Genomic DNA, 144,179 nt, shown 5'->3' with positions numbered 1-144,179 from the left:
TCTCAAATGCAATTACTGCAGTTCTTTCATTCAAGTTTTCCACCTTCAGCGTCTCCGCCTTGAATCTGCATAAGAATTCCCTTACTGACTCTGCGGTCCTCTGTCTTACATTGAACAGGGCCGCGATATCTACTACTTGCTTTTTCTGGTGTATGAAGTGGTCTACGAGCGCTTGATCCAACTCTTGAAAGTTGTTTATGCTCTTGGAGGGCAGTCTGTAATACCAATTCGAAGCTCCCCCCCATCAAACTCGCTGGAAACATCATGCATCGCAGTCCATCATACCTAGGCTCTTGCCATAACGACATATGTTGCCGGAAGTAGTGGATATGGTCCGCCGGATCTCCTGTACCATCATACCTCTCAAATCGGGGCTGGTTGAACCGTTTCAGCACCTCAGCCTTCTAGATCGCGTTAGCCAATGGGTTGCGGTTCAGCCCCGCCACCACCTGGTTTGCCGCCCCACCAATGCTCTTAGCTTGCTCTAGATTTGCTTTCAAGTCACTTGCTATCATTTCCCTCACCTGCTCTCTCGTGAGCCCAGGCACCACGCGTCCGCCAAGTTGGGCCTCCTCTCTTCCTCTCCCTCTGACTCAGGTGCCCCTCTCTCTGACTCTTATATGGTCTTTTTCTCCCTTCGCAGTCCATCATTCTCCTCCCTCAACCTTGCTATCTCCTCATGCAACAGTCTTGTTCCTTCTGACACCGACGCGGTGGTATCCTCTCCGCCTTGCTCTCCCTTATCGTTCCTCACCGATTCCCCATCCTCCTCTGCAACCGCCACCTTCCTCGGCCTCCCTACTCCTCTCTTTACTTTCGTGGCCATTTCTTCAGTAACCTAGCTCTCGTCCCCACAGACAGATGGCGCCAAATGTAGTGTGTCACTCTAACCCTCACTCTATCTCTTTTTCTCTAGCTCCTCACTCTCGCCTCCTTTTTTTGTGTTCCTCCTTCCTCTTTAACTGTTCCTTTTATATTCCACCTCCCCACATCTCATCCGTCCACCTGTTCCTTCATCTCTCGCTCTCCCTTCTTCCACGTGTAGGGTTTATTCCTTGCCCTACCCGACCGCGGTCTAATACTGTACACATGAGTTTTCTGCATATCTTGCCTCGGGCCCGAAGGGTAGTTATCCCCTACTCCGTGGTAGTCCCTTCATAGCGTGCATCGGGTCGCTCTACCCCTGGCCCCTTTCCTGCTAGTAACCACCGCTACATGATCATTGCTCTCTAGCACAGTGCCCTACTGCTTCAGGTGTGCATGTTGAAGGATGCCCCGTCTTCTAACCCTTGACTTTGACCATTATTAGTTGGAAACAAATTCCTAAGCTTATCTTGGTTCTCTCCTTCCCGTTGTAAAATACTCCCGACCCGCAATTATTGATCTCCCTTTTATCAAATTCTTAGTTTTAAATCACGTCCCTTAATCATTTTTTTTTTCTAATTGCGCTAATTATTTTTCAATTTAATTATAATATTTTCAATCACTCTTCAATGATTACATCACTCTTCAAATTGAATTTCAAAGTGAGAAAGAATTTCAGAGTTTCATAGAGTGGGAATTCACTCTTCAAATTATATCACGACCATCAAGCTTACAGACGCAAAATATTTGCACTTTTGTCATGACACAAATGTAGGCAGAACTGCAGAAACACAGTTGGAATTTTCTAAGGATGATCTCCAATTCTGCCTTAACCAACACTATAACCTGTATTAGAGTCTTAGAGTTGTACGTGTTCATGTTATTGTATGAGTGTCTGTAGTCTGTACGTTGGCTTTTTGACCTTTTCAAATTACAGGGTACTAAAAGGAAATTAATACAAAAGGGGGAATGGAAGAGCAGTCAATTAAGGATCTACAACCAAAACGAAATGAAAACATAAAAACAAAAATTGATTTTATATTTAGGCATGCATGAAAGCTGATTTGCATTTGAAGACCATTGTGAGTATCCAAGGAATATTTAGACACTTAAAGAATACATTGGAAGACCATTTGCAAATAATTGACAGCAAATTAAACACATTTATTTACTTCATAAGAAAACTTAAATACATAAGAGAATAGCACTACGCAGCGCAAACGCCACGTACTAATGCAAATACATGTCCTTACACAGACTGACAAACACACATTAGAAAACCAAGAAACAAACAATACACAAACTGACAAGCATACATTAGAAAACCAAGAAACAAACAGTCTAAATAACTAATTATTAGTATCACCAATGTCATACTAAAGCCCTGCTATGCATCTACCGCCACCAAACCGAAGTCATATCACGGGTGAGGTTGGCAACAGGTTGGGTCCTTCTTACAGTTGCAGTTTCTGCGAGCAGATTCTACTGGTGTGGTATTTCAAGCAATGGCAAAGCATGTGATTATCACCGCCTTTATACAAGTGTTAAAGCTCACCATGCCTTTGTCTTTGGGGGAGTGGTAGATTTTTGGTGGGCGAGTGAAATATTTTTGAAGTGGACTAGAAATAAGAGTCTGATTCCATAGTCCACCATTCTGTCGGATTAATAGGGTCTCTCTAAGACTTGATGAAAGGAGTTGGAGTCTGTTTAGAATTCAATTATATTGGATTCCAGGCCTCCCAAACAAGCCAAAAGTGGGTTGTCCACTAATGACTCTATTTAATTCCGCTTCTCAAGTCCGATTCCTGGCAAACAAATGCACTCTTATCTTCTTCATATTTTACCACCACCACCTTCTCCTCCACCACTCAATTATCACCTCATTCATCACCATTCCACAATCACTGTCATCTAGCTTTCTCAATTTTATACAAAAATCAAAATCATTTGTCATATTGAACTTAAAACACTATAGGACTACAAAAATTAATTTTGAATTTAAAAATAAAATAAGATTGGGTATTTGAAATTTCAACTTAAACTCTCTAATAAATGAGACAAAAATCTAAACAACCCTTATCTTAACCCGAAATCCAAAAAAAATTGAGTATCAAAGATCAGCAACAAACTTGAATGTTCAAAGATCGCCGACAAACTTGAAAATATGATTGTAAAGTGAAAATGTGAGAAATGAGTTTTTGATTGGTAGTTGATTGTGTTAATGGAGGCCATTTTTTTTAGATGGTGATGGTTGCGGCGATTCAGATTGTTATGGAGGGTGGAGCGATGTTCAAGAAAAAAAATGTTAATTGTCTAAAGTCGTTAGATTGAATGAATAAGATGATGTCTTGTGTAGTTTTTAGTAATTGGTCTCATTTTTAATAGCAATATTTGCACTTCGGTCCTCAAGTAAGTCACGTGTATGACATGTGCATGATATTATGAGCATTTTAGAAAATATATGGATGGAATAGACGTGGGCCGTTTGGTCAACTCACAGTCAACACATTTTAATGGCAATTTTAGACCAAAGTGCAAAAAACAATTAATTGTGGACCAAACTCTATTATCACAAGGACCAAAATGCAAAAACCCATAAAAATAAGAACAACAACGAAGAACGAACTTAAGGACTTAGTGTGAACTTGGTTCATCTCCCAAGTCCCAACCTTCACCTTAAGGAAAATATGTCCCAATAAATATGTTTAACTCCAAGTCTCCAACCCCATGCCCACATTAGGTTGTTTCTGTGGTACGTGGCAGTTTCCTTACTTGGATTAAAACATCCATCCTCTCTTTATTCGATCTATTCTGAATGTAGTCACATTTCAATCTTCTGTGTCTCTCCCATCGTTTCGCTATCTTTTGTCATGGATAAAGAACATAAACTAGGTAAGGGGTATGAATTACGTACATTTTATATTTGACAATAGGATTAATGTTGTCCATGATCCATTATAACAATGACTTTGATGAAGTTTTTCGCTTGATGCTCATTATATTCTTCGATTGAGTTTGTAATCTTCTATTTGTGTTTATTTAATCATTAGTAATAATTTTGGGACGAGGCTGTCCTGATTGCGCGCAAATAAAGTACATTGTTTTTGGCATTAAAGAGGGCTATTGATGAATTTTATGTTGTTACACATGCATTTGATTTATGCCCTGTCCCTCTTCTTTTAGATTTTTACTAGTTTTTGAGCCCTGTTCAACGAACGGGGATCATTTTCATGAATTATTTTGTACCAAAAAGTTTTGACTATAGAATATTGTAATGAGTTAAATATGGTGGCTAAGGCCAAAAAGTATGATCAATGATTTTTTACTAATGCTAGCGTCTTTTTCTTCTCTAATCTCATCCATACTTTAAGAAAAAGTTTCACCTATCCACTTATAATTAGTATAATTAGAAAGTGCTATCCACTTTTTGATAGATGTATTTATATCATATTTTTTCTAGTATGGTACTTGAATAGGGTTTAATGAAGGTGAGAGAAGTTGAAGAAGACACGCATACCTTCTCTTAGTCTATTTAAATCATTGATAATACTTGCAAGTTCTTTTGAGATTCTGATATGTTTTTAGTGGGGCTATTGTAAACTATTGCTTGGTAGGGAAGAAGATAAGAGACAATCGTAGTTTCAGGAGAAGAGAAAAGTTAGGTTTTCGATAGAATTTGTATAAAATTTATTTAATTTGTTATATATATATATATAATTTGAGGAGTCCATAGAAAATTAAGAATATATTAGGGAGATTTAAACAAATCTGGGGAAGTGTGACTAATTATTATTTCATCCGATTTTTTAGGAGCCAATCATATTGCTCGAGGTGCAAAATGGAGCGATATGGTGAGGAGAGAGAATGTGTATGAGCTTATATATATATATATATATATATATATATATATATATATATATATATATATATATATATCAACGTATGTGGAATTTATAGTTAAAATATTACAAACAGGTCTGCAACTTTGCCTAATGTTGTTTGAATATGGTTTAGCATTGTTTGAACAAAGTGTTATAGTGTATTTTGTATGTATGAATAGTGTATCCAGCCAATAAAATGTACGAACAACGTCAAAATCTCAAAGTCTTCTAAATATGTATGTATTTTACGAAAGCCCAAACTTTGCCCCATAATCCATTAATTCGTTGTATTTTTGTGATGGTGTAGTTGTCTAAACATCGAGTTGTCCATAAAATCGTTTTAGCCTCATTGTTTGTTTTTAAAAAAACCAAATGCATTTTCTTTGAAAGGAGTAGTGTTACATGGACTTACTTTTTAAACCGACATGTATCTCTATATAAATCAATGATTAAGACTTTTGACACATCAGTAGATTTAAATAACAGGTCAAAATGTTAAATAAGTTGGTCGGTGTAACATTACTGGTTTGAAAATAAGACACGTTGTAAACACTTGTCTATGAGCTAATGGCTATGTTATGAATAGTGTATCCAGCCAATAAAATCTACGAATAACATCAAAAGCCCAAAGTCTTATAAATATGTATGTATTTTACGAAAGCCCAAACTTTGGCCCATAGTCCATTAATTTGTTGTAGTTTTGCGATGGTGTATTCATCTAACCATCGAGTTGTCCATATTTTTTTTAAAAAAAAAACTTAATGCATTTATATAAAGTTTCCAAATTCTTTTAGTTAAGTTAAGTATGGTTGCATCCAGTTTAATTAACTTTTTAGGTTAGTTCAATGTATTTGATCTAGTTTCCAATTTTTTGTTACATGATATTTTTTTGAAAATTATTTTCAACAGTTCTTTGAAAGGGATAGTGTTACACGGACTTACTTTTTAGACATATTATTGCGACTGACTATTTGGATAATATTGGTTTGTATTGCACTACACACGTAAATCAATGATTAGCCATCAAGAGAGGGCATAGCTCAAGTAGAGGTAATAGTTACTGAATTGCTTAGAGAAAGTTCCATTTTAATAGAGAGAGTTACCTTCTCACTAAAACTATGAATCACATGAGGTCATTTCCGGGGTGAAAGACTTCTACCTGAGATTGACTTAAATACCAAGCTTGTGAACTATCCCTCGCCATATCAGAGGTTGAGTTGGAGATTGCATAATATATTCTAAAAATAAGGTTGGCAGCTAATTTATGAGCCCTTGTAGTTATCTCTAACGTATGTATGCCTAATAGTCTTCTAGCTAGTGTTGTTGCGTTCGAACGTATGCCTCATAGTCTTCTAGTTAGTGTTGTTGCGTGTCAAGCATTTTTCTGAGATACTCAATTAAACGGTAACAATCAGTCAAAAGGATATCATGTCAGAATTAAGTGCCTTCTACTGCTATGTCAAAGCCAATAATAATCACAAAACTTTTGGTAGTAAGAACGTAAGATAACCTTCGATGCCCATGAATAGTTTTAGCCAGTAACTCAATTTTGGTTAATAACATTCATTTTTCTTCAATTAATTATATAATTGACTGCCAATCAAGTAGACAAAGAGAAAGTTAAGAATCCGATCTGAAATTTAGTTTAGTATATATATATACTCTGCTTTAATATAGATTATATTTTAGATACCTATTTTGATTAACTTCTTGAAGAGAGTTAGAGTAGTTATTGGGTGGTGTTATGATATGTGTGCATGATCTTGATTGGCCGAAGGTTATTTATTTTTGTTTGTTGTTTAATTGAGTTGTCATGCCCTGGGGTAGGTGTGATAGTTGGATTTGGTTACAAATGTATTAGAGAAGGGAGTTGTATATCAATGACATGGCTTTAGGCAATTGGAAAGGATTATTGATCCATTCGTGCTTACAGCAGGGAAATTATTTAAGTATTTTGGCAATTGAACAAAAGTAGTTAACATGTTTTCTGTTTATTTATTCCTTGTGCCTTTCCTATTTATAGTGTGTGAGTATCTGTATGTAGTCTATTCACATTCTTAGTGATGCATACACATGTACCATACACACCCGCTGGTAGTCATATCTAGGTCCATACAGTCCTAAAATGTTTGTGTTATAGATTGGGTTGGTGATGGGCTTTCTTTCATGTTGCAATTTCTCTGTGCGTGTGCATTGTTGTATAAACCCTCCAAACAACATTTTTAGGTTATTCCCCTTATATCAGCTAATTGTCGTTCTTCCTCTTTCTCCAAATTTCTGTTTTGGCTGAATTGTATATTTTACGTTTGATTTAACAGATTTAGTGTGTGGCTGTTACAAACATAGAAATGGATAGCAATGTCTAAGGCTGAAGCACGTATGCTGGCTGCTGAGGTAGTTGTGGATATTGTTAAGAAATACCAACTGCTATTTTGTTAGTTTTAGAAAGTTGGTCTTAGTTTTTTTGTTTTTGGAGGGCATTTTTTTTTTTGAATTGTAATATGTCTTGATACTTTGCAAGTTTGTGTGTTTCAGTTAGTTGAATTATTTTCTAGCTTATGGTTATCGATCACAGTGTAATTTTTTTTGTCCTTATTCTCTCTTTGAATATTCATTTCCCTCTATTAGACCTGTCAGACTCAGTGAATAGTTATTTTGTTATGATATTGTCCTGTTGCTCTGTAGTAGAATTGCAAACTCTTGACTGAAACACAAAAACCTCTTCAACTTGCTTCATTGGTTCCAACAGTGGCAGCTGCGGAATCTGCTATTGGGTCAGCCATTTTCGTTATTACTTTCTGAGTCCGAGGGATTATTGCTGTAGAATTTATTAATAGCATTCAAGGTTAAACACGACTCCTAGAGAGTTACAAAATATGAAGTTCTGTTCTCATTTCATTCTCTTATTTCTTTTTTTACTTAGCAGGGGTAGGGCCTTTCTTGCTGCTATTCTATCTATTTGTGCATCAAGTTTGGAGAAAGTCTCAATCTATAATGAAGAAATGATAGTATCTCGTCGTTTTATAGGCTTTATCATATTAAGTCGGAAGAGTTTAGGTAATACTTTCAAAGTGACTCTCGATAGTAGAATCGAGGTTATTTAGGAAGAATCACAGCAATTCCCTAATCCTAATGAAGTCGTTCTTCCAGAATCCAATGAACAACAACGATTACTTAGGATTAGCTTGCAAATTTGTAGGCACCGTAGTAGAATCATTACCAATGGCATGATGTGCGCCTAAGTACATTTATGACGACCTTGAGGCTTCGAGCTGCCAGTCAAATTTGTGGACGTATAATGCTATGTTATCAATCTATGGGCATTGTGGAAAGGCAACTAAAGTAGAAAGGCTTTTTAAGGAATTAGGAACCAAAGGCTTTTTGTCGAATGCAATTACATATAATTCCTTGCTCTTTGCATTTGCAAGAGAAGGAAATGTTGGGAGGGTGAAAGAGATCGGTGAAGAGATGATTCAGGAAGGTTTTGGGAGGGATGAGATGACTTATAACTTTATGATCCATATGTATGGGAAGCAAGGGCAACATGATCTTGCCTTCCATCTCTACAAAGACATGAAGTTAGGAGGACGTAACCTCGACGCAATTACTTACACTGTATTGATTGATTCACTTTGAAAAGTTGGTAAGATTACTGAGGCCGCAGATATGATGTCTGGGATGCTGAATGCAGGAATTAAACCTACTTTGAGGACTTTAAGTGGTTTGATATATGGTATGCCAAGGCCAGGATGGGGATTGATGTCGAGGAGACATTCAATTGTATGGTGAGGTTTGGAATTAAACCCGATCATCTGGGATACTCAGTCATGTTGGATATCTTGTTGAGATCTAATGAGACAAAAAAGTCCATGACATTGTACCGAGAGATGCTAAGTTGGGGTTTCAAACCAGATCAAAGTCTCATAATTAGAGTGTTAAGAACAAAATTCAATGCATAAACTAAGAACATAAATATCTCTAGTAGCAAACAATATGATAGAAAGTTCCTCCTTCTAAACATCTTTGTGACTAACTTTCACATCATACGCAATTGAAAAAAAAAACACGAAACTAGGATCCGATCCTAACAAAACCAAACCAAATTATGTACTAATCCTCATGGTTTTCTTTTCTTTATTCTAAAACCGTTCTTGTTCTCTTTGTTGTTTTTGTCTATGTTTTGGTTTTTCTCCATGTCCTTCATTTCTTTAATTTTTTCTTCGAGACAATATATCTTTTCTTTGTTGTATTTATCATCAACCAAACAATCTAGCATAATATTTCTGAGGAGGTCGAGTTGATTTTGTTTCTCTTAAACCTCTTTTCTTTTCTTCATAAGTTCTTTGAAATTGAAGTCTTCAATTTTTATATCATGTTCATCCTTTATAAACTGTATTGCGTGAAAAGCTACTGAATCTTCTGCTTTTGCAACAGAATATGTAGTGCTTCCATCAATTTCTTTAACAACGACGTCTTCATTATTAAAGAATAAGTCTTTTGGTACCTTTAGTACGTTTCAGTGCTTTTGAATCATCCGTTCTCTAATTCTGTGTTGTAGACCGGATCTTGTTGAACGTTAAGTTCTGCTTCTAGAATTTCCTTTAGCAATTTTTTTTACATAATCTGTAATTTTCATATGCCATTATCTGCAATATACATGATGAAATTTATAAATTCTAGATCCAATACTCTTTAATATTAAAAAAAAAAAATTAATCAGTATGAAATGAAGTCAGAAAATAATTGAAAATAATGGAGAAGAGGAAGAAAGTAGGCTACCTGGTTTTTCGATATGGGTAGTTCAATTTTTTTTTTTACATATATAGGAGATAAGGCATGATTTCGTAGGGGGCTCAAGTACGTACTACGTGATTTGTATATATCTTAAATTAGATTTTTTTTTTTTTTTTTTTTCAATTTGTAGAAGTTATTGTTTTTGAAACGTCTACGTGTACTATTGGGCCTAGGGCCCAACAAATTTTATAATATGCCCAATAAATTTTATAATATATATTTTAAGCGGGTATTTGTATCACAACTTCTATTCAAATCAAGTTACAGACCACACCCCAAATCAAATGATCGGAGACTTTCACTTACCATCCATACCTTGCCTTAGATGAAAAACACAACTATATGGGACTGAAATGAAGAAACCGCGCCTTACACGAAAACAAAAACTAAGTTTCAGTGATCAGCTTCACCCCATCGAAAACCAACTCAGAGAACTACAGAGTAGGTATTTTCATACTGAATTCTCAATTTTATATTAAATTCATGTTAGGAGGGAGGAGTGTTGAGTTGATCACAATTTTTATAGCCAATTTGGTAGTAATATCAGATGGTTCCATTTTTTTTGGGATTTACTTAAGAATTGCTAATTCGAATTTGAATTTTAAATAGATAAAACGGGAAATTTCAACCATGAAATTGATCAGATACCCAAATGTTATACGAATGTATGAGGTAAGATGGCTATCACATTGTTTTCACAATAATATATCTTCACCATATATTGATCTCTTGTTTATGAGTTCATTGTTTCATTAGTGAACTGTGACCAATAGTTGTGCGTTCTCTAGTGTGTAGATTGGGAATTCACTGCATTGCCTGAGTCCACACTCTTTTGCTAATTTCAGTCATTTGTTTCTACATGTGGAAGATTTTGATTGTAGAATGTTTTACTCTACTTCTATTTCTAGCTACTGTAGTTGACTGCTGCTTGTGTAGGTTATGACTAGCAAGACAAAGATATACATTGTTCTGGAATTTGTGACTGGTGGTGAACTCTTGGACAAAATTGTAAGCTCTTGGTTCAATACATTTGGTCCCTTCAGCAGTTTGGTTTAATGCTCATCAATGCCGTGGATTACTGCCACAGCAGAGGTGTTTTTCATAGGGACCTCAAGGTGAAAAAAGTTTTGGATTCTAGGGTCCGCCATATTATCCCTTGTTTTGTTCTTGTGATCCTCCCTTTCACAAACTTGATTAGTTGGAACAAAGTTAGACATCTTTTCCATTATTTGGTTATTGCAGCCGGAGAATCTGCTACTCGATTCTAACGGAGCTCTTAAAGTCTCAGATTTTGGACTAAGTGCACTGCCTCAGCAAGTTCGAGTGAGTGTGGTGGCATCTATTTCATTTTTTTTTTGCTTGTTAGTAAATGTGAAAGTTATGCCTAATAGAAGTTTATGCCAAACAATTAATCATCTTTTGCTGCGAATACCCTATGACTATTAAATTTTGTTTTTGGGGAGCAATGACTAAGAAGTCATATTTTAGTGCTTGTAGAGATTTAACTGAACTTTCAGGAAGATGGACTGCTTCATACAACATGTGGAATACCTAACTATGTTGCTTCAGAGGTATGTAGGTTTGAATTTAGGATGATTTCCTGCTTCATAAAATAGCTTACAATACCTCTCTTCTCTTTCTGTCTCTCCTTTTGGATTCTACTTTATACAAACATTGTCTCTTTCAGGTGGTAAATAGTAAAGGATACGATGGAGCAAAGGCAGATCTGTGGTCATGTGGTGGAATCCTTTTTGTCCTTATGGCAGGTTATTTGCCTTTTGAGGATTCCAATTTGATGGCATTATACAAAAAGGTAATCATCAAATGTGTGTGTCTAGGGGGTAGGTTCGTTAGAATACCTTGCTCTGTTGTCTAGGGGGTAGGTAATCATCAAATGTAAGGATTTTATTTCTGAGCGTATCTGAGATTCATATTGACTCCATTTGATTGTAAATTCATATTTTTGTTTGTATAGCTATTGCATTATATTCAAGACTTTAATCTAATTCATATTCAAAGTAGTCTCAAGATAATAATAATATGTTAGAGAATAGATAAGATAATTCAAATCGAAAAAAACTAAAACATAAATTTAATGGATCTAACACTATGGTAATCCTCATCCAATAGAGAATTCATCTCGAAAACAACTAAAAAAATAAATTTGATGGATCTAACACTACGCTAATCCTCACCCAATTCTGATAAATTATTTGGGATGCTTAGGTAGTCAATTTTCCAATTTGGTCCTCCTATAAGCAATGCCTCATTTATTGACTTCAAATAGGCATTTTCGTTTCTCAAGTTTTCAATATATTGATGAAGTTGTTTTTCTATAGTCTTTGCTTCATGTAGCTCTTCACGTTTAGTAATGACTTCTTTGTGGTTGACGTCTAAAATCTCAAATTTGTATATCTGCTGTAGAAAGCGGATAGCATTTCCTACAGCCGCATTTTTTGAGTCCACTTTCTTAGCTTGATACGTCCCCGGAAATGATTGGCTTATAGGATAATTAGGATTTTTGAAGATTTCTCTCATTATCGGCAAATCTATTATGACATCTGGTTGTTTTCAATCTTTGATATGTAAACTGGTTCTCCCTCAATTTTTTCCTTGATGAGAATTTCCCTCAACGCTATCTTGAGTGAAATATTATGTTTGGTTTCATACTCCATGAGCTGCATTTTAAAATTTACATTAGTTAATTGTTTCGACCCCCACCTACGTGGCCAACGTCCATTGGTAAAGGTATCTACTTTATTCTTTTAATCAACAGGGCTAAAACCCAATTTGCAATACCATGGATCAATATACAGACCCATTAACTCATGTGTCTAAGGCTGAACCTTAGCCACATGGCTTGCCACTGATGTACGTTAATTTATGTCCAGATTCGTTTCTTATCAAAGAGATAATTATTAGTTGAGAATTATATTCAATCACAATTACTTAAGATACAAGAATACTTGAGTTACAAGGACACTCTACTCTACCTATATAAATACAAAACTATTTTTCATACAGAACTACGTTCTTGAGACTTGATCCCACCGATAATTTGGATACATAGGCAACCAAAAGGTATAGTTTCATCATTCTCCCGATCACCATCACTTTTCTAACTACTTTTCTACGTTCTTCGTCTCTTTCGTCACCACTTAGTGTTTTGATCATATTTAGTCGAAATCATAATTGGTGCCATCTGCGGTTCTTATACAACACCCTCGATCACGTTCTACAAAAGTTATGACGAATACTAGAAGAGCTCAAGGTCCCAATGCAATTGCTGACGATCATCGCGAACATGATGTTGTCGTCTTATATAATTTGTTAGTATGACTCTTGTTAGTATGACTCTTATATTAGCTGAATGGAGGCATTCTTGCATTGAAAAAACTGCATTCGCCTTGTTTTATGATGTTAGACGTCTTCAGCTTCTTTCAAGGAAGGAATAGTTGAAGTTTATACTGATCGAATATCCACTGCGCAAGTTTTTTCGCAATATCTACGGATCGAGTCGTAGAATGGAAAAGTTACCGTAGCACTTACAACATTATCTCTGACACTCATACAGTTAACAAGAGACAAACTTTGGTTTCGCTAATGGCTGATTTTCTTATCGATGATATTCTTATGTCGAACGCATTACTAGATGAGAAACATGTCGATCCCTAATTGTCATTACCTCCCGGGGGCGATGATTTGAAATACTTATTAGATATATCAATTGATTGTTAGATTTACACCGATAGTTTGCATAATAAGTCTGGCTATAGTCTTGGTTTTGTCATCTTGAAGCTGAATGAAGACATAATTGGGAGGTCTCTATGTTTGGGTTTTGACGCTTCATATAATATGACCAAGTACGAAATTGTCATTTGCGGTATACGCACAACTCTTCAGCTGGGGCCGACTAAGTTATGATTAATTATTCTAAGTTAGTTGCTAGCCACTTTGAATGATAATATGCGGCTCGCGATGATATAATGGATGTTTATTTGGACTTAGTTCAACGAATTGCATGAAATATTATATCTATCAGTATTGTACAATATCCACGTTATGATGTAAGGCATCCTGATTCTATCACATACTTATCTGTGGAAAATCAAGTCATCGCTGTCATGACAACACTATATTAACAACTTATGCTATTAAATAATTCCAATAAGCTTAATACTGATAATGTCTCGATATCTACCGACGACGATCATGCAGCTGACGATGCTCCGGAATTCCTGATGACCAAAAACTCTATCGCAGCAGCACAAGTCTCAATCCTATCCTTTGTTGTTTGGGAGAACAAACAATTTACTAGGTCTCAAAAAAATTCATTCAGGACTATGTGAACAACATTCCCAGGGGCGAAGTCTCACTCACATATCAATGACCCAATGGTATTGGTAGCCGTACATGCCAAATGATGTTAAGCGTTTGTCCGAGAAGTGTGTGTCTTATCAAAAACATGATATATGATATGGGTCAAATTTCCTGCAACAAAGCGTCATCTAATCCATAAACCTTAGTTATTTGCGTTTGTTTCAATGGAGAATTGACATTGTTGGTTTATTTATGACAACCCCTGACAATGTTCGTTTCTTGCTCGTCGCAACAAATTATTTTACTAAGAGAGCGGACAAAATAGACAAGTTGAACGAAAAACTGGACAAAAATTTGTTCGTCTGTTTCCAATTCAATAGTTTCTTTTTCGTTATTATCTTTGCAATTTTCAAGATTGGGTGCTCAATAAAGTCTTTTTTTCACTTCAGTTCTAATGGAATCATTTTGTTTCCATCGCAACATTATTATCGCTACGACAAAATCTGACAAAGTTATCGTGTTTAACTTTGTCAATCTAAGTTTGAACGCTTTTACGCTCGCTTAGTTCGTTGCTATCACTACGACAAAATCTGACGAAGTTACCGCGTTTAGCTTCGTCAGTATAAGTTTGAACGTTTTTACGCTCGCTTAGTTCGTTATTATCGCTACAAAAAAACTTGACGAAGTTACCACGTTTAGCTTCGTCAATCTAAGTTTGAATGCTTTTACGCTCACTTAGCTCGTTACTATCGCTACGAAAAAACCTGACGACGTTACCACGTTTTGCTTCGTCAGTCTATGTTTGAACACTTTTACGCTCGCTTAGTTCGTTATTATCGCTACGACATAATCTAACGAAGTTACCGCGTTTAGCTTCGTCAGTCTAAGTTTGAGCTTTTACGCTCGCTTAGTTCGTTATTATCGCTACGACAAAATCTGACGAAGTTACCGCGTTTAGCTTCGTCAGTCTAAGTTTGAACGCTTTTATGCTCGCTTAGTTCGTTACTATCACTACGACAAAATCTGAGGAAGTTACCACGTGTAGCTTCGTCAGTCTAAGTTTGAACGCTTTTTACGCTCACTTCGTCCGTTACTATCGCTACGACAAACTTTGACGAAGTTACCACGTTTAGCTTTGTCAGTCTAAGTTTGAACGTTTTTACGCTCGCTTAGTCCGTTACTATCACTACGATAATATCCGACTAAGTCATCGCGTTTCGTTTTGTCAATCGAAGTTTGAACATTTTTACACTCGCTTAGTCTAATTTTGCCGAGTTAAGTTAGCATTGGGGGCATTTTCTCTAAATGGGGGCATCTCGTTCTATTTTATTTCAACTACAAAAATCAACAACATTGTCAGTTTTCCACATGTATGTTATCTGTCACAACAACAATAACCCATACTTTATTTTTCATCAAAAGAAGTTCTAGCTCTATGGTATTACATTCACACAATTACCTAATCAATTGTCTTACGGTCGCTCGATTAAATCTTCGTTTTCTTCTTCGAAATCTGCATTCGCTTCGCTTAACACTTTCGGTTAACTATCTTCCGCATTCATTATTTTTTCTAAGGCATTGCGCCGCTCTTTCTCAACGAAACATTCCGTCATCTTTATTATTTTTTCAAAGGCATTAGGCCGATATTTCTGAGAGACACTTTTCGTCAATTTTTCTGAGCGAAAATTTTCTCTGACTTCTTTATTTCTTTTACGGCATTACGGCGCGATCACCCTGAGAAAAACCTTTCTTTAGCTTCTTTATTTTTTCTAAGGCATTGAGATCTTTCTACTCGAAATTTTTCGTCAATATCTTTTGCTCGTAATTCCTCCGTTTCAACCTGCGACAAAAATACAAATCTTTTCATCAGTCTTTCAGACTTAACCAAAGTTTTAAGATAACTGATAAAAAAATACTAACATACATGTTTAATGTTGTCGACAATCATTGACACCGCTTAAGGTATTTTTCGAGCTCATCCACGGTGAATGACACTTTTTCTTTAGCCATTACTTTTCGAATAGTCACCCCGACATTCTCTATCATTCTTTCCTTTATAATCCGGTTCTTTGATTTTTCTCGCTCGCGTGCAAACCCTTTTTTTCTAAGGCATTGTGTTCATCTTTCTACGAGAAATTTTCCGAGCGAAAAATTTCGTCAGCTTCATTATTTTTTCTAAGGCATTGTTTCGATCTTTCTACAAGAAATCTTCCGAGCGAAAATTTTCGTCAACTTCATTATTTTTTCTAAGGCATTGTGCCGAATCTTTCTAAGCGAAACTTTCCAAGCGACAATTTTCGACAGTTTCATTATATTTTCTAAGACATTGAGCTGATTTTTCTGAACGAATCTTTCCGAGCGAATTGAACCTTTCCAACAGTTTTATTATTTTTTCTAAGGCATTGAGCCGCTTTTTCTGAGCAAATCTTTCCGAGCGAATTGAAATTTTCTGACAGCTTCGTTATTTTTTCTAAAACATTGAGCCGATCTTTCTCAACGAAACTTCTGTCAGCTTCATTAATTCTTCTTTGGCATTAATTGGCACTTTTTTGCGCGAAATTCTTATTCATCGACTCTTTGTGAATATATTTTTCTTGTAATACCACCGTTTCTCTAAGCGGTGAAAATTTGCATTACGTCAAATTTATGAGCGAAAATTTTCTCCACTCACACTTTTCTTGGTAGACTTTTTGTCGAAATCTTTCGCCCGTATAATAGAGTCGTTTCTACTTGCGGCACAAAGCACAAATAAAAAATAAATAAAAAATAAATAAATAAAAAAAAAAAAAAATCGTGAGCTCGGTTCTTCCAACCCAAGTCAACAATTATATTTACTAAAAGCAAACAAACCCAAACAATTCCTCGCCACAGGTTCAGTATACTCCAGCATCCATTTTCTCAACATCTCGATTTCTTCTTCGTTCCAAGGTTCATATTTCTTCTCATAACTGGAAAATGGATTTTTTGGCTTGGTCTGCAAACTAGGGCCACTTCCATTAGCATCACCGAGTCGGTCGACTCGTGTGGTTATTTTCTTCTGTCTTCTTCCCATTGGAGTCAATGTTGCCTCCCAAAGCATGCTTGAGAAGTTCGGCCCTTCCTGCCCCTTCTTTGCGCTCAACCTCATCACACACACGACTCTTCAAACCGATCCATGTCAAGAGACATACCCCTAACTCTCGACATCATCTTACGTTAGATTAAGTAGGTGTTTGGCTACAAGAGGCGCCAGAGTGTTCGCGAACGGCTTCGCTTCGTAAGAGCTTCTTCTCTTTCTCCTTTACCTTCTTCATCTTCTCGTGTAGCTTCAACCATCCCCGCTTCCTCTTTTTTCCGGCTTCTCCTCTTCAAAGCCTAAGCGGCCTCTTCTCAACAACACCACGACTCGGAAAGACAAGACAACTAAGACGAAATTAAACAAAAGGAACTGTTGAAACCTGATGCTTGTCAAAAACTTGGTGATCTATCAAATAATATCGGTTTTATCTACTGACATGACTATGCTAGGGGACCTATTTGTGAGTGCATAGACGTAATGCATCATAGCAAAATGAGGATGATGGATTTGATTGTACAAGGTTTTGCATACCCAACGAAAGTTAGATAGAGTTTTCAGAGGTAGTCTTGATAAGATTTCGGGTAAAACATCACTGATAAGATTTCACTTTGGTGTTTGCAATGATTGGGAGTTTCTAAATCGGTGAGCTTTCCCCTACAATTTCGGAATTCAATCGGTACTCCAAGCAAAGATTTCTCTGTTCGTGAGAGATGGGAGATCCTGAAGAGATGATACGGTGCATCCAGGATGGACAGGAAATGGGGTGGCCTTTAGTAAGGCATGTGCATAACAACGACTTCATGTTGGTCACGTCCCTCACCTTCTATTTCTATTTTTTCTCAATTCAAATGCTTAAGGGCCCAACCAAGGTCCAACCAACAATTCAAGCTAGAGAATCATGTCATCAGTTCATGTGCTCACGCCACTAAACCTATATAAACTTCAAAGGCCATTCAGATGCCACCAATGCATTTCTTCTTCTACAGCTGCAACACTTTGATTTCAATGAACAATTTACACTTTTGCCACACTTTCATATATTATTTTGATTTCCTACAAAATCACCGAAAATGCATTAATTTAATTCAACATTTTTAGCAGATATTTTCACGTTACCAACTTCCATTAAATTTAAGGTTCTAGTCAAATTATATTTTCTAATGTCATCTCATTCCATTATCAAAACTATTTTTCATTCTTTTTTCTAGTTGATTTTCTTTTCTCTTCTTTGTCATATGAACTTCTTTTCTCTTCGTTCACATGTCAAAGAGGGGGCGGTGTTTCGACCCCCACCTACGTGGCAAACATCCATTGGTAAAGGTATTCACTTTATTCGTTTAATCAACAGGGCTAAAGCCCAATTTGCAATACCATGGATCAATGTACAGACCCATTAACTCATGTGTCTAAGATTGAACCTTAGCCACATGGCTTGCCACTAATGTATGTTAATTTATGTCCAGATTCATTTTTTTTATCAAAGAGATAATTATCAGTTGAGAATTATATTCAATCACAGTTACTTAAGATACAAGAATACTTGAGCTACAATGACACTCTACTCTACCTATATAAATACAAAACTATTTTTCATATAGAACTACGTTCTTGAGACTTGATCCCACCGATAATTTGGGTACGTTGGCAACCGAAAGGTACAGTCTCATCATTCTCCCGATCACCATCACTTTTCTAACTAATTTTCTACGTTCTTCGTCTCTTTCGTCACCACTTAGTGTTTTGATCATATTTGGTTGAAACAATTAATGATTTGGAATGTGATAGTAACTGCAACCAAATGTTTTGTACTTTGAACGGGAATAGTTACAAATTGTCAACCAATTGGTGAAGAATTGTTTTGGTTTAATGAAGAAGGTAACATTAATAACCCTAGTCATTTGTCAATAACTTAGGTTTATTTTACACTAACAATGGCAATTTGACACCTTCAAAGCTCAAGGCAAGCCATTTTTATCAGTACAGAGAATTTCTTCTTATCCAAAAATATCCAGTATTACCATTTATCGACTTGCAGAAAGTTGAACTTATTCTTTTTTAATTTTCCTTTTAGTAGGTTCTTCGACATTCGACTTATGTCAGGGCTTATAGTAATTTGCTAATTTTAGAACATGCACTATTTTAGGCTTTGTTTTATTGAAGGCTCTTTGACTGTTAGTAATATATATTAAGAGTAACTTCGCTTGCACAGGTTAAGATGTTAAAATATCACCTCTACCTTCATGGGAGAATAATACTAATGATCAGTTTAGATATATCAAATGCCTAAAAATAATAACCTAGTTATTCATATCCATAACATCATTGCATTAGGCTTGGATATTCATGAAGGAGCACCACTACATGCATACTCCGAGACTATGGAGTCAATAGATCAGGATTTAAATGAAAGTTCCAAAGGTAGTTTGTCCTTTTGGTATACTGGTTTGCCACTCAATACCCTATATCAGTTACCTTGTAGACTTGTCTTGAATATTTGAAATCTAATGTTGTGCTTTTAAAAAGTGCTAGAATGTCTTGAATTTTTATGTTGGTGATTTTTTATCCTGATGATGAATATATATGGTTCTAAATGTATATTACCTTGACGATTGGTTGTGTGTATCACATGATTGACATCTTTATTTATGTTCTAGTTACGCGAAAGGGGTCTTTGTTATCTAATGGAATGGGAGGCAAATATACAATTGGGTTCGAGCAATGGTAATTAAGGCTTTGATCTGGATGCAAAGTTCATATGAATCTTCTGATGAATTGGGATCATAATCACATCTGAGCTGTCTGATCCAGTTTGGTCTTCAACACTACTAAATGATATTTTGGTTACTTTACATGCTTGGTTTAAGATACACAACTTTTAGCTAAACAGTTTATTTGTATCAATTTGCATTTGTGTTATGATGTGTCACTTTCTTCTTCTATCTAGTATTTTCTGCTAGTTGAAGTAGGAGTACTTCTGGTTTCTCAATGAAAGCAAAGTGGATCAGAAGTCGTAATAAAAGAGGAAAAAGTGAATGATTGAAGAATTGGCTCTCATATTTCACATGGTACTCGCACAAACTACGTGTCCTGCTTGGTTTTACAATCTCCACTCAAGTGAGGTGGGGTTTATGAAGAAGATGTCTTTCATGGGTTCTGAGTCTGACAAACTTAACTAACAACAATAACTCTAGTAATACTATATATATATATATATATATATATATATATATATATATATATATATATATATATATATATTCCATATCAAAACTCAACAGCAACAGTAAAACCAAATTTTCACAATGAAAGTAGTCTAATCTAAAGCACAAAACATACAGGCTCAAAAGAAAAATACACAGAAATCAAAATACTACTTGATGCTTATGTATAACAACATGAGAAATCAACAAAATTATTAAATAAGATACTGGAAAAAGAATAGTTTACCTTATCCATTTTTTTAACTCTTTCTTAAGCCTTGATTGAATATCTTCTATTGTATGCAATAAAGAAATGAAAAAGAACTCAGTTAGATATGTAAAACTAAAGTATTGATTCAACATGTAAAGAAGAAAAAAAAAAATTGAAAGTTTACCTGTTTTTTCTTTTTTTTCTTGGTGTTAGGCAGATCGTTGGTTTTGTCCTTATGGTGGTGGGAATCAATTAAGTCAGATTATTTTGGGTTTTTATTATTGGGCTAAACCAATTCTAAGTAGGCCTGGGAATCAGACTGTATACCATGCACGACTATATGGTTACATGATTTTGTCAGCAACTACCATCCCTAACTCTCATATGTGCGTCTTTCCTAATTTGCATTCATAGTTCTAGACTTCTAGTAGGATAGCATTGACAATGAATATTATGGTATCTACCAATCAGGAAAAAAAAAAAAAACAAACTATTTCCAAGTCACAACAAATTTACTCTTTACTTAAAAGAGTAGAGAAGTGTCGGAGGCTTAGAAATAGCACTGGAGATTAAGTTGTAGAGATGTACTAATAATTACCTCGTAGCATGCGACGTGAGGGAAGGGCAGCAACAATCGCATCACAGAAGCAAAGGCCCCATGACCGTACTGGCTGCTACGTGTAGCGGATGAAGTACACCTTCAGCAGAAGTTACACCCTATAGAATAACTATTTGAGCTAGTGCAATTCACTTATCTATAGCGTGTGTGGACTAAGGCAGTACGATAACAAACGTGCTCAATGTCACTGCAATGACAATAGTAGTAACGGAGAACCTTACAGGTCCAAGCACCTAGACTGAACATAGCAGGAAGCACCCTTTCGACAGTACCGTAGACGACATTCCAACAACCGCGCAAAGTGTCACCAAGAGTTGCTTCGGATACAATAAGGATTACAGTAACTTATGATAGAGCTAGGAATGCTAACGTGTGCTGGAGAGTGAGTGGACCAAATAGGGTAATACAGCCTATTACGGTGCACGTTAGTCCAGTTCGAAATGCCGAGCCAAGGCGTGAGCTCAGTATGGGGTGAAATAAAGTTGGTTTTTGCCTTGGAATGTTGCACATTCTTTACAGCCTGTTTTGTTAATTTCTCAACTACTTCTTTCTCCAGATCAAGAATTTTACATGTCTTTTCTCTGGTAGAGTCCCCCTACTTTCAACGGAGCAAGACATGGGCGGACTTCAACGGGTTCTCTGGCTAAGAAATATAAATTCACATTTTTCAAGTGGAACTGAGTAATTGGGTCTAACTGAAGTTGATTCATTGGTGAATCCAATTGCAATTTCCATTGGTCTCTAAGTGTGGATAAAGAAGGAAATTTGTCTCAGGAGCAAGCGATGTTGATCTGTCAGTCCTTGAGCTTCCTGACATACTTGGTGGAGCAGAGGCATTTGAATTGGCTGCAAAGTTTTGAAGATTGGTGGGCTGAGGACTTGACAGTTCTCAAAATTGACATCTTACAACGTGTTATCATGGCAATGATAGCAAGAGGCTTAATGCTTTACGTACATAAATCTCTTAGAGGTTTGGTGAGAAACCACCCTGAAAACCAACACATTTTATGTTTCTACATGCTAATGTATCTAATATGAATAACTTGCTCGATCCAACACGGGATGTCTATCCAACAAATCAGGCTCAACACAAAAAACACTTAGGTTGAATGATGTGTTCATGTAAAGGCAATGAAGTATATTATTAGCATAGCATGTCACACCTAATTTGGTCAAACCTACAGGTGAATCAACAGATTCAGGAAGATCCTCACATGGATCTGGACCAAGAGCAAGAATAATATCTGACATCTTTTGCCATAAGTCTGATTTTCGAGGTCCATTTGGAGGAGGAATCAACCCACAGAAGCAGTTTGGATTATCTTGAATTATTCTTTGATAGCAAGTAGTTCTTAAAATAGTACATAATCATTAGTGTTGCTACCAGCGAAAGCAATTTAAGGTTTGCCCATCTTATCTTTGACAATACCTTCTATCCCACCTTGACTATGCCTAAAATTCTTGTAATATATTCTTGTCCTAAATACATGATTCCATTACTAAAATTCTTCGATAATTTACTGATCATGGAAGTAGAAGAGGTGCGTGGATTTAAAGCGTTGGAGAAAAGAGTTTGAAGATGCTGTTGTGATTGAATATCTTTAAACTTGGCCAAGCCTTAAAGGAGTTTGTTGGAGAAATTTCAGCGAAGAAACAAAAGATGAGGTGGTGGTGGTGACAGTAACAATGTAATGGTGATGGAAGTGCGGGATTAGGGAGAGGAAACAGAGCTTCACAGTGTGGTTGGTAACTTGGTATCGAGGTGTGAGGAATAAAAAGGGAAGGTTAAATTTTGGCTACTGGTTAGTGATATCCCTTGGGCTTATTCCCCGACTCACATGCTATACCCTCCGTCCCAGGTGCTCGATATGCTTGTCCCGATATGAATACAGAAACTAAGATCGGTCTTGGCGTTTGTAATTTAACCCATGAGTTTGTGGACAATGCTACCAAGTTTGCGGTCAACAAGCTGCAATGGCTTGGTATTGTTTGAGGACAGAGTAGGAAACTTAACTATATCTAATTCTCGCTCTTGGTTAGATGCTCATATCGCCACCTTGTAGACGTTGTAGTCCACGAGTGATTCTCCGGAATATTTTCGTGCTCACATTTGTTGAATCCATTGGGGAGTACAAAGTGGTGTCATTTGCTTTAATTTGACCGACCGGATTGCTTTGGATGTGAAGTGTTTGCTCTTGGCTCTAGTAAATGGACTCGATAAATTCACCTTTCAGCAAATAATAAAATGGTGCCCTCTTAATTATACGTCCATTACTGTTAAAGGTGTGTTTTATTTCATGTTGAGTGGGTTATATACCATGTACGGTGAAGCAGTGTTATATGTGGTATCTTTAGACAGTGTTGAGGAGAAGTTTTACTTGTTAAAACTCCCACTCTGTATCTGTTGAGCAACTTTGTTACATGAATTTCATTGAGACTGGTTTCAAATGCGTGTTAACTCTACTCTTGAAAATGGTCGATTTTGGATCTTTGAGAGAGACTTTGAAGGTTTCGAGTACTATACGTTTGATGTCCAGCTGCAGAAATTGAGATAGTTGTAGCTTGATCCAAGGACCAATCACATCATGCGACCTTATATAGATAGCCTTGTTCCGAACATATTTGGTGATCCAGATTTTTGATGAATAGCAGAATGTAAAGAATATGTGCTCCTGGTGTTTTTTCCATGTTGCATGCAATAATGATATAAAGAGGCAATTCTAGTTTCCCTTCGAATTATCTGGTCATCAGGCTATAGTACATTTTGGAAAAAAAAAAAATCAAGCTAGGGCAGCTGTTCTAGGATGCACATTAGATTTCCTGAGAATTTTATGCGATAGTGGTTTATTTCTCTTGCTTCTGGTTGCTTCATGTGCGTTTAACACTATGAATTTACCTTTAGGAGTACACTTCCATATCCTCATGTCTTGTTGTTGGGCTATGGGATCTGAGAGTTAATTCTGGCTAAGAGTTTCAAGTAGATTATGGACAAAGTTCTACTCATCAGCATTTTGTATCTGTCTAATTTGCCTTTGAAGGATCTCATAGGTTTGCCAGGTTTTATGTTTTCTTTTATGTATCCAGCTCCTGTCCAGTTGTCCGTCCATCTCTGTATATATTTACATTTCGCACTCTTCAAAGGTTTGTGCACATACACTTGCACTATTTCTTATAGAGAGAAATAGTAGCTGGATTCCTTCATTTGTTATAAGTACTCCCACTTGCACTATTTCTTACAGAGAAAAGAATAATTGATAGAACAATATTGAAATTGAAAACGAAAATTCAAAAAAGTATTTCTACCTTAGGAAGTCTCCACAGTTAAACTACTGTAGATACATCCATTCAAAGTATTGATATAATAAAATCAAAAGTAGTGGAAATGAAGCATAATAGCGACAAAGATAGGTAGAATTATTAAAAAGTTCAATGAAATAATTATTGAAAGCAACAAAACAATAACTCACCTAATTCTAAAAACCACTATTTGTTTTCCCATTTCCTCTTCATAATTGCCTTTAGATAGTCAATCTCTTCTTTCAGACTATTAATTTATTCTTCCTGAATTTGTATCCACTGATTTCTAAGCGTGTTGTTTTTTTTTGCAATCTCAAGTTTGTTGCAAATTTCTTCTATTTGTTCATAGTTATAGTCAACTACTTCAAATCATATCTCACTGCGCAGAAAATCAATTGCTTTCTTTGATGCTGAATTTTCCAAATCTTCTAGACTTCTTGTTGAATTTCTTTTGAATTGGTGATTGTCTTTGATGTTAAAAATTCGGATTGGAACGTCAATTGATATTTGACATCTGTATTGATTTTCTCCCAATATTTCATTATGAAATTCTGGGTCGTCAATCTTTAATATTTTGGTGTAGTACACCAGCATATCTTTGAAGTTTTGAGTGATAAATTTTCAAAATTGATTTCGCTGCATAATTTCATAGATCAATTTATAGTTAGTCAAACAATTAAAAATTAAAATTAACCAAACAAATATGAATTTTGAATTTGTATACCTTTTTATTGAATATGTTGAGACTCGAGTACCGTTTTTTATTCTCCTTGATCATGAGTTTGGTATGGTCTAAAATAATAGTTTTAATATCTATATTGGATATTTCGTGATTTTTGTCAATTCTTCCAACCTAAAATTTTAGAAGTTAGTGATATATACCTTATATGAAAAATAATATGAACTTTAAAACTTGCCTTTGTTCGATGTTTGAGATTCATTGATTTCTGGAGAAATTCGATTCTTTGTTGTTGTTCTTTTACGAACTTTTGGCTTTCTTTCAACTTGTCCAAGTTGTAGTCACCAACTTCGAAAAGATACACTTTACTTTTGAATCTAATTGCGGTTCTTGCTGCACTGTTTTTAGAGTATTCGAGTGATCGTGATGGTTCTCCTCTAATATTTATAATACCTACTACATCGTTGCTCACCTGGACACTTGCATTATACATTCCGTTCTTCAAATAATTTTCGTAAATAGGTGGATTTAAATTGAGTTGTCTCATAATATCTTCTAGCATGGGTTTGAATGACACTTTAATTCTTCTTGAATACTGTCCTTCCCTCATCTCCATAGTGATCCTTTTATGTTTTTCACATAAGATAACCAAAAAAAAGTATTGTGTTCAAATAGTAGTAATACACATTAGGGAAAAAATTAATACATAATTATTATTAAATATTGTACCTCTTCTGCTTCTTGTAGATCTATATTAACAATCCAATGAAGTTCAATATCTTCTATTGTATGCAATGGAAAAAATTAGAAAAATACAATTAGATATGTGATATTTTATTGAACATGTATGTGAGAAAATAAGTGAGAACCAATATTTTACCATATGGGGTATATCATAATTGCCTTGGTGTTTGTGTTGTTATTGGTTGGGGTGGCAATGGGTTGTGTCGGTTCGTGAGATAGGATCGTATTAGTAGGTTTTTTATATGCATTGAAAGGTTATTAGCTTTTTTTTTTAATTTATTAAGTACTATTGTGCTTGGGTTCTTCTACAACTGTGCTTCCTGAGGGTTCCCTAGATTTTATGAATAAATATGTAGATAGTTAAGAAAGCATTTGCATACTCTATTCTTTAATTCTTATATAATGTGTGATTTCGAAGGAACGATAGTCCTTCTGTTCACTCTACTTGAACACAAACTAATAGACGGCAATAACATATATTTTTTTATGGTGAATTCATTGATTAAAGAAAACATGTTATTAATACTAATAAATAAAATTGAAGTAGATGTAAAAATAAAAATTTGTTTACCTTAACCGTTTCTGTTACTCTTTCTGTAGCCTTGATTCAATATCTTCTATTGTATGCAATGAAAAAAAATTAGAGGAATTCAATTAGATATGTAATATTTGATTCAACATGTATGTCGAAAAAAATAATTGGATAACCAAAAGTTTACTTGTGTTTTTTATATGCGTTGGGGGTAGGGAGATATGATCGTATGTCTTCTATATATATATATATATATATATAGGTTGCTGGAAAGGAAAGATAAGATTTTCTTATTTCATTAGACTTCCAGTATAAGTACGATTCTAATTTTGAACATATCTATAATTATATTTTTTTTTTGACAATTAGAAGTTAAAGCATGGTGGGACTCATAGACATTTATTTGTTTTTCTTATTGAAAATTCCTTGTAGTCATCTATACTGCCTATGCTTATGGCATGAAAATCTTATCCAAAGGAAATCATAAAGCCAATTATGCTAGAAAGCAGGGAATATATATATATATAGTGTCAAAAGCCAATTACACTTGTACAAAATAAATTGAATATATATAGGATTCCCGAGAACCACTGTGTACAATGATATTAATGTTTTAAACCTTGTTGAAGGCATGTGAACTGGGAGTGTTAAAAGAACAATCCTTGATTGTATGATGTTTGTATATGGTCTAGTGATAGGCACAGGGTGGAGTGGAGTAGAGTCATATAGGGGAGTTGTAGGTCTAATTTTTTGGAATGCAAGTGTGTGCTAAATCTAAACGACATGGTATAGTTATTGTGTTGAGGTGTGGAGGTAACTTCCATGGGGTTGTCTGTTGCTGATAACCACAGGGCAAACATAATAATTGGATAACCATGACTTTGAAGCAAGTCAAATGAATATCAACTTTTGAACTTTTTTGCTCATCTTCTGTTGCAACCCATTGTTTTGTTTTTTCTCCCGAGTACCTTCTCAAGCTTCTCATATATCGCGCTTTATTAATCTGACATAGATGGAACACTGTATGCTTATGAGCTTAGCTCTCCTGTTCAATAAATGTTGGTTATCTTGTTTATGCACCTAAGTGCATCTTTTGTTATGATCTATAGGCTTAGGTCCTGGGACACTTGTTGGTTCTGCAGTATTCGACCTGTTTCGTATACATGTTGTGTGAGTAGTAGTTCCAAAAGCAGGATAATTGAAAAAAAAATCAGATATAGGCGTCTGGGAGGTTTAGTAAAATAAATAAATCGTTGGAAAGAATGTTCATAAATAATTATGACTCACTGAGTAACTTACCTATATTCGATTGAGCAAGTAAATGTTACTTACAATTTCACCAAAAGAGGATCATTTGTGGTTCTTGAGCACAAAATTCCTAAAATAGTTGCTGCAACTTGTTGTAGTGTTGATATTATGTTTTAATGGCTCTAAAAATCCTTTGCATTCCCCCATTGCTATCATTCCATTGTGTCTTCGATCTTGGATTTGCCTTTTAATTTATCCTTCTTTTCGCCTCAGTCTCAAATTGGTAAAAAAACGACTTGGATTTTCACCTAGGCAAAAAATGGAAAAAAATCACCATTCAAGGTGTTAATAGTTGAATCATCTAAAGAGATACATGTCTAAAGTGATTAATGCTACACACTTATCCAGAATGTGTCCAGTCACACCTTTTTCTTATCTCCGTTCAAGCTAACGTTACTTTCATAGATCACCTGGTAATCATTTGCTGGTTTATAAGCATGTCGTAACAATTGATTCAAGCACTTACTGAGTTGTCAGTTTCCACTTTATTCTAGATCACATCATTTTTACGTCATTGTTTGCATTATCTAAAACTTTTGGCCTACAATACATACATACAACGACAAATAGATGAGCAACTCCAGGGTTGAAAATGAGGTGAGAATAAATGTTTATAACACACATACATGAAACTTACTGGGGGTAGGTAGTGAGCGTTTGATTTGGTTACTTAAAACACGAACTACATATCACATTCTCAGAGCTCTAGTTTACATATCACATTCTCGGACACATACGGACACATATTGTATGTTATATATTATAATTTTTTATATTTTGTCGTGTCATACACTTCATATCTGTGTCGAAAATGGACACACGTGTTAGTGTCAATGTAACTTAGGAAATTAGGAACATTTGTTGTCACATTAAATTGTCCATGCCTACAACCAATTTAAAGAAGAAACTGGAAAAAGAGTGAGTGGGGAAAGAGCCTTACCATGAGCCATACATGATCACCACTAACAATTCAAGCTGATAAGAAGATATTTTGTGTAAAAAAGCTTATCAACCATGAAAAGATATGGAGACAATGAAGACATCTTGAATATGTTGATATCAATACAAACTTCTTGAATATGTTGATCAGATTTGAGGTAGAATGTATCCTCCATTTCAAAACGACAAACAGAGTGAAAAATTGTTATAAAAAGCATCAAAGAACAAAACGTGGTCCGTGGATTGCTTGCATTGGTGCATGCAAGGTTCAGTCGATACGTGGAATGAGATTGTTGTTGAAATCATAAGGAGAGAATATGAGGGTACTGCTACCTTCACTGCGTGAGATATAGCTCTTGTTGCTGTTATTACCTTGCATTCTTGTACTTTTGTAACTTAGAAGGTTGTATTTTTGTATTCTTTGTATGTTAAAATGACACGAAGAAGATGGAAGGCTGATTCCAAAAAAAAAAAAAAAAAAAAAAATACCACTACTGTAGATTGTAACTGTGAAAGTATATGATGGACGGAGGATAATTAAATGTTTTAGAGTTATCGACTTATTGCAATTGAGGTTCCTTGTCTTTCTTGGTTGTATATTTTAACTCTGAAAGTAAAGTATGGAAGACGGATATAGTTAAAATGTTCCCTAATTTTTATTTTTATTTTTATTTCTTTCATGGTTATGCTTTTCAACCTTCCAGAACAGTTTTGCTGCCCTCTGTCCCTTTTTTCTGCTAGCATTTGTGAGGTATAAGTTGATACCAAGAGTATCAAACAAAGGTGGGGATGACTTTAACTTGAAATTTTAGTTAAGCCATCGGTGACACCTCAGGGATTCATCTGAGAGTAAGCTTTAGGCATCTAAAAGACAAAGTATGATGAATGACTCTTCTGTTCCTTTGTGTTCTCTAGTCTAAAAATTGTTCTTCTTCAATATTGTTACCCTTCTCCTTAACTGAATGGATGTCTACATAATTTGGTAATATCCTGACGATTAAGTTTTCGGGCAGATTTTAGAAGTTATCAGTTGTGTTATCCCTGGTTTTTCATTGTAAAGAGTGTTGCTCTAGAGACATAGTTAGAGTTCAGAGTCGGTTACAGAATATTGTCTTTAATCTTGAAATTGTAATCTCCTGGTTGATCATAATTTACTGTAATGGTTTAATTTCATTGGTATCAAGTGTTTTCGGACCTGTTTAACCTTTTTACTTTGTTGGGGATTAGACTTATGCCGGTTTCCTAGGTTGTCATGTTCTATCAGCACAAATATTAGATTACAGGCATGATTGAACATCTGAACTTATATTTAGCTATTGTGATGCAAAGCAATTAGTGCAAAAAGAGCATTTGTAGCAATGGTGCCAGATATAGTGAAAACAACAGCTTATCTTCACAAAGATCCAAAATGTGTGTGTTCTCATATGCGAAGGCGGAATGTTGGAATAACTGATAGATGTTTGGCCCTGGGCATTGTAAGTCCAAACTCTTCATCCATGTTCAGTTCAGTACATGTGCCACAACCAATTTCACTACTGTCAGACCCAGGTGCATTCCAGGGCACCCTCTTCTTCCTTGACCAAAAGGCAGAAATTGGAAGTCATGTCCCTTGTACTCTATATCACTACCGATAAACCTTTATAGGATGAACTTCTCTGCATCGTCCCACACATTTGGATCACGTCCTATTGCCCATGTGTTTACAATGATTCGAGACTTTTGAGGTATGTGTAACCGTTAACTGTACAGTCCTCAATGCTTTCACGAGGTGTTGTGTCACGATTTAAGCGGAAACAACGTTACCCACAACAAACGGATCAATCCTACACAAAGATTGATCCTTCTCACTAGACAAGACTTCAATACCCTCCAAGTACTATCCCAACGCTTCTCATTGACAATTTAACAAACATATAAAGTAAAAGATAATAATGCAAAAGAGAACCAACCACAAGACAAGGATATATCGTGGTTCGGCAATTTGCCTATGTCCACACTGGCGAGATCCAAGCTTTACTAGATATCCGGAGTAACAGATTACAAGAGGTCTCAATTCACTCACAAAGAATGAACACTCAACTCACTAAGAATTTCTCTCTTACAATTTATCTCTTTCTTTCTTTTGGTTAGGTTTTCTAAAACCTTGATTTTGTTTTTATATGAAAAAACAAATTTCATGGTTACTGTAGCGAGGCCCACAAAAACAGTCTTGGGCACAGGTGCCCTCTCTCTGAGCGCAGGTCCCCTCTTGTTCCAGGCTCTTGGGCACAGGTGCCCTCGCTCTGAGCGCAGGTGCCCTCTTGTTCCAGGCTCTTGGGCGCAGGTGCCCTCTGACATCTCCACGCAGAATCAGCTCCGTTTCTCTCCTCATGTGAGGGATAACTCCAACCTTGCCTTTACTCCAACAAGGTGATATAAATCACCCGTTTTCTCTACATTCTCCACCTCGGTGAGGTTTAAACACATAAAACTGAGCCGAACACATCCAGCAAGAACACATCCATCCAGAACTCGCAGTCCATCCAGAACTTGCTCACGAAGAGCCACCCATAGAGAGTGTCATGCTCATAAAGAGCCACCCACAAAGAGTGTCTTGCTCACGAAGAGCCACCCACAAAGAGTCATGCCCACGAAGAGCACGTCATGCCCACAAAGGGCCACCCACAAAGAGTGTCTTGCTCACAAAGAGCCACCCACAAAGAGTCATGCCCATGAAGAGCCGCGTCCATGCCCACAAAGGGCCACCCACAAAGAGTATCTTGCTCACAAAGAGCCACCCACAAAGAGTCATGCCCACGAAGAGCACGTCATGCCCACAAAGGGCCACCCACAAAGAGTGTCTTGCTCACAAAGAGCCACCCACAAAGAGTCATGCCCACGAAGAGCACGTCATGCCCACAAAGGGCCACCCACAAAGAGTGTCTTGCTCACAAAGAGCCACCCACAAAGAGTGTCATGCTCACAAAGAGCCATCACGCCCACAAAGGGCCATGCCTACGAAAGGAATCAATCAACAATGCATGAGCCTCCACCATTTGTGGAGTACCCCCAACCAATGTTGAAACTCAACTCCATAGAGAACCTTCTACAACCCAAAGCCCTTTTGCCCTTAGGCAATGAAACAAATTTCCAAGTACAAAACTTGTCACGAGCCTCCACCATTTTCTGCATATCCACCGACCAATCTATGTAATGAGCATCTCTAACAGCTTCCTTGAAGCTATCTGGCTCATCATCTTCAATATTCAGTGCGTAGGCAATCGAGTCCGGTTGACCATAATACTTCACTGGCTTATCATGCCCGTACTTCATAACTTGTTTCACACTTCTCTTTGGCTTTGATCTAGCCAAAGCTTGCTGCTCGGGTTGTTGTAACTCTACTTCTTGTTGAATAGTTCTTTCACTAAGAACATCACTCTCTTGTTGAATAGTTCTCTTAAATGTCTCGAAAACTTCATCTTTGGACTTCAAGATATATACCCACACATATCGTGTATAATCATTGATGAAAGAGACATAATACCGGTTAGCTCCTTTAAAAGCCACTCTAGAAGGTCCCCAAACATCCGTATGCACATAATCCAGGATGCCTCTCATCTTGTGATTGCTTGTACCGAACTTGACTCTGCACGGCTTGCCATAGACACAATGCTCGCAGAATTCCATACTTGGTTTCTCCAAGTCTTTCAGTAGCCCTCGCTTGCACAACTCAGACAATCCCTTTTGGCTCATATGCCCAAGGCGCATATGCCATAATTTTTTTGCACTCAGAATCATCACTACATGTACTCACTGCTACATTGCCTATCACTGTACTACCCAACAAAGTATACAAGTTTCTATGTCTTTGACCCTTCATAATGGCTAAAGAGCCACTAAGGATCTTTAGGACTCCACCATTTCCCACAAACTTGTGACCTTTGGAATCCAAGGTACCAAGAGAAATGAGGTTCTTCTTTAACTCAGGAACATGCCTCACATCGGTTAAAGTCCTCACTACACCATCATGCATCTTGACCCGTATAGTTCCAATTCCTATCGTCTTGCAAGCAACATCATTACCTATCAAAACAGAACCTCCACTCAAGTTCTCATAGGTAGCAAACCACTTTCTATTTGGACACATGTGGTAGGAACACCCGGAATCAAGAATCCATGTATTGGTCATGTGGTCATCTTGTGTAGACACCGAAAGACTTACATCATCCCCATCGAAGCTGGAAGCAAGACTTGCTTCACTAATTTCTTCATTCTCAAACTTACCACTCATCTTGTTACTCTTTTTCGGGCTAGGGCAATCACATAGATAATGCCCCTTTTCTTTGCAATTGTAGCACTGTACATGTTTCAAATGCTTCTTCGAACTACCCTTCCACTTGCTTGTGGAAGTCATCTCATTCGACATCACCCTCACCATCTTTTCTTTCGCTTCTTTATCAAACTTCTCTACTTTAAATCTAGCATTTGACATCTTAGGAGCCTATTTTCAAGTCACACACAATAACCAAAAAAAAATATCTCACTCAGGAATTTTATCGAACACCTTGTCTACTTGATTTTCGAGCACTATGGTTCTTTACCAAAACTCAAAATCCTAGGTCGTATACCTCGCTCTGATACCAATTGTTGTGTCATGATTTAAGCGAAAACAACGTTACCCATAATAAACGGATCAATCCTACACAAAGATTGATCCTTCTCACTAGACAAGACTTCAATACCCTCCAAGTACTATCCCAATGCTTCTCATTGACAATTTAACAAACATATAAAGTAAAAGATAATAATGCAAAAGAGAACCAATAGACAAGGATATATCGTGGTTCGGCAATTTGCCTACGTCCACATTGGCGAGATCCAAGCTTTACTAGATATCCGGAATAACATATTACAAGAGCTCTCAATTCACTCACAAAGAATGAACACTCAACTCACTAAGAATTTCTCTCTTACAATCTCTCTCTTTCTTTATTTTGGTTAGGTTTTCCAAAACCTTGATTTTGTTTTTATATGAAAAAACAAATTTCACGATTACTGTAGCGAGGCCCACGAAAACAGTCTTGGGCGCAGGTGCCCTCTTGTTCCAGGCTCTTGGGCACAAGTGCCCTCGCTCTGAGCGCAGGTGCACTCTGACATCTCCACGCAGAATCAGCTCCGTTTCTCTCCTCATGTGAGGGATAACTCCAACCTTGCCTTTACTCCAACAAGGTGATATAAATCACCCGTTTTCTTTACACGAGGTATCAATAAAGGTGCCACTGGATGTAACCGTAAAGCCTCCTTCACAACCATGTCTAAGTATTCCAAACTCGTAAGTTCTGATTCTTCTACCGTTCTGTCTTGCCCCACATTAAGTATTATTGTACAGTTATGGTGAAAATGTATGCACTATTTGTATGGACTATGGATGATCATCTCTCAATCTTGTAAAAGGTTGATAATCAGATTTCTTGTAACTTATAACAGTCCTTTAAGGTTATCATGTACAATTTCTAACTATATATTATAGGGTCTCAATTATAGGGGTACATGAGGAGGGTTTCCAGATAGCTTTTATCAGTTACATAAAAATGTTGCTCCGTTTGTGACGTTGTAACGAATGTATGTACATTCTTGTGGGCGTGTTCAACATATTATAGTTTTGTTCGGTGAAGAGAAATCCATTATCCATGGCTTTGTTTGACATTTCTTCAGTGAGTAACAAATAAAAGTTTAACAGCCAGATAGTTGAAAACTCATTTGGTCTTTTTTTTTCAGCTTACCCCACCTTTGTGCCTTCTGTCCCTTTCATATGAGAAATCTAAGGATTCCACAATGTCTAGCATGAGAAGAATGTCAGGACACTGCTTAGAGTTGGTTGAATTTGTTGAGCTACTCACACTTATCCAATGTGTCTAGAAAATACCTACGTCCATATTGCACAAATTAGTGCAACTGGGAGTTTCTCGTTTAAGCCTAGCTTATCAAACAAAAGTGAGATAGAGTAAAATCCCCGCAGACTTATTCTGTGATTCACCGATTTATACTTTATACCCCTCTCCATTCTTTTCTTGTCTAGCAATCATACTCATTCTCTAATTTCTATCCTGGAAAAAAAGATAAAATAAAAAAAAATCATACACGGAGCTCTAAAATGGGTGTTTTGTCCATCCTGTCTTTTGCAAGTTAGTTTCCAGCATAGAAAATGTAGTCATACTTGATAAGTTTTATGACAAATCAAATTGGTGTATCATTCTTAAAAAGGTGTGATCTCATCATTTTGCTCTGACTTGCATAATCAGTTGTCTGTGTTGTGATTTGGTGATGTATTGCACCACAAAATTGTGGAAAATGCAGCATTGTTGACAATTCCAGCGGACATCCCCTAAAGGTGTTGTTTGTCTTGTGTAATCAGTGACACTGTGATCATGATATTTTCTAAATCGTAAGGTTTATGTTGTCTCTCTCAACTAATAATTATTCTTTGTGTTAGTTAGTAAGCTTTTGACACTGTAGATCTTGACACTGAGGATGTTCTACTTGGAAAGAAGAAAACCTATTTCGATAAATAAATTATTGAGTTAGTATCCTTTCTAATAATTCCCTAGTATTCTGGTATTCTTGCTATCGTAAGTTAGTCAAACTTGAAGGAAATGGTCATAGACTTAGATAGTCTCAAACGATGCAAGTTAATGGATATTTCTCTGAACAGGGGTTTATTTCGTTAACCTACTCCAATTAACATGATGATGATGTCTTCTCTAGATTGGATATTGCAAATTGCCTATCACAGATTATGGGGTGTGATTCCACACTCGCCAATACTATTATGCTCTTTTGCCTTAGGCCAATTAGCATTTAGCAGTTCATGCTTCTTGATCTTGACCACTTTGTATCAGTTGTTTTAAGCATAATAGAGCATCCAATTTTATTAATAACACTGATAAACATTATTCATTTTTAGTCTTCCTGTTCATATGTTTGGTCTCTCGTATGCTGATTTTGGCGATGTCCATTGCACTCATTTGCTTTTTGAATGTCATCGTTTGCCAGGTCTAGAAACCTTTTCTATAAGAAGAACAATGAGTGACTCATAGCAAGGTCTAATCACTATAAAATGCGTTGTTTTCACATTTGACTTGGTGTTGGTTTCCATTTCTTGGTAACTGAAGTGTTTTTTTCTACACCTTGATGTTAAGTCTTTTAGAGTCTTATCTGTTGGTGTTGCAAATGGTGGATTGATGAGGACCTTATGGTCTGCTATCATGTGGTATAAAAAGCCCCATGTGGCACTAGAAACAACCTTGCCGCAGACTTCAACACCTGATCATCAGTGTTAGTGAACACTGATAACGCTGTCTAGGAGGCTCGGGAAGGCATTGCTCTGTCTCAGTGCGTGTATTCTGTTTTGCAGCAAGGTGTAAGCTTTGTGAGAGTTGTAGTTTATGGAGGTACGGTAGTTTAAAGAATATTTAGTTTTGTATTTTTCTTGACAGACTTGTTTTTTTCTTTTCATTATTATCTATTCAAGACAGATTTCTCTATCAATTAGCATAGTCAACTGTCAAGTGAAATGAAATCATTTCTAACTTTCTTGTGCGTGCAGGTTTTTGGGAACCCAATAACGTAACGTAACAACATTGATCTTTCATACCTCAACTGAGAATATCATGATTCACATGTGGGTATGTGACAACTTTCTGAAGGGTTATTTAGGGATTGGTCCTACTGGGTATTTAGGGATAGATCCTAAAATTATCGATTATTAGGCTTTAGTCCTACTTTTATCGATTGACCTTGAGTCAACTTAGTTGACCGTGGTCAACCCATTTTATAATAATATAATTTTTGTTTTTTATAAAAATGGCCAAACTACCCTTTCTTTCTTCTCAAACTTTTCTTCTTCTTCTCAATTAACCCATTAATTAATCAATGATTCTTAAACCCACCAGCAAACAAAGCAGCCAAAAGATTTTGAAAAGTGATTATCAAAGCTTTGCACTCTCGCATTCAAGAAAGACGTTGATTGGAGTAGAGTGTATCCAAAACGAGAATCTAGTGCAAGCACAATAATGGAAATGGAATTCAAGGCATCAAAATGCTTATTTTTTTTTTTTGTTTTGGAGCTTGTTCTCTCCAGTTGTCAAGTGTTTTGGAGTGGTGCCTTCGCATTCCGATGTCTATTTGTGATGCCATTGACAAATGTTGTTCAGAAGTTTCTATGGAGTGGTACATCGATGTCCAACAAGATGCATAGCATAAGTTGGAAAAAGACATATGTTGCCCGGTCTCCGAGGGAGGTCTTAATATCCGCTAATCGAGAATGGGGCGGCATGGGCAGGTTAAAGCAATTCTGGTTCATTACTTGGGACATTCTTCTCCTTGGACAAAGATGGATCAAGAGTCGCTATCCGAAAAGACAATTCGATATGGACTTGCGAAAGTGAAACCGACAAATTCGAAGCTTTGGAAAAGGATAAAAAATCCGGAGATATTGTAGCTCGGCACATTCTCCACTTAATTGGGGATGGAAACCGCGCAAACTATGGTCGGACCCGTGGCATCCGCTCGGTATCCTTCTCAATCATTTTGGAAATAGACCGAGAGAAAATATCAGCCCCAATCTAACGTTAGCTCTCTTTATTTCAGTCCCAATTGGTCTCCCCACAATGCGTTACTTCTAGAGATCTTATGGAGATTTTGACTCAAGAAGTCAATGAGAAAAGAATTTGATTCTCCAAGGGTCAAGGACAAGTCCACAATGGAAGAAAGAAAGGGCCCTTCGCGTGACAAACAAATGTCAGAAATGATATGGCCAAGAATGCCGATCAATGATTGCTTTCAAGCCAGAGGCGAGGGACAACAACCAGTGCCCGGGGATGATGGTTTTGGGTGTTGAAGTTGGGTTGCTGTTTTTGTTCTCTTTTGGATTGGATTGCTAAAATTTGATTCTGACTCATCGTATACCGCAAGTAGTCTTCTATGTCTTTGTTATTGTCGCACTTCGATTTGGATTGGATTGGATTGATGTTTTCATTTTCATTTCACTCTTTGAATTTGATGTTTGAAGGTTTATCATTGATTAATTAGTGGGTCAATTGAGAAGAAGAAAGAAAACAAAAATTATATTATTATAAAATGGGTTGACTACGGTCAACTGAGTTGACTCAAGGTCAATCGATAAAAGTAGGACTAAAGCCTAATAATCAATAATTTTAGGACCTATCCCTAAATACCCCTAAATAAGTAGGACCAATCACTAAATAACCCTTCTTTATTTGTATAAATATTGCAATTTGATAAAAGAAAAAAGATTCAATTAAGAAGAAAGCAAAAATAAAGCAGAAATTTTTTGATGTGTTTGCCGAGGATAAATATCCTAACGAATTCCCTTACATATCAATAAAGTTTATTTGCAAATAGAATTTCAAATTATGCTGATCCCAAAACTTTTTTCGTGTCAGGTCATCTTGTTGTTCCAGAAGATTGATGGGAAGCGTTGTATTTATCTTTCAAACCTTGATTCGGTAAAGTATTTCAAGTCTGAAATACAAACATTTAATGGAAAAGCTTTTTGAACATTTGTTTACCATGAAATATTGGTAATGGACTATTTTTAATGTACTTATTTGATTCACTATCAAAATCTAGTATCCTTAGAAGTTCTTAAGAAGTTAAGAGATGAGTGACTTTTTTTTTTTTTTTGCTTGTCCTAATTAGATTGGCTACCTAGACTAATGCAAGAAGCAGGGGTTTTCAACATGTTATATGTGGACATGCACTCTTATGAAAGGAGACAACTATGTTCTGTATTGTCATCCAAAAGTTCAGAAGGCTCCCAACACGGATAAGTTGAGGAAGTGGTCTCTCTCTTTCTCTCCCTCAGATGTGTTTTCAAATAAAAATGATTTTTTTTATTATAGAGTATCTCCAGAGAGAAAGATAACACACTTAAGCAGTATTGATCACAATCTTTACTTTCCTTGTTTTCTGTTTTGTTTAGTAGGTTTTCAAAGAAGAAATCTAAAATGATTGAAAAGCCACAAAATGGAAAGAGAAAGCTGTCCTTCCATGGTGCAGTTTTGGGAGGAATATCTTCCTCTACACCATCACCATCTACTTGTTCATCTACACCTACAACTACCAATAACACCACTATTACTACTGCAACCACTTCTGCAGAAAATTTGAGGTGTCCAAGATGTTATTCAGCCAACACAAAGTTTTGCTACTACAACAACTACATTCTCACTCAACCACGCCACTTCTGTAAAACATGTATGAGATACTGGACTAAAGGCGGTGCGCTCCGTAATGTTCCAATTGGTGGTGGGTGTCGAAAAAGTAAAGGCACTATTGTGTCTTCCACTGCCGGGAAATCAACAATTGGCAAGACCAAAACAGTGTCATCGGACATTGTTAACTCCAGCCTTGGAAGTGGATTTGATCAAGAACAACAATCCAATCCAATTCTTTGGGTTCACCCTAGAATTATCAATCTCAACTATTAGTCTTTTTGAGAGCAACTCCAAATAACCCTAACCCTAATTTTAGTTCCATGCCAAATTTTGTTAACAACAAGGATGAGGGCCACATGATTGGATCCCACCATAGTTGTGTTCTATGTGTGTGTGTGTGTGTGTGGTGTTGTGTTTGTATCTAATAATGTGGACATTGTGCAGGTACCTGTCAACGCTAAAAAAAGCAATCAAGGAAAATGTTGTGGTGGCTGTCACTAATTTATATGATGGCTTCTTTTTTCGTCGCCATGAATGCAAGTTAAAGGTGACCCACTTGCCATATTTCTAGGAGGACTGCTGGTTAGCTCTTGCTGAGAAAACAATACATCGGATCCAAGCAGAAGAAAATGGAGAAATTCTAAAAAGGAAATCTAGAATAGCTTAGAAAGCTAGAGGATGCAACATATGCAATGTACTGATGGATAAGGTACTTCTAACTAACCCCTTTTCTTTCTTTTTCCACCGTTAGAGTATTATCATCATGGTGGTGGTGGTCAAGGAGACGCTTCTAGTATGAATTCTGTTGTTCTTTATCATTCCATTATCCGATTTGATTTATCCTCTTTTATTGTTTTTTCAGTTATTCCAACTATTAAATATCTGAAATCGTAATAGTATTTACATAAATAATTTTGAAATCGTAATAGCATTCACATAATGAAGAAAAATCAAATTAACTCATAAAGGACATGTAAAAACAGAATTATTAAGAAAATTCAAATGTCAACTTATTTTCTCCATTGTTCATTGAAGAAAGTCATACATACGAAAACAATATAATATCTTCCAACTGAATTGTTGGCCGTTATTCGAATAACATATTGGCTACGAATCATGCTGCATCAAACTAAATTGTCGGCATCTATTCCAAATCATTGTTTTGCATATTGAATGAAAAGTTTTTCAAAGTAAGTTATTTTGTAATTTAAAAGTTACATCAAATTGTTTAAATAATATTTTGAACACAATACCTTTGATTCTGGAGTTTTCCGATTTTTTTTGGTTGGAGAGACCTCATCTGTAGGATTCTTGTTTTTATTTTTCTTTTTATTTGCTCCATTTTCCTGTATTTTTGGTATGTACAAATTTAAATATGAAAATATTTGACCAATGGTTGTAAGGGAAGTTAGTTTAAAAGATAAATACCTGCTCAATGATTTGAATGTCTGTTGTGTCAGTGTCTTCTATGTTTTCTTTATCCGTTTTTTCTTCCAAGATATTGTTTACACTGAATGTTGGATAGATTTCATGCATACTGTACTCATTTATCACAACTTTGAAGATGTATGTCTTTCCAGTGTTTTTCTCTAGTTCTTCTTTAATTTCATCCCAACTATTGCCCTGGATTGTAGAAATAGAAATGCATTAATATGAATTCCCAAAAAAAATTTACTTGGTATCAATAAAAAATTGTATATATACTCGCCTTTAAACTCATCTTTTTAATTTTGTCAAATGGTCGATGCACTATGTTTTCTGCTTTATTTCCAAAAACAACAAATGCTGTTTGATTTGTTTCATCTTGCACACAAAGTTTAAGATAGTACTTGTGTATAAAGAGAACATAACTGATTAGATTAGTAACATATAAACATAATTTGATTTTAAAATTTCAATTTGTTTACCTCTCAGATGGTTTATTGTAAGTAGTTTTACAATCCTTGCAGTATGGCTCATCCCCGTTTTCCACATGTTTGACAGTACATAATTGGCAAGATTTGTAATTCCAACGATTTTCAAAAAGCTTTATAAATTTTGCTTTGCAAGTAAATGACTTATGCTACAAATAAAATGATTTATGTATCAGTATAAAAAACATAAAATACTAATTTTTTTAAAATCTCTTCCAAAATCTTTATTTCAGACTAACCTAGTTGCATCTATCTCTGCCTAATTGAATTAGGTCAGATATGGTTACCTTGTCTTTTTGAGTAGTTCAGAAATTGTAGTAGGTTCACCCTCTTTGTCTACCTCAAACTTTACATTAAAGTTACCGGTGTCAAAGCTGCATCAAAACAGTTGGTTTGCATAAATATTACTAAAATAAGTCAAAGAAAAGCAGCTTATTCACTATTCGAGCTATTGGTATATGAATATACAGGCCATTTTAAAAGCAGTTAGCTTCATAAGCAATAACTCATAACTTTAGCTTCTAAACCTTAATTTCTCTTTTCAAACTCAAACTATATATGCATGATGATGAGAAAAAATTAGTACGGTAATATAGTATGCATTCACAAATCTTAAGCCAGCAACCCAATATTTACAGTATTTTACCGCTTTTTCATCTCATTTGATTGAGGTATATCCAAATTCAAGTATATTTGAGTTGCAAATGTGACTGTTGCTTTAAAAAGCCCTGCGAACACATATATAAAGAAATAATAATATTAGATAATAGTTAGTAATAAATCATTTAAATGGATCAAATTGGATATAAAAATATTTGCATACTTCCGATTCTTTTCATATATAGTGATGATAAAATAACAATGACAATTCCATCCGAATTCTTTAGGTTTGCAAATCTTTTGGAGTCTTCACCCCATAAAGCAATCTTGATTTCATAGTTCCTGTAAAAATAATTAGTAATTAGAATTCATAGTCACTACAGAAAAATAAAGTAATTATGTTTAAAAATTATTTTTTAAATTCAAAAACATTGTGTGTTACCTTTCATTCATTAGTGTGACTTCCCTGAAACCATACGGGCTTTGTGCTGAAACTTTTGTCAAAATTCTGATAAAATCTGGTTTTTTCAAATTAATATTAGTCCAGAATTATTTTTTTTTGGAAAAATAACATTATTCAATCAGTAGCATACCAACTGTGTTGAATGCCTTGACGTAGTCTTCTTTCTTTTACATGAATTCTTCAAAATCAACAAATGAAAACTTGTATTGTCTGGATTTTTTTCCATCTTCCATTGAAGCAATTACAACTGTATCTTTTTTAAAGGAAATGGTGAAGTTGGCCCTCGCCGACTCATATTGAAATTTTGCTGCCTTAACCTCAAAATTTTCAAAACAATAAATTTCTCCTTGTTTGATTATTTTTTCAAAGGAGTTTTGGATTTCCTTGTTGATTTTAGCATGAATTTGATTTTTCTGTGATGACACGGTTTTAATGCAAATATGTTAGACGATATAGGGGAACATGCCACTATGGAATATTTATGGATAAAATTTAAGAGAGATAGTAAACTGTTTATGTTCAAGAATGACAATAAATTGCAAACAATAATATATTGAAAACATATCATGACTTGACTCTAATAGTAAAATTAGATCAAATAACTTTTACCTTTTCATCAATCAATATCATCTCAATTCCAAAAACTTTTTCTTTATACCTTGCTATCCACATTCTGCTTACTCGTGTTATTATTTTGCAAGATGGTGAGTAAAGGTTAAGCTCGTCCAAAGTCTTGCACTTCCTTGCCATATCGTCTAATCTGTATAGCATAAAGAGTGCTTCTACATTAGTCCTTTCATCCATGTGTTTTTTCAAACATAGCTCAGGTACAAAACAATATTGCAAAAAAAAACTACGTATAGTAGATTAGTTGAGAATTTACCTTTGAATTTGTAGGGTAGGCTCCTTTTTTTTTTTACTTTATGTTATATAATCGTGATGTATTTATATAGGTTTAGTATTAAGTTGATTTAGAAGTTTTCTTGTTATCAAAATCTTATGTTAAAGTAATTGTATGTTTAATAAAAGACTTCATTACGGATTATATTAGTCTTTCTAGTAGCTATCCTTAATTCTCTCATATATTGAACCGATTGAGTAGAAAAACATATAAACATTAATAGTAATAGAGTCCTACTAAAAAACAGCATTAGAGTCCTATTAAAATTGTAAGATTTAGTTAGAGATTCTATTGGTCTATAATAATTTTATGCCCAATTGTATCTTAAAACAGATAAACATTAATAGTAATAGAGTCCTAAAAAACAACATTAACAGTAATAAAGTCTTACTGTAAGATTTAGTTAGAGATTATGTTGGTTTTAATTTTGTGCCCGAGTCTGATAAAGTTGGACATTCAGGTGTGATTTGTGCCGTATTCATACTTGCTGCCAGTTGTAAGCTTTGAGCCAATAGCATAACAACCTCTCTTGCTTCCTCTCCATCTCTAACTTTTTCTTCGTAAAGGCTACTGCGCCATGTACTAATTAAACCCTGTTGGTCTAGCAAAACTGCTGCTGCTGCTCTTTTGCCTGGGACTGTCATAAATATGGCCTTGGTGCTATCATGCTCTGTGATGTCTTTTAAACGAAGTTTCTTCCTTTTGCTCTGTCGGTAAATTACATTTTCTACTCTTGGATGAATCACATGTCGTCAATAGTTTGATACTGAACATTTCAACAGCAGAATTCGGATGTCAAGTCCTAAAATGTTGGCATCTCTTTCTATTTTAAGTTGTCTTGTTTCTACAAGTTAGCAATCAACCTAGCTTCCAAATCCTGATTTTTCTCCACCACCTCCAAGCCTTCTAACTGCAATATCTAATGTGGAATCACCTAAGACCTGGTCATTAAGCAACTAAGACATTCCTTTTGTGTTTCTTGTTTAAGTTAAGAAACATTGATAATTAAATATATCATCGTCTCCAATAGACCAAAAAAACCACTGGGAAAACAAAAAATGGAAATACAAAGAATATAAACACCAAAATCATTAACTTCATAATAATGGTAGATTCAGAATTCATATAGAAAACCAACTAAAAAGGCTACACCACTTAAAGCAACATAGATGTTGTAGTGAACTTTCTTGGAGTAAATCAACTACCTAATATCCCCTATAAGGTTCTCCTACATTAAAGAAGACCAAAAGCATAGTAAGGATAAGTTATTAAAAAGTTAAAAAACACCATAAAGTATTTTTTTGTTTGAAATACAGTACCTTCCTCAGATTGCTTGAAAAACTTCTTTATACACAATGTTCTGTATATATTCTTTTGGCTCATCATCTTCCCTTTTGATTAGAAATTTTAGCCCCTGACTAGATGTCGTTCTCGAAACAGCAACATATAACTGCCCATGTGTGAAAATTGGACGTGGTAAATGACACTTCCTCTTTTTGTGTGTGTAGATGAGATGATGGGTGATGTAGATAGATGATGATCGTTGAACAAATAGAAGCGTGTCAAAACCTAATTATCCCTCAATAAGTAAAGGATGAGTAGGGTATCGTTCCACTTTTAAGTGTATGTTATGTGAAGGACAGGACTGGAAAGGGGGTTTGAGGGATTAAAAACTATGATTGTAGAGATTTTAAATACTAAACAAAGATAAACTAACTAAACTATTGAGAATTTATAAGAGAGGGAATTCAAGATATTAGAATCCACCAATACTTTTGATCTATGACCTTCTGCTTCATGGTTATTCTTACAAGTAGACTACAATTAGGCAATCGAAAGTGAAAGTGCCGATGCCCTCTTGGATCTAAACATCGTTAACAATTAACTCTACTTAAGGTTGTTCCTATGTTTATGCTATTAATATCTTCTTTTCTTTTATGTAAGCTCGGGCAGCCATTCAATGTATTACCAAGAGCAACATCAAGGAGTACTTCCTAATAGGGCAGCCATTCAATGAATCACCACTTAAGGCAAACACAAAGAATACTTCCCCTAGGCAACCACTCCCTGAGCTACCCCTTCTAAGGCAACACAAAGAATACTTCCCTAACTCTAAAGAATTACACTACTAGAAGAAAAGTAAAGAACACTAGCATGATATTAATATTGCAAAACATAAACCCTATTCTATACTTCCATCCCCTGGTGTGGGCAATGGAACTAATAACTACAAACATAAAAAACTAACCTTGATTGAAGAACACCATGAACCGGAAGAATCATTAAACCTTAAGCTCGGGCTTTATCTTCTCCCCTTGAAGGAGAAGATTAGCCTTCCATAAAGAAGGAAGAACAAGAAGAAGAAGAGTTGAAGAACATAAGACTAGAAAGACTAATTTATTAAGACTCGACTAGTTAAAACCAATCTTATCTTTTATTATTAATCTCTCTCTCTCAAGTTAAGGACAAGAATATAAGTGAATTAGCCAATTACATGAGGCACTTAGGTCCTCTATTTATAGGGGTTACAATGAGCTCTAGAAGCATTCCAAACCGTCATTTGTTTCCTAATACAAATAGACTTCTTCCCAGAGTCCGACGCCGTCTTCAAAACCGAAGGAATTGGCTACAAGAAATCGATTCATGCGTCCCGGACGCGCGTTATTCATGCGTCCTAGACTTAATCAATGCGTCTGGATGCTCGATTTATGCGTCCCAGACGCAATCAATGCGTCTGGACGCTCGATACATGCGTCCCAGACGCATAAGCCGATTTTCTCTCTTCTACTCTATCCTTCTATCCTATTTTGCGGGCTTTGGTCCAAACAACGAATCCTTTGGCCTTGGGCTTCCAAATAGACTTTAAAATAGGTTCAAGTCGCATCTTTAACAGCTCCAATTCCTTGGCCTTCTCCATGATTGTCCACGAGCCTCCCATGTGATCCTTAATGCTCCGAATTGCTTCGTTTTACTCCATTTTCTCTAATATTCTACAAAACTCTCTTTTTCACCTGTAGAATCTTAAAACACAACTTATAAACACTATTAGTCCACTAAGATGGCTAAACAAGAGGCATAATCGAGGGTTAAATAGCACTTTTTTTGAGCACTTATCACAACTCCCAACTAGCCTTTTGCTAGTCTCTTAGCAAATAAGATAAAAATAGATAAGTGATCAAAATCACATCCTAATAACAAAAATAAAATCCTAACTCATTTTTAGCAGGCATCAGCGATTGCATTTACCATATACAACAAGGCTTTAAACCTTTATGTTCCCCAAAAAGGACGAAGTTATAGTCTCGTGAGGGTTTTCAGTGATATACCCACAAAATCAATCAATAGCATGTTCAAGAATGATAGTATTTTTCGAGAGGGGAAATTCCTTACCCACTTAGTGCTTACTCCAACAGGCGGTATCCATTGCTAACTACATTGCTGCAAAGACTCATAGATTATGATGGGAGATAGTAAAATTGACAAAATTCTCAATCAAGGCTTATGTGTGTACTTAGTCAATCTCCTATACTCTCCTATCCAAGAAACGGAATCCCTAGTTTACCATAGGTAGATAATCTCGACTTTCAATCCTCACCACCATACTCTCATAAAAGAATCTCTCGAGAAGATGGTCTACTATTTTACCTCATGTATGTAGGGAAAAGAATAATGCATACGAACATCCCACATACTACTTTGAAAAAACAGACTTCTGAATAAAAGTAGTCTCATGGAAAGAATGTCAATCACATATGAAGTGTCGGGTCCTTCACTTTAGCATCCTCTCACCTATTATAGACTTCGTACCATACTGTAGTGATAAGTCATGGGTTGTAACTTGGCTTGGGTATTGGTTTATGAAGAAAAGGTAAAAAGGATTCTAAGGTTGTTTCTGAAAAAACACTAAGGGTTTTGCTTCTTTCTTTGGAAGATTTCTTTAAATTATGTATTGCAGAGAAAATTCTTCCTTTGTCTTAGCTTTTCCATCCATTCTGTTCAACTTTTTTTTTTTTTTTTTTTTTTTTTTTAAAGCTCAGTGGTATATCCTTGATTAGTACTGGATATGCTTGTTTTCCACTAGCTTCTTTCACTTAGAACAGAATGATGGTCTTTATTGTATCTCTCTGGTATTTCCTTGTAATCTTCCTTTTGTGCTCTTTCTTCCTCTTTGTGTCCCTCGTATTCTCAAAAACATATGGGTATGGCTGATAAAGATTTTGGCTATACTCCTTGTCTGGAGTTGGGTGACGGGTAAAGGTTTTATGAAAGAAAATGGCTTATTGTAAGGCTTAAAAGGGTTTAACATGATGGTCATACTAGGTGGGATAAAGGCTGAATGGGTTCACTACTTGACTTATCAGTATGATACTCTATTTCGAATAGACTACAAGACCTAATGGCTATCTCCCAAATGATGTCACTTCGATTAACCAAATTAATGAATAATGAGACTATATTACAACGACATAAAGAACTGAAAGATGTTGAGTCACTAAGACTCGGATTTTTCGTAAGAACTCTCCAAAGAATGGGTATAAAGCTCAAGTCTCACGGCTAAGTCTAAAAATTCTACTTCTAGTTTACTAGGGGTTTAAATCTCTCTTCTAGCAAAAGTACACAAAACTGACCAAGTACTATGGTGGTGCCTTGATAAAGAATTCTATCAATAAGAACTATGTCCGAGCATAATAAATAGTCTAAGCGGTAATGAAATCAATAATATCGACTATCTATCAAACTCAACACTAAGCAGTATAGAATCTATATCCCAGACTCATCATTAAAATTCATTTTTCTCATGCTCGATATAGAAACAAAAATATTTTTGTTTTTGAAAACTAATTTTGAAATTCATTTCTCAAGTACACCCTCCCCTACTTATGCATGCATTGACCTCAATGTATAAAGAAGTAAATGAAATGGATGAGAAAAAGGTAGGATATTACCATTGATGCCGAATATCAATATTTGATCTTTCTCTGTCATATAAATGTTAAGCTCACAAAATAGAGAAAATCAAATATCATTAGTTCAAGAAACAAAACAAATACAGGATTATTAAAGTAACTAATCCTACTGAGCAAACAGTGTTCAAAACTACTCGTGGCGGCCTCTGACGTTACGACGTCCTCTATCTGCTCGTCCGCCTCTCGGTTGACTATCCAGCCTGCCTACCCGCTCTTTAATCTCGTCAACACTACCAGCCAGGGTATCTACTGACCTCGTCAATCCCGAAAGTGTATGGGTGGTCTTTGCTTCGGTAGTCCTTTGATGTTCAAACAACACCTGCATTCCCCTCTGCATATGTATCATAGCAGCCCTCATGTTCTGATCCTCTATAGCTTGATAGGGTGCTATGTTTCCAAAATCATACTCAGTAGGGTGTGGTGCGCATGTGGTACGCGTCGGCCCCTGCGACATCTAAGTACTCTGAGCTCCATTCTCCTCAATCGGTCCTCGTAGCCAAAATACTCTTAGGATCATAGCTCTCGAGTCTCATCCGAAAGCGGTGATCTAAATCCTAAGCCTTCCATGATCTTTGTGGCTATGACCGGGAGCGCTATCTTAGAATGCTCCACCTTCTTTGTCTTCATATTCCCCAGCCTTCTAAGAATAAATCTACACATACAGATTCTAACGTCCCTAGTCATCAACATCCAAAGCAAGTGTAGACCGGGCTGGTATAAAGTGTTCTCACTCACCGTGCCTACTACGTTGTGACAAAGCCATCTGTATGCTAGCTGCTGGTTCTTCTGCAGAGACTTGGTCTTCGTCTGGCCTGCTTGATTAACCTCTGCATGTGGGCCAAGACGTCCATGGTAATCCTTCAATCCTCCCAGTACAGGTGTCTCATCCCCCTCATACATCGGAATTTGGGTGAACTCCTGGAGCATCTCCCTCGTCAACTTAAACTCGTCTGTCTCAAATTTCAACACAAGCTCACTCGTCTCTGGTATGAAATGGTCTATAGCACCGAAAAACTGTCTAACTAGACCCTCATCATCATGGATGAGTCACTCTCGTCATACAAAAAACATCCCCCACTCAACGTCGAGATAGCATTTCCAAAGTGTGTCGAGAGACCCTCTTTCTCGAACAAATTCCCAAACTTCAACTCTGGATGTATCTCTTTTAAGACTTCCATAATAATCAAACAAAGGAAAACGAACAACGACAACCAAAAAGGAAAAACTGTAATTACTGCTTTCATCGGTCGAAGTGATGCATCACGGGCCTAAAATTTCAAGTAATCCTATCGTCCCGCACCTTATGAGTCAAGTTCAAAATTTTGATTTTGGCGGGGTGAAATTTGATGTTATCTTTCGAAAATGGCAATGGTGGGTAGCTTATCTTTGTGTTGTGAATGATATATATAAAAATGGGATGAAGTGGTGGTGTAAAAATGCAAAAAATTAAAAAATTGGTTTGGTTCGACCGACGGTAGGGTAAACAAAATTGATATGTCCCGCATTTTACATTTGAGTGGTTGGGTTTGGAATTCTTGGAGGATGATTCCTCAATTGATTTCCGGCAATGGTTGGTGGTGGTGGAGGTGGCGAATCTAGGTTAGGGTTTTGAGGTGGTGTGGGGAAGAGAATGAGTTGTTGGGCCGAAATGTGAACTGATTTGGCCCAAACCCATATAATTTTTTTTTTTTAGATAGACTAAAAATAACATATAACGGAAAAGGAAATCTTAACATTAGTTTGAAAACTATCGAACCTTAAAGCATGGGTTCCTAATCAAAATTTCGCGTACGAAATGAAGTGATTAAAACGAAAGTTTTTCAAAAGAATGATCAGGAGGTAGGTCTTTTTACGTCAGATCCCTAAGATGTAATGTGAGTCTTTTAAAGTCAAGTCCTCAAGACTAGAATTCCTACTCCAAAACTGATATCTCAACAACATGCTTACTTCCCATAGACATTTTATACTCGGTCTACTAGAGTTATGAGACTTTGACTCCGGCGCTTGCAACTCCTCTCAGTAAAGGATAAAGTTATGAAAATCTGAGGGCCCGGCTATCAGTGGCACTTATACTAATGAGATCCTAAGGAGTCAAGCTTACGACGCTTGGCTTCTTCATGCAAAAAACTTAAACTAGACAGAGTAACAGGTTCAGCAAGACATAAAATGTAATCTTTAAGGTGTGTAGGTAACTTACCCCAATTTTCCGCTTCAACAGTGGTCTGATAAACCGGATCCTTGAGAAAAATGGCCTCCACGTCTCCAGTAGGTAACTCCAGAAAAGGCTTTAGTCGATGAGCATTGACTTTGAAACGAGTCCTTCTCTTGATGTCTTCTACTTCAATAGCTCCAAAAGGTGTGACATGTCTTACTATAAACGGTCCCATCCATCTAGATCTCAATTTTCTAGGGAAAATTTCTAGACGAGAGTTGTAGACCAGAACCTTCTGTCCAGGTTCAAATTCTCTCTTCAGAATTCTTCTGTCATGTAATGCTTTAGTCTTATCCTTGTAAATCCTTGACTTATCATAAGCATCACTTCTCAATTCCTCTAATTCACTGATCTAAAGCTTCCTCCTTTCTCCTACTTGATCTAGGTTGAAATTCATCTTTTTCACTGCCCAATAGGCTTTATATTCTAGCTCGACAGGTAGATGACACGCTTTTCCATATACCAAGCGATAGGGCGACATCCCTATGGGTGTTTTGAATGCTGTTCTGTATGCCCATAGTGTATCTTGGAGTCTAAGAGACCAGTCTTTCCTAGATGGATTTCTTGTCTTCTCGAATACTCTTGATTTCCTATTCAAAAACTCGCTTGACCATTAGTCCGAGGATGATATGGTAAAGCTAGCTTGTGAATTACTCCATACTTTGCCATAAGATTCCCAAATACACGGTTACAGAAGTGAGAACCGTTATCACTGATGATGGCTCTCGGTGTTCCAAATCTTGGTAGAATGTTTTTCTTTAGAAAGTCCACGACGACTTTATGATCGGCGGTCTTCGTAGGAACTGCTTCAATCCATTTTGAAACATAGTCCACAGCAAGTAGAATGTAGGTGTAACCAAAAGATGGAGGAAATGGTCCCATGAAATCTATACCCCATACATCAAAGATTTTTGAGATAAGGATCGGTTGTTGAGGCCACTCGAACCTTTTCGAGGTCTTACCCAAAAATTGGCATCTTGGACATGCTTTGCAATAAATATTTGCATCTTTAAAAGAGTAGGCCAATAGAATCCAGCTTGTAATACCTTTGTCTGCAGCGATGCGTTGCGGGCCAAAATGTCCTCCATAAGGCTGATCATGACGAAATGATAGAATGGATTCTGTTCCAATCGGGATGCATCTTGAATAATTTGATCCTAACACTTCTTGAATAAGTATGGATCATCCCAAAAATAATATCTGGCCTTTGAGTAGAATAAATCTTTTTCTTGCTTGCTCTAATGTGATGGTACCTTGTCGGTCACAAGATAATTTGCAATGTGGTCGTACCATGGCACTTCGATATCTTGAACAACCTGTTCATCGGGGAAAAGTCTCACGATTTGTAAATTGTCTTCCGTATTCTCCACTAGCAATCTAGAAAGGTGATTAGCAATCGACATTCTCTGTTCCTTTCTTATCACGTATCTCCAAATCAAATTCTTGTAAAAGTAGTATCCATCGGATCAATCTTGGCTTGACATCCCGCTTAGCGAGTAAATGGCGCAAAAGCGGCATGGTCGATATAGACAATCACCTTTGAACCTATTAAATATTGTCAAAATTTGTCAAGAGAATAGGCGGCGGCTAAGAGTTCCTTCTCGATGGTAGAATAATTAATCATGCTCCATTTAGAGTCTTGCTAGCATAATAGATTAGCGTCACGGCACTTTCTTGTCTCTTTGTCCTAGAACGGCTCCTATAGCATAATCGGATGCATCACACATGATCTCAAATGGCTGGCTCCAATCGCCACGAATGATTGGTCTTGAAGTGAGTGCTTCCTTTAACTTCATAAAAGCTTCAACACATGATGTGTATCAAAATCAAAGACAATATCTTTCCCTAACAGATGTGGCCGGTCTTGCAATTCTGCTGAAATCCTTGATAAATCGGCGGTAGAATCGGCGTGACCTAGGAAGGCACGAATATCTTTGACAGTTCTCGGTTTGGGTAGATCCTTTATAATATCAATCTTAAACTCGATCTACTAGAATTCCTTCCTTTGAAACTTGGTGACCTAGCACTATCCCTTCCTTTACCATGAAGTGACACTTTTCGAGCCTTAACTAAGTTGGTATCGCGAACAACGCGTTTAAGGACTAAGGAGAGATGGTGTAGGCAATCCTCAAAAGATGATCCAAACACTGAAAAATTGTCCATAAAAACTTCCATGTATTTCTCCACCATGTCGTCAAAATACTCATCATGCATCGCTGAAAAGTGGCGGTGCATTGCATAGACCAAAAGGCATCTGACGGTATGCGTGAATGTTCGAACGGACATGTGAATGTGGTCTTCTCTTTAGTCCTCGGGGTGAATATGGATTTGAAAATATCCCGAGTAACCATCAAAAGCGATAGTAAGCTTGTCCAAATAATCTTTCTAACATCGATCGATGAATGGCAATGGAAAATGGTCTTTCCTTGATCGCTATTCACTTCACATGTCGATGCAAACTCTCCATCCGGTCTGAATCCTGGTTGGAATCAACTCATTGTTCTCGTTCTCGATCAACGTGGTTCCGGACTTCTTTGGCACAACTTGAACTGGACTAACCCATTGACTATCGAAAATAGGGTAGATAATGCGTCAAGGAGTTTGGCGACCTCTTCTCTAACTACTTCCTTTATTTTCAGATTAAGCCTCCTCCTGGTTGTTTGCTTAGAAGTCTTGGAATCCTCTTCCGGATGAATCCTATGTTGAACTATCATAGGGCTGATCCCCTTGATATCATCAATTGTCCAACCTATAGCTGACTTGTGTTCCTTTAAAAGTGCTACTAACACGGATTCTTGCTCCTTGATCAAATCGATGCAATGACTCTTGGGTAGGTTCCCAAATCTCCCAAGAAAACATACTTGAGTGTAGGCGGTAAAGGCTTCAATTCTAACTTAGGTGGCTCCTTCTTAAGCTCTTTAGGTGGTCCATCAAGCATAGGCGATTCAAGCTTTTCTTTGAACTTGATGTCATCCATGACGGTGATGAATCCAAAATTGCATTGATTGACTCAACACTAAGTTCCTCACAATCGAGTGCGTCGAGCTTTCAATAACTTCGTCGCCAGGATATGAATGAGTCGGATAATCCCGTGCTAACGCTTTAATCATGCATACCTCGTTCACGATTACACCTCCTCCGTGGTTCTTTGTAACATATGGAAAACATTGGTCTCGACTTTCATATTACCAAAGGATAATGTCATATTACCGTTTTAAGCGGTTGATGAGTGCATTTGCGGTGGCCAAGAATGGTCTGCCTAGAATGATTGGTATTTGCCTACCGATGTAGGTTACGTAATCGAAGTAATATGAAATCAACCGATAATAGAAATCTTCGATCTTAACTATGACATCTTCAATGATTCCTCTAGGTATCTTCAGCGATCTATCGCCAACCGTAAAGTAACATCGATTCGGTTTTAGATCCTTCAAGCCCAACTTCTCCGTAGACAAAATATGGTAGAAGATTCACACTGGCACCCAAATCTAATAAAGCTTGTTCCTCCAAAGAATCTCCAATTCTGCATGTAGCAGTTGGACTTCCGGGATCTTCGGTTTCACAACCGATAGATTCGTAGATGCGATGAACATCTTTGAAGCGATAAAAGCTTCTTCGAATGTTGGTCTTCTTCTTTACTAGATCTTTCGGGAACTTGGCATATGAGGGAACTTGCTTGATGGCGGTCGAAAATGGGATATTAATCAGAAATTCTGAAATACATCGCAAATCTCCTTATCTTGGTCATCTTTTAAGGTATTCACTAGTTTGAAGGAAACGGTCTTTGGCGGATTCTTCAATATTGGTTCTCTTCTTTTCCGGTTGGCTTGGTGAAAAATAGTGGAGTGACGGGTGGAGTCACTCGTGATGGCTTCTTCTTACTTACTTTCCGCGGTGGTTCCTTGACTTCTCTCAACAATTACTTGATGGGGGGTGGCACAACACTAGATATATCTAGAATGTTAGAACTGGGTGGGATGGTGGGGACATAAGTTACCTTAGGCTCCACGAGAATCTTTTCTGGTTCATAGACAATCTTGTTATCAACTTTCTTGCCTGACCTCGAGTGGTGGTGACGAGAATTACCTTGGGCATTTGGTAGAGTAATCTCCGGGTTATCCACCTGCGGGACACCTCTTCCTTTCGGTTTGGCTCGGGGCTTGGTAATGCTCCTTTTGATCTCTCTCAAAAGGCGGCGGCGATTTGCCCTATCGGCCTTGAATGACACTAAAGTTATTCTCCAACTTCCGGGTTCTTTGATTTGTCCGTTTTAGCTCATTGACAATGGTGGTGATAGCTTCTTCCGGATGTGGGATAAGCGCTTTGCTTTCGGTGAGGCGTAGGGGCAATATATCCACTCATAAGATCCGGTACTAACTCTCTGTTTGTGTTGGCTTGGTATTCTTGGTTCGGTATGACTGTTGATTTATGTATGGTTCTTTGGCGGTTTTGGAACCCGATCTTGGTTATTCGAACTGCCGTTTGGTGATTCGAAATCACGGAGGAAAATTCCTCGATTTGTATTTTGTGGCTTCCAATAATTACATCCCCGATTGAACCGGTTATTTCTTCCTAAAGAGTTGATACTACATGCCTCTGCATTAGTATCCGGATAATCTGAACACTCTTGATGGTATGGCCTTCATCGAACATAGCTCACAAATGGTATAACAAGGCTTGGATGGGTGAGGTTTTAGCTTGGAAATTGTTTAGTTTTGGAGGATTCATGGAGAACTGATCAAACTTCTTGTTCAGATTTTCAAGTCTGTTGATAGGCTTGCCATAATTGATAGCATTACTTGATTTGGGTCTTCTTGAATTTGGTTGCCAAATTTCTTGGCACCCCTCCACTCTAGCTACGCCCTCGTTGCTAGTACTCCATTGTTGAGTGTCTTGACTAAATTCTCGAGAAAGTTGTAGGCTTCCTCTCCATCCAATGATGTAAACTTACCTTGATGCATTGATTGTATCATCCGCTTGTTCATAGTAGAAAGTCCTTGAAAGAAAAAATGAGCGATTATTGCTCTTATCATAACCATGATGTGGACATGAGACTAGCAGATTATTGAATTTCTCCCAACTTTGATGATATTCTTGATCCACCTTCCCTTTGAAATTTCTGATGGGGTGAAACTTGCTGCATGACATCACATTTTCTGGGGTGGGTAGAACTTGTTCATAAACTTTGTTCTCAACTTCTCCCGGTTGTTGATTGAATTGATTAGTCGCGGTTAACCATTTAGATGCTTTACCTTCGGTGAGAGTGGAAAAAAATTAACTTGATACTCTCATCCCGATATTCTTGTTCTTGAAAGTTAGGGGATCGATAGAAATTTGTTCATGTGAACATAAAATTTGAACATTATGCGAACCATTGAACTTTGGAAGCATAGAGATTCTTGATGCTCTCTAAGTTCAAACCGGTTAAACTTCGTCTCTAGAAAAACAATCTTGCTTGGGTGGGTCTCCATGATTGGCGAATAGAAATCGCTTCGGCTTCTTCCTCTGTTGTGCTTGCATGGGTGGGATATAGCTTTCAGGATTATTGGTGTCCAAAACACCTCCATCATTGTTGTGTGCGGCCATTGTATCAATCTTGTCTAGTATTCTTGTGAGTCGGTTGTTAAACCTTGTCCACTTGTGTTCTTCTTGGGGCGATGATATGGATGACGGGGCATACACTAGAAAATTCTATCTTGAAAATAACAAAAACTATCCTACTATGCAACTATTCTAAATTATACTAGAATGTAAAACTACTTTTCTTCAACTGGGTTGGGCTTTGCAGCTAGTATCTGCATGTTGTCTAAAAGTCGTCTCTTCTAGGGTTATGGTGAATCACTTGGATTGCTTAAGTACCATTGCCCACGAGGCGATAGTCCGTTTGTCAAGATTCGGACAAGAAACACTAGAGTTTGATTTTTATTTGTGTTGGCTTACAACTTCAATTGTTGAAAAGGTCCTAAATGCAATTATACTAGAAAGCAATAAAACTAAACTATAATGCAACTATACTAAGAAAGCAATAAAAAGAATGAAGATTCGACTAACCTGGATGGTAGATCTTGTCTTCGAGATGTCCTTCAAGCTTCTTTCTTTCTTAAAAGGATGGATGATGCGGCTAAAATTACCTCAAGATCCAAAATTCTAATCTTAAAAGAAAACGTTAAACATAGACAACTTAAAACGGCAGCGGCGCCATTGACACTACCTCTTTTTGTGTGTGTAGATGAGATGATGGGTGATGTAGATAGATGATGATCGTTGAACAAATAGAAGCGTATCAAAACCTAATTATCCCTCAATAAGTAAAGGATGAGTAGGGTATCGTTCCACTTTTAAGTGTATGTTATGTGAAGGACAAGACTGGAAAGGGGGTTTGAGGGATTAAAAACTATGATTGTAGAGATTTTAAATACTAAACTAAGATAAACTAACTAAACTATTGAGAATTTATAAGAGAGGGAATTCAAGAGATTAGAATCCACCAATACTTTTGATCTATGACCTTCTACTTCATGGTTGTTCTTACAAGTAGACTACAATTAGGCAATCGAGCGAGTGCCGATGCCCTCTTGGACGAAACATTGTTAACAATTAACTCTACTTAAGGTTGTTCCTATGTTTATGCTATTAATATCTTTTTTCCTTTTATGTAAGCTCGGGCAGCCATTCAATGTATTACCAAGAGCAACATCAAGGAGTACTTCCTAATAGGGCAGCCATTCAATGAATCACCACTTAAGGCAAACACAAAGAATACTTCCCCTAGGCAGCCACTCCCTGAGCTACCCCTTCTAAGGCAACACAAAGAATACTTCCCTAACTCTAAAGAATTACACTACTAGAAGAAAAGTAAAGAACACTAGCATGATATTAATATTGCAAAACATAAACCCTATTCTATACTTCCATCCCCTGGTGTGGGCAATGGAACTAATAACTACAAACATAAAAAACTAACCTGATTGAAGAACACCATGAACCAGAAGAATCATTAAACCTTAAGCTCTGGCTTCATCTTCTCCCTTTAAGGAGAAGATTAGCCTTCCATAAAGAAGGAAGAACAAGAAGAAGAAGAGTTGAAGAACATAAGACTAGAAAGACTAATTTATTAAGACTCAGCTAGTTAAAACCGATCTTTTATTATTAATCTCTCTCTGCCTCAAGTTCTGGAGACAAGAATATAAGTGAATTGTCCAATTACATGAGGCACTTAGGTCCTCTATTTATAGGGGTTACAATGAGCTCTAGAAGCATTCCAAACCGTCATTTGTTTCCTAATACAAATAGACTTCTTCCAGAGTCCGACTTAGTCTTCAAAACGAGAAGGAATTGGCTCAATTAATGGGATTCATGCGTCTAGGCGCATTATTCATGCATCCCAGACTTAATCAATGCGTCTGCGGGCGCCGATTTATCGTCCCGCGCAATAAATGCGTCTGGGCCTTCGATACATCGTCCCGCACGCGTAAGCCGATTTTCTCTCTTACGCTCTATCCTTCTATCCTCTTTTTGCGGGGCTTTGGTCCAAACAACGAATCTTTTGGCCTTGGGCTTCCAAATAAACTTTAAAATAGGTCCAAGTCGCATCTTTAACAGCTCCAATTCCTTGGCCTTCTCCATGATTGTCCACGGGCCTCCCATGCGATCCTTAATGCTCCGAATTGCTTCGTTTTACCCCATTTTCTCTATAATTCTACAAAACTCTCTTTTTCACCTGTAGAATCTTAAAACACAACTTATAAACACTATTAGTCCACTAAGATGGCTAAACAAGAGGCATAATCAAGGGTTAAATAGCACTTTTTGAGCACTTATCAGTAAATAAACACCAACATGGTTGAAAGTTTGTCCCTGACTCTTGTTTACTGTCATTGCATAACACACTTTGATGGGGAATTGTTTCCTCTTGAAGACAAACGACCACTTTGTGTCAGTTGGAGATAGGACAATTCTTGGAATATAGATAGGTTCACCTATGTTTGTACCTGTATTTATGAATTTGCTTATATGATTGTAAAGTTCCAAATATAATTGAATAAAAGAATATTTAGTAGATCACGTATTTTCGTACCCGTTATAATTTTTACTTCAATAACTTTGGATCCCATCCTTGTCACAATCAACCTAGTTCCATTGCAAAGCCCCGCACTCTGATTCAAATTCCGCATTAACATTATAGGAACACTAACTTTCAACTCAATGTTATGGTTTGGTAATCCAGAAAACTGAAGAGTATTCAAAAATTCTGTAGGAAAGAGAACGTCCTATTCAGCAGACTTTCCTGTAAAACAACGAAGTAATAAGATAATAAAAGTTAAATTTTGTAAAAGAAAAACAGTTATTTATATAACTACTTTGTTTAACGTGCTAACCTTCTATAGGACAAAGTGTGTCTGCACTCAAGTAACTCTGTAAATCTCCTGGAAGTGATGAAATAATGTATGAGTTGATTTCATCAACTGTTTCATTCTTGGGGGCCAAGATGCTTCTTTCCTTGAGGTACTTTATAGAACCGTGATTGTTTGAAAAAATCTGGATAAATATTTGAAACAATATCTTTAATTGAGTCTTCTGATTCAGGAATAAGAAGATCATTTGGAATCTATATCCATGTTGGCTCGATATCGTTCTCTATAGAAATTGCTGGCAACTTTCCGTCTCCTAGATCTAGAACCCATTTGTTGAAATCTTCTATAGAGCTAGTTGTTTCTGGATCAACATTGTCACTTTTTAATCTCATGTTTTGAGTCAGATGAAAAACTTTACATTCTCCCCAGATTTTAGACCTGTCAAATAGAATTAAAGATTGCAAAATTAAAAATTGCTCAAGGTTACTAAATGAATTATTTGATAAAATTAAGATTGTTTGATATATTCAAAATGGTACCTGTTTATTGAAGCGTCAACAATGTCACCTCTTTTACCCCTTGGAATAACTGGCAAAATCTGTCTGAAGTCTCCACCCATTAAAAATGTTTTGCCGCCAAAATATTTGTTATTTTCATCCATTATGTCTTTTAAAGTTACGTTGGCGACTGAATCCGTGCCTATGAGTCATTGGAGCTTCATCCCATAAAATAAGATCTGCTTTTTGTATTAGCTTCGCCAGTTCTTCATGCTTTGAGATTTTGCATGTCGACTCTTCACTAGTAGGAATTTCAATATTGAACCTAGAATGTGTTGTTCGCCCACCTGGTAGGAGTAGTGATGCTATTCCAGAAGAGGCAACTGCAAGAACAATTTTACCTTTAGATCTTAGCTTTGAGATGATAGTTTTGTACAGATATGTACGACTTTCCGGTTCCTCGGTCGCGTAAACAAAAATACACCTCCATTCGTGAATATCTTTGCTTGGGTGGTCGACGAATACTTCACTTTGCTTTCGGTATTAAGGACTTCATGCATTCTAACGTATTCATCACGTAGTGAACGACAATCATAGTCAAGTTCTCCTGTGATCAGTCTATTACCAGTTGGCATCTGGTCTTTCATATTTGGAAATGGGAAGTCATTGACCTTTGCCAAAGTTTTACCTCTTCTAAGCATGATTTTTTCAATCTCGCATAGAGCGAGTGTAGTTCTTTATTTTCTCCTCTGATAAAATCAATGTCTGATTTCCATTGATTCTTCTATACTGAAATAACATGTCATCTCCTAGTGCCTAGTGATGTTTTTCCCATAGTTTTTCAGGAAATGATATCTCACACATCAACATTAGCGTCACAAACAGCTCACGTAATGCTTTAGGACATAACTATCCGCTAGCTTCTTTTAGTGCATCATCCCACTCTTTGTCATCATCGAGCAAACCTAGTGCCTGGCAGGTAAATTTAATTGAACAATTAAATATGTATAATTTAAAATTAAAATTCTGCATATATTAACTTCAGGAGTTTTTCAAAATAGACAACAGGAAAAAACAAATCTAAATGTGTATGTGTTTCCTAAGTTTATTTGTAAAAGTTTTAGGAGAGTCCCTTTTCTTTATTGTCGGATTAAGTATGCCCCTCCAAAAGTGCTTCCACTGTCTCAGCCAACCTATCCACACTCTTGAGACGAAATCTTGGCACGAAAGTCTCTTAGCAGATGTTTTGTAATCGTTACCCTACTCCCTCCAATAACTGCTGCCAATTTAATTTAAACTTCCTGTTTTAACAGTAATCTATATATATTTAAAATTTTCCTTCTAGTTATCTAGCGTCTAAAGCAGCTTAAGCTTGGAAATGTGACTTGTAGGGACAGGGAAGACATCATGTGCTCGGGTTATCGCTAATCAAGCAGTAAGTAATCAAACATTATTTCCTTAGGGAAGACATCATGTGCTTGGGTTATTGCTAATCAAGCAATAAGTAATGAAACAATATTTCCTTTTTTCCCCATTAATACACACATTTGTCAGTTTCCTCCTATAAATAGACTTACATTTGTGACCCGCTCTACTTGAATTTTTTTTGCTGGCAAGAAATCTTGCTTTCTACTACTAAATTCAGCTAAACATGATTTACCATGTTTTTTTGTCATATCTATTCCTTTTACTTCATTTTACTTTGTTGTCATGACTCCACCGCTAAAAGAAATGTGTTGTGGCCAAAGAAAGCAATAGGATACTTAGTGATGAATGATGACCTAATGAGCGGATGGACTGCATTTCTCAGTTCAGCCTTAACCTGCCTGAGGTTTGGGTAAAAGGTAGGGTAAGTTCTACAAACCCACAAACATCACCCCCACCAATCCAAACACACATAATCCAAAAAATAGAAAATAAAAGAAAAGAAAGAGAAACTGCTAGAAGTGTTTAACTTCCCAAGATCCAACAATTATAATGATATACTAAAATAAAATTTCATAAGTTACCTCACACGCTGCTTTGAAAGTAGGATAAATAGTTCCATTGACTGTTCTGATTTCTTCAAAACTTCTAGGACCTTTGACAATATTAAGCAACATCCGTAAGTAAAATCTCTCCCCTGATGTAGGGTGAGCATAGTAAACACGGCCGATCTTTCTTTTACCCTTTCCCCGTCTAGGAGTCCACACTCTGTCATTGACTTGCCAAACCCATTTAGTGGGAAATTCCATATAAGTAAGTTCTCTAGCAGATGGATACATGGTATTGGCTTTAAACCATTCTGTAAATTTCATTTTTGAAGCTTTCTCGCGTTTGATGACTTCTTCTGGTAAATCATTGTCACCGTAGTAGACAATTTGTTCTCCTTCAAGATGAAATGGAAACCTCTTTACGCTTGGGTCTCTGTATTGAATTTCAAAGTTCAATAATCTCCAACATGCTTTAGAAGCAGAAAGATAACGACAATCAAGAAAACGTCCAACTTCGTCCACAATCTCGAATGATTTGCTTCCCCGTGTCTACATCTGTTGCGACATTCTCAACAATAAAAGCAGTGGCTCTATCTTTGCCCTTGTTAATATATTTGAAAAGATACTTTATTGACCTTGCCTTATTATAATGTTCAACATTTATGTGTGCTTGAAATTTAACACACAAATCGACATTATGTGGTATTACCCACCTATTGTCCAGTTCCTCAGTCTTATCAAACACTTTAACCGTGACTTTACGACCATTGTTTCTTCTCATATAAACGGTGAAGTCATTGTGATCAATTGTAGTATCACTGCAAAAAGCCTTCAGATAGTGTTTAGAACATTTATTTTCCAACATACATGGCGAGCTTGGATTTTTATCTCCACAGGGTCCGTGCATCATAAACTGTGTAACTGCTGCATATGCAACTTTATCTTCTGGGTCAGGAAGCTCGGCTGATTTTAACTTATTTATCTGAGTAGGAGTCTTGGGCTTGGAACCATTATCCAAGAAAAGCAATATATGAGCATGAGGTAATCCTCTCTTCTGAAACTCTATTGTGTATATTGCTGCAAAAACAAAGAAAAGACAATAAAAGAATTTAAGGTAAACTTTTCATATAAGAAAAGATTATTCAATCCAATAGGGCATTAACTGCCAAATTATGCAAAAAAATTATCTTTTTGGAAACTTGAGGAAAGTATGGATTTTAGTATAGCATCTATTTTGAGTATGATACTGCAAAGTAAGTTCTAGGCAAAATGGAGAACTCTCATATCACCGTTTGGCTTGGTAAATAGTTAACATGTGGCTGCAATCAGCCAAGGTGCAACAGAAACCTGGATTCTATAGGTCATCTACCTTCTCAATAATGTGTAAATAGTTAACACAGAAAAGTTTTTTAGATGCAATAGCAACCCATACGTCGCATGAGCATTGGCCTCCCAAACCCATGGGATGCTTCCTAAACACCCCTGCCATAGGCTTTTACTAGTATCCTACACACATTCATCAGATACTTTCTCATCTATCTCTTGAGTAGTTCAGAAACTCCTTCTACCCTGTAGCAATATGAACAATATCGATACTTTTAATTGCTCTCAGGGCCCAGCCAGTCTTGTCCCACCCGGTTTTGTTGTATTTGCCTAAATGAAATGCAGCTCATGGAGCATGTCCTGGAGATTTATATACTATTTTAACTATTGCAGGCCTATCTATGCAAAGGTGATGCTTTATTGGCCTTGGAGGAAGCAATTGCAGTTGAAAATTCAGCCACAATAGCTTTGCAGATTGATCCATCTATTCATCGATCTAAATCATTCAAGGTTATAGTCAATTTTTTTGCAGTAAATAAGTTCACTCAAGTGCATTTGTTGTTTAAGACATCTATCCAACAATATAGTTTGTATAATAGATAATCTTATTTTGGGAATTTATTATAATATGAAGTCATACACTTGTAGGGTGAATCCACCCACATACTTTGCATCTTGCAAATATAATTTGTTTATTTGACATCTGGCTTTTACCAAATAATTGCTTGAAAGGTGCTTTAGTTCTTATGACTATTTTTGTAGGCTCGGGTCATGAAGCTTCAAGATAAACTAACTACTGCAGATATGGTTTCTTAACTTCGATATTGACTGAGACCTCTTTAAATACCTTTTAAGGATATGAGGCAAAGGCAAGGCAAGATGCTGAATTTCCATTATGTAGGTATTTTTAGCTTTAATCTTGTTTAATTTTGGGATTCTTTTTTCTTGTAGGCTAACTTGAGGCGTATGTTGCTTTCTTAGTTGTAACTTGTAAGTATATCATATTAGTGGTGCAGCCATGCGACCTATCCCAATATTCCCAAGTGAAGCTAATTGGAGACATTGATGCATTGATTGAACTACTGCTAGAGTTTGGGTGTTTGCTAAGTCCATGGTTATTTATGTTGTTTTCTATGCTAAGTCGGGATAGTGCAGGAGCTTGACTAAATGTGTTTGAGTTAGGACATATTTACTGTTTAACTTTTCAAAAGTAGGGTCAAAGATAGAAAGGTGTTCATCTGTGCTCAAGATGATTAGTTTATCAGATGTATCGTTAGATTGTCTTGAAGCATGCTTGATGAATAAGCTGAATGTCAGTGTTGTTCGCCATGTAGTTCACATTTTAGAGTTTTTGCATTGTATTAAATGATAGGTTGCAAATTGAGTTTTTCAGTCTGCTTATTTTCCCAAAGTCTATTTTTCTTTTTTTTTAGGTGTTTAACTGAGAGAGTTTCATTTTTTTTTTTATTATTTTCATTGTACGTTTCCTTAACCATAGTACGTCAGTAATTTGTACTCTACTGATCTATCACTTGAAGTCATTCACTTAGGTAGTCATCTTTCTTTTCAATTTAAGTTGATTTTTCACTTGAAGTGTCAGAGAGTTTTGACATAATAAAGATCCCTAATATGTCGCTTCCGTTTTTTTCAATGACATAAGCAGGCAACCTTACATATCAGGAACATCTCACAACTTTTAATTTTACAACAGACGAAGTTGCCAAGTCCAAGCAATCCTATAAATGGCAAAGGGTATTGCTTAAAGTGATTGGAGAAGAACTTGCAAGAGATCAAGCACAAAATATTGATCCTAAAGTGGTAATGTTTGTTATTGGGATTAATTGGGTACTCTTTTATGATTTAAGGTTAGGAAATCTTTTATGTGTAGATAACGATTCCCATTACAGGGGAGGTTGTAAATCTTTCCATGTTAAGGTCGAAAAGTTGATGAGTTATTCTGTAGTGCAACTGGTATTCTGGTAGGGGAACTGAAATAACATCTTCGGATCTTCCTAATATCTGTTTTTCTAACAGGTCTTATACTTGAATCATCTTTCTAAGACATTTTAACTAGATGTAAGTTGAGAGCATCAAGGCAAAGGCAAATCATCAATAAGTGCTCTGATTTTTTTTTTTTTTTTTGGTCATTCACTTCAATGTTTTAATAAAGTTGAACATATATCCTAAATAGCATATACATTGGAAAATAGACATGTATCATCAATTTTTTTCAAAAGTTGTCGGTTATGTTGTGCTGGATTAGGTGTAAGAAGGTTTTTATTTATTTATTATAATGTAGTAAGGCGATGTGTTTCACAAAAATAGAATACAACTGAACATGAATTAAGTATTTTTTTACTTTGACATTTAAAACTTATGTGAAAACATTTAAACATAAAGACCTGACCCCAAAGCTTTACCAAAATGTTTACGCCACACCAAATTAGTCATTAACTTCGTGCGGTTTTATTTCAAATACCCGAGCAACAATATCAGGGGCATCTTCAAGTTTTAGTCCCTTAGAAACCTTGTCCAATGCCATTTGAATTTCAGGCCACTTGGGGTTGCAAGTAAATGTGGTGAAAATGTCAGGAGTTCCAGCCCATCTGGAAATGGCTATGGCATCCCCGATAATTTTGTACCATATATCTTGGACCACCTGTAAAACAATGGTAAAACTAATCATTTGTCATTATAAATTAGTTTTAAAACTTGTAAGTGAGTTTTGAGGATTTCAATAGACTTAATTACCTGTAAAGATGATGGTAAAACTAATCGCCCTACCAACGATCTTGGGTTTAGTGTCCCCAGAAACAACAGCATCAACCAAACCTTGGTACAATTCTGCACATATAGTATGTTGGTTATTTCTAACCCATGAAAGCCTCATCTCCTCAACAGCAGTGTATGCATCTACCCAAAACTGTAGCTTCAATCATTTACTTTTGATTATTGTTAGCCCTTCATTTCCTCTCATTTGCATTCTAAATGCATCGTACTCTCTCATGGTAACATGTTGTCTTTTACCCACTTTACTACCATTTCTGTACTTGGTTTCAGGCACATATCCATCTGCTCCGTTAGGAAATAAGAGAGGGTATTGCATTGACATAAAACTTGGAAAAGTTTCATCAATTCCCTTTAAGCCGTATCCTTTGTTGTCAACAATAATGTCACGGTGACCTTGAGATTCATCTCTATTACCAACAATGAAGCAGCTACCTCATTAGAAGTTGGTAAGTTGTAGAACCTTCCATCAGTTACTCTTCTACTAATGAGTCTTATACTAACATCAACGGTTTCAAATTCTTCAAAATGATCTCTCGCCATTCTATAAGTCTCAGCTATTCTGTTGTTTTCATTTAACATGCTAATGAGTCCTGCTATAATGTTTGGATCCAACAGTTTCTTCTTTTCAATCTTCTTACTAAAAGAGTTCAATCTGTTTTGCACTTCGTTGCCTGTATCATATATGTATAACTGCCCAAATTTAGGAGTCTGGCCTGGCACAAAGGGGAAAAACCCAAATTAACTCGTAAAGAACATGTAAAAACAAAATAATTACGAAAATTCAAATGGCTAATTATTTGCTCCATTTTTCATTGAAGAAAATCATATCTATGTAAAAAATGTAATATTAGCCAATAAAAAAAAATCTAATATCCTAATATCTAAGAATCTAATATTTTGAAGAGGGTATTGTAGTTCATTGGCTGTATCATATATGTATAACTGCCCAAATTTAGGTGTGCCTGGAATTGGTAGCAGAGAACCAATTTTGTGGTGATTTTGTCCGCTAATCTTAAAAACATATGGTCCTCCACCATTGTTTATTTTTTTATCGATCACTCCCCCAGTTGATGTGAAAGCAAACATCGAGTTATACACCCTCATGTTTTCTCTGTAATTTGTAGACATTGAACCACCTTCAGAATCTAGTAGCTGGTTTAGGAATGGAGGCGCATCAGCTAAAAAAGGAAGCTGAACTTTTCCATGGAGGCAGCATATTCCAAACTTTGGTTTCTTGATCTGCTTTGTTCTACCAACCCTTTCTTCATACCAAAGTATTGCTCCACAAAACGAACACATAGACTTTGGCTCTCCAAAATTCCAGGCTTCTTGACAATTTCCTGTGTTAAACACAAACATATAAATTTGTTTAGGAATTTTTATCATAATACAAAATTAAAATATATTGAAAATCTTACTTTTATGTTCAGTTTCATTTTATATGTCTTCTTCATCACCATCTGTTTCACTACTCATCATTTGTGAATAATAATCTTCGTCTAATTATACAGACTCATTAAACTCAACAACAACGGATTTTTTCCTCTTCTTCTTCAGGTCAGCTCTTTTTTGTTTGGAAATTGTTTTCATTAATTCATTTCTTTCCTGATTTTGCATACACTCAACACCAAGAGGCCTTTTCCTTTTTTCCGCTAAATAACTCATTCGATTAGATCGATTAAGTTTACATTCTGCTTTGCTTAAAACTGGATAAGTGCCTGCAAAATCAATCAATTATAGTGTTTTTCTGCCGCAATATTTGTGCTAGTGTACAACATAACTCAACAAAAAGGAGAGGGTATATGAACTGATATCAGGTGGACTCATTTTCACGATAGATTAGATTTAGAACAATAACCATCAGGATTCACTTAAGCAGGGTACAAAGGATGAAGTTAAATCAAAAGAATTAAATTTCTAAAATGGAAACACTTTTAGTGTTTTCATCATATTCAATAAGCTCTTTTGACCCTTTGCTTGCTATCCTATAACTCATTAGGTTATTCTTTGAAGTATTAACATTAGTGTTGGCCATGGTTAGAATTTATGTCTCGTTAGATTTGGAAAATAGAGATTCCATGACCATGTTCAGTAGATAAAAAAAGGCTGTTAATTCATGTTTATGTTTTTATACACAAAGACAGTACATATGCATGTGCAAAAATGTCAATAGAATGAGTTCGTTTGGGCTGGTTGCAAATAATGCTAGAATCATCATGAGGTATTGGGTACCATCACAACTTCACAACCACAGAGAAAAGCCCAGATCAAAGAGTGGAGGTGTAGAGTCAAATAGAATAGTAGGTAAACATAGAGAAGGTTAGGGCTGGAAACATAATATACCTCATAAAAACGCGAAGATGTGGTATACCGTATAGCATAATAATTATTATATAATCATTCCATTTCCAATTCAATTGATTTAAACTTAAAACTTTCATACCAAAAAACTAAAGAAAAATAAAATAAAACATTCTAATAGTTTATGCTGAAAAAATAGAGCAAACACTGTCTTTCTAACATTTACTTTCATAATATAAGGAATATGTGTGATAACATGTTAAATTCTAGGCATGTTTGTGCTTGAAATACCTTACCACTGCATACCTTTCCCCACAGAGTGAATATAGGTATTAAGATTGAATCAATACCTATTTTTTCCTTTGATTTTATTCTTGTCCTTCTTGCTGCTCTAGGTTTTGCTCTATTTTTTGATGCTCTACCACTGGTTGAAGCACGCTTTGATGTTCCCTTTGATACCATTGAAGCTATATAGATGAGAGTTTTAAGAAAGTTGAGTTTGGTATAAGAAGTTGAGTTTTTGGTTTAGTAGGTTTTAGGAATTCAAAATCTAACTCGGCTGCTAGGTTTGAGAGTTTTAATAAATAAGAAGTGGAGTTTTTGGTTTAATAGGTTTTAGGATTTTTTTTTATTAGGATTCGTAGAGTTTTAAGAAATCAGAAGTTGAGTTTGTACGTGTGTTTTGATATTTGAGGAGGCCCAAATAAATACAAAATAAACGAAGGAGTCTATGAGAATGCCTGGTTAAGAAAACAAATGTTTTGATATTTGAGTGGATCTAATCATTAATAACTTTTTGTGAAAATTGTTCTGATACAATACTAATTTCATGGATGTATTAAATTAGTACACCCTCACCCTGACAAACTATGCGTTATTTGCATGAGAGCATTCTTTTTTTGGGCAACTATACAAAGTTTCAATTAGTAAATAAGTATGTTCCTGTTGACACTTTATGTTGATCAAGTTCTGAAACCTACTTAACCACACAACTTGCAAATGCTCCCAACTTTACTTTAGTTAGCTGTTCAAATGGTCATTTTTAGATTTGCTTAGGCCGCAGCCAAGTTACTACATCAAGAAAAGTATCAGGCAGATAAAACTTTGCACATCTTATTCATCGACATCGACATTTCATTTCCTTCCTATTTTCAGCAATCATCAGTATATTATATGTTTCCATGATGTCAAGCATCTCAATGGTTTCCTTTGATTTGATTTCTTGGAATGCCATCTTCAATATGCCTTTTATTGGAGAGCATGTGCATATCTGCGATGTCCAACACCCGTATCCAGAGATGATGACGAATAAGGACAGCTTCAACTTGGATGTCCCAAAGAACATTAGCATTATCATGCCTCTGTAGCTAACATATCTAGGACAGGCAACAACAGAGAATTCACCTATAAAACACCATCAGTAATGCATTTGTCTACCACTGATTTGGATAAGCTTCTCTATAATAGGGGTGGGCAATGGGCCGGGTCGGGCTAGCCCGGCCCTAAAGTCCCTATAGGGCCGGGTCATAAGTCTAAATTTCAAGCCCTGACCCTACCCTAAGCCCTCTTTAACAGTTTAAGGCGGGCCTATATATTTTCTTCTTTTTACTGCACCAGTTTTAAAACTCATTTATATTACAAAAAAAATTCAAAAAGATTTGCAAACTCAAAGTCCCACCACTTTGAAATTTGAATAACAACCAATCTAGTAATAATTCTTGATAAGTCTAACAATTTAAAATGCATATCCACAATCTAATAAACTGAAGTACATAGAGACTCATATTTATATTTCAAAATTACGGTTAAAATGCACAAGACACATTTTGGAATGAGCTTTCATCGACATAAATCCATTATTTCTTGTACTCAAATCTCACCAAATTTACATTTAACATTGAAGAACACAAAGACAAATAAGAGTATGGAATGAGTTTTTACTGGCGTCAACCTATTTTTCATTAGGCTAGTGCCCAGTGCTCATTATTGTTCTTGGCGACTAGGTTAGACGGGGAGTTGTGAGGTGTACGTGAGTTGTGAGATAGAAACAATTAGGTTTACAAGTTTTTATGATATAAGACAAGTTATTAGAAGTACCCATACGGTAAGTGATAAATTACAAAGGATAGTGTTATTTTAATTGAAAATATGTAACAAGGAGTTGGATAGTTTTAGTTGTGTATTTTATAGTGAAATTATAATTAGGGCTTGGTTAGGGCTTGGTTAGGGTCGGGCCTATGTTTCAAAACCTTAGCCCTGACCCTGCCTTAGAAGGCATTAAGGCCGGGTCGGCCCTGCCCTAAACTCTGTGAGGGCTTTATAGGGCTTAAGGTCGGGTCGGTCAGGGCCGGGTTAGGGTCGTTATGGCCAAATTCCCACCCCTACTCTATACTTTGTGTCTTCTCCCATCAAGCACTGTCGTGCAGCATTGCTTGCGCGCCTGTTCAGAGCCCTCTTCATTTGGTGTTTCTTTCTATCGCAACATGGAAGCTAGAGTACGCTTCTTCTCTTTCTGAAATGAACCACTCTCAGTTGCTGCTCCTAATGTTTCAGAATATGAGGTTGATGTTATAGCAACTTCAACAATAGAGGAACATTAACTTGCCCTTCTAGGATTGTATCTTTTTCGATCTCGATTAAAGAAGTTGTGTCATCTTTAACATTTTCCTCTTTCTTCTCATCAGGGACCACATCAACATCTTTAAAAGCCTTTTCTCCATCAAAAGATTTCTCGGCAACCTTCAAAGCAGTGAATTTGATTCATTTCCATCTTCGATGATCGATAGAGTGGGGCTCTGTATCTTTTTAATCTCGGCAGATGCAAATTCACTTTTAATATCTTCCTGTATTTTCTCTTGATCACTTGAATAGCCTCAAAGGTTTTTTCCTTCAAAAGATTTTCCGGCAAGTATAGCGAAACTGGAATCAACCCCTCTTAAGTTTTGGCAAATCCGCGGGTTCTATACCATTGGCGGTGTCAACCAAAGGCACTATACCATCTTTAACAATTTCTTCTTTCTTTTCTTCAAGGATCACTTTAAGCCTCCACTGGATAGTACGGGTTCTCCGGCAAGTATAGCGCTGGAATTAGCCCCTCTTCAGCTTTGGCGATCCACGGGCTCTGTACCATTTAGCGGTGTCAACCGAAGGCACTATACCATCTTTAACAATTTTTCTTTCTTTTCTTCATGGATCACTTCCGCCTCCCTGGATAGTACCAGGTTCTTCAAAAGACTCTTTGATAACTTAAGCGGGATTGGCATCAACCCCAACTTCTTGCTTTGTCGTCTTAGGTTCAAATGATGCCCGTCTTTATTTTTTTCTGACTTCTCTTCTTCAGCTTTTCCTACTTGGCCCAACTCTTACGATGAATTCTCAACCTCATCAAGCGAAGTTTCATCTTTACGTACCTTTGTCCATATTAGTCTTATCCAAAACATCGGGAATAGCAACTATTTCTTTGTATTCGAACTGATGGAGTTTTGAATGCAAACGTATCGATTGAGGACTCGGTAACCTCCATTTGCTTTATCGACATATACTCCATCTTTCACAACTTCACTCTCGGCACTTTCCTTAGGCTCAATATCCTCAGATTTTTTATCAACATCTTCAACAGTTTCAAGTTAGTTTCTTGGTTTTGTCCGCCACGTCCACAACCCGATTCGGGTTTTCCACTACTTTAGTGCTTTCGCGAACTTTTGCAAGCTTTGTGTAGTTGGAGAAAGGGATTGTCATAACCTTTATTCTGTCGAAAGATGATGGATAAGGGCGACTTCAACTTGGATGTCCCAAAGAACATTAGCATTATCGTGCCTCTCAGTAGCTAACATATCCGGGACGGGCAACAATAGAGAATTCACCTATAAAACATCATCGATGAATTCATCTCTCTCTCTCCCGCACATTCTTTTTTTGCTGTTTTGTTAATTTCTCAACTACTTGTTTCTCAGTTAAGAATTTTACATGTCTCTTTTCCGCGCGAGTCCACATACTTTCAATGGAGCAAGACATGGGCGGACTTCAACGGGTTCTCTGGCGAGTCTTCCTTGTATAGAAGATGCCCGATATTTCAACTCGACAATCTTTTCTACTGGAATAACCGCATCATAGTCTACCCTACCCCAATGGCCTTCTAGTTCCAATCCTCTCTGATTAGCCAGTACATCCCGTTTTCCACCTCAATCATCCAGGAAAGACCCCCAAGGCATAATCGGGGCTTCAGCCATAAGACTTATATTTTTATGAGGTTGCTAATGTGTGTGGGTGTGTGTGTGTGTGTGTGTGTGTGGGGGGGAGAGAGAATAAGCTCTGAGATTAACTCAACAGTGTAAACATGTTGCTAAATTGCGATTAGATAAGAGAAACATGGTACACAGAGTGAATGATTAAATTGGAGATTTGCATGTCCGACTATTGTGTCCCTTCTCGATGCAACAACTGCAATGGTTTTTATGCTTTGGTAGCCCCTGAAGATCAATCCATTGTTTCTTTGCAATACCTTCTTCCCCAGAATTCTTAGGAGGGTAAATTATTTCACCATCAATGTTTACCTCACCAATACAGTCAAATCGAGGCATGTCATACGTGCATAAAGGTCACATGGGCTGTGAATAGATCTTGCGTACTCCTTTTATAGCAATCATCAACAAATAGGTACACATCTTTGTTTAACTTCCGAAGTGCTGCACATGCATGTATACATGGAAGGCCAGAAACATTCCAATCATTACATGAACATGTCCTATTCTGAAGATTCACACAATGGTAAACCCTCCTGCCTCAAATCTCATACTCATATGTTGAAGATTGATGTGCCTCAAGTCTTTCACTCAGAACAATATTTTTCTTCAAAACAATAGAAGTACTGGAATGCAATGTTTTGAAAACCAAACCGGTAATCGAACCGATTTTTTGTTAAAATGGTTCAACCAGGTTTAATAATTTTAATTATAATCGAACCGATTTTATTATTTATTTAGCAAATTTTTTAATAATTATAATAATAAAATAAATAAATATATGTTTTAATTCAATATTAATTTATATTATATATCAAAATAAATTTCTTATACAAGAAATACATAGTAGTATGTTGGTTTGGAGTTTGGATTATCTTGTTTAGGTGTTAGGTTCAACTCCCCACATTATCAATTTTTCAAAAAAAAAAAAAAAAAAAAATATAAGGGTGATCCGGTTTAGAACTGAACCGGTTCACCGGTTCAACCACTGTTTAAGCTTAGACCGAGGGTCCAACCATAAACTCAAGTTTTAACTGAACCGAGCCGAAAATTTACCGGTTCCGATCGGACCCGGTTCAACCACCGGTCCGGTCCGGTTTTCTAAACACTGATGGAATGGTCTTCCTTAGGAATATTTGTTGGACTTGAAACCCCACCATCAATTGCTTCTATCTTAACCTCCTCCCATATATCTTCATCCTCGTGATTTGAGGCCTCATAAAAAGTTTGCTCATATTTTAAGAATTTGGTTTAGTAGGTTTTAGGAATTTTGTTTCATTAGGATTCGTATGAAAGAGTGGAAGGTTTTTTTTAGAAATTTGTTTGTATGTCTATTTTGATATTTGAGGAGGCCCAAATAAATACATAATAAAGAGAGGAGAAAGTAACAAATCTAGGGAGGTCTAACTAATATATAGAGTTGCCTTATCAAAGACCATTAATACTGAGTAGTTGAGAATCTTTCAGGTGACTCCACGTCCTTTTTTTTTTTTCACACACACATCAGATTTTATCTAAAAAAATGAATTCTACGCTCTTTTTTGGCAATTTCAATTGTTCGTAGCTCAAAATACATAAAAATCCAAAATAGATAAGTAGATAAAAACCTCTTTCTTAAATCTTATCTCCATTCTTAAATCTTATCTCCTCTCTTCAAACTTCTCTCATTCTTCTTTTCTTCCAAAATTAAACTAAAAATGACATTCTTCTTTTCTTCCAAAATTAAACTAAAAATGACAGAGTGATGTCAAAATTTAAAAACTTTTTCTCTCTCCCCACTTTCACTCACTTCTCTTCTCATCAAAGTATCCTTCATTATTTTTTTTCTTTTCTTGATTTTATGTATTTGTTAATTAGGCTAATAATAATCAACTAAATCCGTGTTTTTTTTGTTTAATTTTTTAATTTTAATTACAAGGGTATTGACTTAGTTGTGTTTTCGCCATTGCCGAATGCCAAGAAGAAAACAAAAAGAGGACGGAAAAAGGATGGGAATGATGATTCTACTGCTGTAGTTTTGTCAGAGAGTATTAGTGAGGCACCAGTTCGAATGACGAGGTCTAGAAGGGGTACTGACTTAGTTGATCTGTCGCCTTCTCCTGTTGCGAGGAAGAAAACAAAAGGAGGACGGAAATTGATTTCAAGAAGTTGAAGTTAAGAAAATGGGACTTGCTTGAATCACTTTTGAGAATAAGTGCCTTGCAATTGTTCTTCTGTGCCGGTGTTCCAAACAGTGATGCTATTGTTGCCTTAGTACCAGAGAGAGTGTTTGTGTTCGAACTGTCTTTCTTCAGTAGTTGTGAAAGTTGAAACAGAATGATCTTCCTCATTACGATGTGAGTATGAGTTTTATCGGTCTAGATCTGTTGTTTTTGATATATATGTTGTGTTTTGTGATTGTTGACGGTAGTTTTGTTTGAATCAGTTCGTTATTTTATTTGTTTTTATAGTGATGAGTTGGTTATACTGTTCACTTTGTAACCGATTCATGTTGGTTTTGTGTTTTATTTGTGTTTCTGGTCTTCTTCTTCTGTTTGTTAGACCAGAAAACATGAAAACTTTTTTACTATAAACGGAAAGTTTATCTTGAAGTTTCTCTACGGTTATAGTTTGTGTTTTTGAACCATGGCTTACCATGTGAGAGACTGATCTTTAGGTGGCTCTGAACTTGATTGCCACTTGACCCTATTTAGGCCAATTTCCTGGTAAATTTTAAGGTGCTCTCCGCTGTTATTGACATATAATTGGTCTTACATTATTTGTAACTATTTACTCAACCATTTAACAGATGACCTACTGTAGCTTTACCCTTGACTTCTCAATACTATAACTGATCAGAACCCTATAAACATTGAAATGGTGGCTATGAGAATCTGATAATTGGATCTACTTTCACTTTTTTTACTAAATTGGTTTGGTCATTACCTGCAGATGTTAGTAAGAGAGAGAAAGTGAAGTAAATAATTCAGTGACTTTAGGTGATGACAAGAGACATGAGTACAGTGATCAGACTCAGTTACTGATGTCAAGCTTTGTATTAGATATCACTGCATGAGATGAGGTAGTTGTATGCAAGCCCATCTCTTTTAAACAGGTTCTCCTCTGATTTCTTCAGGGTGGCAACTGCTTTGTCAGTGAGACCAGCTCTAATATAGAAATTGGCCACTGTAGCATATGTGCTCCAGTCCATTGAGATATGAGATTGACTCTCCATTTCTACAAGAACTTTCTCCATTTCATCAATATTAGATCTCGCCCCATAAGAATTGATGCATATTTACCTACCCTGCTATTTGCCCAAGGAAAAAGAAATGATTGACAGGCAGTTTCTCTTAGTAGGGTGGGAAAAACATAACCAAAGTGACTGTCCACCATACAACAACTGAAAACTGATTGAAAATGCATGGTGTGAACAAAAGCTCATACATATTAGACAATATTTAGACTTATATAGTACGTTAACCCTGAGTAAATACAAAGGGTAAAAGGGTTCGTCACAAAATATAGAACAGAAGACTTGCTACCATAACAAATAATCACAGTATTCTTTTCAGACGCTGGAGAACAGCCGGAGTCCCATATAACTGGTTTTATTCGAACATTCAGGAAAACAAAAGCTTGAAACACACACTGCAGGCTGACATTCCGCCGTAGTATCACTCTGGATCCTCATTTGGTCCACCAATGGAGGAAATCCTTTCCACGGTTGATCTTCTTCTGAAGTTGAAGAACTCCATAGAGCAAAGCTTCCGCTGTTGGAGGACAACCTGGAACATAAATGTCAACAGGCACAATCCTGTCACAGCCACGAACAACAGAGTAGGAGTAGTGGTAGTAGCCACCGCCATTTGCACAACTACCCATCGAAATGACCCATCGAGGTTCAGGCATTTGATTATAAACCCTGCAAAATATTTCATAGGTATTCAGTCATCCTCTTCACTCACTCACTGTAAAAATCGACGACAATAACTAACTAAAATATAATATACGTACACTGATGTTTTTGTGTATTAAAACTTAATTTAAAAATGGAATCAGAACTTAGAAGCAACTAAGTAAAGTTACAGGTAAAAGATGTCCAATTCACAACCTATAGCACAAACCCATTCTGGTAAGATTGCAGTGGAGCAGGAATGTTAACAAATAACATGTCCAAAACACATGTTCTGCTGCTCACAGGCACTAACACAAAGAGCTTTATACAGGAAGAGTACGAGACTGACCGTGTCCTGCTGCTCTAATAAGTTACTTTTACGTATAAATGACATGTTGTATAGTTATACAGACATACTGAGTTACAGCAAAAGGTTAAACATGTCTACAGGCTCCACTTTGCCAAATGACCAACAGGTCATAACCCCCAACAACATTCAAACACCTAAATGAGCAGGTATGTGGAACCATTATCCTTTTCCTATCAGGCACACACACGAACTGCAATACTATGTAAAATGATATGACATTTTATAGTCGTGCAGACAAAGCAAATAGAAGTGTGCAAAGAGAAAGTACAAAAACTCACTTTCACAACACATATAACTACATGTGAATGGTCAAATATCGACCACAAGTTTACAAACTGGCTGATTGAAGATCACAATATCAAGATATTTATTTATTTAGTCATAATATAACTGGGAGTCAAGATGTCAAATCATTCAAGGCCATCTGATAAGGTGAGGGACCCAGGTCTCCGGAGCCATGGAACAAGGTATCCAGCATATCACAGCTGACACTGCCGACCAGCACCTCACCACATAATGATCATTTGGGCACATGAGAAACAAGCAAAGCCACTTGGCTACACCCCCACATGCTGCTTGACCCAGTCAGTAACTGGAACAAAACAGGCTTATCCTACACACAGTTCGGTAAATTGAACAAAATTAGGCTTATCCTACACGTAGTTCAGTAAATGGTCTATGTTCTAAACTGCATTTATAGATATCTAATTTGGATAGACATTCTCGATAGATCCAACAAAGCAAGTGTGAGTAGGGACGTTTCCTGTTGGTGTTTAATATGACCTAACAGAACACTTCTGAAAATAGGAACATCGCATTGATTTCAAAGAGCCCAAAAACTTAAATGCCGAGACACATGAGGTCATTGTTCATACTTACCAGTGTTTGTGTAGAGACACATGAGGTCATTGTAGCAGAGAGGAGTTGAAGCAAAACCATTTTCTTTCATTTTCTGCAGATGGGACACGGATTTATCAGTTAGGCCTGCTCTGACATAACAATTCAAGAGCGCGCCATAAGTTTTATCAATTTATCCATGTGTTTAAGCAATTCTTGAATCTTTGTCGTTGATATATTTTAATTAGTTAGTGGGGTTGATTTGTTTTCATTGTTCTTTGGAGTTAGGTGGGTTCTTTTGGTTTTAGACTTAATGGCGGTTTTTATCAACTTTGGGACCTTGAATTGTGGCACACTGGCTTGGCTTATTAGTTCTATAGTTTTCGGCATAGGCTTAAGTCCTTTAAGCTACGATTTGCTACTATGAGGTTCACCCCCACAAAAGAGCATTAGCAGATGATGCTGTATCTAAGTGGTGATAGGCACATTCAATGGTGGGATACACCAAGATATATTAAGAATAGAAACAGAAAATGTTCATGTTCGGACTGTTAAATGAAGATTCAGAGAAATGTGTACCTAAATAATTATATTGTTGTACGTTTTAGATAATTGTGTAGAGATGGATCGTTCCACAATATGATTCACCAGTTAGACACCAGGGTCTTTTGGTTATTTGTCAAACTATTGAAGTAGCTCTCAGCAGAATCCAAACCTCGGACTCTTCCAATCAGATCTAACTGCACAGCACGTTCCCCTGATGAAAATGTGCACTCAACTTTCTTTTCCATCCATTCAGAAACCTGAGGAACAATGTAACCATGCGAAAAGGTCATGTTAAAAGTAACTTAAAATATATCAAATGAATAATTAAAGTATAGCTACTAACATGAATACGCGTTCTAACTTATCTCACACTCTCATATGGATGACTCTCTCTTTTTCTGACCATAGACTAACAGTCTTGAGCACTTTTATCAATTTTGTTTGTCAGCACCTTACGTAGGACCACTGAAAACACTGCTTTCCCAAAGAGCTAGCTACTTATTTCCTTTTTAGGCCAACAACAAACAGATACTGTGAAAGACTCTGAGACTTCTGTTTTTACCCATTAACACACATATAACATTGCGCATCTGAAGACTTGGAATGTCTTTCCCTTACCCGACTTGCCTCATGTTGATGCTAGACCTATTGGTAGTTGGAGAGGGTGTTTTGGCAATTGAATTTGACCAGAGCAGAAGAAGCATGTATGTGGCCATACTCTCCCTCCATGTTGCAGGACATGAATGAATACTTAAATAATATATATAAGTGATGTACGAACCAAATGGAATAGCATAGACCTACGCTGAGTACGTACTTTTTAGTCACTCTTTTGTTGGCTTCCAAAACTAAAATGATATGTTAATGTCTGAAGTCTGGATAATGATAGGCTGCTTCATCTCATTTTGATTATTACCAGGGGAGGAGATTTTTGTCATGCTTTCTAACAATGAGCTCCTTTTATTTTGCAGTGTCCTTTGTGAAGATGAAAAACAAGCAGTTGTTGTGAAGAGTCAATTGCAACAGCTTGCCAGACCTATGTACAAAACCCCCTTTGTCCATGGTGCTCTTATTGTGTCAACCATCCTTAGTAGTCCCGGACTTAAAGAGCCCGTGGCTGCAGGAAGTCAAGGTAACCCCTAAGTTCTAAGCGGTTCACAATATTATCTTAAATTCTTAATTGTTAACTATAATATTTTTTTTCTCAAGTGCAGGGGAGGAGATTTTTGTCATGCTTTCTAACAATGAGCTCATTTTATTTTTGCGGTGTCCTTTGTGAAGATGAAAAACAAGCGGTTCTTTGTGAATAGTCAATTGCAACAAAATTGCCGGACCTATGTCTGACAACCGGCTTGTCCATGGTGCTCTTATTGTGTCAACCATCCTTAGTAGTCCTGACTTAAAGAGCACGTGGTTTGAAGGAACTCAAGGTAACCCCTAAGTTCTAAGCGGTTCACAATATTATCTTAAATTCTTAATTGTTAACTATGATATTTTTTTCTCAAGTGCAGTGAACATAAGTCGTTCTATTCATTCCTTTTAAGGATTTAATTTGGAATTTGGTCTAACGTGGCTGAAGGAAGTCAAGGTAACCCCTAAGTTCTAAGCGGTTCACAATATTATCTTAAATTCTTAATTGTTAACTATGATATTTTTTTCTCAAGTGCAGTGAACATAAGCTGTTCTATTCACCTTTTAAGGATTTAATTTGGAATTTGGTCTAACGTTAATTTGAAGGAAGTCAAGGTAACCCCTAAGTTCTAAGCGGTTCACAATATTATCTTAAATTCTTAATTGTTAACTATGATATTTTTTTCTCAAGTGCAGTGAACATAAGCTGTTCTATTCACCTTTTAAGGATTTAATTTGGAATTTGGTCTAACGTGTCTCTTGACAATGAGCTCATAGATGTTTTTATATTTGGAAATATAAATTGCTTTTGTCATGTTATTACCTACTTGATATCAAATTGCGGGTTAAGTTCTTAATTCGACATTCAAAATAAAAACAACCTTTTCTCTACAGCAAAATGTGACATTAAAGGATTTAAATCCACGTGTTGAAATTCACTATAGTAACCCATCCACTGCATCAATTCTTGCTTTTGATCCTTTTCAGCGACTCTTGGCTATTGGGACACTGTAAGTTTTTTTTTTTTTTTTAAATATTGTGTGTATGAAATGTTTTACTTATTAGGCTATTACTAACTATTATTAAGTTAAGTATGCATATCCATAAAATATATGACATATCCGTCATCTTCTTCTGTGTGCATTGAGTCGGCTCTCTTGCATCCATGACCCTGCTGCACCGTCAGTTCCTGTTTACTTCTGTTTAAATTTTAAACTTGGATATTACATGTTTGTTCATTTGATGCTTTTGCTTCTTTACATTTCTTAGTTTCAATATGTTACAAGATTTCATGGCTTTATGTAATGATAGATGATGCAAAAGGATCATATATCATGTTGGAAGCGATACTAGAAGCGAGGGTAGCACAAAATGCGAAACAGTTTTTCTTGCGTCTTCTTAATTAGTTCTTATTTTCCTGCATATCTTTAAGCCTCTTCGTTGTTGAATTGGTGCGTAGTCTCATTGAAAATGTGGATCCGATCCACCGTAATAGCAGGTATAAGGATTTGTTCCTGATCAGTAAACATTGGATTTGTATTATAATTTCTGTATTCTCCAGAACACTGATTGCCATAACTGGGTAAACATTCTAAAGGTAGAATCATGGACTGTAAGGAAACCAGTTCAATTATTTATGTTTGTCCACTTTAAACTATATTATTTTCAACTGCCTGGCCTGGACATAGACATGGCCGACTCATATTGTTTGCAAGATAAGGAACAAATTCTTTTGATACCTTAACCTTAGGTTCATCAAAGCTGTTGCTCCCTTAGAGAGGGTGTTTTACAAGGTTTTGTGTAGCGCTCTAACAAGAAAATTATCTATAAAAGAAAATTGAAAGTAAGGATGGTATATGTCACAGATTGTTCTAAGGCATTTGTTATCTCGCTTCATATTACGCATTAATGCGACATCATTTTTGCCTTTGATTTTAGGTGGGTTCTTCTTTGCGTATTTTTGGCCCTCGCATACTTATGTCGCAGGTGACTACGCTCTTTGGAGGGTATGGATTCTTTTCAAATTAAACTAACTGCATGCAGTGAACAGTTTGAGATTTGATTCCCTTTTTAGTTAGGAAATGCTTTTAGCACAGGGATGGTGTGCATGTTTACCAGGGATGGTGTGCATGTTTATTTGTTTGTGGGTCGTGGGTGGTTGCAGTTAATTTGTCTACCCTTTAAAAAAATTATATAGTTCCATGGCCACTTTACACTCCAACACAGGCAAACAAGAAACAACACCCCCAATTTCCCATTTCCATAGTCGTAAACAAATTCAATAGAGGCAGGGTGTGTTCTTTATAAAATTTTAAAATTTATTTTTATATCAACAAAATTAAAAATAAAAAAATGTTCTGCCAAAACAGAAGTAGGGTCTTTCCTACTCTATCAACCTTTTAAAGTCCACCCTTCAATTCAAAGCCCATAGACAACTTTTTGAAATACTTTTAGCCCAAATTACAAAGCCTAGATCAAGCCCATACTTTAATCATTTTACAATAATTCTACAGCAAAATCTCCCCCTCTTCTCTTTGGAAGCTCTGATCAACCGTATGCAGGTATTAAACCTCTTTCTCCTTTCAAGTCATCGTCTCTTTCTTGCATTTATATTTATATTTAAGGAAAAAGTACAAATATTTGATAGTCGTAGTACTGTTTGTTTATACCATGCATAGGTTGAAACCCCATTATAATACATCTATTGTTATACTCATGATTGACCATGAATCTTGAGTAGTTGAGAATGCTCTCGATGAAACACGTCGACCCCCCTTTTTTATTCAAATCCATGCCATTTTCAATTGTTAAGTAAAAAAAACCAAAAAACAGAAAGTACAAAAGAAAAATCTCTCTCTTCCTCTTATCTCCATTTTTAAACAAAAAGAAACCTGAAAAGTGAGAGCTCTCCAATTAATCATAACTGCAAGGATAGCAAGATTTGAGAGCTTGCAATCTCTTTAAAAAAAATAGAAAAACATAAACTCTTCAAACAAAGTATGCAATTAATCATTAGCTATCAATATACATATATTATTTATTCAAGTGAACTTTAGGCTTTTGAGTCATTAGCTATTTATGTAGCAAGTCCGGCCATAGGCCGGGCCAAATGGCTAGTTTTTAGTAGTGTATGAGAATGCACGGTTTGGAAAATAAAGACATAAGATGAAGAGAGAGGTAAGGTGCGAGCTTTTATATATATATATATATATATATAGATTTATTCTATTATTGTTATTAGTATATATATATATTGAAAGCCAGTGGCATAATAGAATCCAGTTTAAGAGCTTCTAATGCTGTGATGCGTGTTTTTTGCAGAAAACGAGACCAATGATTCTCCCATTGAACAAGTGAGGAATACCATTCCAATTATGGACGATCCATTGCCGGTGTTAACATTCCGAACATGGATCTTTGGAATCACAACATGCGCATTTCTAGCATTCACAAATGAGTTCTTCTTTTTCCAGCAGGTACCAATGGAGATTTAATTTCATCTCTTTGCTTCCAAATGCTTCTCTTCCCATTGGGAAAATATATGGCAGTAATACTTCCAACCAAACCAGTGAGAGTTATTGGAACAAAATGGACATTTTCCATGAATCCAGGGCCTTTCAACATTAAAGAGCATGTCCTCGTCACCACATTTGCTACCTCAGGCTTAAACGCTCCCTTTTCCGTAGAACTAATAAGCATGGCAAAGCTATTTTATAAAGTGAACGTAAATGTATGGGTATCTATATCTGTAGTGATCAAGTGTGATCGATGGATGAAAACACTTATGATGGAAGAAAGGTGTGAAAGGGTTTGTTGAGTTTTGCATGACGCCACTGAGAAAAAAAGTGGAAAAAAAAACAAAGAAGTGCACATGGATTTGACACGGCTCTCCCCCATCAATTCATTATGGTCTGCCATCAATTCAAAAACTGAAAAAAAATAGTGTTAAATCACAAAAGCAAAAATAGTATAAAGGGGGCATTTGGTAATTAAAACTAGAAAGGAGAAAGCCATTTGAAGTTCAAACTATATGTGCGTAGAGAGAAGATCAGGGATTGACAGGTGTCTGATCGAAAATTGTTTTGACTGTTATTAAGCAAGAACCAAATTGTATGTAGAAAGCAGGAGTTATGAGTTTCTTGGAACTCTACCCAACCTAATTTGAAGGTGAGCCAACCTCCACCTCTTCTCTTCTTCTTCATTATTGAGCTGAGTTTTAGCTTTCTCCTTTATAGCGTAATGGTTTCTATCCAAACGCCCACCTAAATCATCACTCATCAACATGCTTACATACGAAACCAAATCTAGATTGCTAAATTACAAGTCTAACCTCTTAAAAAGAGTGTATTAGCATCTCGATATATAATACGCGATCGAGCTGGGATTTAAGAAGTGAGTACGAAGATGAAGATCTATTTGGTTTTTTTGTAGACTCCTCATTACACTGTCTTTATGTTTTTCTTAGTAAGTTGGAATTTGTTTGTTTGTTTTTGTTTTATTATTATTACTAGTTAATGCTAGTGCCACGTGGCACTCGAAACACATTGTGTTTAAATAACTCCCCAAATGACCATCTCCATGCTATAACAATTTCTAGTAGTTTTACACTTTAAAATCATTTCATGCATACACTAAAGTGAGCTTATGATAATCCTATGTGTTTCATTTCTCACAAACCAACTCATTTCACATACCCCCTACACCTTGATTAATTTAACCCGTATGAGAATGAAGAACAAATGAGGGGAGAGAGACTGGAATTAGAAGCATCATTATTTTATCTTATTTTTAAATATAAAATTCGGCAGAATCTCCTCTATATTTTCAATATTTTAAACACCTAAATCCTGTCATAACCTGAAAATCAAAACAATACAATTCTCATAAATCATAAAATCAAGTCTACTCATATTTATAATTTTACATTTATACATAACACAAATTACTTCTGAAGCTAAAAAACAACTCATTAAACAATAAGTAAGAGTCCATGTAATATTTCACCTTGGACTAATTCTTGTAACCAAAGGAAATATATATATATATTCTCTTTCTCTCCTCTACTGAGCTCCTCATTTCTCTCCTTCTCCCCTTTGTATCTTACTTTGTACTAACTTTAAACTAATTTGGAGGTCCTGGAACAACTTCAAATGGTTGCACACTACTATCCTCCATTATATATAAAAATGCACCACGGACCAATGATTGTACGAATTGATACACAAAGTTAAAGAATGTCACAACTGAAATGATAGTTTAAGAGAGCTCTAAGAACATAAGTGAACCAAATGTTATACCTGAAAATTTTCATTTGGTTTGAAAAGAGCTCTAACAAAAGAGCAGGACAAAAACTCGAAGTAGTAAATTGTAGAATACCTAATTGAAATGCAAATTAAATTTGAAAGTTAAGGAAGGTATAAGAACTTGAAATAAATAACCAAGCAAAGAAAAACTTGCGGAATTGAAGAATATAACAAAAATTAAAATTAAAATCATACATCAATGTTATGGGTGAATCAAAGGCCTGTTATGGGAAAAGACTGTTCACAATGTATTCGAAGAATCAATTAGAACACCCTACCAGGCAATTGCTATTATTTTAAGGGTCCCAAAGTGATTAACTCTCCACTCCAATCTACACGTTCAATTCCTTCAAATGAACTACAATAGTCAACAGTGCTACAAAAACTCAAAAAGCTAAGGATAGTTCAAAGCAACAAATGCATGGTAGTTCAAATGCCTATTTAAGTAGGGTTTGAATAATTGTTGACTAAGTATGCATTATGAACAATCTTTTGAACTACCCGGTTTAATACTTACTCAAACTCTGATGCATCCAAGCTACATTATGAAGTCATTATAAATATAGAAACTCTGGCCAATTAACACCTATATTCCTGAAAGATTTCTCCATTGGTAACTTGCCCTGGTGTAACAACTCCAACACTAAGAGTCACTCTAAAAATTTGAACAAACATAAGTACTCATAAAATATCCTAAATTGAAAAGTAATGGTACAACTCGAAACTCATTGTTTGGTTCCAGTGATATCACGCTAGTACGACTTTAAAGCTCACATTTAATCCTAATCTTTCTGTTATACTTTAGCTTTGTGATGTCAGCTGGAGTCTCTAAATTTTGTCATGTGCCACCATGAAGAACAAATTACACTCACGATGGTACCAAGAATTGACAACACCAAGATGAAATGACAACATGTTACTATTGTGTTGCATCCCATAAGCTGACATCTAACACGCCTTGTATCGTGAAAGTCGTCATTGTGACATCCAAATTAGTTAGGGGGATTCTATGGTTAACTTTAACAAATGTATCCCTGTCACACCCCAAATTTCCAGAAAACTTAAAATAGGAATTTTTTTTTTCAAGATATACATATCTCAACTGCCACCCTATTCAATCATCTGAAAACCCAGGGCGAAATGAAACCCTAATAACTTATTTTCAACCACGATAAAAAAAAACTAAGATAAAATTTAAACTACAAAGAAACTAACCAACTCTATTACATCTGTCTCAAAACAAAATCGTACACTTCAGAAAAACTTAAACCAGAAGACTTCAAGAGCAAATCCAAATCAGGTGTCCTCATCCACTGCACTCTACTATCTATGTTTCCAAGAACACACCCACGTTGCAAAACAAAGCAAGCATGAGTCAGCAAATTAAATTTGCTGGTATGAGTAAGACAAAAAATATAAAATAGTATAGCAGTATGTTCAATCTTTCAAATCAATAAATATATTAATAAAATTATTTTAACTTGGAAGACAATTTAGTTCCGTATTCTCAAAACGGCATGCAGTTTCTTCCCAAGTAAGATTTCAACCCCCAATATACAATTCCAAGAATCTCATATAACAATACTCATCATTTCCACTTTCCAAAATAACTCACAACATAAATACCATTTACATTCCACTTAGTAAATGCACATATGATAACCTAATTAAATATGAGTTTGATATACCTTACCTTTAAGCCAGCACGTCTTCTTAGGGTAGGACAACGTCTCTACATAAAAAGTTAATAAGTCCTACCCTCCTGCAAAACAAAGTTAGATTTTCCAAACGTAATCATTTATAATATACATTTATTTCACTCTCACTGCAACCATCATTGGTATATATAATCTGGCATAATATATCGCCAATATTAACATTCATGTCACACCACCATATCCATTATATCATAATATATCACCAATATTAACTAATATTTATATCACACCACCATATCCATCATATCATAATATATCACCAATATTAACTAACATTTATATCACACCACCATATCCATCATATCATAATATATCACCAATATTAACTAACATTCATATCACACCACCATATACATCATATCACGCTAACCATATTCACATTCCTTCATAAAAAATTATATGCATCATATCATAATATATCACCAATCATGTCCAACAACTCGATTATACTTAAAGCCAATATTTTCCTCTACTTATGAGAACGAGGAAATATATCACAGCTAGGGAGTACATTCATCCCTCGTGAGTATTAACTCACACAAACCACGTATACATTTCTCATAAGATATCATGTACATCATAATTTATAAATATTCATATGTAATAACTCAGTCACACGTAAAAATCAATATTTTACTCTACTTATTAATTATCTCGTTGACTCATTTATTAAAAGACAGAGCCCAACCTTTAGTTCCTACTCCACGATTTGCACTTCACACATTTGCCAAATCACACATATCCGTGTGCCTCACTCATACCGAGTACCACTACAAAACATATGTCCCAAGTGGGGATATCGCCTCCAGGAAACATATTTTCATCTTGTAAACTCGTAACTTGTGAGTCACAGCCATCTTTGGGCTTCCCATACACACAATCACAAAGCCTTTTTTGGGCATAACAAAATATCAGGTCATTCATGGCACATTCAATGAATACCTTAGGGTCATTCCTGCCACATTAAAGGAATACCCATCATAACACTAACAGGTCATTTATGGCACATTCAATATATACCTTGGGTCATTTTTGCCACATTCAAGGAATACCCACCTCCATTCTCGTACAATCAAAGAATACAGCCAACCCGCAAGGCGAATGCCTTAGTTCCTCTCTAAGGCGGCTTTTCACATGATATCATTAGTCATAAATATTTCATTTCATTTCTTTTCATCAAAGAGGCGTGGAGAGATCTAAAGATGTGGGCGATACATTAAATTTTCACCGGACACTTTTACATCGGATTTTAACACTCAAGAGTTCTCAGATATTATAATATTTTCATTACAAAACAAACATCGTCTCAAACAATAATTTATTACTAAAGATTCCAAACACAATAACTAATCAACTCACCTCATTATCAATTATACAAATTTTAGATATCAAAAAATTTAATTAGGAATAACGCATTAGTTAAATGTCTCGTAAATACATTTTAAACAACCATAATTATGTACACAATTAAATACTAACATTGTACATATTTAGTTATCACAAAACAAATATATAATATATAATATAGTGTAGTAGTGGCTGCACTTTTGCTCAAAGCTGCCTACGTATCCAAATCTTTCAAGATTGAAATCAAGCCTTCGTAGTTCTTATCAGCCACATAGTCAATGCTATAGTTTTTCCTACATTCATCCAAATGACATGTAACTTAATTATTTAGAAACTAAGATATGTAGATATACTTTTTCATATAGAACTCGAAGTCCCAATCTCAGCCCATCTAGAAGAAAACTTAAATCAAAAACGGTAAAAATCCTAATTTTTAGCAAACTAGATTTCTGATGGACTATCTTCCGAATGGCACAACGCTTTTCACAGGTATCCAAACGTATTGAGGCTTTTTGTGTTGAAAAGCTGACACACAAAACTTACTTTCTCATGTTTTACAAAAATACTCAATCTCATTCTAAATGTGCCAAAACTAGGCTTGAACACAGTGCGCAAAAACTGATTTCTGACACACTGTTTTCTACCAATCAAACTTCCATACACCATAATTAATTCCTCATGCCTCAGAATGCGATGAGACCAATTGGAATAGAAAGCAGACTTCCAAATATTACTTTTTTATGTTTTAATAAAAATCTAGTTCAAACTCTAACTAAATTAAAACTGAACTTGAGCACAGTGCCTAGAAACTGATTTCTGACTCATTATTTTCTGTCAACTAAACTTCCATACATCATATCTACCATCACAGACCTCGGAATGCGACGAGACCAATTGGTTTGGAAATCAGACACATAAAACTCACTTTTTCATGTTTTGGCGAGAGTTTGAATCTGACCCTAACTAAGTGAAAACTCGATTCCAAACCAAGAACAGATTCGGCCCAAAAACAAACTCTAACCCAAGGCCTATCTAAATTAATAGAATCCGGTCCACTTAACACAAAAAGGACCCAGCCCACAAAAAAATAAAAGAAATCGAACCAAACCCAACTAAAAGACATTAGAGCCTGGTCCACCTCCCAAGCCCAACTAAAGAATTTAGAGCTTGGTCCACCTCCCAAGGCCAACTAAAACAAAAGAGACATAAGTGTTGTCTCTTCTTCTTCCTCACCAAAACACCTCCACCATTGATCAACCACCACAAACCACCAACCTAACTCCACTATAAATCCCACGGTTTTAATCCTTATTAAAAACTCAACCTTTCTATACCATAAAATTTCAATTCCCTTACACTTCAAAAATCGCGATCGACACCATTAATGGTTGTTCAATGCTTCACAGCGCTCATACAACAATTTCACCACTACCAATCATTCCCCGGCAACCCACAAAACCCATATAGATCATCTCATTACCATAAAACACTTTCAACCACCAAGAAAATCCTTAAGACATCAGGAGCAATGAAACCAAACCCTTGTAATAGAAATTCTATTCGAGACAAATTAAACAATGATTTGGCATCTAATAATACCACATACTCATCATCATCACAACATAACAATCAAGAAAAAATATAATTTGGCGTAAATGTAGTACTTCAAAATTTCTATAACCGCCGGCCACCATTGACTACAGAGAACATGCGAGGAATCATATCTATGCATTAATGGCAATTAAATCCTTTTTATCAAATCAACATTTTTATAACAATGTTCCAATATATCAAATAAGGAAATCACTAACAGATATGATTAGGAGTCAACTAAAATTTTAAATAACATGTTCAGACTACTCACTGTTTATAAACCCGAACGACTAGATTTCAAAGCGAAACCCGAAAGATTGAAGTCGATTTGTTCTTGAAGAAGACGGTCTTCCTTGTTCGAACCCTTTTCTTTTTACTCTCACACAGCAACCACTCACTGATATTACTCTCCTTTCCGTCTCTTCTTTTTTTTCTTTTCTGTGTATAACTCTCTGTCTTCCCAAAAACTCTATGTGAGAACTCCTTTTTGTTTTTCAAACCCCCCGAAAAATAAGGATAAATGTTTATCTTTTTACTTATGGGGTTTCCTATCCTTAACTAATATCTATCCTATTTTTATTATCTATTATTATTATTATTATTATTATTATGGTACCAGCAAAAATAAAAGAAATTCATGGGGTGTTATAATCCCCATCAACTAACTCAGTAGTCTATCCTTACAACAATTAAAAAAATGCTTGTGTAATTTGTCCCTTATACGATTGTACAGTAAAGTGTATATTTTAGAACCCATGCATGCAAAAAGAAAACAATCAAATTGGGTGTGTTACAGAACTAAAAAGTATGAAAAATAATGGCTTCGAAGAAAACTTAATTTAATATTATATAGACTTGAAAAAACTATGGATCATACAAACAAATGAAACACTAGATGTTTCTAGTTTACTCTTAGCAAATTGATCATCAAATCAAATTTCACTGGCGCTAGTGCGTTACTAATTTTTTTGACCCCCAAAACAAATATAAATAAAATAATTTTTTATTTGATCCCACATCAAGTTAAATGAAAACTGACAATAAAGAACTTACACAAAATTAAAAAAATTCAAAAGATACAAAAATAGTGAAAAGGGAATTACTTACTTGCATGAGTCAAAGACAGAAATCGATTGTACGGATAGATTCAACTGTTGAAAAAATCACACCAGGTATAACACCCCATGTTTTTATTCTTTTATTTTTTTTCCTAATAATAATAATAATGAATAATAGATAAAATAATATAGGATAACTATCAGCTTAGGGATAAAAGTCCCGTAAGTAATAGATAAGTGTTGTCTTTGTTTTTCGGGGAGTTTTCTCACGTAGAGTTTTTGGGGAAAAACACAGTGAGAGTTTTATACAGAAAAACGGGATTTTACTGAAAGAAAAAAAGAAAGGTTTTTCTGGTAACTGGTTGATAGTCGGAGCGCGCTAAAGGTGAGTAGATATTTTATGGATTTTTATTTTTTTATAAAATCCTTGTTACTGTCGATTTCTTTTCTATTGAAATCTGTCGTGTTGTTAAAACTTAAAACTCTAAAATTTGATTTTTAACTGTCGAACTGAGATACTGTGTGGTGGTGTGGCTATTTTGTTTGAACTGTGGTATTGGGTTATTGGGTGGTTGATGCCGGGGGTTAAGTGGTTGACGGTTGGGTTGTTGTGTATGGAGAATTGGTGTTGTCGAAGCTCGTAGAAGCTTGGAGGTCGTTAATGGCGGACGACCCAGTGGAGGAAGGGTTATCGATATCGATATTCATTATGTGGATTGTTTTGGTGGGTGATATTGAGTTTGCATTAAGGTTTTGATTGTTAGGTTGGTGATGGGGTAGTGAGTGATCGAATGCTGGAGCGTGGGGAGGTGCTGTCGAAGCTTAAATGTTCATTAATGGCGTCGAAACGCGATGTTGGAGGAGTGATGAAATTGCAATTGGGTGGTATCGGCAGGTTGGGTTTTTCGGGAGGAATCCAACCGCTGGGATGATGGTGGCTGACGAGTGGTGGCTGGTGGTGGCCGGAATTCACAGTGGAAGCTGCTGGTGAGCTGAGAGATGAAGAAGACGACCTGGTTCTATTTTGTTGGGCCTTGGGCCGAAACTTGTTGGTTTTGTTTGGGCCTTAACTTGTTTAGTTTTTGGGCCGGGTTATATATTTGTTTTGGGCCAAACTAAATAGAGTGTTGGGCCAGTTTCTATTTTATTTTGGGCCGACCCATTTGACTTAAAATGGGTTAAGGTGAGTCTTTAAGGATTTAGACTTTTGGGCCTTGGTTTTTGGGGCTGGTCCATAGTATTTTAAGTGGATCTTCAAGTTGGGCCAAACCAGTTTATGGGCCGGGTTAAGGCTTAAGTTATTGAACCTGGTCAGCTTAGATAAATCGGTTTAGGACTAGAGTTGTTTGTTGACCAGAGTTGACTTTGACCAGTTGACCCATTTTGACTTTTAACTCGGATTATGATTTGGGCTATTAGGATAGGTCTAGGGCTATTAGCATGCTTGGCTTTAGGCTAAGACCTTTCTATATATATGGGTACGTGTATTAACTACTATGTGATATTGCAGTATTTTATGATATGCAACGTTATGACACTTAGACATCAATCTAATTAATAACGCGTAAACCAAAAATACATGAATCAAAATACATGAAAAGGGGGTTTATCACAATGACGTTGTTGTCATTACTGCATGGATAGGAATCTTTAGGGTGCAGAAGATTCTTATCGACACAGGAAGCTCAGCTAAGCGTGTTATTCACCAGGGCTTACTCCAGAATGAAACTATCAGAGGACTTGATCATAGAAGACCGTAACCCAATCATTGGATTCAACGAAAAACCAGCCCATGCCATTGGAAAGGTTCATCTCCCTGTCACGGTTGGGCATCAATTGCAATCTGTCGGGATAAATTTCCTTTTGATAGATTGTGGTTCTTGTTACAATGCAATTTTCGGTAGGGATTGGATCCATACAAATCAAGCTATTGTATCCACCTTCCACCAGGCGTTGAAATTCCCCACGCCTACAGGAGTATGTAAGATTCATAGTGACCAGATGATGTCACATCAATGTCATGATTTGGCACTAGAAGATACAAGAAAATCCAAAGTCCGGGGCAACACGATCCTCCAGGTTGATCATGCCAAATAGCAATTACAGAAACATTGGGCTTATCAGGTACGAGAAGCCCGACGCTCTGAAGAAGGTCCCTCGATCGATTAGTTGGAGGAAGTTCAGACAGGGGGCGAGAGCCACGAAACTACTTTCATCGCTGCCGGCTTACCTCCAATCGAAAAAAGAGCTCTAATTCACCTGTTATGGGATTATCAAGAAATATTTGCCTGGGATATCAACCAAATGCCCGGAGTCGACACAGATGTCGCTTGCCACAGGCTCGATATTGACCCAAGATTCAAACCAGTTCGACAAAGACCAAGGCGGTTGGCTCCCGAGCGAAAACTGAAGGTCAATGATGAGATTGGTAAACTGCTTGGAGTAGGGTTCATTAAGCCCGTCGAATACCCTACTTGGGTATCCAATATCGTCGCGGTTCCAAAGAAAAATGGGAAGCTCAAGGTTTGCATTGACTTCACCAACCTAAACAAAGCTTGCCCAATGCATCCATACCCATTACCTCGCATCTCAGATCTAGTCGATGCGACCTCGGGTTTCGAGCGTCTGTCGTTCATGGACGCTTCCTATGGTTATAACCAGATACCTCTGCTTGAGGAGGACCAGGAGCACACGGCGTTCGTAACGGACCATGGCCTGTATTGCTTTAGATTCATGTCATTCGGTTTGAAAAATGCAGGCGCCACCTATCAGAGGATGATGAATACAATGTTTGCCGATCTGATTGGGCGTATCATGGAAGTTTACATCGATGACATGGTGGTCAAATCCAAAGAAACGCCTGACCACCTTCAACATTTACAAGAGGTATTCTATATGCTCGTAAGATATAAACTGAAGTTGAACCTTTCGAAGTGTTCTTTTGGATTAGCATCTGGAAAGTTCTTAGGATTTCTGATGACTCGATGGGGTATTGAGGCAAACCCTGAACACATTCGGGCCATTCTCGAAATGCCCCCACCATCGAATAAAAAGGAAATTCAGCGGCTCGCCGGTCGTTTAGCAGCCCTGAATAGATTTATATCAAAGTATTCGGATCGATGCAGGCCATTTTTTCAAACGTTGAAAGGTGCCTCAGTTTGGAACGAGGACTGTGATAGGGCTTTTAAAGAAATTAAAGCATACTTGGTATCACCCCCCATCCTGATTAGTCCACAAACTGGCCAAGACATTGGAATTTATTTGGCAGCTTCTGAGATCGCAGTAAGGCAGTATTGTTTGTGGATAACCAGGAGGAGCGCCCAATCTACTTCATTAGCAAAATGTTGACTGGATCAGAAAGTAGATATTCTAAAATTGAGAAAATTATGCTTGCCCTGGTGCATGTAGCACGCAGACTTAAGCCATATTTTCAGGGACGTGTGGTTAAAGTGTATACAGAATATCCCCTTCGCAAGGCACTCGGACGAGCCGAAGAGTCTGGCCGCCTTGTTGATTGGTCTAGCTACCTAAGTTCTTACCCCATCTTATATGAGCCTCACACTGTAGAAAAAGGTCATGCTTTAGCTTCTCTGATGGCGGATTTCCCGGTAGAAGATATCATGGTTTCACCTAAGTTATTCGAGGAAGAACAACTGCCAGATTTTCCCAACCAACAACCTGACTCCGTTGAAGAGAATTTCACCGGAGGCGAGGCGTGGGTTGTGTATACAGATGGTTCAAGTAGTAAGAAGGGCTCTGGGATCGGTTGTGTGATAGTCGACCCAAACGGTAGCCGAATCGAGAGGTCCGTCCGACTTTGCTTTCCTGCTTCCAACAATGAAGCCAAATATGAAGCCGCAATATTTGGAATGAGAGCGACGCTCGAAATGGGGGCAAAGACAATCAACATGGTAACGGATTCTAAGTTAGTTGCTTGTCAGTTTGGCAAGTCATATCAAGCACGAGATGAGCGAATGGCGGCTTATTTAGATGTTATACGCGACCTCGCTGCAAAATTTGAGTGCATCTCCATTTTATAAAGACCAAGGACTGATGTTCGACACGCTGATGCATTGGCCTACCTTTCAGCAATAGTTGATTCAATTGAACCTCGCAATATCAGGGTAGAGGTCCAGTTACTACCTAGCATTGACCTCCCATTGCCAGATATGGCTGACGTCTACGCTGTCGAATGCAAGGCATTCACGCAGACTTATGCAGTCACTACGCGTAGCAAAGCAGGGGACAAGCACCAAGAGCATCCCACTCAGGATTCTCCTCACAAAGAATGAGGAGGATCGACATCTCCCCCACGGTGGATCTGCCGACTCTGCAGTGGCGGAAAATGAGGTTGTACAGGAGGAAGATTCTGCAGTTAATTCCAAAACGGATCTTGCTGACAATGCTCCTAAAATACCAGATGATCAGTTTTCCGACATCGAGTTAATGGAACTTCTACTTCCTGATTAGCGTCGGAATATGGTTGAATTCTTACGAACTAGAGAACTCCCTGTAGACAGGGCTTTATCTGACAAAGTCAAACGGGATGCATGGCAGTTTGTGTTGTTATCTACCTCGGAGGGGGGGTCCCGCCTTTACAGAAAACCCATGGGTTCAGGCCCACCCCTCCGGTGCCTTACTCCTGAACAGGGACAATAGATTTTAAAAGAAATTCATGAAGGCATCTGTGGAAATCATTCAGGTGGTAGGAGTCTCACTCACAAAGCTCTCACCCAAGGATACTGGTGGCCATATATGCAAAAAGATGCCAAACGGTTTGTCCAGATATGTGTACCATGCCAAAAACATGCTCGGATCATTAAGCTTCCTGCGAATGAGCTTCATCCCATACTTAGCCCTTGGCCATTTGCTAAGTGGGGACTCGACATTGTGGGTCCTTTACCTAAGGCCCCAGGTAATGTAAGGTTTCTCTTGATCGCAATTGATTACTTCACGAAGTAGGTTGAAGCTATATCCTTGAGTCAGATTCAGTCTTTAGACGTCAAACGGTTCATCTGGCGTGATATTGTGTGCCAATTCAGCGTCCCAGCTGAAATGGTATCGGACAATGGCCGACAGTTTGATTCTACTGAGATCCACATCTTCTTCAAATCCCTAAAGATACGGCATAACTTCTCTGTGCCCTACTATCCCCAGGAAAATGGACAGGCGGAAGCAACGAACCGTGTTATTCTGGACACGTTGAAGAAAAGGCTTGAATCAGCTAAAGGAAACTGGGCCAAACAGTTACCAGGGGTGCTTTGGGCTTACAGGGCAACCCCCCGTCATTCAACAGGAATGTCACCCTTTTCATTAGCATATGGAATTGAAGCAGTACTCCCAACTAAAATAATCGCTCCAACAGTGCGCACACAAGCCATCTCCACAGAGGTTAATGCTGACATCTTGGCTTATGACAGAGCCATGGTGGAGGAGCTTAGAAATGAAGCCCTGCAGAATCCCATGACTTACCAAGATTCTATGAAGTACAGTTATGACAAGAAGTTATGCGCACGAGCATTCCAACCAGGCGATTGGGTTTTACGTACAAGGCAAAGGAGCAACGAATAACCCAACAGCGGGAAACTCGGTGAGAACTAGGAGGGGCCTTTTATCATTGAAAGGCTCGCATCCAAATGTTCTTATTTTCTCAAGAACTTGGCTGGCGATGTCATAACCAAACCCTGGAACATGTATCATTTGCGTTTATTTCACAAGTAAATTACTTATCATTAGTTCCACCAATAAATTTCACATGCATTGTACTTTCCTTCTATTTTTCATCAATAAAATTCATTTCCATTTATGTTGTGTTTTAATTTCAAATTGGTCATTTAGTTTTAAATTTATTCCGGATGGCGAAGGCCATCCTGCACTTCAGTTTCGACTTGTGTGATGCAGTGTGCCTACGCCTGGCATCATGGTTCGACAATGAAAACCCAAGAACGATAATGTATTGTTTTTGGTCTGGGTGCGATTGTTTAGAGTACATCAAGCGTATACCCTTGGTGGCGGAGTCTAAGCTACACTCTGATTTAAACCCAACTAATGAGGCACTTCTGGGTTACCTGTTGGTCTCCACAAGGATCATCTACTGGAGAATATTTGCAATGTAACTACGCTTGTTCGTCAAGTGACTTAGTTGCATTGATATAGTCGCGGCAACGGTAGACCACCGTCTAATATTATATGAGGATGGTTAGATATTACACATATCCTATCCGTGTTACGTCTTTGTTTTTGGAAGACTCTATGAAGAGAATCTTGCAGCTATGTTAGCTTTCAGCTGATTCTCGCAGTGTCCTAACACCACTGCGAGGTTACGAGGGTTCGATTCCTCGCATCCCCAGTCAAATATGAGGCCCATCCAACAGGACTATCATCTCTTACTAACTATGCTGACCCCCTACCACCGGCACGGGCGCTGCAGGTCCTCGCTTCAATCACAAATGGAAAGTGTTGATGGGTTGTACGTGTTCTCATGTGTTCTCATATTTAGGACGGGTACGTGTTCTCTGTTTTGGGAAGGTACATGAATAAGCCCCTCAAGCGATAACCCATGACACCCACGCTGAAGGCCTTTTTCCATATTGGAAAAGCCCATAAGCATGTTCATTCCAAACCCACCATTTACACCTGCACTGGCACCCGCCCTTGGCCCCTCGCGATCTGACCCTGGCCTGACCTTGGCCCATATAGAATGGACGTTCTTTTTATTTATGAGTCCTCCAAAAGAAAAAACAAAAATGGAACAGCCCATATGCATGAATCCCATGTGCATGATAAGCCCATGCGTTGGTCTTTTGCTGGCCTATACCACCGGAGACTGGTGACCGGCAACCAGCCGGTTCAAGCATTTTTCCAACCGGTTCAGGCGGTTTCCATCCGGTTTCGACATTTTTTCAGCCGGTTCCCTCTTTTTCCAGCTAGTTCAGGCGTTTTCCAGCTTGTCCAGGCGGTTTTCCTGCTGGGTCCAACGCGTCCCAGCAGATTCAGTCGGTAAAAATGTCGGTTCCAACAGTTGCCAGGCCGGTTCAGGCCTACTTAGATCTGGGTTTGATGAATTTCCTACATTTTCAAGCCAGGTCAGCATTGTGCTTGCCGGGTCAACAGGTTTTCTAGCCAATTTTGGTCTTTTTTCGACCACGTTAGCCTCTTCCATGGTCATATCATTAAATTGGCCACTCATTTTACCCACTAAAGTGTTTAAGTTTTTCAAACTTTCTAGCCTATCTCCATTACATGTTCCTTCTTACTTCATTTTGGTTTTTTCAGTACTTTAATTATTCAACAAATCATCTTCATCTTCATTTGCTCATCTGTTGAAGAGGGGGCAATGTGTGTACCCTATGTCATATTTTCGGTCCAAAGTATACTCGGACCATGAACCGGGTGTAAGACCAGCGGCGGATCAGTCCGGGGCAAACACTTTGGATAATCCGGTCCTCTAATCCGTTAGAGTTCACAACAGGTTCAGGGCCCATCCGGATGGCCCAAGTTCGTGGACCCAATCCGTCCGGATCATTCTGATCCAATCACCCGATAAGATCCTAGTGCAATCCGATAAGATCTTACACGAGGATAGAATAGAATCTTGGAGAATGATCCTATTTTAGATAGAGTCATGATAGGATTCATCAAAGAATGCAATCTCCGAGAATCACTTTCTTGGCCGCCAAGGCAGGAGATTGCTATATATATGGAAGCTTCTGCAGTCTCTAGAACTACGTTTTAAGAGACTTGATCCCGGATTCCTTACTGGGTATGTAGGCAACCAAAACGTTGGTGCAGTCTCACTCCTTCCAAAATGCCTAATCCCATCTCTTTCAAGCTTTCGGAAGCACCATCACATCGGGAACGTCAGGTTAACTTTTTGCCCCGACAGACGCCATTTCCCTCAACTTCCTGTACATAGCCAGAACCTAACAAATAAGGAAATATATATATATGAGATTGGATCAAAATTGACAAAGCCCAAAAGAAACAAGCTCAGAGCAGAGGAACACTCACATAGCACAGCAACCGATCCATCTCTTGCAAGCTCACCACCAGATCCTTACCATCCAGCTTGCGCCTATCCCCATCAAGCACAATACTCTCCAGCAACCCCCCAGTAACCAACTTGGACTTGAAGCTACAATCTCCATTCTCTACAAACTTCCTCAGCCCACTAACAAGGTCTTCATACATGACCAGCCTATCAAGAACGTCACTTCCACTTTTCTTACTTGGGTCCGCACTTCCTAACCCCTTGCACTGTTCAAAACCAGGCTCAACATCATCAACATTCTTATTTCCACGGGCCTCAGCCACCCCAGTATCAGTAGCCAAATCAATCAGGTTCATCTTCTTCAGATGAACCCGACCTGAAAATACACGACCCTCACCAGCACTAGGTCGTTCCTTAGACTCAGTTCGGGCCCTCTTAACCCCCTCCGACTCAACCACTTCAAAGCGCCTCTTCAGAACAGGCCTCCAAAACGAGGTGGGAGCATCACCTTCTCCACCAGCACTGCATCTCCAGAGGAGAAGCAGTTGGATGCAGAGCGTCCTCCATCTCCCAGCTCAGAGCGTTGGGATGCCAAACGATTTGTGTCACCCAACTCAGAATGTTTAGATGCCAAACGATTTGCGTCACCCAACTCAGAACGTCTGGATTGCGTCACCCCTCCAGCCGTCCTCACCGCCCCAGAGCGGCTTTCAGCAACTCCACCAGCCGTCCTAGCTCTCCCAGAACGGCCGTCACCAGCACCTCCAGCCCTTTTTGCTCCAGAAACAGGTGCTTTCTTTTAGCTATCCCTCTCCATGGCAGATTCCGAGCTAGAATCAGAGATAGCAACCATAACTTTGCGAGCCCTCGCCTTTTGCTCCAGCTTCTTACGGTTGATCTTCTCTCATCCGCGCCTCTTAAAATAATGTGCAACCTCCCTCAACAACGCTTGTTTCTCCTCCAAGCTCAAACAAACAAATCTTTCAATAACACTGGCCTTAGTACGAAAACGAATAGAGATCTCTGCAAAAACAAACCAAATAAATCAGAATGTCCAAACTATAATATACCATACACATATTACGACCTAAAACCAACGACCTACCAGGCAACTGTACAACACGGTTCTCAATCTCCAAACCAGGAGGACAATATCTACAACGGCCTACGCCCCCATTCCTCCTTACTCACCCCCACGATAACAGGAGACTTCCCCTTAAAGCATGAAAACTAAAATTCAGAGCACCCGACCTCCTCACAACAAAGTGCTCTATCACATCCGATAAACAGATGTTATAGCCCCTGTCATTCAACAAATCCAACACATAGAGAATCCTCCAACTGTTCCCTACGAACTGAGAAGGGGCTTTCCCCAAAAAGTTCAACACCTCCACAGTAAGACGGGAAAAAGTCAACCTCATCCCAACCTGTCCATAACAAACAACTACTCCTCCACCCTAAGGAACGTAGTCATTTCCATACAAATTCCTCTCCTCACTCAGGTCGTACATGGCCAGGTCGGCATTCACCCAACCAAACTCCTCCCTCAAAGATGCATAGCAATCCTCCGACCTAGGCCTCCTCTCATCATCAGTCATCATCTCCAACGAGGAAGACGATGAAGCCTTATCACCTCTACAAACCCTCTCCTCAATTTCTCATCACTTACCATTCTCTCTCTCCATTCACCAACTTCAACCTCACAACTCAAACTATCACTGGTCATAGACATTTCAAAATCAAAGCAAGATTAAAAGATCAAATTGTTAAATTGACAAACACAAACCTGATAGCAAAGGAAGAGAAAGTTTTCTTTCTTTCTTTCTTAGTTTCTTTCTTTCTCTCGCTCTGGGTTTTCCTTTTTCCTTTGCTTTGCTTGAAAAATGAATGCATCTAAAAAGCTTTTACAAGTCAAAACCCCTCAACTGCCCAAACACCTCGAGACAATCAAAATGTTTCGTGTTCCCAAAACCTAAATCATTACTCGCCCACAAATCGCCGTAATTTCGGGCCCACGAATCCAGCCAAACAGTTCCCACACATTCCCCGAAACCTAAATTCAAAACAAAACAGCTGTCAGACACATGCTTTCAAACTTTACTTTTTAACTATTCTCATTCCACGCAACAGCTGTCCAGAGAACGAATAAAAAATAAAGGGGGTTGTGTAAGTACCCTCCATTCCACACTACAGAACGCGTGTCCACATACCAGGACGTCCTACTTCAGCTCGTCCCACAACATCAGAGCGTACCAATGACCCAACACCCAGGTCATCAACAGCATCAGTTGCAACCATTTATGGAAGGATATCAACTAGCGCGATCTAGGAGCTCAACTAACGCCACAATCAAGGAGACATTAACTTTGTAACAACAGAGTAATGGCAAATCATCAAGATAGCACACAAGGTGGATCTACAATTCATAACGGTTCAAGCGCACATCTATCAATAGAGAGAGATGGACTACGTAAGGCTGGATTCAAGTTTACCCAAGAAACTTGATACGTAACTCTTATCCCAAGAAAAGTGCAGCCATTCCCTACTTTCCAAATTATCAGGTCGTAGTCCAGTAAACACCAACATCTACAGTGGGGGTTTGATATGGGTGATCACTGCCCCGGTCGTCTAGTAACTGCAGGATTGTGTAATTCATTTGTTTTAAATTTCTCAAGTTGGATTTTAATCAACCTCATAACAATTACGGTCAGAGTCCATTATGTCTCTTTCCACAATGCTATCCAAGGTAGGACGTATTTTCGGTTCGCGCTAGAAACCCATATGTTAATGTGAACGACTAGAGAACATAGATAGGTAGCCGAGTAATAACTATTAAAAGCATCTTTAGAAGCGACACTATCCTAACATCAAACACCAAATTTTCAATAATTTAGTGTTTTTTCATCTTCAGGAGAGACACATGTTGATGAAAACACTGAAAAAACACCAAAGCAAAAACCAAATTTTTGTCAAATTTGGTGTTTGCTTTGGTGATGTATTAAATCTCTCTCGCGGCTTTGGATAAACCGCGCGGTTTTGTGAACACCGCGTGGGCTTTGGTGTTAGTTTGGACCTCTATCTCGTAGTGTTTCGAACACCAAAATTTTGATGTGTCGCGGTTTACCGGTGGGCTTGGACTTGGTCTCTTGCACGGTTTTACAAAAACCGTGTGGTTTGGCGTCGAATATTTGATGTTTCTCCTAAAATTGGTTGGTGTTAGTTTGGCATTTGGTTTGGTTCAAATATTTGGTGTTGTTTTGGTTTCTCTTAAAGATGCTCTATCAGGGGATAATAGAGGGACTGTTATAAAAGCTAGGAAGGAAAATGAGAAGAAGTTATCTTATTTATTGTGAAAATGAAGTTGTTTCCTCCAGAGAGTGAGAATGATACACTTAAAACACATTTATTCACTAAAGCAAACACACGAACACTACCAGGATCCATTAAGAGAATACATGTTTAGCACATATCCGCAGATCCGATCCCAGCACATATACATTTATTCCTATCTGTTGCGAGACACTTCATTTTAGTAATGTTTGCAGGAACCATCTTTGCCAATCTTGCGGCTATTGTAACATAAATCAAATGTACCATGCAGGTCTTGCTGGACTTGAGCATGGGCAGAAAGCATCAACGATCGCACGTTTGCTATTTTAATTAGCGTCTCCAGAGCTGCAAACAAAACAGTCTCTTTTTATTTAATTATCTGAGTGTATGCATATGAAATGTGTGGCGGGTGGGTCAAATATGAGCGTTTATCCTGTATCCAATGTCAAACACATTGGCCACTGCAGATGATCTCCAGAAGCCCTTGAGCATTACAAAAATGAATGTGTTGGTCTAGTGAGAAAAGATTTGAAAACAACTTTGCTGAGTGTACAGTGCTCAGTATGGACTTATAAATCCAGATCACTTGGATCCATGTCGCTTCAACTGCAAATTAGATATTTGTGTTGATCTAGCATCAAATACGAGCATGCAACATCAAACAAGTCCTCTCTGAAGGCATCAAACATACCTGTCTCAAATGAAACCTGGGCCTCGCGGAGCTTTGGAGAGACCAACTTCCCAAAAACTGATAACGACTTCGATCGCTCCTTTTGAACCTATAAAATAGGGAAGAAGTTAGAAAAAATAACATAAAAGGAGAACTACAAATTAAGGCTCCATTTATATTAGGTTTAATGAGATCTATTTCTGTAATCCAAGTAGGTATTGAACGCACAATAGTAATATGGATCAGTTATTCCGAAGTTTAACAATATTAAAAATAGAAAATCAGACATTAACCATATGAGAGAACTGATTAATAGGTCACTTACTTGATCATCACCAGTGAGAGGAGATCGAGGAGATACAGGAGATGCTTTTCTTCTGAATTCCTTGTCATCTTCATTGAATAAAAAGAGTATAATCACTAACTATTTAAAACAGTGCAAATTTTGAAGTATCCCATACATCTGGTTGAGCACGAGGAATTGAGGATTGTCTAGTAACAACATGGCCGTAATGTTGTACCATGATGCACATACAAGGATGAGGTGTACAGTGGACAAATCCACCAGACTAAAGACCCTCTATCCCCAGCTTTTAGCAACAGCAAAAGATTGTCATCAACTCTAGTACCCATTCACATATTTTAAGAGGTCCCAAATAGAAAAACCCATTATTACGTCCATTATACATGAATCAGTTAATTGAGGACCATCTTCAGTTTTTTTTTTTTTTTTTTTCGGTTTAAAACTATATTTACCATTCATGGCCTGTCTGTAAAATAAGCAAATTAAATCCTGAATGTCGAAAAGAGCAAAGGTTATTGATTCAGTTATTTAGGCCATCATAACCAGTGTGACTGAGAAATTGTTGAAGTTCACCACCTTTACCAAGTTGCTTGGCTGCGATATGATTTGATACATCCTATAGACATGTTTAGCCCCTGAAGGTATACCTTCTGACCACCCAAAGCTTATAAACTTCTAATATCATACGTCATTGTTAATAAAACTGTAATCTTCCGAACTCACTAAAGTCTGAAAGGCACTAAAATATCAGCTAGCATATGAACTCAATTGACTGAATAGTTAACGTCCCTTGAAAGAAGAGCTTGAAGAGGAATTACTATGTAAAAGAACTTAGTGTGAGAAGGTCATATGGCAAGTAAGCTGACAACTCTTATCCCAGAGGTCAATGACATCTTCATTACCTAAGTTATCCAAAATATTGAGGTGGGCATCAAACATATTATTTTCCATTTAGCTAATTTCTCAAAACTGTCGAACCAACTTTGGATAAAGCATGGCACTAATGATTGTAAAATTCTTGCAAAAATGTCCCGTCCACTCTCCCATAGAGTGGCATCTAAGGAGACCATCTTGAGCATAATTGACCAAAACAAATGCCTGTTGTAGACACTATCGCCACAGTCAACTAGAACGGCAACTTACATGTTCCCTCTATTCATGAAACTAAGGAAATCTTCAAAAAGTAACAGATAGTTACCAGGATATTGAGATGTCCCCCGATGTCGTAGCAGAGAACTACTATTTTTATTTTTTGGATCCGCTTCATCAGATCCTGTTTCCCTTGAATAACAATAATCCTCACTAGAATACAACCATCTGGAAAGAGTGAAATGAGGTTCTTCTACCATGGGATCTGCAAAAATATATCATCATATGAAAGTAATACCTCAATCAACATGGATACTATGCAAAAGTCAAGATGAAAAAAAAAAATCGGTCATATGAGCTAAGCACAAGGCCGCTTAGGAATCTTTTTTAGGCGCGTACGCGCTAGTTTATCCAGATCTACAGGATTCCTAGTCAGATTCACACAGTGCAAACATGTTTTGTGCATATTGGCATGTCTCCCGCTCACCTCGTGTATTACATGGAACTTTGGCCATTGCCTGTTCTGTGCCAAGCAACTCTGAAAATTAATTCTTGTGGGGTATAGGGTAGCTTTGTTGCAGAAAAATTATCATTTTTCTTTCATTCCACATGATAGCCAAGTGCTAATCATCCTAAGTTACTCTACACAGTGAGGGCTGAGACTTCTGCAAGATTATATTTAATTCGAGATATTGCCATCATTTGTTAATCAAATACCAAAGGTGCAATAAAGATATCCTGAATCTCTTTCAAGCAGTCACCTTCTACGCTGTATTCCCTCTTTTCTCCTATATTTTTTGTATTTTTCATTCTCTTTGTGTTCCACTATCTCAGAACAAAATACTCTACCAATATATATTCTCATAGACCTCCGTCAGCCTTTACATATACTGATATACGCGATCTAGGCAAGCACTGCCCTATCTAGTAGAAGTCCTCTTGGGATAAAAGATAAAACACAAGCAGATTGAAACATCTGGTAAATTTTAATTTTTAACCACAGACTGTCAGTGAGCCTCTATGCTTTCAATATAAAATAAGATGCAAGAAGATCAGGTCAAATTTTGACCTAACAAACTTTCTAGGTTTGCACATGAAATTCTAGAGCCTCTCAAAACTAAGCCATTTGTACACGATGGACCAGGAACATGATTTCCTTCACCAACACGCATTTGATTGCCTAAGAAACCCTCCATCAGAACTCCGCACCCTTAATATCCACAGCACTCTGCTGGGAGCAAACATCCAAGTCACATAAGGTTCAAAAACAGATGTCGACTTTCAATTCAGCAAGCTCTGGAAAATAGGATAACATGGACTGAAACATAGTTTAATAACTTAGAATTAAGTAACCTTTTTCATGTAAAATGGTGCATAACTGAAGTTACATAACTATGGGAAAACATCAACTGGAAGGGTTAGAATAAATGATCAGATCATGTAAAAATAAATATGCTCAATCAGAGCATGTAGAAAACCGGAGCCACATGTACATATAAAATAAGTGATTTACCCATTTTGAAGAATCCATTTAACTTCCCACATGACTGGGAACATATAATTAACAGAATTCCAGATGTTACATTGAGTTTTTGGGTAATACTTGATAGTTGCTTACTAAAATTCAGTAGATACCTTGTCGTGGAGATTCTCCGTCCAGTTGCCTCACTTGCAGTGTGGTGACAGCAGGGTGTAACTTCAGGTCATATAAAGCACTGGTAACACGTGAAGCGCCCATTGAATATCGAGCACTGGCTAATTCAATCCATCCCTGTGTACAAGAAACATTATAGCCAAACGTATGCCATCATACTTTGTTCCTTGGAATAATTAAAATGTGTCATAGGAGTATTGAGAAAAAAATTTAAATGAGGTAATAATCGAAAAGAAGATTAATAAAAAAAAAAAAAAAAAGCCCATGTTATTAGCTGTTGCAAATAAACCAAATTTTAACATCAAAACAATCACATTATATAACACACTCAAACATACACAAAAGATAAAAGAAAGAAACTTTGTTAGTATTACCTGACGAAGTGTTGAAGACAATGAATCCATAAGTGTTAAATAACTGTCCATTGAGTCTAGAAACTGCAAAACTTTTCCATCTTCTTCTTTTGTACATTCGTCACTTATCTCTTTTTCATTTTTTTTTTCCTTCTCCTTCTTGTTTTGATTCTTCGTTTTGTTTCTCATGTTTAGAGTTTTGATCTGGTTTTTGTTCTTCTTCTTCTTCCATGGAAACTTTTTTATCGTTGTTCAACAAAGCCAAAATTCGTTAAAATACCGTTGGCTCACCCAAATGGGCCGGGTTTATGTTAACTGACCCAAATCCGTACCTAATGGGCCCAAAAAGGCCTCTTTAGATATTTGTCCAACTCTGAAACCAAATTTGATAAACGTTCATTTCGCTGAATCAGGCCTGTGGTGGGATTTTACATCCTTCAAATTATTTTCAAGAACCAGTTTGCTTTATGATAGAATATGGTACAAACTTATTGTTGGAAAAAGTGCCAAGTTGGAAGACCGTCAATTACGTAAACTCGAGCAACACGTGCATCAAGTGCAAAGTGGAACCTACTAAACGGTTTTTTTGAAAGAGACATGGAAGTCCACGGTTGGCGTCAGTGTACCATATACCCTGCTCAATTATGTCTTTTGCTGGTTCGGTTCACTTATTTTCATTACTGTTGTCGCCTAGACGCCTACCTCAACAAAATATGGATAATACCAATTATACTCACCGCACAGTTTTTGGTTGAAACTTGAAAGTTCACTACCCAAATTGAAAATTTCTACTATAAGCTAAATAGCAAGTCCAATGGGGTGCTATATGTACGGTTAAATAGTCATATAATACCCCAATCATTAAAATGTCATTCTAATGGGGGTGCTAAAAGAGTCTTAAATTTGGAAGCTGTTATAAATCCAGTCAAAGTTAAGACTTTTGTTAGCAGCTGTCATAATAAGTTGTCGGGAGACGGACGACATAATTTCTGCCGATTATGTTTGTCTCCTATTTTAATTAAATGGATCCTACGCAAAAGAAGAGAATTTTGCATTTCTGTTGCAAGTTAATAGACAGAATATAGAGTTTCTATCATCCGTATCCCGAACTTAACAACTGTTAAAAAGTGTGATTGGATTGATTTTTTTGTTTTGGGCTGCCAAATATGGCTGGGCATACTAAAAAGCCTATATAACACTTTTTAGCATATAACAGCCCTCCCATTATAGTAGCCCTCCATTGGACTTGTTCTAAAAAGATCTAGATACTCCATTCCTCTTATAACAGCCCTCCCATTATAGTAGCCCTCCATTGGACTTGTTCTAAAAAGATCTAGATACTCCATTCCTCTTACTGATCAATCAGCACAAAAAAAAAAAAGACTAATTAGCAGAGGCAGTAATGGCTCTGTTCTGAAAGACCGAGTGTCCCAGTGTCACGTGAACCACCCAAATGCAGCAACTGTATGAAATATCTGGAAGAGCTTTTTATTTTTGTATTTTTTTTGAGAAGAGCTTTTCAATTAAGCATAACTAATACCAGACCAAGTTTTGGATTGAAAACGATAGTTGTAGAAGATCTGAATTCTAGATCTGATTTCACTTCCCTGCTAGCAGTCAAACTTGTCGGAATAGTCACCAGCGTACGGATTCATCCTAACAACAAAAGTTGTCATGATACCAAAGGATGATTCTAATACTTACATTTTCATAACTACTTAATGGTGCTCTCTTTCAGTTCTAAATCCTAAACATGATTCTGATCCTCCATCAATATAAGCATTTTCTCCTTGGTGCATAACGGGAGCAAAAGTTTTCCAGCACGCCTCTATGCCATTCATGCTAGCTAACTAATAACTACGCAAAATTACTCGCTGAAAACTACTTCGTAGAATACCTCAAGGATCTGCACAAATGGATATGATGTTTCTAAGACTCGTAGTCGTAGCTCATGGCCGGAGAATTGCTATAGAACACTTTAATCCTAAAGAGAATAGAAGTGAATTAACCAACAGGCAACATAAATCGATGTAAATGTAATACGAAGTTGATAAAAGGAATCAGGCTAATGCACCTGCACTACAAATCTACAATAAGGTAATGAACAACAAAACAAAATTTACGATTATCTCCTAAATAAAAAAAACCACTGGTCTGATTACAATATGAGTAAAACTGTAAAAGTAGTACAACACAACAAAAACATTGAATATTTTATTTAAGCAGACCACTGGTCTGATTACAATATGAGTAAATGTAGTACAACAACATGTTATACACTTCATTATCAAAAATATAAGAAAATCATGTTTATACACTTATCTCTTTAATCTGAAAACACAAAAGAGATATTAAACCTTTACAGAGAAAATCTCCAAGAGAGAAGACCATGTTCCTGAAACAGCAAATACCATCCCCAGAATCACAATCGCCACATCCAACACCATTATATTCCACTTCATTTCCTCCTTGAACACCAACAGATGAAACAAAGCAGGTAACACAAAACCCAAAATGCAGCACACACTACTCCCCACCAAAGACAAAAAATCGGCAAAATTAGGAACCATTAGTGCTACTATACTCACTCCTAAAACCACCAACCATCTCAACCAAAAACAATACCTTCCACCCCAAAATCTCCTCTCAAACACTTCATAAACTGGATTCATCATCAATGGAAAAGTGAAGAACAGATTAATACATAAACACAACTGTACCAAGTTGCTCAATAGACCTTTTCCCAAGTTGGTAGTGATTATATCTTGAGTCTCATCTCCAAATGCAAAGTACCCCAAGGCTCCAAATCCAGCATACATCAAAGAAATGAAACACATTGACCACCCCAAAGTCTTGCCAAACTTCTCCTTATTTTTAGTCTCGGATTCCAATGGCAATACCATTCCAATACCTTCAAATGCATAAACAGCAACACCCAAACCATAGAAAACAACAGACAAACCACCAAAGGCTTCTAAAACAGGTTTTTGTTTTAGAAAAATCATTACATCTTCAACCATAACAACACCCATAGCTCCAATATCGACAACATCAGCGAAAATACTCAAAGGGGCAAGATGGGTAAGAGTTGGAATTGAGTTCAATCCCAATTGAAATGGAAAACAAGTCCATATATAAAATGTCTTAGGCTTAAACCCCAAAATATTCTGATTCCTCAATTCTCTAAAACTTGTTAAACTTGATGATGAATTGAAAACATAAGCTAAAGTATTGGCAATGAAAATAAGATAACTTACACAAAACCCAGCTTGAGAAAGAACAATCATAGCATCAACAGCAAACCTACCAATCCTTCCACATACACTGAACCCCAAATCACCAAAAGAATTAATCTTTGACAAACTTTTATGAGTTTCAAGCTTCCTTCTTGTGTAAACAAGAAGCATCATACAATGGTAAGTAAGAATAGCAACTATGAATATCATTAACATACCAAATACCCATCCTGTTTTCTTGAAAGTGTATGGTAAACCAAGAACTCCAGCGCCAACTATGGCTATGAATACATTTGCAAAGGTTTTTGGTTGGGAAGAAAGAGGTTTGGCTTTAGGGAATAAGGGTGTGTTTTCTGTTGGTAAGGTATATGAAGATGAACCTGCTTCTTTATCAAACACCATGACTTTGAAGTGGATTGAAAAGGAGGATTTAGCTTGTTTATCGTTTTTTTTTTTCTCTGTTTTTGTTAGAAAGAAGAAGATGAGAAGCTGAGAATGAGGGTGAACCTTGAAACTTGAAAAGTTGAACGAGGAAGTTGTTTGTTTCGTTTTATAGGTGAGTATTATTATTAGGTGGAAAATGGGTACATGAGTTTTGATCACATCTCAAGTCAATGATTGCTTCGTGTCATGTTGTGCGGCAGGGAAATTTTCCAAAATATTTTAATATATTTGAAGTTTCAACACTGATGGTAGAAAATGTCGAAATATAAAGATGGGAGCGGTTCTACTGTTCTTGCCGGGGGACATATATTTCAAAAAACATAAATAAACTCATGATTGTTGGGGTATTTTTAAAGAGACTTGTATTGGGCGCCACATAAATTGGATTGCCAGCCTCCAGCCCAAGTCCAACAACAAAGCCCAACAGCAAAGCCCAATACACTCCCCCCCTCCCAACCTCAACGCATACCGGCTACAACCTATTCTAACCGGTCATCTCTCTCGCGATTTCTCACCAAAAACACCCAAAACAAAAAATCACTCTACCAATCACTCGTGATTTAATTATTGACCACCAATCACCAATCACTGTCTTCAGTTTCGAATATCAATTTTTGTGAGTGCATTTTGTTTAATTTTTTTTTTAATTCAACTCTAGTTTCTCAATTTGTAGTTTCTATTGTTGAATAATAAGTATGGTTGTTATTGTTGAATAATTTATGGTTTTATTGTTGATTATTATACAATGCAAGTTGTTTGGACTCCAAAACGAAGTATTGTTTGAAAAACATTGAAACGACCTAATGAAGTTGTTTTGAAGATGTCCCAAACGACTCAGGGAGGTCATTTTGGAAATGGCCCAAACGACCTAGTGAAGTCGTTTGAATTATATATATACGAGCAGGTTCCGTTTACAATATTTTTTATACCATAGTTTATACCACACCCCCTTACAAGATGAATTAAGTGCTAATAATTTGTAGATATGATTTACTAATCATAGATAACATCTTCACAAAAATTCATCTCATTTGGAAATCTCTAACCTAGTTAAAAGTAGTTGTAAACTTTGATTTTTTTTTAACGGTTCAGATTTTTCGATTTTGCAATTATTGTTTGACATAGTTAAACATTATCAAATGAGGTGAAATTTTATCGAGGTGATCTTCATGGTTAGTTGAACACATCCACAAAAAATTAGGTTATAATTCATGTTGTAGGTAACGTTGTGGGGTATGGTATAAACTATGGTATAAAAAGTATGGTAAACGGAACCTCGATATATATATATTCTTGAATATTCTTTGTATTGTTAAATAATTTGTAGTTTCTATTGTTGATTATTATACAATGCAAGTTGTTTGGGCTTTGAAACGACAAATTATACAATGCAATTAATTTGTGGTTTCTATTGTTGATTATTATACAATGCAAGATGAATAATAAAATCGATAGAATGTATAAAGAGGTGAGAGATATTTTTGGGTATAGTGAGGGAGTCTTGGTTTTGAAACTTCAGGGTTATGAAAAATTGGGTTTGAGTGCACCTACTGTAGTTAAGTTAGTAAGTTGTAGTCCTTCGCTATTGGTTGGTAGTGTTAATGAGGATTTTGTCAGAGTTCTTGAGAAGTTAAAGGGTCTAGGAGTTAGTAGTGATTGGTTTGTGGAGCATTTGTCATATGGAAATGTATATGATTGGAGTAGGATGCATGACATTATATGTTTTCTTGAAAAAATGGGTTGCAGTAAAAAGGATATTGGACGGCTGTTTGAGATAAATCCTGCTTTCGTGATCGAAAATTATGGGAAGAAAGTTTATGTCCTAATATCTATGCTACTCAAAGTAGGTCTCAAGATGAATGATATTGGAAATTGTTTGAATTTAATGGTATTTGATTTTTCTTTTAATAATCTTAGTGGTATACCAATTATGACATTTGTTTCGTTGCAAAGTAATTCTTGTTGGGATTTTTGGAAGTTTTGAAGTTTTGGAACTGTAATAGTAGTGTTAAAAATCAGAATATGATTTAGATTTGACTAAACTTATTATAGTTACTAGTACTTGTTTTATTTTTCTTTGTAAGAATGGGCCCTCGATCAAAGAATGTGAAGAATGTAACGAAAACTACATTTAAGGGTGTGCAGAAGTTGTTTGGTGATCCTCTAGTGGTGACGCAGCTGAAAGAAAAAAAAATGGAGAGGGCACCACGACATTAGCGCATAGAAGGGACCACAAAGAAAAAGAGGTTCCTGAAGTTCCGAGTGAAGATAGTGTAGATAGCGATAACAATGTAGGTTTATATGTAAATATGGATCGTGGGAAGAGGATATTGATAAGGAGGGGAAGAGGAGAGTGATGAGGAGGGTGATGAAGAGGATGACAATGGGGATGAGGAGGAGGAGGAGCAGAATGATGATGTGGAAGAAAATGTAGTAGAAGTCGTACCACTAGTGGAAGAAGCACTTCTAGTATTGGATTTCACTACACCATAAGGGCCATTTTGTAACAGAGCAAAATTTTCATTTGTAACGAATATATCCGTTACTACCTTTCTAATGGATATAACTGTGAGGTTTGTTGGTATCCGTTAGTATATTACAATTGATTTTTCTAATTATTATCAAAGCCTTTTGGTAACAATTGTGTCCGTTAGCAAACAACTAAAATAATGACCAGCAGGGTATATTCGTAACTAACAAACAACATTAAATTAAATAGAAAAAAATTGTGCCCAAAGATTTCACATACTCGTCTCTCTCTTCAATCCTCCATCGAACATTTCCCCCGTTTCCTCTGTCAAACCCTCACCGACGAAGAAGGAAATAAACCAGGTACGTTTTTTTTTTCTTTTCTTCTACCCAAACCCCATCTAGCGCTTAATTTCTAAGTTATTTTTTTTTTTTAATGGTGCTCCATGATCAACTGCTCAAGTTAGGTTTATTTGGTTCACTTCATTCAAAATTAAGCTTTGTATTGAAACTGTAAGATTGGACTCTAAATTTACGCTTCTCGATCAATTGGGATATTTTGTTGGTTTGGAGTTCGGTTGGCTAATAAACAATCGAAAAGAATTTCGGTTTAATTAAATAGTTTCGTTTATCTAAGATTCATTTTTCCTTACAAACTGTTTATGTTTCTTTGATTTCCTAGGTTGTGATGCTACATAGCTTTTTCTCTCTTCCTTTGACATATAATTTTATCAATTTTTGTTATGTATTGTTTTTTTACTAGTTTTTTTTTTTTCAGTGAATTCAATCTTGAGATCTTTGGGTTGGTTTCTTCCCTTTCATTTTGTTTTTGTCAAGTGAAAAGCTTTGCCACATTGAACCTTTTACAAAGATTGTTATGGAACATGCACGACATTCTCCTCGATTGATGAAACTCTTTGGAGTCTAGTTATTGTTTGGAATTGAATTGTGCCCAAAGATTTCACATACTGTCTCTCTCTTCAATCCTCCATCAACATTTCCCTTTTCCTCTGTCAAACCCTTTGAAGAAGGAAATAAACCAGTACGTTTTTTTTTTCTTTTCTTCTACCCAAACCCCATCTAGCTTAATTTCTAAGTTATTTTTTTTTTTAATGGTGCTCCATGATCGAAAAAAAGTTAGGTTTATTTGGTTCACTTCTAATCGATAAATTTGGGGAAATTAAGCTTTGTATTGAAACTGTAAGATTGGACTCTAAATTTACGGCTTCGATCAATTGGGATATTTTGTTGGTTTGGAGTTCGGTTGGCTAAAAACAATCGAAAAGAATTTCTAGTATTAATTAAATAGTTTCTGTATATAAGATTCAGTTTTCCTTACAAACCGCTTATGTTTTGCTTTTTGATTTCCTAGGTTGTGATTCACATAGCTTTTTTTCTCTTCCTTTGATGTATTGTTTATCGAATTTTTGTTATGTATTGTTTTTTTTACTAGTTTTTTTTCCAGTGAATTCAATCTTCAGATACTGGGTTGGTTTCTTCCCTGTTCATTTTTGTTTTTGTCAAGTGAAAAGCTTTGCCACATTGAACCTTTACAGTATTGTTATGGAACATGCACGACATTCTCTGATTGATGAGAGCAACTCTTTGGAGTCTAGTTATTGTTTGGAGTTGAATTGGATTTTTGTTCAAGGTAGTATGATTGATGGTTTATTTGTTTTGTTTTTGGGGTTTAGGATATTGCGGTTGCTGACCTTCCTCCAACGCATCCTATTCGATTGGGGATAGCACTAAATTACTTTGTGTTTTACTATGAGATATTGAATTCTTTTGAGAAAGCTTGTAGCATGGCGAAACAAGTTTGCTTACTTTTTTGGATTGAAGATATTGATTGGTTCTAATATGATGGGTTTTTAGCATTTTTATGGATTTGGTATGTCATATGTGGTAACATAATTTGTAGGTAATATAATTAAATAAAGTAATTGGATTGTAATGAAAACATGCTTAGTTAGCTAACTAACACAATGTTTAATTCTTTACTTTTTTTCTTTGCTCGGTAATGAATGAAATTAATTCCTTGTTTGACTTCTAGATTTATACATGTCCTTCCACAAAGGATTTCTTGTGTAAGTTGATTTGTGCATAGAATTTGCAAGCACATTGGAGTTAGTCTAGCTGACTTGTGTGATTTTCATGTTTTTCTTTTCTTTTAATTCCTTTTTCTTTTTGCTTGTTCACGTATTTGGGGGTAAGTTTGTATAATCACGAATGAGTGTGCATTTGTATTACAAGCAAACACTACACCATATAGAAGCTGCAAAAAAACTTGTCTCGGAGAAAGGAGAGGCAGTCAAATCTGCTAAAGCCAAAAAGGAAGATATAATTGATTTGGTGACTGAGTTAAAGAAGGCCAAGGATGATCTGACACGTCTAGAAGAAAGATTTAAACTCAAACCTGGCCTCCCCAGAGAAGGATGGGAAGATTGATTATACTCGTGATTTTTTCGCTCAGCAAGCATTTTTGACAGTGTCGGGCCAGCTCCAGGTTGAGACATTTGCTTGTGCTCTTAGCAATGTTTATACCAAGGCCCAAAATTTCGATATCGTTTAATATATCGGTGTACCCAAAAACCGAGATATATCGGATATATCGGATATCTCGGTTTTTTTGGTGACCAGTCCAAAGTTTCTAAAATATCGGATATCTCACCGATATATCTCGGATATCTCGCCAATATATCTCGGATATATCGGATATTTCGGAAATTTCAATATTAAATTATTAAAAATTGGTCAAAAAGTCAACCGATATATATCGATTATATCGGAAATATCGATTATATCGGCGATATAAACTTTCATATCGGAAATTCCGATATATCTCGGAAAAAAAGGGGTTTAATATTCGGTGGATATATCTCGGAAATATCGATCTCGGTGTACCAATTTACCGAGATATATCGGCGAGATATCGGATATCTCGGCAATATTTTGGGCCATGGTTTATACATTTGGACCAACTTTTTGAGCTGAACATTCTCACACATCAAGGCATCTCGCAAAATTTTGGATGGTAGAGCCTGAGATAGCATTTGCAGATTTAGAGGTATGAGATGTTATTTTACGTCATTTCAATTGTACCAGCATAAAACTGGCTCAAAGATTACACTCCAGCTTTATAAAATGTTCATGATATACAACAACACGTGCATACACACATTAGAACACACTGGTTGAACCTCCAAAAAAATGTTTGTATCAAACATAGTCAGACATTCATGTAGTCCACTGTTCACAGAATAAAAATTATCTCATGATCTCCCTAGATTAATCTTATCTTTTTTTGTTAACGCCATCAAACCCATAGTTTCAATTTTGAGTAAAACAGATTGCCCCTTCCTAGTCGAGTCATTCTCGTAATTACCTCTTTCAGTTTTCCATATAATAGACAGCCCAATTTTTTTAATTTTACAGCCCGATTTCAAGAAGCTTGAGGCGTTCAAAAGTATGATGTTTTATGGGGAAATTGTTTTTAGTGACTTGACGATCTTCACCAAGTAGACCCATAATTCATCTCTTGTGATCATGCTCCCGTGTTAGTGTAAAAAATTATTGATCTGGTTGACAACTTAATATAGGAATGTTCCATTATAGTTTCCTATTGATGGTTCTAATGTTTATGTTTGGAAGAATTTTGGTATTTCAGTGGGCATTTATTGAAGTTTCCGTGCTTGTAGGATGATATAAACTATGCGGAGGAATATGTTAAATTTCTCTGTAAATTGTTACTAGAACATTGTCGAGATGATATGGAGTTCATGGTGAAGAATTTTGACAAAACAACGATAGACCGTCTGGAAATGGTTTCTTCAACTCCCTTTGAGCGTATTACTTACACGAGCAATTGAGCTACTGAAAGATGTCGATGCCACTTTGAGAAAAAGGTGGAATGGGGAATAGATCTAGCATCTGAACATGAACGGTAGATGAAGATATTGTGAAATGATTGTTAGTTTTGTGTTAATCTATTGATTTACTTTCTAAGCTGATTGTGTTCCTGATGGTGTAGATACCTCACAGAGGTCATGTTCAAAAAACCTGCTATCGTGTACAACTATCCCAAAGATTTTAAAGCATTTTACATGAGGCTTAATGATGACTTGAGAATAGTGGCTGCTATGGATGTATTAGTACCCAAGGTATGTTAGTTTATGTCTTTCTTTGGGAAATGTTGTACTTTTCAGTAGACCAAAAGTGCTCCTTTTTTATATATTTAAAAAATAATAATCTTATGCTAGTCTGCTGATTGACCAAAACATTATATGGATGCTATGATTGAGTTGAACATCTAGAGCTGTTCTATAATTGAGATTGTTTATTCCATTAGTATTTAAGTGATTTGCTTTTGCATTTCAGGTTGGGGACCCATGTTGAGAGATCTGTTTGACATGGTGGAAAGTTTTCCACAAAAGCTCCATTGCCGATAGGCTTGCACTTGAATATCGTTGCGAACACTACATCAATGGTCTGCTCCTTGTCTACAAGTGCAAGCCCTGTTACGATGATTATCCAAGTGCACACAGAGAGAAGCCACCATTTGTATTGGTAAGCAAAAAACTCTCCCACTTCACCTGTTTCTTACAGTATGAGTAAATACTTTGATAATTTTTTTCAATTATTTTACAAGTCATTGTAGTGAGAATTTTGTTTCCTCCAGATGATGCTGATGGAATTCAGGAATTTATCGAAATGATCCCCACAAAGAATAGGCAAGAATCAATTGTCCCTTTCCTGAGATTACGATATGAGGCGAGTAACTACTTCTAAGTTTCATTGCTTGTTTGCCTTGACATTTTGTACTAATCAAGTGTCATTTTGTAGGCTCACAACGAGTAGCCCTGTTCCATTATGCTGCCTCAATTCTATTTTTTATCCTTGGAATTTTAATATGCAATGCAAAACTAAGGTAGGTTCCAAAATCTGTCTTTTAACTATGCTACTTGTGAAGTGGATATAACTTTATGTTGTTGAGTACTTGAGTTTTTTAACAAATGCTTGCAACCATTCTATGGTTTTAAATCTAGATTTACATACAAATGACTTTGAATTGTTTTCCATTTTTTAAGTAGTGGGCAGTAATGTATCTTATTTATTTGTCTTGTGTCTTAGACCAACATTACAACAATGTGGACAATACACTGGGCTTACGTTCGTTCTAATTGCATCACTTGCACTTCAGTAAGAATAATTAGCTCATGCATGTATTAAACATGTGCCCATTGGCCAACAAGCTTGACGTGTCGATATCGTTAATGGCATCATCTCGCATTTGGCCATTGTTGTAGGCTCTATCTTAAAAAGCTAGTTTATTCCTCGTGTTCTATGTTATTCAGGTCTGCCCACCCTTTAAATCTTGAACCCCAACATACTTGACCAAGGCAGTAATATTATTTTTGAAGGATATGCAACAAATTACCCTGTTTTTTGTTGGTTTACAAGTACTATTTTTTTGGTTGCTTTCTCTTCAATTTCGAAGTGAAGATTATAGGATCAAGTCAATGGGTCCATTTGGCAAAAGCTTTAACTAAAGGAACAAAAAAAATATTTTGACGGAAACTTGGGCCACTTGATTGAATGATTCTATTTGCTTATGGTAACTCAAAGTTAAACATTATACTTGTAAAGTACACTAATACTACTTATATCTATTCTTTGGTTTATAACTCTTTTGCTATTAGTTATTAATAATGACAACACAGTTTCTGGTTTTTGTTTCCTTCATTTGATCAGGAGGTGTTAGATACTGTTCAACTTTGTAAAGATGATCAAGAGAGTACATTTGCTATGCTTACTTCTGTGCTAAACCTGGGAAACATTTCTGTTCAAGTAATTGACAATGAGAACCATGTGCTTGTTAGGTTTGTCAATATATGTCTATCTGTATATGGTAGAAATGAATCAAGGAAAAAATAGGAAAACTCATTGTGAGACTTTGTTTTTGTTTCAATGTATATTGTAATTTGGATTGGAGGCTTTGTTTCTTTCTATGTAAATTGAGATTTGGATTGGTGGTTTTATTTCTATAAAGTTTAATTGGTTATTGGTTTTTCTTGTTGCTCATTTGTTGCTTGAGTTGTTGTGTAGATATTTATGTGAGATGGAATAGTCAGATGTAGTAGAATTAGATGTGTAGGGTAAACATTATTTGACCTAGGATTTTTTTATATATATTTTAGTGGCTACAGTTTACTAACGGATATTTTCATTACAAACAATAGTTAGTAAATATCACATCCATTACTAACGGATATATCCGTTAGAAATGACAAATTCAATCGGGACATCAATAGTTAGCTATCTGTTACAAAAAAATTTAGTAACGGATATAACCGTTACTAAAATTATTATTAAGTAGCGGTTATATCCGAGGACTAAATTTGGCCTAAAATGAGAGTGACGCCCCAGAGCTAACAGATATAACCGTTAGTAAAAATATAAGTAACGGATATAACCGTTAGTAAACGCCTTTTCTGGTGTAGTGTTTTATGAGAAAATCCAATGATGATTTGGAGTTCAAAAGAGGTGAGTATGGGGGTGACCCATATGAGTCAGAGTTGTTGTATGACTATGCGGTGCATATCGCTCGCGATGTTTGGGAGAAGAGGGTAATATTTTGATTTTCTTTAGTACTTTGATTTTCTTTTACAAAATCTTTTGTTTCTACTCATTGAGTCTAATGCATGCTTGGTTGTTTCAGGAGGATCGCGGAGCGTTGAAGTGTGTTTTGCACTTAGCGAAGTAGTGCCAATGGGATTTCATGAACGAATTTAGAAAGTCTTCGAGATTTGAGCACGAGCTAAGAACGACTCAGCCATGTTGGTTGCTAGAGTCCCCAAACGACTGGGCTCGAGTTCTAAATGTTGTTGATTCATTCATTCAAGTGTTTTGCATTCATTCATTCATTCATTCATTCAATCAATCAAATGTTTTGTATTCATTCTAATAAAGTATTACCTCATTATTTAGGTTAATTTGCTTGTCTTTGTCGTCGACGATTTCTCGAAATCTCATTTGCTCGACTAGTCGCATCTTCTATTTCTTCAACTTCTTCACCTTCACGTTCAATATTTTTTGCCACTTCTTCACTTTCTATTGGTTGTTATTCACCTTCAACATTTCTTCTATTTTCTCCTTTTCTAATTTGTTGTTGCACCTCAAGCATTACCTCAAATGCTTCTTCTTCATCTTCGTGTTTCATTTAGGATTTTGATTGAGTATGAAAATAGTAAGGAGTAAATGAGAAACTTGAGTATTTGATTGAGTATGAAAAAAAGAATAAGGAGTAAATGAGAAACTTGAGTATTCTATGTAGAGATATTTGAAATTTTGATATATTTCAAATTATTGAGTGAAATATGTTTGTAAACCCTAAACCCCAAACTAGTTTATTAATCACAATTGAAAAAAAATTTGAAAATAACAAGTTTAGATATAAAAAAAAATTATTATTTTAGATTTGGATAATTGAGTGAAATATATTTGAAATTAAAATTTTTTTTTTTGTCGGTACGAAATTCGTAAACCCTTAACCCTAAACCCTAAACCCCAAACCCCAAACCCCAAACTAGTTTATGATTCACAATTTTGAAAAAGAAAATGGAAAATAACAAGTTAGATATAAAACAAATTATTATTTCGAATAATTAAGTAAAATATGTTGGTACAAAATTTGTAAACCCTGAACCCTAAACCCCAAACCCCCAAACTAGTTTATGATTCACAATTTAAAAAAGAAAATATAAAATAACAAGTTTAAATATAAAACAAATTATTATTTTGAATAATTGAGTGAAATATATTTCTACGAAATTCGTAAACTTTGAACCCTAAACCCTAAACCCCAAACCCCAAACTAGTTTATGATTCACAATTGAAAAAAAAATGAAAAATAACAAGTTTAGATATAAAACAAATTATTATTTTAGATTTTGACATGTTTGATTACATTATTTTAGATTTTGGCATGTTTTAACTTGGTTATATAGATATTATGTCATAACAGATAAAGAATGCATAGTGAATGTAATTGTATTGTTTCTAACCCAATTTTTTAAATATGATTTCAATTTTTCTAATTTAATTGGGTTATATGTGTTGATAATTGATCATTACTAATTCAATTTTGCAGATCATTGTTTAAATAAAATATTGTACAATTATGATCGGTTAATGATTTTGTATTATAAGAAAAGTGTTCGGTGTTTATGTATAAAAAAGTATAATTGGTGTTTATATAATCAATTTTTATTGGTTAATCAGGAATTTCCTTGGTTTAGAACTTCTTAATAATTTTAGTCCAAACGACTCCCCCAGGTTGTCCCCATAGAAGCCCGAAACGACCCAGCCATACTATTTGCATGTGATACCAAACGACCTGGTCAGACCGTTCTATGGAAAAAACAGAGAGCTCTGTCTCAAACGATATGGCCAAACCATTTGAATATAGTACCTAGTATATACTCAAACGACACGATCAGACCGTTCCATGGAGATTCCAGGAGCCAATTCTCAAACGACAAGCTCAAACAGCGTTGATGTACACCAGAACGACATGGTGAAACCGTTTGAGTGTACACTGTACACTCAAACAACCCCGAAGGTTTCGTTATGGTGAGACTAGTTGAATTGGTTGTTGGGCCTGGGCTTTGATGGCAAACTTGTAAAATTTATTGTTTTTTTGGAGGGTTGCCAAATCCAATTTGATGAGTTCCCAATTAAACTATATTTTTAAATTTTAGATTTGGAGTTTGTCCAACCCAAACCCACCCTCACCTATATAACAGGTTACCCAACAGGTGACCTGCTAAACTAGAGGGTCAATTTTGGATCGGATTCACAGATAACTTGTATGCAAAATATTTAGGGTCCTGTTACTGCTAGACTCCAATTTGTGTTGGGTAGACCCCGAGTTGGGCCGGGGTCTGCCCATTGTGTTGGGCACAACTTGGACTCGTACACCCCCCAACCAAATATCCAAGAAACCAGAAAACTGGCTACCACCTTTATCCTTCAAACCCTCTTCGCGATTTCTCTCACCAAAATCAAACCCACGATCTCGATCAAGCTCGATCTCGATCTCGATCAAACCCACCATTAGTGAGTTTCAATTACTGATCAAACCCACCAATTAGCTATCTTTCAATTACTATTGGTAAGCTCGATCTTTTTTTCAACTAGCTCGATCTTTTTATTGGTATCCTTCAAACCCACCAATTAGCTATCCTTCAAACCCACCAATTAGCTCGATCTTTTTATTGGTAAGTTGATCAAACCTACCAATTATGTATCTTTCAATTACTGCTCGATCTCGATCAATTGGTGGTTTTAATTACTACTCGATCTCGATCAATTAGTGGTTTCAAATCAATTGGTGGTTTCAATTACTGCTCGATCTCGATCTCGATCCCAAGCTCTTCTATCAATACCAATTTCAAAGTGAGTTTTTCCTTTCAAAGTGAGTTTTTTCATACATTGTAGTTTGAGTGTTCAAGGTGTTTGTTTATACATTGTACATTGTATTTGGTTGGTTCATACAAGTCAAAAAACAATGCCGTAGTTCATACCTATTAGATATATTTTTGCAAGAACCGTTACTTTGGAAGACTATAGTTGGTGAGACCGTTGATGAGTCCGGAGGGTCGATCATTAGTTCCGATAATCCGAAATGGATTGAACCTTGTTCGAATCTACTAGGTTTATAGATGATGATGATGATGAGAGAGTTGAGTTGAGAAGGAAGGTTTCTACTGAGTTTTGGTCTGATTCCAGTAGCGATGAGTCAACTATTATCATGTCTTTTAATAATCTGTAACTTGGCAGCTACTTGTTTGAAAACTGCTCTTAAGTTTCACATGTTTGGATATGTTCAATTTGTTCCAATAATTTTTGGTTATATGCGTGCCCATTTGTTTGTGTTTTCCTCTACTAGTAGGACTTATAAGATATTAATATAGTAGACTATGCTAAGAAGAGCTATGCTTCTTGGAGGAACTTTAGTTGTAGGTTATAACTTAATATCAGTGAGGTTCTTAGAGTGTTTTACTACCTTGCTTGATTGAACCACCGATGCGGATGATTGTTGAGTACAATTATATCTTTATTACGTGGACCATTTGGTTGAAACCGGAAAAAAAAAAAAAAACGATTTAGATTTTAGAGCATATTATCGTAGTTGAAAATGTAGACTATGGGGTTCGTCTCTCACCTTCCTACTATTAGAAAACTGAGATTTGATTCTATTGTAACTTAATGGGAAGTTGCTGTACAATAACTTCTGGTTTGTGGTATGGTTTGTTACACTATGCTGACTTCCTAAATGGAGAAGAAAGTTGAGGCTTTGTTGTTGACTTTAAATTTGATTATGTTCACTCATTTATATGATTGTTATTATTGTTTCTCATGATTTTGTCAAACACAAAACTTTATAGAGCTTGTTCTTCTAGTCCATAAGTTAGAATGTATATATGTCCAATTTTGATTTTGACTCCTGTAAGTTTTACCTTTCACAAAATATTTTTGTTTAATAGTGGCGTTGTAAACTTGATATTGGCTTTCATACCTTCTTTTTCTAACCATTCCATTCGACATCTCCTATCTTCTCTTGTTCCTTGTTAACTAAGCAATTTACTGATAAACACTTACAAGTTTATCACTTCCTTGGCCACTATGGGTTCCTCTACTTTCTTGATCACTGCCATGGGTTCCTTCACTTCCTTGGCTACTATGGGATCCTTCACTTCCTTGGCTACCATAGCTTCCTTTACTTCCTCGGCTACCATAGCTTCCTTTACTTCCTCGGCTACCTCAACATTGTCAATTATCTTGGGTGGTAACTTATACTCGAGTTGTATCTTGACTTCAGGGTTGTCGAATGCTGAAAATGGATAAGTCCGGTAAAGACCGGCCAATCCCTTGAAAGCAATCCTTCCATCGACAGGATTGTCGATAGACATTTCATTCAAACTAACCCAGATTAACATCTCCTTTATCTTGACACCACCAATTTCCTCGATCTTATACTTATCAACATAGGCAGTGATCTCGTACCATATATGGCCCTGCCTTCCAATCTTCTCAAACTTGTGTTCTATTTTATTCTTTTGCTTTAGCCATACAAAGCCCGATTATCTTCCATGTAACCATATTCTAGTATGTCTCTCAATGGAAGGAGGCCGGCCAAGGCAGTCCCACTTCCTTGAGCAAGAACTTGCTTCTCTCTTTTCCTTCCTCATCTCCAAAGCAAAGGTCACCTTGGCTCTCATTTCTTTTGTGATCACAACCATTTTCTCTCTCTTTTCTCTGTTGAGTGTGTTTAGAATGAAAAGGAGATGTTGTTTGTGGGGCACCAAGGGGGTGTTAATATAGTGGAGAAGTTGCAAGTTTGGACTACTTTCTCAAAAGAACTACCGGTCTACCACAAACAAACTTTCTTTGTTAATTGTTGGTGATGAAGCAAACAAGTAAAATTAAAAGAGAAGGCTTCAGTATTTGTAGACTATGTTTGGCCATAGAATTAGAGGAAGCTATGGATATGCATGTTTTAGACTTTAGTTAGTGAACTCCAAAGTTAATAAACACTTACAAGTTGAATGTCTTAGTATTAGAAGTTGTGCATTTGCTTGTTAGTATTAGAAATTGTGAATTTGCTTGTTAATAAACAATTTGAATTAGTTGAATGTCTTATTTTTAACTCCTATTTATTTTGTAGCAATGCCTAGAACAAAAAATGTGAATGTGAAGAATGTAGCAAAAAGTGTTTTCACGGGTGCTAAGAAGTTGTTAGGTGGGGGGAGTAATAGTTCGGGTCGCGAAGAGCCTGAGAAAAAGAGAGAAAGGGCAACAACCACCTCGGCATCAGTCCGTAAAGGGGATCGGAAAGCGGATGATCCCAGTAATGTAGTAAGTGGTGTAGAGTTAGGAAATCAAAAGAGGAAGAAAGCGATTCCCAGTTCCGATGATGATGTAGATGTAGATTTAGATTTAGATTTAGATTTAGATGAAGATGAAGATGTAGATGTAGATGTAGATGATGTAAATATGGATCGTGGGAAGAGTGTAGCTGTAAGTGATGGTGAAGAAGATGATAGTGAAGAAGATGACGAAGAGGGTGTTGATGATGCAGAAGAGGAGGACGCGGAGGATGAGGAGGACGCGGAGGATGAGGAGGAAGAGGAGGATGCTGATGACGAGGAAGTCCCTGTACCTGTACCTCCAGTGAATATTGTGAGAAAGTCCAATAATGACTTGGAGTTCCAGAGAAGCGTTTATGAAGGTGGCCCTCGTGTGTCACATCTGTTATATGACTATGCGGTGCACGTGGCTCGCGATATTTGGGAGGGGTAGGTAATATTATTATATATTGTCTATTAGTATTTAAATTTTGTATTACGAAACCTTGTGCATACATTAATACTAAGTTTTTGTTGTTTTAGGCGGAGCGAGGGGTGTTAAAGTGTCATGGGCACCTGAACAAGTTGGTACAATGGGATATTGTCGGAGAGTGTTCAGACTGTTCTAATTTTCATGTGGAGCTTCAAAGGACCGCTTATGTGCTCTGGTCTTAGGTGTATATAGGCATCGATCCCTGTGTTGGTCTCTCTGCGTTTGTGGAGAGGTGGCATCCGTGAGACCAACACGCTTCATATGCCGCGGAGGTGAGATGACAATCACGTTGGGCCGATGTTTCCCAATTCTTAGGAGTTCGATCGAGGAGGCAAAGCGGTGGATCGGGGACACCGATTTGACCCTAGAAACGATAAAAAGACTCCTCCACCAAGGTCTTGGCATACCCATGGACAAGATAGATCTTGGGAGATGAAATCCAATAAGTTCACTTCCAAAGTTAGGATGGATTTCTTGATGAAGCAGATTTCTTTGGGAAGGTGATGAGATGAAGATTTACGGGATGAAAATGGGGTTGTTGTGAAGAAGCGCCAACCCAAAAAGAGTTCGCGGTTTCTTTGTGAGAGCTTATTTGTTGTTTTTCTTTGGATGTACCGCCTTCACCGACATCGCCTCGAACTGCAGTTCCGTTTGTTATCCGAGGCCCTTATGAAATTTGCCGAGATCGAGACTACGGCGTGGGGGTGCGACCTTTTACCGGGCTTACTTGTACAAAGTCTTGGGACTGCCACAAGTGCCAAGGTGAAGGGTGTTTCGTGCTATTTCACTCTCCTACGGTTATTAGTTTTTTGTTTTTCTTTTCAATGTCAATTTTATCTATCTATTACAATATTAACCGGGTGTCTATATTAATCTAGGCATGGATTTATGAGTACTTCCCGTGTTCGTGCCATTCCCAAACGATGACTATCGGTTGAGCATGTCGCGTACTCATAAGTACTTTCGCTTACTTTCGATCTTTTATGCTAACAACAACAAATGCATTGAAGCATACCCGAAAGATGATTGATAATATGACTTGTACCGATGTAAGCATTTTTGTATATAAATAGTTTTATTTATTAATTAATATTATTAGTATGTGGTTAATGATTAATTTCCTCGATCATATGCTATTTGATAGGTTGAATGGTATCCCTATCTTTGAAGTCCGAAAGTTATACGGCCGGTGGATGAAATAGCATTTTTCGAGGGATTTATATGCTTTCTTGATAATGTCGAAGCAAAGTTACAATGTTTTGAGGGTTCTCGTCGGTTAGGTCATATCAGTTTGTACCTTCAGATCTCCCAAGATCAAAGACCTCGACGCGAACTATTTCCGAACGCGGGTACGATGTGAAATTTAATGTGTGTCTTCCTATTGGATTAAATGGCAGAATCACTTGATACAACTTGAACATCGAGAACCCATTCCGTCTTATCCATGGGAGTGTGTTAGTAGATACATGAGTTGGTACGAAAACAATAGTCATATTCGAATGACAAACCCTAATCATCTTAATCTCTACTCCCTACAGAGTCTTCCATATCATAATCTGGTGAGTTAATACTTTACAACGTTAGTTTTTTTTGTTTTTTATTTCGTTTTGTTTTGTTTTGGTATTTTATAAATGTAAATGTATATAATAATGTAGTTTTTCGTTTTAATTTTGACAGCACCCCGTCGTTGATGAAATTTCTCGTTTGCTCAATCAAGGCCTGCAATTGGGTGGGACTGCGATTCCAGACGATGCACGGAACGAGTTCATGGAGGCATACAATTTGACCCGGTGCAAGTTCATTGGCAGACGATATCGTTAATGAGCATTGGATTTAGCAATGTTGAATTTGGTTAGTTTAGGGTTTACTGTGTTGAGCATTGGCAGTCTTGTTGGAAGTCTTGTTGGAAATGTGTTATAGAGCATTGGCAGTCTTGTGTTGGAAGATAACTTACTCTTGTGTTGGAAGAGAATGATGTAACTTACTCTTAGTTAGTTATGTTAAACTAAGTTCTAATTATTTACTTGTTATTTATGTGAATGGTTTGTTTGTCAGTTCTTAATCTTATGTTTAGTTTCCTCATAGAGTTCTGAAAATTTCTTCAAGGATGGCAGTGATTTGTTCATCACTGAATTGAACCCGTTTACAAAGATTACCAGATATGACATTTCTTGTGTTGAGTCCTCCGTCTTTGTTATTGTCAAATTTTTGGAATATCTTCTTCACTTTCTCCACTCTCATTTCTCTTATGCCATGTATAAAACATTGATCAATTGCCAAAACACGAAACATCTATTTTTTTGCCAAAACACGAAACAACACGCAACATCTGTTTTTTGACTTTTTTTTTTTTTTGACGGTTGGGCGGCCACACCGCTTGGACTTAGTCCCAAATGGTGTGCCCACACCGTCCAAGAGGCAAAAACAGCAAAGCCATTTTTTTTTTCAAGTTTTAGTCTCAAACGCCACCGTTTGAGACTAAGTCCAAACGGTGTGGCACCGCTCAAATGCCAAAAAAAGAGAAATCGTTTTGCCAAGTTCAAATCTCAAACGACATGGCCACACCATTTGGGGCCTAGTCCAAACGGTGTGGCCATGTCGTTTCAGACTAATTACAAACGACATGGCCACACCATTCAAGAGGCAAAAAAAATAGCAAAGTCATTTTTTTTTCCAAGTTTTAGTCTCAAACGACATGGCCACACCGTTCAAGTGCCAAAAAAACAGAGAATTTTTTTTGCCAAAAGTCATTTTTTCCAAAATCAAACAAACATACATACATCCATACAATTAATTCGACAAAAAAATACCATCAAATTTAAGAAAATTGTATCAAAAAACCAAATTACAATTCCAACCACATGAACATTAATTACATAGACTTATTCCTAGTCAACATCTATTATTGGTATTTCGACCCATCATTAGTGTGCTCGTCTTCCAATACTAAATTGGGAATGTTCAATGTCAGAAATTGCGCTTTGTCTTGCTTGTAATGCAATCCCAACTATCTGCAATTAAGTGTCGAGAGCTCTACACCATCTTTGCATCGGTTTTGGAACCGGACAATCATCAACAAGTTCAACATGGACAAAATGACATCCCTAGACAAAGCGGTACCCAACACTTTCTTTACTCTCTCCGGGATTTGCTTGGGTTCTCGATTCGGCAAAATAAGATGGCGGGATATATACTTCCTAAATGTACGAGGATGACATTAAATCTCGAAGCAAATAGATATCCAAAGAAAGGGCATGCTCATCCACTTACGAGGGGTGCCCAACCGCATTCATGGGAAATTGTAGGTTTCAATGCCTAATCTCACTGTGAGTGTACAATGTACAGTATAGGGGGAGGTTGTCATTAAGTTCTTGTAATAACTCATTTCTCATCCACGACCACTCTTTCTAACTTTTTCCTAGTGCAATGCACATTGCAATGCACATTGCTCTATACCCGCAATTGCAATCACCCACAGGGTCATCCACTTTAACAATATATTTGTGCAGTTCTTTTGGAATGTCCAAACCGTAATGTCTCGGCTCCCTCAGGATGCCAATGTCTAACTTTTGAGGTGATTTTTGAGAAGAGTTATTCCGTGGTGTGGTTGTTTTAGGTGGTAAAGGTGATTTTTGAGAAGAGTTATTCCGTGGTGTAGTTGTTTTAGGTGGTAAAGGTGACTTTTGAGAAGAGTTATTCTGTGGTGTGGTTTTTTTTTGTGGCAAAGGTGGTTTCGGAGAAGACTTCTCTGCAGGAGGGTTTGGAGTAGCTTGGAATTTATGAGAAGGCTTGGAATTTGGCGTACATTCCGATTGTTGCGACGAGACCCACTCTTCATGCTCACGTTGGGAATGTTCAAAACCAGATGAATCTCGCTTTGAAGAGTTCTCATCCTCAGTTGGAAGTTTTCTCTTGCAGCTACCCTTAGGCCGACCTTTGGTTTTTGCCTCCTCATGAGGTGGTTATAGCCATGTAGTTTATGGCACAGCAATCTCCATAAGTTTTCTAACCATAACCCTCTGCTCTTCTTCAGAAGCCATTTCATACCTTTTCATAAACATATCCATCGAAGGTCTACAATCGGGACCAACACCCACCGACACACTTGGAAAAACAGACAGAGTTTTCCAAAAGGGATCGATAGCACTCAAAGATATGGAACGTTCTTGCTTTTGAAGTTCAATGATTTCGTGAGCACATGACAATCCATGGTAGTGCGCAAAATAACACCCCCACAAATGAACTTCGAGTCTTTAGCGGCCGACGGCTTACATGGGTATCTAGTTCTTCATAAAGCAAGTCCAAACATTTTCTTGAGACCAAGTTTCTAAGTTCACGAAATAAAGGAATCCGGTAGTGGTCTTTGGTTTACAATCGGACTCTTCTCGAACGCACCTCTAATCTCGGGCATTTGGATCTCTAAAATCGGGTGGATCAAGTAAAACATACTTAGAAAATCATGTCCGTTTGTGTTTCCTAGAACACGCGTTTCACGAGCATGAGACCGCGACTCTATTAGTCGTTGTACTCCCAAAGTGAATGTGATTGATCGTCAACAACATACGAATCGATCCTTGTAAGGCAACCAAGTCTCGCGGATAACTAACAAAATTGGAGTACTCAACCCTATAGTGTTTTTCCAAAGCAAAGAATTCTACGGTTGAAGATATCCACGGTCCTCGATTTCACTCTGGTGTTCCACGAGAACCGGCTTTATCTACTAGTTACGTGGTGGGAAAAAATCATTGCATTTCTCAAGGGCCATATAGATATGCCATCTACGAGATGCTTGTGCGCGGCGTCGAGAAACACAATATCAGCAAAGACTCATCAAGGCCAAGTCCCCATCCGACACGATCCGCGGATGGCCTTTCTTCACCCAAAGAAACCATTAAACCGACGCAAAAAAGCCACTCATAGTCTATCGTTTTTGGATTGGAGCAACACTTGACAGACCGTGAAAGACTTCCGTGGTTGAAGTCACCCCCACAAACCGCATAAAGGCCACCGATACTTATTGGTTTTGTAGGTCGCGTCTATGATGAAAACTTTTGAAAAGTCCGAGCCATTTTAACACCGTCCGGATGGGCCCATAACAATCCGTTATCTCATCCGTATTCATATCCTCTCTCACCTCCTCGAAATAATGGTTTTACGCTAACAACTCACGCAATCTCGTGCATTTCGCGGCGATCGTTCATATCCAATGTCCTCACCTTGTGCCTGGCATTGTAGACTTGATATATGCTAGATAGGTTATCAGGAAACCTATGTCTGATGGACTTCAAAACTTCTTTAGGTTTAACTCCATTTTGAGTCATCTCTGACAAGAACTCGAATTGTGGAACAGTCAGTCGAGTAGCAAATGCATGTCCTTCAAGGGTGTTCACTAATGGATGGTTGTGAACACCATTAAGAACGACAATTTTCCAACTATCAACAGTGCCGCGTTGGAAAATACATCTTAACTTAAATGGACATCCACGTTTCATGGTTCCCGTATTTCTCTTATTAACTTTCTCTGCTTTTTTGTGTGAACGATACACGCCCAAACTTTCGCAATCTAAATCCAGCCTTGGTACTCGGTTCCCGTTAGCATTCTGCGACTTTCCAATTACCACAACCACATTACATTGTTTTCCCCGAGCAGTTGCCCAACCAATTACGTCACTACGTGTATGAAATACCTAAAGATATGAAAGAAAACAACAATCAATAAACTAATATAATTTCATTTAGAAAATAAAAAAAAGTGAAAACAATGCCTACTATGTACCTCTTCCGTAGTAAATATTTACATTTTGTATCCATTGAAAGCGGTTGAACATCATCCACGCCATTCGAAGTTTCCGAGTTCTCAAACACACCCAAGGATCCTAAATAAAGAACAGTTGTTAATTGATGTTTGGCTTAAGTACCAAATGCCACAAACGACATGGCCACACCGTTTGGGACCTAGTCCAAATGGTGTGACCATGTCGTTTTAGATTAACTTCAAACGGTGTGGCCACACCGTTCAAGTCGCAAAAACCGACAAATCGTTTTTCCAAATTCAAATCCCAAAACGACATGGCCACATCATTTTGGACCGGTCAGACGGTGTGACGAGACCGTTTGGTGTTAAATACAAACCACGACCTAGCAATTCGTCGTTTAATTACTACATGCATAGTTATTACATGCATAATTATTACATGTATAATCAATCATATACATCAATAATTCCTACATGCATAATTATTACATGTATAATCACTATACACATCAATAATTCCTACATGCATAATTACTACATGCATAATTATTACATGTATAATCACTTTATTCCTACATCAATAATTCCTACATGCATAATTACTACATTCATAATTACGTTTAATTTAGATTTACCTTATTCTTATTAAATGCATCATCATCCATTTCTCTATTTTCTTCACTTTGAACTTGTTCTACATTTTCTTCTTGAATGGGGTCACTTGGAACTTGTTCTATATTTTTATTCTTGAATGGGGTCATGATGCATTACATTTTCTTCGTTGTGGGTATCTTCATGTTCTAAAATGGGGTTGGGCTCTTCCATTAGTGTTTAGTGTTAGGGTTTAATTGTTGGGTTTATAGTTTTTATGGTGGAAGAGAAAAGAATTTTGAAGAAACCCTCATTTTGGGTCCTTTCCATCAACAAGTCAAATTTTACTTTGGTTTCCTTGTTTGGGGTCCCCAACACAAAACAACTTTTGGGACCAATGACACATTTGTAATAAGTATTTTAGTTTTTGGGGTCTGCCCAACACAATATGGGGTCCGGCAGTAACAAGTACCAATATTTATTATTTCACGATTTTATTTATATATAGATGAGGAGGGATCTATATACAACATTTTTTAAACAACAGTTTATACAACACTCTTTTATAAATTGAACCAAGAATTAATACTTTGTGGGTATGATCTTACCATTATAGAGATCATATCTACAAAATTTCATATCATTCCAAAATCTCTAACCATCATATATGATGTAATACAAACTTTGTAGTACATAATTTTTTCAATTCTCTATCAACACAATTTTACTAATTAAAACTCTATTTGCTATTGTGGTGGCATGGGGTGTCACGATGATAGTTCATTGTTGTAGTAGCTCATAGCCTCATACTCATGTCACACGATATTACTGCAACTGCAAAAACAATTGCTGGAGTTGCATTGTTAAACTACTCGAAGTATGCACTTTTAGTTCAATGTGTTTCACTGTACTAGCCGTAATCAAATATCAATGAAGACACTAAGGTCATGAAATTGTTAGTTGCTAGACATCAATACATACTAAACGTAGAGAACTACCCATGACATTGTTATTATGAACTTTTGTCGTGTCTACCTCACTGAATAACCATTGATATGAAACTTTGTTATTTCAAGTTTTTCTAATTTTTACTAACTTTATAGTTGATTCTACCTTCAAATTATGCAACTTATTGGGTTTTGATATATTTAGTTTCAACTGCATTTTGATAGTGAGGCGAACAAATGTTGGGAACTTTTTTTGTTTTGAATGAAGTATGAACGGTGAACAATTACTGTTTATACTATATAACCGGTTATACTAGGTTGTTTATTATTTCGTACTAGGAGTATAATTAAACTTTCATATGCCCGAGCCGTTTTTAATTTCGCGTAATATACTTGATATTTTATCTACCCGCTCAATAATAAAAAAAAAAATGTCCTTTAGAATTACTTTTTCCCCTATCTGTCCGAGAGACTCACTCTCTGTACTAATTAATACAAAGGTGAGAACCTGAGAACCATAAGATCAGGTAGTAACTAAACCATGTTGATCACAATGTAACAATAAACCAGATATTTGTATAATGTATAATTCATGCACAGCAAAAAAGTTTTGTTTGCAACAGATGTTTGCATAACTGTACAAGTTGGCCCTAAATACTAATGTTGAGATTAGTTTAATGTGATACCGAGCCATTTTTCATATATAAAACTATACTAGCTAACCAAACCAATGTTTCTTATCCTCAGAGACACGATGGACCAAAGTGAAATACTCATTTGTTTTGAACTTTCCCAAATTACATTACATAATGTATCAATGAAACAAATTTCATGACATGAAAAGTGCACTTAGAGAAGAAAAAGACCTCAACAGGCGACTCAAGAAACTCAATCTCAACTCTTGGAGGGTGAATTGGTCACTGGAAGGTGGGAAACGACAATATTAGAATAAGAGAGGCAAAAGCCGATTACTGAGAAACATAAGGATGGCTTAATATACCTTGCTGAACTTCACATCAAGGCTAAAGATGACACGGATTTTAGAGTTGGGGTTGTTTCATTTCGATATTAGGGGAGTTCATGCATCCAGGCGACAAATAACAATCACCATTATGGGGATTTAGATACAGTGCGTGGTTCAAGCCAACTCTTCAGGATCATCGAATTCAGTTAAACAGTTACAATTAAAAGAAAAGACTCAAACCCCTATGAGAAACAGTTAACCTGGCCCGTTCTATGAGAAACTTAGAAAGACTCACTTCCACAAGTCCACCGTATCATAAAATTAAATGCATCACAGCTATACAAGTAGCTATCTACAAAACAAAAATGCACAAATTGAGGATGAAAGGTGAGGAGGCAAAAGAGTAACACTAATTATACTGAAGGCTAATTATTTGAAGGTTTTTGGAAAAAACAATCACCATCGGACACTCGGTGTCACTGTAGCTTCAAGATATATGTTCCTACCAGTCTAAATGTATAGTAGGTTTTGCAATATAACCGTTTCTAAAAATTAAATTAAAAACCTTAACATCCACCTACTTTGTGCGCCAAATGGTTAGATGTTCTGTGCAATTTGGGATTCCACACTTATATTATTTACGTAATATTCTGAACATAGCCAAAAAACTAATGCAGAACTGTCGAAGAAACGGTGAACATCCAAATCAAACATACAATATATGTACGCATATCATTATCTACAATAAGAATATTTACTCATAAATGCAACAGATAATATTTGGCAAGTAATACGTCTACTAAGGTGTAAACAATGTTATAAACAGGGATCACAGAAGATAGTCCTTGAAATATTGATATACAACCAGGGGTCCACCTAACTCCCCCCCCCCCCACTCGACACTCAAAAAAGATCGAAAAAATTCCTTCCCCCCCCCCAACCAACACACATGTGGAGCATACCCCTTCTATTCGCTATATATTACACATATGACAACATAAACATAGACAAACCTTTTGAGTTTTGACCCTTTTGTGTATACTTAACAAACCAGTTGTACTTTTTCAAATGAGTGGACTAGAATCATGCTTACAAGTACACCGTGCGCGCCATAGCTTTTCTATATAATAAAAAAAATATATATATAGAAAAGTTATGGTAAGCGCGTTGTAACTGTAGACGGGAATCTTAGCCACACATTTTAATTTTCCTGGCCGGGTGAGGGGCTAGTAAGTTACTCAAAAAGGCTAGGTAAAAAGTTAATTACAATATTGCATCTCCAATTTTCTCTCTGCTAGTTTCCCTAAACTCTCTCCCTATAAACACCTTATGAATCTACTACAATGCTTTTGTAGGCATACACACACTAGCAACAGATTTACAAGTATCTTATTCACTCATAAATAAGTAGAAAAAATAGCATAAATAACATTATACTAATTTTATTAGATATCACACCTTTATACAATAACAGTTGTCCAGCGACATTCATTATTACATAAGGTAAAATTCTCAAACAATTTCTATTCACCATCATCCCCACATAAAGTCTATCTACCATATGATTAAATAGAAGTTAGACTTGTTCTTTGCTCATTATATTTGACTAATAGAACTAAACGCAACAATACAAAGGTCTTTAAGAAAGATGTTGAGATACACTCTATTTCATCAGCTAAGGCAGAAAAGATGGCACCATCTAGTAAAATACTAAAAATGAAGTCTAATTAAGACTCAAAAGAAAATTGTAATGTATTAGGAACCTGAGTCATTGACCCCTCTCTATTAAAGTGATACCTTGTTGTACATATTCCTACAAATCTCATTGTTGCATTATATACCAGTTAATGAAAATCACTATCAATTTCGTCTCACATCAAATGGAAACATACTAGCAAAGAAAAAATTATAAAACCTAAATAATGAACCGAGTGTGTTACCATTATTACACTCGGGGTTGATGAGCCTTCGGACAATGTAAGCCTTCAGGAGGCGCATTGGTGAGACCCTTCGGGGTTGATGAGCCTTCGGGCAATGTAAGCCTTCGGGCTAGGGTCCTTCAATGTAACCAGTGTGGGTCTGCCTTAACCCTCTAAAAGAGTTACTGATCTCATTTAAAACAGGATTGCCAATCAAAAAAAAAATTGTTACACATAATTGAAGGTAATTTCAAATATTTACAAGAGATGTACCTGAGCAACAGAATGTGATGTATCATTAACTTTGAGTACGAAACCATCCAAAGGATCATAATCCCTAAGAAATATACCTGTAAAAAATCTGCCACAAAATACAACATCAAAAGGTGCCAATAGGAAAATTTGATATGAAAAACAGTTAATCCAATCCTTTTATAAGAGATACGAGGTCTTGTGAATCCAAGGGAACTATAGGATGGGAAGTGTATAAGGTTGCTCCTCCCGATTGGGAAGGCGGCAAAGGCCTATCTCTTTTTTGATCTAATTAACTTTACCATATAGGTTGTCGTTACCTAAATCTAACTCAAACTAAGTAAAAACAGAGCTCATAATCAGTCCAGCTAGTGCAGCATCTTAATTATTAGTTCTCCTATAACTGTAGCTAACAGCGTAGAGTGAACTTAAATAGCTAGTTTTTTTTTTTTTTTTTGACAAGTCAAATAGCTAGTTGTACTAATCTAAATATGAACATGTCATTTAGTGCGTAGTCTATAATTGTAAAATCCTTAATTAGTACTATCTCCAGTCTAATGTCTTAAGCGTCCACGGAGCAACTGCCACAATTGAGTTTCTAATAAGCTAACAAAGAAGGCAAATAATTAAATAAGGAATTGAAACTTCCAATTTAAAGTTGCATGAAAAGAACCAAAGCACAAGTTCCTATCACTTCATGAATTGAAGTTCTTGCTGTTTCAGTAATGTAAATGAGGTCTCCTTTAATTATTTTAAACTACCCAGCAAGTCTAACTAACTCACTACCATAAAAATCTAAATCAAACCCTCAAGCTTACAGTAAACTACTTTTTCCTAACCGTTAGCATCTTTTTACATCTCCTTGGATCCGACCAAAGAATGGAAGTCATTCTTTTCCCCTTAACCATCCGCAAGCCCATCCATTCCTACCAATGTTTAAATATCCTTACATAAGAAGCATGAAGTGGTAGCCTTTATGCATGAGGTGGTAATTCATACCAGGTAAGGTAAGGTAAGGTAAAGGCGTCATTTTTTTTTTTTTTTCTGTTCCCTAAAACTTAGACTATCAGCTCTCTTCTATATTCAAGAAGGTGTACTCCCCTTAGATGGACACCTCCACCTTAATACCAAATGTGAGCTGTAGGCCCAACTCTTTCTGCTTACATCAAACTTGTACGTCACCTCATGGTATACATGCATTAGCATGTTAAAAATTAACCAAAAATGCAACAACGAAATAATATAAGCTAAGGTGGTCTGATCCCCAATGGCCATACAATGTTCTGATGTTCAATTAACTAATAAAAGAATAACCATTTTTAAAAACTTCAAAACCTAAACATCCACCTAGAGTCAGAACAACAAAGAAATGAAGTAAATAAAAGAAAAATTATGACAAATGGTTTGATGTTTTGTGCAATTTGGGATTCCACACTTACTAAAAAAACGGCATTAGTTTTTATGATACATCCTGAACACAGCCAAAAAACTAAGGCAGAAACTGTGGAAGAAACAAATCAAACATACAATATGTCTACAAGTATCATCATCTACAATAAGAACATTTACCCATAAATGCAACAGATAATATTTGGCAAGTAATACATCTATTAAGGTGTAAACATTGTTCTAAACAGGGATCACAGAATATAGTCTTTGAAATATTGGTATACTATACTACCAGGGGTCATCCACCTAACTACCACTCTCCACTAGAGGTTTTAAAATAATAATAATAATAATAATAAAAATAATAAATAAATTTACAACACACCCCCACCACCCCCCCCCCCACCCACACGAACCCTATCCTTTCCATTATCTATATATTGCACATACGTAACATGCACAGTCAATGTATCCTAATGGTTGCTGCGAGTTCCAGTGAGTTCAATCCATATGCCATTTGGAATTTCATATACATATATTATGCCAGTGTGTAGTGTTCACAGGACTTAACTGCCAATTCCAAAGATAGTAAATCTCGTTCAAAGAAGAAGACCACTCTAATAACAACCTGTTACATATACCTACCTAAAACAGTTCAAACCACCTATAGGTATTTCGAATAAAGTTTCAATCCATCAGTCTAAAACACATTGAATAAATATGATTGACAATAGTCATAAATCAATTCATGTATTTCCAATATAATTTCTAGCATATTCATTTTTTTTTGGTATGTATACACTCATTTGTTCAAACTTTTTCATATGTTCATTCTACTTAGTTAATTATGCCTTCCACAGTTGCATTCTAATATATCATCAAAGTTTCAAAAAACACATGAATTGAATAAAAAGGAAAATAAATCAAACAAATTAATTTTGAAATTTCACATTGGCCACACCAATTTAAATAAGATGAAATCAGCTAACCTGAAGAAAAGGCAAAAATTGTGAATGAATCTTCCCAAGGGCAAAAGTGGGGGTGTCCACAAGTATAAAAATATTCACTATACCAATGTGCTGAGATCGATTCTAAGCTCACCAATGGTGCAGGAAAAAACTATAAAAATGTATGTACTACAATATTGAGGATTCGTTTCCATCAGACTAGTAGCTTAATAAGAAAATGCTTTATCTCTTTTCTTGACAAAAGAAAATGCTTCATTGTTCATACCTCAAGATAATAACCACAGTAGGTTGCTATCAGTTAAGCAGTCCCAGACGCTGGTTTTAAATCGGATGAGTAAAGAATGGAGACTTTATATTCTTTCGACAATCGATCAGCCACCTTCAAGAAAGAAAGTACCCAATCCAGTATGAATAAAGGAAAAGGATCTCCAAAAATATACACTAAGCATCAATAACTTACTGCTTCTGCGTGTTGTCCCCCAACCTCATTTAGTTCGGCATCCAGATGTCCCTAATAAAAAAATAAGCTATTAGAAAATTGACACATGAACAAGTTAGATCGTGGTATTCGAATCGTCCTATACTTCCCCTAGATTTCTCATTTTCTCTCCTCTCTAAATCAACATCACCACCAATTTTACCATTGATGATGAAGAATAATAATTTTCGACCAGTAAATTGGTACAAGTTGATTATGAGAACTCTACAAGTTGATAAAATGCTTCAAAAATCTCTTGAACCCACAACTCATTCAAGTTTAGCTCTCACGTACACAAGCTCACCTTCTGACCCATCTCCTTTTCCTGGCAATACACCTGCACCAACGCTTTTAATACCTTTAACTCTTCAAGCCCACATTCACGCCTCATTAATCAAAGACAACAAAAGTCTGCATTCGAAGAACACCCGGCTTTAATAAATCCTGAAGTTACCAATGTTTATGAATTGGAAATTTAAAATTAAAGCAGAAAATAAGGACAGACCATGAAAAGAGGAAGAAGGCTGTTCACGAGAGATTGGGGTTTGGATGGGTATTTCATCCTATGCTCTGGTGTATGGGACTGTTGTCTTTGTTCGGTCCAGAAATACGTTTCTACATATTGAACCAAACACTTGCCTATCAAAAAAAACCAAACACTCAAAAATGTGCCCATTCATGGAAAATGAATTTCGGCAGTTCATTTTCAACGAATTTTATCAGACAATATTTGGTTAACCAATCACAGCTTATATAGCCTTTCTTCCTCTTTTCATGGAAAATACTGGTTCTCTCGTAAATAAGAAAAGCAACTTACTTTTATTTTAATCAAGATGATCGGGATAAAGAATATGTTTTCCATTTTTCTGTTTTCTCAAAAGAACCAAACCGGGTTTATACTTTCCAAAGAAAACAGTTAGCCGAATCTTTTATATAAAGATGTATAAAAAATGCACATTTTTTATAAGGGTAAATCTATGGTGCGTGTATTGAATCTGGACCACACATCCACAAGGGGTGAGGGTGTATTGCATCACAAAGTACTACATCTATGGTCTCTTGGGGCTTGCGCACCATACATCTCGCGCATGGAAGACATGCTCTTTTTATAAGGCTAGCTATAAATTGCCCCTAGGGCTGGTCATCGAGCTACCCGAGTCGAGTTTTGCTATACTCGAGCTCGACTCGCTGGCTTCGACTTCGAACTTCGACTTCGAACTTCGCGTTCGAGCTTAATATTGAAGCTCAAGCTCGACTTCGCCTAGTTATACTAATAGCTCGAGCTCGACTTCGGCTCGACTTCGTTTTACACGAGCTCGAGCTCGAGGTTCGAACTTCGAGTTGATTATGCTTTCGTTTGAACTTCGAACTTCGAGCTCAAACTTCGAAAAAAATGTATATAAAACATTAAACCTAGTATAAATTGTAAATTATAGTTGGGTATAAAGTATAAAATGTCGTATAAATTATAAATTATATACTACGTATGGGTTTATAAAGCGAGTAGCTCATGAGCTACTCAAGCTCGAGCTTCGACTCGAGTAGCTCACGAGTAACTTCATGAGCTACTTTCGAACTTCGAACTACTCGCTATCTAGAATGAGCTTTAAATTAAGCTCAAGCTCGACTCATACTTTTGTGCGAATGAGTTTGAGTCGAGCCTTCAACGAGCCGAGCTCGAGTTACTCACGAATAGCTCGACTCGATGACCAGCCCTAATTGCCCCAACCTTCAGTTTCTTTTATTTAAAATGTATATAAATATTCGGTTATACAGCTAGCTATAAATAGGATCAGGCTTACTTTTTCTTCAATGTGAGAGTTGGCTGGTGGATCACTAGCTCCATTGGTCTTCATATTTCACAGTCCACCAAATCACCTACAATATCTGCAAGCACTCATTCTAATGAACCCCCTTCTTCACCTATACAGGTTGAACCTCCAGTCAGACAATTGGCAATGCAATCGGTTACAACAAGCCATCCATCTACAAGTTCATGCCCATCTTCATCGTCTTTGCATTCCTCTTGCCATGCTTCCGTTTCAATTCTGGAGGAATTGGACAACTGTCTTCCTTTACCCAATCGTATCGCACAGCACACAGATTCAATTACTACATCAATGAGTCAATCAATTGACAATTCTACGCCGCTATCATCACCATCATCTTCTTCAGGTCAATCATCACCAAAAGACCAGTTGGGCTTCTCAGTGTCGAATTTGTAAGAGTTGGGGGAGTACTTGTTCCAGCAACACTTTTTTCTTCACACCCAAAACTCTTCACTACTATTGTTATCTTGAATGCTGTTGTTTTCTCCTCTTCCATTATCGGTATCTAGCTCCGTGACTTGCACAAAAGTATTAGCGAAGGTCTTTGTTTATTCTCACTTTTTAATCTGGTGGTAGCCTTCTTTATGTACTTGACTATACTCCTCCCTGATTCCTTAACTCCAATTCCATACGTACTACTGGCATTAAATTTTCTTGTGATACTCTATGTGGGCATAATAAAGTATAAGAAGCAAAATACGAGTATTGCTGAAGATGGAGAATTCGATTTCCAAGACACATCACCTCTTTGACAGGAAGTTGTACTAGTAAAATTGTTAAGGGATGGAAGAATATTGGTTCGAAATTTAAGATTTCGGTCCCAGTTGAATGGTCGAGTTTTTAAACAATGTCATTTTCATCGTACTATGATTGTTAGGGCTTGTCTTTTGTTGTATTGTAGTTTGAAATTGTTATAATAAGATTAATAACTATTTTTATATATATAAAAAAAAGTTATGAAATTTAATATTGATGCAATGCCGATATATTCGCTTGAACACCTATCTATCAGTCTAACCCAGCATTTTCACTATCGATCTTAATTAAGTTTTTACTTTTCGGCATTTGGTTTTTTAACAAATATAAACGTTACTTTTTGGTATTATATATGTGTGGTGGTGGATTACTCGATTTGAGGGGCAATCAATTTGATTATCACTTAAATTTTTGAATTTTGGACAAGACCGTATATACATGGTTTTGTGTATGGGTATTGGGTCGGGTATGGTAAACAGTCCAACAAATCTACAATAAGGAATGTCACAAGTTAAAAGAGAACGAATTTGTGGATTTTTATTGGTCGCAGACAGTTGTCCACAAATTTGTTCTAAAGTTAAAATGAGCATTTGGGATACCATGAATCCATGACACCGGTAAAAAGTGATATTGATTAATTGACGTCCACGTGTCCCCATCCTATTAATCTATTTGCATTTTCGTTTTGTGATCAAAAAGTAAGTGAGAATCATCATTACAAGGTATTGAGGCCGACTCAAAATCTCAAAAGCCTATATACAGGGACGGAGTTAAGATTCTAAATCAGGTGCGAGATTATGTGCACACTCCATCCCACCCCCTAAAAAAAATAAAAGTATGCAATTTTTTATTTTTTTATTTTTTTTTGTCAGAAAGTTTAAACAATAAATATCAATAAAATTATGCATTTATTTCAATTCACAAAACTAAAGTGCGTTGACTACTAAAAATTTAATACTGACTAACAAAGTTAACTACTTAAGCACTTAAGCCATTAATTGATACTACTATGTCTATAAATATCTACATAATCTAGTCCACAAGTCTACAACAATTCAATAGATTGTTAACTTCCTATAATACTATAAGTCTATATAACCCTACTATTATGTGGAGAAAAATATAAAAGATTAACATTGAAAGTAAAAAATTACTTTGTTTTGTTTTGTTATAATTTTGTTTTTTTAAGTGAAAATTTTATTGATAATGATAACGAATTTTACAAATAATTATGACAATCGTTATGTCTATATATCTATATAATCTAGTTCACAAGTCTACAACAATTTAACAAATTGTTAACTTCCTATAATACTATAAGTCTATATAACTCTACTATTATGTGGATAAAACTATAAAAGATTAACATTGAAAGTAAAAAATTACCTTGTTTTGTTTTCTTTTTTCTTTTTTTTTAAGTGAAAATTTTATTGATAATGATAACGAGTTTTACAAATAATTAGGATACAAGTGTGGAACAAGCTGCGTCTCAAGTCCTTTATGAATTTGTTTTTTGTTTTTTGTTTTTTGTTTTTTGTTTGGGTTGAGGTCTGACGCTTGTTTAAGAATTGAGAGTGAAAAAAAAAATGAGAGAGAGCTTACGGGTTTGTTATGGGTGATTAGAATTATACAAACTGACCGGGGACCTTTAGCTATTTGTTTTAGTCTCATTAACCTATCAAACTTTCAAATACATATTTGTCCCTGTTTAATAGTTTTGGACTCAAAGTAAATGATAAATGATAATTTTGTAAGGGCAAAAAGAGAAGTAAAAAAAAATATTGGTTTATTGGAATATTTTTTATTAGTTTTTTTTTTCATATTATTTTTTTTGTTGATTATATTCTCACTAAGTTGTGAAAATTTCAGGGGTGCCATAGTGGAAGTTTGCTAAAAAAAATTGGGGAGTGCGAGTCCTTATAGTTCGAAGATTTTTGTAGGCAATTAGTTATATAGTAGTGGAGCTTTTCTAATCTCAGGGGGTGCAACTCCCCCCACATGCACCACCCTATATCCATCTATGCCTATATAGTACTACTAGTCTACAACTTCAGTTGATTCTCGTTTCTTACAATTCATTACAACCTAGCTAGCTTGTACTTTCTCTAGCTTGTTTCTCATCTATCTCCCGATATATATCCAAATGTCATGCCGCGTGTTTGCAAGATTGATGAAGTTTTGTTATGAGAGGGTTTTTACTGAAGACAACGTGGCATCAAATGCAGAAATTGTCATTGATATGTTTAAGAAGAGTTTGAAACTTGTTTAGCAGAGAGAGAATCCTGCTAGTTCCTCAAATGTCGTATCAAAAGTAATAGTAAAAGTTGTGGGTGTTAATTGCCTTGAGATTACGAATGTGAAGCTAGCATTTGGTGTTGGAATGCATGTCGTGATGTTAGTGATAATGCTATCTAATGGTTCTGGCAGGGCTGAGAGATTGAAGAAGAAAAAGAAACTAAACCGTGAAGAGTAGTTGAGGAGATGGAGAAAAAAGACATATGTTGAAGACTATACATGTGCTTGTAAGAACTTCATTCTATGTTTCTTTGTTTTGGCTGTTTTACTTCGTTGTTGTTCACTCCTAGCTTCCCTTGTTATTTTGGTTTCCCATGTTTAGAAGTTTTTTTTGAAAATGGCTAAATCTAAGGGTTGTGGTTTATTAATGGGTTTCCATGTTTTGCTTCAATATAACTATTTGTTACTTATTACTTATTAGGATTGGTTGGGTTTTAATTTTTTGGATCTAGCACGTTTAATAGATTGACGACGTGCAAATAACACTGAGTCTTATTTTAGTACCCAGGCCACAAAAAACAAGATAGAGTCTTAAGAAAAAAGTAATTGGATAGCCACTGTACCAACACTAGGTCTAGCTCCGCCTCTACTTTTAGACTTGAAAGATAGCAACACTTAGGAGGGAACTGATGAATGTTTGCATCTTCTTTTTCGGTAGTATATCCTTGGGAAGCATCAAGTTTGAATTATGAATGCATTGGATCGGCAGAAGTTCAAACCATGAATCTTTGCACCATGAATGAATCATGGAGGATTCTATATATGTCTTTAAAAACAAGGTCGGTTTTAGATTGAACGCGTTTTAGTGGTCATTTTTTTGGGCAGGAATAAAGGTCACATTCATCACTAACTATAATTATTCATTATTCATTATGAGCATTGATCATGTCTTTTATAAGCTGAACTGGTGTGTCTGGTAATGGAGTAAAGCTTGTATCTAGCTAGTACGCAAATCAAAATTATAATTTTGGAGCATCCAACTCAAATGTTAGACCAATTATAATTTTGTGGGTTTCTGGGTTGGGTGAGCCCAATAAGGGTATTTAGGGTTAAAGTATAACCCATTAAGCACAGAGAGAGAAATTCTTGGCAAACACAAATGTGATGCACAAAAAGAAGCCCATCTTCTTCCATCCAATTAAATATTTTTTCAAAAATATAAATTAAGCACACCTTTAATTTTGTACCGTGGAATCAGTTTTGTGTACCTAATTATCATATACCTGTCGTGGACAAATATCATCAACCCGATATTCAATATCAACATGAATATCGATATTTCACGCAATAGTTTGTATGTTTCAGGTTCAAAGCGAGAATTAGAGGAGAAAGAAGAGAATAGACATGTGGCAAGAAGTGATTGGGCAAGACTACAGCTGGAACACTATATAAAGACTGGAGGGAGAAAGAAAGATTCATTCAATTCATTCCACAAAAAACTATAAAACTAGAGCAAGAGAGAGAGTGAGAGAAATTGTAATCCGCCATTGATAACCAATACCAAGCTTAGTTTTATATCTTTTCTATCTTAAATTATCATTCACATATTAGTTCAATACAGTGATCTTATAGTATTCTTCAGGAGCACTATATTGGCACCGTCTGTGACTTCAAAGACAATAAAAAATATTTCTTTTCTTATTTCTTTGATCGAATCCATTAGTAGAAGTTTTAAAGGTACGGTACATCATAATTGGTTGTGTTCAAAAAGACTCTATGAGGTCAGTGAAGTTGTAGAAGGAGATATTCATTTTCTTATTTGGTTGTGTTGAAGAAGTTTATGTGAGATTAGTGAAGTGTGGAAGAAGGTATTAATTTTCTTGTCAAGATGCCTCCAAAGCGCACTACAATAAGTAAATCAATGATGGTTAATGAAGGAAGTACTTCTCAAACAGCATCCAAGAATGAGGAGCGAAGAACAAGGAGATTAGTTAGTAGATTGGTAGAAGAAGTAGATGAGATACATTAGGAAGAGGTATCTTTAAAAGTTTTATTGAGAAGGATGGAAGAGTTGGAAAAGCAAAATAAAATTTTAATGACTAAAAATAAAGCTGTGAGAGAAGAGAATGAGAAGCGTGCAATAGATGCTATGTACGAGAAAGATGGAGAGGCGTCTAGTTCAGGCACTCTAGTGGTGAGGAAGAGTCATGTTGAGGAGTTGAGAAAAAAACACCTTGAAGAGGTGCAATCCGTAGCTAAATCGACACCAAAGACAGTGCTAGAAGAAGAGGTAAAAGCGCCAATCACGAAGGAAATGGTGCAGAAGGTGATGCAAAGGCAATTTGGGGACTAGCTCTTGGAAAAAGTATCGGCCTCGATACGTAAGCTGTCAGACGATGTGAGTAAAAACATTTCAATATTTCATAAATCTATGATTCGAAGTTTCTGTAGAGCAAGGATTGAAACTTGCTACAGACACGAAGAAGGCAGTTCAGCTAGAGGAGCTCTCAGCCATTAAGTGGTTTTCTCTATGTAATATTCTTGCTCTTCACAATGGAATTAAAAGACTCTGAAATTGTGGTTAACTATTTGATAAATAGGCTAGCAGCAGTGTTCTGCACAGATAGCGGTGTTTGAAAAAGGGTGTTTGTGTTTCCCTGGTTCTAGTGCACAATTGCACATTCACCTAGTCAGCTAGACATCATACAACAAATAGTGCGTGTGAGCTGTGGCAGTTTAGGTAGGTATAAAATATAAAGATCGTGGCCCTAAACTTTTAATTGTACCAGCATTCTATACGAAAACCTGTACATTGAGACCGATCCTGCAAGTCTTCAACAAATTATCCTAAATCTATAACTTCTAGGTAGATCCATGAGTAAAGTATCCATTTTACATGGACTACCCGTAGAGTGCATCATCTTGGTCTCTCCACCCCTGGCCTATTTGGCACACAATTTAATTTGCAATGTCACCGGCAGTTAAAACTTTTGGTCACAAAAGGTGGGTTCTACGTCACATTGCTACACCGTGGGCTGAGGAGGAGCCGAGGAGGCTTGGGCATAGAGTAGTACAATATTGAATCGAAGTTAAGATCTTCTTAAATTAGACAGGAGTTACAGATGAGTTAGTGATGGTACAACACTACAACGTAACATACAAGAGGTACAACAAATG

The 144,179-nt window shown here is 36.7% G+C and overlaps 5 protein-coding genes, 4 long non-coding RNA genes and 1 pseudogene across 17 annotated transcripts; 4 read left to right on the top strand and 6 right to left on the bottom strand.

Moving 5' to 3' along the window:
- The first annotated feature begins 9,800 nt into the window (after positions 1 to 9,800).
- Positions 9,801 to 11,416, top strand: LOC147491627 (CBL-interacting serine/threonine-protein kinase 23-like). 2 transcript variants are annotated; one of them, XM_086568667.1, is made up of 5 exons: positions 9,801 to 9,984; positions 10,476 to 10,654; positions 10,782 to 10,862; positions 11,057 to 11,110; positions 11,227 to 11,416. In XM_086568667.1, the coding sequence occupies exons 2-5, from the start codon at positions 10,595 to 10,597 to the stop codon at positions 11,413 to 11,415; spliced, it is 384 nt and encodes a 127-aa protein (XP_086424793.1). In that variant the 5' UTR covers positions 9,801 to 9,984; positions 10,476 to 10,594; the 3' UTR covers position 11,416. The 2 variants fall into 2 exon arrangements, with proteins under 2 accessions (XP_086424793.1, XP_086424794.1); XM_086568668.1 differs by lacking the exon at positions 9,801 to 9,984 and having other exon boundaries at positions 10,112 to 10,654.
- Positions 11,417 to 38,453: 27,037 nt separating this feature from the next.
- LOC147491626 (uncharacterized) lies at positions 38,454 to 39,164 on the top strand (annotated as a pseudogene).
- Positions 39,165 to 57,989: 18,825 nt separating this feature from the next.
- Positions 57,990 to 58,734, bottom strand: LOC147491625 (uncharacterized). Its single transcript, XM_086567291.1, has 4 exons — positions 58,613 to 58,734; positions 58,400 to 58,511; positions 58,098 to 58,296; positions 57,990 to 58,006 (listed from the first exon to the last, which is right to left on the bottom strand). Exons 1-4 carry the CDS (start codon positions 58,732 to 58,734, stop codon positions 57,990 to 57,992), a joined length of 450 nt encoding a protein of 149 aa, XP_086423417.1.
- Positions 58,735 to 59,479: 745 nt separating this feature from the next.
- Positions 59,480 to 67,419, bottom strand: LOC147491624 (uncharacterized). Its single transcript, XM_086567290.1, has 10 exons — positions 67,264 to 67,419; positions 65,927 to 65,996; positions 65,071 to 65,369; positions 64,618 to 64,710; positions 64,346 to 64,525; positions 61,857 to 61,908; positions 61,458 to 61,620; positions 61,257 to 61,361; positions 60,580 to 60,976; positions 59,480 to 59,542 (listed from the first exon to the last, which is right to left on the bottom strand). Exons 1-10 carry the CDS (start codon positions 67,417 to 67,419, stop codon positions 59,480 to 59,482), a joined length of 1,578 nt encoding a protein of 525 aa, XP_086423416.1.
- Positions 67,420 to 72,768: 5,349 nt separating this feature from the next.
- LOC147491623 (uncharacterized) lies at positions 72,769 to 74,245 on the top strand. The gene is made up of 2 exons (XR_015198928.1): positions 72,769 to 73,534; positions 74,130 to 74,245. It is a non-coding gene; the product is annotated as an uncharacterized LOC147491623 (long non-coding RNA).
- Positions 74,246 to 74,962: 717 nt separating this feature from the next.
- LOC147491622 (uncharacterized) lies at positions 74,963 to 77,631 on the bottom strand. The gene is made up of 4 exons (XR_015198927.1): positions 77,172 to 77,631; positions 76,998 to 77,085; positions 76,325 to 76,397; positions 74,963 to 75,102 (listed from the first exon to the last, which is right to left on the bottom strand). It is a non-coding gene; the product is annotated as an uncharacterized LOC147491622 (long non-coding RNA).
- A 22,662-nt stretch (positions 77,632 to 100,293) lies between these two features.
- On the bottom strand, positions 100,294 to 104,656 carry LOC147491621 (coiled-coil protein). Of its 2 annotated transcripts, none has more exons than XM_086565197.1 (6): positions 104,390 to 104,656; positions 103,997 to 104,132; positions 102,471 to 102,626; positions 101,294 to 101,361; positions 100,990 to 101,077; positions 100,294 to 100,643 (listed from the first exon to the last, which is right to left on the bottom strand). In XM_086565197.1, the coding sequence occupies exons 1-6, from the start codon at positions 104,555 to 104,557 to the stop codon at positions 100,498 to 100,500; spliced, it is 762 nt and encodes a 253-aa protein (XP_086421323.1). In that variant the 5' UTR covers positions 104,558 to 104,656; the 3' UTR covers positions 100,294 to 100,497. The 2 variants fall into 2 exon arrangements, with proteins under 2 accessions (XP_086421323.1, XP_086421322.1); XM_086565196.1 differs by having other exon boundaries at positions 100,294 to 100,904; positions 104,390 to 104,623.
- Positions 104,657 to 106,552: 1,896 nt separating this feature from the next.
- On the bottom strand, positions 106,553 to 108,163 carry LOC147491620 (amino acid transporter AVT3B-like). 2 transcript variants are annotated; one of them, XM_086566282.1, is made up of 2 exons: positions 107,823 to 107,962; positions 106,553 to 107,692 (listed from the first exon to the last, which is right to left on the bottom strand). In XM_086566282.1, exons 1-2 carry the CDS (start codon positions 107,831 to 107,833, stop codon positions 106,720 to 106,722), a joined length of 984 nt encoding a protein of 327 aa, XP_086422408.1. In that variant the 5' UTR covers positions 107,834 to 107,962; the 3' UTR covers positions 106,553 to 106,719. The 2 variants fall into 2 exon arrangements, with proteins under 2 accessions (XP_086422408.1, XP_086422409.1); XM_086566283.1 differs by having other exon boundaries at positions 106,553 to 108,163.
- A 5,316-nt stretch (positions 108,164 to 113,479) lies between these two features.
- Positions 113,480 to 116,584, top strand: LOC147491619 (uncharacterized). 4 transcript variants are annotated; one of them, XR_015200149.1, is made up of 7 exons: positions 113,480 to 113,584; positions 114,216 to 114,460; positions 114,548 to 114,677; positions 114,895 to 115,083; positions 115,196 to 115,287; positions 115,360 to 115,444; positions 116,269 to 116,584. It is a non-coding gene; the product is annotated as an uncharacterized LOC147491619 (long non-coding RNA). The 4 variants fall into 4 exon arrangements; XR_015200147.1 differs by having other exon boundaries at positions 115,360 to 116,584; XR_015200148.1 differs by having other exon boundaries at positions 115,196 to 115,444.
- A 16,319-nt stretch (positions 116,585 to 132,903) lies between these two features.
- LOC147491618 (uncharacterized) lies at positions 132,904 to 137,115 on the bottom strand. 3 transcript variants are annotated; one of them, XR_015199041.1, is made up of 7 exons: positions 137,000 to 137,093; positions 136,688 to 136,821; positions 136,487 to 136,593; positions 136,165 to 136,215; positions 135,970 to 136,083; positions 133,369 to 133,456; positions 132,904 to 133,280 (listed from the first exon to the last, which is right to left on the bottom strand). It is a non-coding gene; the product is annotated as an uncharacterized LOC147491618 (long non-coding RNA). The 3 variants fall into 3 exon arrangements; XR_015199040.1 differs by lacking the exon at positions 136,688 to 136,821 and having other exon boundaries at positions 137,000 to 137,115; XR_015199039.1 differs by lacking the exon at positions 137,000 to 137,093 and having other exon boundaries at positions 136,688 to 136,979.
- Between the last annotated feature and the right edge of the window lie 7,064 nt (positions 137,116 to 144,179).

The sequence above is a fragment of the Coptis chinensis genome, chromosome 6, assembly GCF_015680905.1.
Source record: "Coptis chinensis isolate HL-2020 chromosome 6, ASM1568090v1, whole genome shotgun sequence".
Lineage (NCBI taxonomy): Eukaryota > Viridiplantae > Streptophyta > Magnoliopsida > Ranunculales > Ranunculaceae > Coptis > Coptis chinensis.
This window is presented reverse-complemented; position numbering and strand designations above follow the sequence as displayed.

What these genes read in the sequence shown, in the direction of transcription:
- LOC147491627 (XM_086568667.1), top strand. Translation starts at nt 10,595, where the DNA reads ATGCTCATCAATGCCGTGGATTACTGCCACAGCAGAGGTGTTTTTCAT. An exon ending in CACTGCCTCAGCAAGTTCGA is followed by an intron (nt 10,863 to 11,056) that starts GTGAGTGTGGTG and finishes CTGAACTTTCAG; the next exon opens with GAAGATGGACTGCTTCATAC. An exon ending in CTAACTATGTTGCTTCAGAG is followed by an intron (nt 11,111 to 11,226) that starts GTATGTAGGTTT and finishes TGTCTCTTTCAG; the next exon opens with GTGGTAAATAGTAAAGGATA.
- LOC147491625 (XM_086567291.1), bottom strand. Translation starts at nt 58,734, where the DNA reads ATGGATGAAAATAACAAATATTTTGGCGGCAAAACATTTTTAATGGGT. An exon ending in GTTGACGCTTCAATAAACAG is followed by an intron (nt 58,512 to 58,612) that starts GTACCATTTTGA and finishes TCTATTTGACAG; the next exon opens with GTCTAAAATCTGGGGAGAAT. An exon ending in TAGAAGATTTCAACAAATGG is followed by an intron (nt 58,297 to 58,399) that starts GTTCTAGATCTA and finishes TTCCTGAATCAG; the next exon opens with AAGACTCAATTAAAGATATT.
- LOC147491624 (XM_086567290.1), bottom strand. Translation starts at nt 67,419, where the DNA reads ATGGTATCAAAGGGAACATCAAAGCGTGCTTCAACCAGTGGTAGAGCA. An exon ending in CCCCTGATATTGTTGCTCGG is followed by an intron (nt 61,909 to 64,345) that starts GTATTTGAAATA and finishes TTGAGAAGGTAG; the next exon opens with ATGACCTATAGAATCCAGGT. An exon ending in CTTTCAAAGCAGCGTGTGAG is followed by an intron (nt 59,543 to 60,579) that starts GTAACTTATGAA and finishes TTTACCTGCCAG; the next exon opens with GCACTAGGTTTGCTCGATGA.
- LOC147491621 (XM_086565196.1), bottom strand. Translation starts at nt 104,557, where the DNA reads ATGAGAAACAAAACGAAGAATCAAAACAAGAAGGAGAAGGAAAAAAAA. An exon ending in CGGAGAATCTCCACGACAAG is followed by an intron (nt 102,627 to 103,996) that starts GTATCTACTGAA and finishes ATATTTTTGCAG; the next exon opens with ATCCCATGGTAGAAGAACCT. An exon ending in CCAGGTTTCATTTGAGACAG is followed by an intron (nt 100,905 to 100,989) that starts GTATGTTTGATG and finishes TCTAATTTGCAG; the next exon opens with TTGAAGCGACATGGATCCAA.
- LOC147491620 (XM_086566283.1), bottom strand. Translation starts at nt 108,006, where the DNA reads ATGGTGTTTGATAAAGAAGCAGGTTCATCTTCATATACCTTACCAACA.